Source organism: Eleutherodactylus coqui, chromosome 2 (assembly GCF_035609145.1).
Source record: "Eleutherodactylus coqui strain aEleCoq1 chromosome 2, aEleCoq1.hap1, whole genome shotgun sequence".
Lineage (NCBI taxonomy): Eukaryota > Metazoa > Chordata > Amphibia > Anura > Eleutherodactylidae > Eleutherodactylus > Eleutherodactylus coqui.
The window spans coordinates 236,254,335-236,398,513 of NC_089838.1; the positions used below are offsets into that span (position 1 = coordinate 236,254,335).

Consider the following 144,179-nt stretch of genomic DNA (forward strand, 5'->3'; position numbering starts at 1 on the left):
CATCTGTGGCACATTAGCTAGCTTTTTGTTGGGAAGTGCTTTCAACGTATACACCAAATGTTTCACATCATGGACATAATGCGAACAAAGCCTTGTGTTTTTTTTCACAGTAAACATTTAATTCTAGTAAAACTGTCACGTTTTCATACCTTTCATGTTTCATTAGATTTTCTCTGCAGGTCATTCAGGCTCATCTGGACCTTTTCCCACAGTCAATGGAACTTCCGGGCAAATAGAAAAAAAGGACAAGGCTTTGAGTAAACACTTGGTTTAAATGGTCTCTGGTTTCTGTATATTGTACCGTCATTGGTAAATGTCACAGTGCCCGGCCTGTGCTGGTCCACATTTCCCACATGTTCTCTTTTCCTCTGATAACCGCTGTGACTGCTGTTTGCTAAGTTACTCTAAAAACACTATATGAAATGAAGGTCATAATTAAAAACCTGTGAAAATGAATAGCATAATGAAACCAGGCTAAAATGCATTTCTTTTTCACTTAGTAGGTAAGCTTAGATCTTTGTTATAGCAGTTGCTCTCTTTCCCTCTCACCCACCCCCAAATAACAACTCAAGGCCATGGGTGTCATGTGGCTTTTTCATCAGGATCTTTTAGATGTAACGATTATTGTTCAACTGACCGAGAATCGTTTGGTCTAAACGCAAGCAGGCAACGAACAAGATTCATTCGCTTTTCTTCCGTCATTCATTTTATACAGGCATAAAAATTATTGTCTCATTCACTTACACTGGATCAGAGAGGGAAAACAAAAAGTTTGTCTGCTACTTGGGGTATTTCATGGGTGCTATGGTAAACCGAGTGTGTAGAGTCCAAATATATAGTCGGATTTTGCCTAGGACATCAGGTTCTGAAGTTATACACAGTATTGTTGGCTATTCATAGAGACACGAGAAACTGGTTTTATGTTATACAGCCACTGTACATAACTAAATTGTACTTCATAACTGTGAGAGATTCCAAAAACTTGTTCGCATTAACAAATGTGTAAATAAAAAGTTCACTTAAGTCTTTACATAATGCACATCCACTGTGCAAAAGTGCCTTAGGCATTTGCTTTTACACTTGTAAGTGTCTGTTGTTGATTACTGCAGAAACCAGCAGTAGTTGCCATGATGTTGGGGTTGAAGTGGCCTTGATATCTCATTTCCATGGTGGCAGTATCCTGGTGGAATCTTTCCGCATGTTCATCTCTCACGTCACCCAAAATATCCAGATGAGAATGTAAGAAATTAATTTTGAGCGACATTCGGCAGCCGAGTTAAAGATATGCTGCTAACCTGTTGCTTACAAGCTCAGCGTGGTTGTTAGCCCGATGGTTGCCAAGAAAGTTTTGGACAGCTAGCATAAATACATCCAAAGTGGCAAGTTCAAGAATGCTTAATTTGGATCTGAATGTGTCATCACCCATTAATTCGCGGATCTCAAGACCAACAAAAAATCCTGCTTTTAGTTAGATTTCTATATTGGTCTTTCCAAACTTATCCTTCAGATACTGGAAACCATTTCCATTATGATCCATAGCCACGACAATGTTTTTCACTAGGCCCAGTTTAATGTGAACTTTTTAAAGGTACACTTTCATTGGATGAACCAGTGATGTATGTAGCACATTGTGTCTGCCAACAGTGTGCTCCATTCTGGATGGCCACTGCGTCACTTTGTAATGATCGCTCACAATCAGGAGAAATTATTTTTTTACTTGTTTTTATTTGAAAATCCAGCAACATTGGTCATGCAGAAATAGGCGAGCTAGCATCCTAGATTCTATGATCTTTCGGTTTGCGCCAAATCATAGGCACAGCAAACGATATTGCCTTCCTCTTGCCATTGAGCCACTGTGTGAGGTGCCCATCTTTTGTCTTGATCTCCAACTTTACACCCAAAATAGTAAGTGTAAGCAATGTTCACTCTCTTTGTCAGGATTTTGCACTGAATGCATGTGGTGTATTTACCACAAATGAAGCAAACATGATGGGTAACACAGCTCAGCCTGCTCATCTTTAGGCTAAAACAGACGTACTAGTATATAAGAAAACAGTATTGTCAACCAGAAGCTTGCGCTTGTCCCATCTCGCATTATATAGGCCTAGCAACTGCTGACATCAGGTTACCAACATGCTCAGAAGTGCTCAGATGCTGCAGGAACCTGCTGCTGCGAGGAGGTGTTGGAGGTGCTGGAAGGCATGATGCAGGTAACAGTGCAGTAGTTATAATGTTGCCATGCATCAGTACGTGGGCTAATCTACCAAGCTGTTGCCAAACCGTAGTTGGCCTATAACTTAAGATCTAGACGTCCTAGGCGAATTTTGACTTCCCATTCAGCGCACTCGATTTCATGTAAATAACATGTTTTTATCCCAGTAGCAAAATCTTTGTCTATCAGTGTTATCATTCGGTCCCTATATTCACTTATACAGGGCCTGAACGATTCTCGTTTGAACGAGCCAAGATACATCTGCCTGTGTAAACAGGCATCAGATGTGCGAACGAGTTAGCGGTGACGTCACACGCTCATTCAAACAAGATTCAGCTTGTCTAAAGGGATCATTAGCTCATTCACTAGAACTTTGATTGTTATAGGATTGTTATCGCACCTAGAGGTAACAATGATCTAAAAACCATTTAATTTGAATTTGATTCTCTTCTATTAACCCACAAAATCTTTCTTTGATTGCATTAAACACCAGCAGAAAGGAGGATTTCTATCCGCAGCTGTTTTTATTTATTTTCCAGCGATTTTTAATGTGGATTTTGGGTAGGAGCAATTTAAAACATTTTAAAAAATCTCCTTGCTGGTGTGATGTCACTATCCCTGCCTACTTTGTCCGCTTCTTCATGTGTTTGGGAGTACAACAGGCAACTATTTCAGTTGCACCAGGGGTATAGTGACGAAGAATCTTTACCAAAATGGACAGTGTGCAACCTATGCGTTTGAGGTGCCATTACTAAAGGCAGATGCTTCAGCTGGTTGTCTTGTTGGAACAGGAAATATACAAGGTGAGACATTTGCTTTTGTTTAATTTGGTTGCAAAAATAAAAAAATGCCCCTTTCCCCCCCAATTTTTTAACACCCCAAAAGCCTTTTTTGACTTTTTGTGAACACAACAACTCTTTTGGCTGATCATTTATTAATTCTTCACATTGATTTGTTTTTGTTGCGCACTATGTTTTTTGGGTCTTTGCTAGCTGACATTCTATTGTCTAACTCTCAGTCTGAGCACAGTTCAACGCAACATCGGAAGTACTGGGTGCATCCGCTGTTGCAGGAGAGACAGTAAAGGCCACTTTGCAAGTCTGTACCAGGATTTGAGGAAGTAAGTTCCTTCTACCTTGTTCGCTAGGTATAGCAAAGAAAGAAAAGTCATAAATCTTTAAACTGTATTTTTATTCTTTGGCCATCCTCTAAAATTTACACTTTTCTGACGGCTACCCATGGAGGCCTTTGATTGCCTCCTGGAAATCGTGAGGCCGGGTATCACAATGCAGCATACTATTCTGAGGAGGGCCATATCTGCAGAAGAAAGGCTGCTCATCACCTTGCGGTGAGTATCGAATGAATGAATCGTCTGGTTTTTTAGACCAGTGAGACCTGTGTGTTTGTGGTTCTAGTTAATTAAATCAGTTAATTCACAAATTATTCTCAACACCTTTGCTATTCTTAATTGGACTGCCAAAAAACAGTAACCTTTCTTTTTTCCTTGTTTTTCAGATTTCTTGCAACAGGAGAGAGCTTTGCATCCCTGCAACTCCAATTCTGTGTTGGAAAATCCACCATCACTGGAATTGTGAAAAGTGCATACAGTGTCATCTGGCATTAGTTGCAGCCCATCGTGATGCCTTCACCATCTGAGGTGACATGGCTACGTGTAGCAGCAGGCTTTCACGAAGTAGGTAAATTCCTCAATTGCCTCTGTGCAGTTGATGGCAAACATATACGGGTGCTTCATCCAGCGCATTCAGGATCACGGTTCTACAACTACAAGCAGAATGCCGGCTTGCAGTGAGGTGACCCAGGGGGCTGGAGGAGCCAGGAGGAGAACGTTGAAAAGAAGACTGCCTCAGGAGGAATAGGTGATTTGTTTTTCAATAACCGCACGTCTTTAACTTAATAAGCTTTTCCAAAACGTGTTGTGTTGCTTACAAAGAAGTGGATGTTGTAAAAAAAAAAAAAAATATATATATATATATATATATTTGATAGCATGCAAAGCTATTGTAGCCTGGATTAGCAGTCAACCACCACCACCTCATGCACCAGAACATTACACTACATTACACTACATAAGCGCCAGAACAAGGCCCATCACACTACACATGCACTACATAGGTCTAGCAAAACTTTAAAAAGACATTATGGATTGTTCTCAAAACTGGTGTGCAGATACCCTGGAAGCATTGCAGCATACAAAAAAAGGAAGAAAAAAAATACACTTTACCACCTAGCAAACCACATACAGAATAACAAAGATGTGGCTTATTACCTATGTTCAAAGTTGCGAGCTCTGGTGAAAGCTGACTTCTCCCACACTGCTCCAAGTATTGCTCCAAGTAATGCTCCAAGTATTGCCTCAAGTATTGCCCCAGGTATTGCCCCAGGTATTGCTCCAAGTAATGCTTCAAGTGTTGCTCCAAGTATTGCTCACAGACTGCACTCCACCGCTGATGGTGCCGAACGTGTGCTTTTCCTTGATGTATATCATAAAAATAGCATTACCTTCTCTGACACACAAGGAACAAGGGACACAAGTCTGACCCAAATCAAGTGTGTTATGCAGTTATACAAGGTAGTTCGACAAGGCAGGAGACGTATAACCCACATTTATTGCTTAAACACCTGCCCTGATCCCTGCACCCTGGCTCAGAGACCCATCCAACCAGCCTAAGCCCTGCAGCCACCTCAACCTTAACCTGCTCACTGCAAGGGTCCGTCTGAACACCAGGAGAAGAAACAACACCAGCTCCGCTAATCTGCCAGCCCTTGAATGGCACCACAGCCATCCCACAAACTCCACCATGACGAGCATCTACTGAGGCCGGGCACCAGGGTAAGAGCTGCTGAAGGCTGCCCCATTTGCTCTATCCTACTCCACTTGCCTCATTCCCTGCAATGGCTGCTTCATTACACACGTCATCCATCCAGCTCGCCTATCTTACCTGCAAATAACTGCATCTACATTCCACTACTCTCGCCTATGCTTATACTTGCTCCATTTTGCATGTTTCTCATCATCTGCAAAGACGGCATCTCCACTGCTTCACTCATGATTATGTTTTGCTCCATTCTCTGCATTGACCACTCTCCTCTTCCCTCGCCTCATCACCTGCAATAGCCTGCTCCACATGCACACTGCCTCACCTGTCCAACTGCTCAATTGAGGGAGCAATGCATCTAAACATGGCTACTCAACAGGGCAGGAGACAGGTAGATTCCACCAACACTAACACCCTGCACCTCAACAACTTCTTCTTTGCTATAGCCTCCATCACCATCCTCACTCCCAGCCGTAAGACTTATTACGTCCAATCCCAATACACTCCATTCACATTAGCCCCTCCCTCCTCTTCTCACCCATGCATAGCTCCCATGCACTTCTCACCTTCTTCAAATGCCTCCATCCCCCTCACTCCAACAAGAAATAACATTGCCACCCTCACAAATCCCCCAATCACCTGCTCACCCTCGCTACCCTACTTCTTCTGGCTGTGGGAGACATCTCCCCAAACCTTAGCCCACCCCGTACTGCTCCCTACCACCCTCTAGCCCAGCTATTATCCCGTGCCCCCCCTCCCCCAGCCTCATTCAAATGCTCCCTATGGAACCCCCAGTCCGCATGCAATAAACTCCCTACTATCCACAACCTCTTCACCACCAAATATCTCAACCTGCTCGCCCTCACCGAGACATGGATACAGCAGCCCGATTCTACCTCCCCTGCTGCATTGTCCTATGATGGCCTGCAGTTCTCCCATACCCCCAGATCAGACAACAGGCGAGACGGAGGAGTAGACGTTCTCCTCACAACGAACTGCACCGTCCAGGTCATTCCCCCAGTTCCCTCGCTCACCATCCCATTGTTCGAAATCCATACCCTACGACTCTTCTGCCCACTGTCCCTGCACGTTGCTGTTATTTACCAGCCCCTGGTCCCACCCGCCTATTCCCCAATCATTTTGATGCTTGGCTGCCCCACTTCCTATCCTGTCAAATCCCAACCTTTATCCTTGGTGACTTCAACATCCCCACTAATGACCCTGTCTCCCCATCTGCCTTCCAGCTTTTAACGCTCACCACTTCACTTGGCCTATCACAACTCTTAGACTTCCCCACTCACAGAGATGGCAACACTCTCAACCTAATTTTCTTCCGCCTCTGCTCTGCCTCCCACTTCGCAAACTCCCCCCTCCCACTCTCGGATCATAATCTCCTCCCCTTCTACATTAGACACCCTAGCATCTCCTCAGACCCTCCCACCTACTGCACCTCTAGGAACCTTCACACTGTCTGCACCAAACAGTTTGCAGAGACCTTACAGTCCTCTCTGTCCCCTATCCCTCTCCTCTCATGCCCCAATCTGGCTGCCGAAGATTACCTCACTACCTCAGATGCGCCCTTGATGAAGCGGCACCCCCCCGTGACCTGAGCCGTTCCACCGCAAACCACATCATCCTTGGCTTACACCCCAAATGCGCTTCATCCAGCTGTGTTCTGGGTGTGCCGAACGGCTATTGAGAAACCCAAGGCAGTCTGCAGACTTCCTCCACTTCAAATTTATGCTGAAACCTACAACCTAGTCCTCCACCATGCCAAACAAACTTACTTCACCTCATTTACATCTCCTCACTATCTCACAACCCAAACGACTTTTTAATACATTCCACTACCTCTTCAGTCCCAAAGAACAGGCCCTTATGACAGATCTCAGTGCTGGAGAGCTAGCAGCCCATTTTAATGAAAAAATTGAAAACATCCAAAAATAAATCTCCGAAAACCGCATAGCTAGCCCCGATCTTGGTCTCTTCAGCACTGCATCCATCACTCACTATCTATACTAGAACCAATGACAGAGGAAGAAGTCTCTAGACTGCTCTCCCCACCACCTATGCTAGCGACCCTCTTCCCTCACCCCATCTCCAGTCCCTTTCCCCGGCTGTCATTACCCACTTCACCACCAACTGAAACCTCTTGCTGACCTCTGGCATTTTCCCCTCCTCATTCAAACACTCCATCATTTCCCTTCTGCTAAAAAAATGACCCTTGACCCTGCCGAAGCTGCTTGTTACAGACCCATCTCAAACATCCCCTTCATCTCGAAACTAGTAGAATTCCTGGTTTATTCCTGCCTCACATGCTTTCTCTCTTATAACTCTCTCCTCGACCCTCTCCAGTCTGGCTTATGCCCCACACACTCGACCGAAATTGCCTTCACAAAAATGTCAAACGACCTGATGATGGTAACGTTGAGGGGCGACTACTTCCTACTAATCCTCCTCGACCTCTCTACTGCGTTTGACACTGTTGACCATGGCTTCCTCCTTGCTATGCTCCACTCTATCAGCCTAAAGGACACTGCTCTTTCCTGGTTCTCCTCCTACCTCTCTAAGCGCTCTTTCAGCGTCTCCTTCACCAGCTCTATCTCCTCTTCGCTTCCCCTCACTGTTGGGGTCCCCCAGGGCTTGGTCCTCGATCCCCTCTTCCCCTTTTCTATCTACACAGTCCCAATTGGACAAATCGTCTGCAAATTTCGCCTCCAATACCATCTCTCTGCTGATGAAACCCAGTTATACACTTCTTAAAGCGACATCTCTGAATCATTCCTCCAAAATTTCACTGACTGTAGGTTCACTGTCTCTAATACTATGTCCTCTCTTTTTCTCAAACTTAACCTCTCTAAAACTGACCTTCTCGCCTTAACACCTTTTAACCGACCTCCCCCCAACATCTCCATTCCAGTATCTGACATCATAATAGCCTCCCAAAGAGCATACCCGCTGTCTTGGAGTCACACTGGACTCCGACCTCTCCTTCACCCCCCACATCCAATCCCTGGCCCAAAAATGCCACCTGCACCTCAGAAATATTGCTAAAATCTGCCATTTCTCACTATGGACACCCTAAAGACACTCGTCGCCCTCATCCATCCCCGACTCGATTACTCTAACTTGCTGTTCATTGGCCTTCCCAGCACCAGACTCTCCCCACTCCAATCCATGCTAAATGTGGCAGTTAGACTAATTTTCCTATCCAACCGCTTCTCAGATGCCTCCGCACTATGCTATTCACTGCACTGGCTACCCATCCACTACAGAACTAAATTCAAACTCATAACCCTCACCCACAAAGCTCTCCATGGTGCAGTGCCACAGTACATCGCCTCCCTCCTGTACACCTCCCAGCTGGCACACTCTGATCAGCCAACACATTTAAAATTACCCCCTTCCCTCCCCATGACGTAAGGGTACGTCATGGGAGCCGGGTACTTCCCGCAAAATGACGTACCCTTACATCATAGGAATAGCGCGAGATCATGACTGATCTCGTGCTATCTCGCAGCTGGAACTGGCTGTCAGTGATAGCTGGCCTCCCACTCCAACAGCAGGGGTGCATCGGAGATGTGTCCCCGCTGTTAACCCCTTCCCTGCCGGGATCTATATAGTTCGCGGCATGGGAAGGGTTCACAGAAGGAGCGTGCTTCCTCTGTGAAGTTGCCAGGCTCCCCCCCCCCCCACCCCCATTCTGTTTCCCAATAATTAAATACTGTGTGTAATTTTCATACTGTTGTATTCCCCCTTTCTTCCTCTTCTGCCTTTGTACCTCCTAAACCACCCCCACCCCGTCTCTCTCCAAATGAATGTATACGACATGTAATTGTGTTGTTTGTGTTCCCACGTGCTCTGAACGCGCTGCTGAATAAATTGGCGGCATACAAATAAAGATGGCCGCGCTTCCATTTTCTGTTTGACAATAAACTTCATTGTTTATTTCACGCAAACAATCCGCTGCGTGTCTGCAATGCTTTCCGCATCAAAATGTCAACATGCGGAATCACGTGCGGATTCCAATACTTTTATTGAAGCCTATGGACCAGCAAACGCTGCAGAAACGTCATTAAAATTGACATGCTGCGGATCACAAAACCACACCGCAACAAGATTTTCGCTCTGCGTCCTTGCGGAAATTTTCCACTATGTGAGAACCATATGTAGCCAAAAGCCATTGACTTTGGCTTGCACTGCAAATATGGCGGCTTTTCCATGGGGAAGAAAAGCAGCAAATCCGTGGGAAATTCACCTTGTGTGAACCAAGCCTAAGCCATACATAAAAATTAGGCCAAAACGTAACAATGAAAAAGAAAAAGGGGAGAGCAACAACCACCAATGAAGTGTTAGGTATGAAGGAATCATTCTGGAGCAATCCAATGAACAGATTTAACTTATTAATGGAGAACCACTGCCTGCTTCCAAAATGAGGCAATAGAAATTTATGGAAATGTTTTTTCATTTATTTCCTGTTGCTTATACTGCATAGTGTCGATATATTGTCACTTTAGATATTGTCATAGGTGACATTTCCCAAATGGGCTCACAACTTAGTCTTCCTATCTTAGACACAGTCTTAGTTTTTGGAGTGTGGACAGAACCCCATACACTAGGGCAACATAGAGACTCCATGATTATGAGCTTGTTTGGAAACTCCAGGAATATTATCATTCAATAAGGCTTCTTCAGTAGAAGCGAGTATTTACTTTCTGTATGGTGAAGTCTCTGGAGTTTATCATACTTCTTTATCACAACATGATTTAATTAAAATTTTCCTAATTTAGATTTTTTTTCATGTTTTGTGGAGTTTGATGTCACCATGGACAACTCACTCCTCTTTGCAATGCACTTTTAATTGGATTTAGTTGCACTCACTGCAGAGCCCCCCAGAACAGGAGATGAAAATGTCATAGTTTCTCCTCTGCAATTTGCCAGGGCTCACATAAAATATTTTTCTGAAGGTACCCTTGCATGGAACGACTGTCACTACTGTGCTTTACATAGGAGTGATAGTAAATAGAGGTAAAGCAGGCCGGAGACCACTTCTAGGCACCCCCTTCATTCACTGTAAACAGGCAGTCGTTCATAGACAAATAGGCATTTTCCAGCAGGATAATTCTCAGCCACACACAGGAACTTCTGTGGCCTGCCTGTTCACTAGATTTATCGCCAATAGAACATGTATGGGACCAGCTGGGATGCCAACTTCAACAGCCTGGGAGTTTGTATGATCTAGAGGCTCAGTTACAGCAAATGTGGAGTGCTATGCCACAGGATACCATACGGAACCTGTATGCCTCCATGCTTGCCCGTATCACATCTTGTATCCAAGCTAGAGGCGGTACAACAGGGTACTAGAACCTCCATGCCTGCCTGTATCACGTCTTGTATACAAGCTAGAGGCGGTACAACAGGGTACTAGAACCTCCATGCCTGCCTGTATCACATCTTGTATACAAGCTAGAGGCGGTACAACAGGGTACTAGAGCCTCTATGCCCGCCTGTATCATATCTTGTATGCAAGCTAGAGGCGGTACAACAGGGTACTAGAGCCTCCATGCCCAACCGTACTACATCTTGTATACAAGCTAGACGCAGTACAACAGGGTACTAGAGCCTCCATGCCCATCCGTATCACATCTTGTATCCAAGTTAGAGGCCGTACAACAGGGTACTAGAGCCTCCATGCCTGCCTGTATCACATCTTGTATCCAAGCTAGAGGCAGTACAACAGGGGACTAGAGCCTCCATGCCCATCCGTATCACATCTTGTATCCAAGCTAGAGGTGGTGCAACAGGGTACAAGAGCCTCCATGCCCATCCGTATCACATCTTGTATCCAAGTTAGAGGCCGTACAACAGGGTACTAGAGCCTCCATGCCCGCCTGTATCACATCTTGTATCCAAGCTAGAGGCAGTACAACAGGGGACTAGAGCCTCCATGCCCACCCGTATCACATCTTGTATACAAGCTAGAGGCAATACAACAGGGTACCAGAGCCTTCCTTCAAGTGTTCATATTTTGGCAATAAATTATCCTTTTGCTCTGATATTGTAATCACTTACTTATATCAACGTTACAATCACACAGAGAAAGTCTCATTCGATCCCGACAACTCATTCTACGGAAGGTTTTTTTTACGAGTATATATCAAAATGTTTCCACACCTTGAGAAAGACTAAGATACTTTAAATCATATTTATCTTTGCTGTTATTTGTCTGTGCACAAACAATTGAGATCATGAACTAACAATAGTGATTATATAGAGCGGCTAGTATTTTCATTACCCTTGTTAGTACTAGCCCTAATTCATATTTAACCATGTTCACAACTGCTTTTATGTTATCCTAGAAGAGAGTGGGCAAAAAAAGGTTGCTCAAACATCCAGTGAGCCAATTATGAATGAGGCTGGTTGTGTAGATACAGCTGAAGACATCAAAGATAACAGAGCAAACAGTACTCAAGAGTTTCTTTTATTTTGAATCAACATGATGAAGCGGCATCTGAAATAAATGGAATAAGATAAAGTGTGTACGTAGGCAAAAATACATGTACATGACGTATAACTGCGAGATAACAGGGGTATATAATCTGAGGCTTGGGACAGAGAGGCACATAACTCTTACTGCAGTCAGATTCCGCAACTTTGTATACATCTGCCATGGAATCAGAAGAATACAGGAAAAGAGGTACATTATACAGAATTTCATTTATCTCCGTTTTAATTTATGATGTATTTTTTAATTAAATTACATGTTTTATTATTGTATTGGGCTGCACTGTATTCCTTGGACATGTGACAAATAAAACAGGTACATTACTCATTATTGAAACATTAGAAATACCTACTTGACTTCGGTATATGTTACAATCTCTGATAAGTGTTGGAGTTTGCAATATCACTAATATATATGTCAATATAAAAGATGACATTTAGGAATTATGTTCTCAGTATATCTGTGTCAGACAACTGTAGGATAGTACATTTCTATGAAGAGTCTGTGTCAACACAGATAAGCTAGTTAGCTGGAGCTACTTAGCAGCTTGTGATTTTCATAGCCTTCTTCTTCCAACTGTAACCAGGTAAAGAACTAGTGGATTATATCTGTCAGTATCTCAGCACCGTAAGAGAAAGGCGAGTAAATCCAGATGTACAGCCTGGTTATATGAGAGCCCTATTGCCTGACAGTGCCCCGGTGGAATCGGAGAGTTGGGACAACATATTCAGAGACATTGAGGACATCATCATGCCTGGGGTAAAATGGATTTGACTATTCATATGAAGTCACTTAAATGTTTAATACCTGCACACTATAAATTCTTTATTTTGGTTTTATGAAAACATTTTGATCAGAAAAATGAAATGTTTCAAAAATCTGATCCACAAATCATGTGGTATTACAGATAGTTGCTGCTTCGATAAATATCCCTTGGTTCACCATTTGTGGCCATGTGAAGAGGGGCTTACGCTGATTTACACGTAATGATTATTGCTCAAAATTCATCCAAACGACGACTTTTGAGCGATTGCCATTGCGTGTAAATGTGTGCCCATCGTGCACTTACTGCACTTTTCATCCATTGCTGAGTTCAGCTCAGCTTAAAATCCGTTGTCCCTGATAAGAGGGACCTCACACTGAGTTCTCCACAGGCAGCGCTGATAACATTCTTTCAGCAGCTCCCCTGCTGGAGAACAATAGTGATGTATTTAGAGAACAGACCACCCACTGTTCTCTAAATACACGCAAATGAAGCCAGTTAGCTAATAATGGGCTGATTAGCCCATTAGTACCTATGCAAAATGATCACTCAAAACTGTCAGTTTCTGACGAATTTTGAGCGACCCTCTGTGTGTGTAAATGGGGCTTTTGTGGTAACATGCTAATGGAGCTCTGATTCTATATATCGGATTCAATTAACTAGAACTGGCATAATAATTTAACAATATATGAACAACTGTAAATAATGGGTAGAAGGAGTAAGGCAGATCTGGGTGGGTTATGGACTAAGGGACAGGGAGATGTGAATGAAGTAGGAAAGGGGAACAGTTTATAACCCCCCCCCCCCCCCAAAAAAAAGGGAGGGGTGAAGGGAACCAGAGGGTAGGGAGAAGCGGTCAGTTAAGTCTTGTCACTTACCTCTGCATAAAAGTCTAAGGATCCGTTCACACCTGCCAATTTGTGGTTTGAATGAGCGAACATATACAGGCAGATACATTGTTGGCTCATTCAAAGGAGAAAACGTTCAGTTGTTCACATTCACTGTATAAGTGAATGAGAACGACTGAACAATCGGTATTTAAACTGAACGATTAGTGAATGAGCCAACAATGATTTTTATGCCTGCATAAAATGAACAAAAAGCAAAATGATTTATTGCTCATTGTTCGATTGGTGGCTGAGTTTACAACTTAATGATCATCGTTCATTTTCGCACATTTGAAAGATTTTTTAAATTCGGAAACTCAAGTTTGAAAGAGGTTGAGTGATAATTATAAAAGTCCAGAAAGCTGAGATCAATATTATTGTTTGCACAGACCTCACAACAGCTGGTTGAGCTGTCTCTCTGCATACAATGAATTAGAGGGAAAGTCTTTCCCTGCATAACAAAATAATAACTGTCCAGGGTCAAGTTAAATATGGCTTTATATCCATGTTTCTCGGATATGTTGTCACAGGAAGAAATTATGTTGTTACTACGTTGTACTGCCAGTGTCTTATACATTCGCTTCCTATGAAATTGACCCTTTTTCTGAGATGTTGAAATTGTATTTTGAGCTCCATTGGGGATAGGGAGTGATGGCAATTTCTGTACAGAGCTGCAGAATATGTTAGCACTATATAAGCAACATGAATAAATAATAGAAACATGCACAAGGAACTAAATACTTGAGTTTTCTAAGAACTCAATTAAAGGGGTTTGTCCCCATGGTGCTGGAGCTGCGGGGAGACAGGAGAGGTGAGTATAGAACGTTTTATTATTTTCAGGCAAAGAGAGCAAGAATAAAAAAATGAACTCTGACAACCCCTTTAGTATGATGCAGTATAAATGTTATCTACAATATGTATCCTTAAATGGGAAACTTAAAGAGTAGCTGTACTTTTGTCAAACATTTGACATGTCAAAAACACATGTCAAAAGTTTTGATCAGTGGGGGATCTCGCTATTGAGAACTCCTGTTGATTGCTAGAATGAGGGAGCTGCAGTGCTCAACCAAGCACTGTGTCCCTTCAGTCTTTACTGCTTTTTGGCTCCTCTTGATGGCTGAAGACAAACTCATAAAGGTCTATAGACCTTTATGAGGCTGTTTTTAGCTGCCTGGAGGAGTCGGAAAGTAGCAAAAACAAGCAAAGAGGCACAGTGCTCGGTTGAGTGCTGTAGCCCCCTCTCTCTAGCGATCAGTAGGGGTCTCAGCAGTGGGACCCCACTGATCAAAACTTTTAAAATGTGTCTCTGACATGTCAAAAGTTTGACAAAAGTGTATCCACTCTTTAAAGGGGTTATTTGCATTAAAACAAACATTTTTAATAGAGATGAGCGAGCGTACTCGGTAAGGACAGATACTCGAGCGAGTATCGTCCTTACCGAGTACCTGCCTGCTCACCCGCAAAGATTCGGGTGTCGGCGGGGGGCGGGGAGCGGCAGGGGAGAGTGGGGGAGAATGGGAGGGAGATCTGTCTTGCTTCCCCCCACTCTCTCCTGCTCTCTCCCGCAACACAGCGCTCACCCACGCCGGCACCCGAATCTTTGCAGGCGAGCAGGTAGGTACTTGGTAAGGACGATACTCTCTCGAGTATCTGTCCTTACCGAGTATGCTCGCTCATCTCTGATTTTTAACTATTCTAGTATGGAAAAGGGTGTTTATAGAATGGGGTTCCCTGTTTAGAGCTCTAATATGTCATCCAAAGCAAAAAGCAGCTACAAAGCACATCTAAAGCCCCTTTTACACGGAACAACTGTCGGGCAAACGATGCCCGACACTCGTCCCCGCATGTACTCACTCCTGTGCTGTTACACAGGAGTGAGTATTGTTGGCTCGCAGCAGGAAGGCTGGAGGAAATTTTACACCTCGCTCGCCCCCACCCCTCTCCATTCACTAACACAGCGGCCATTCAGTACTGAACAGCTGCTGTTTACACTCATCATTCAGGATCATCGTTTAAGCTGCATAAAATCCTGAACGCTGATCGTTCAGTGTAAACAGCAGCTGTTAAGTACTGAACGGCCACTGTGTTAAGTGAATGGAGAGGGGCAGGGAAAAGCAGGGGTGAAATCTACTCCAGCCGCGTTGGCGCCCTGCTGGCCGCTCTGTCATAGAGCCAGCGATACTCGCTCAGCACAGGAGCGAGAACACACAGGGACGAGTGTCAGGCATCGTTTGCCCGACATCCGTCCCGTGTAATTGGGGCTTAATACTTTGGAGGTCTAAGCAGGTCCACGCATTACACCTACAGCCCATTGACTTTATTGCTTAAATCGCCCATAGACTTTCAACAAACTTCAGATGAATGATTGTTTAGTCAACAGCTGTTTCAACCAGCTTTCCTATACACATGAATACTCAGCTTGGTCAAATACATGTGTTTAGGGCGTTAAACTGCAGCCAGACAGCTCTGGCAGCTTATCTTCTGGGGAACATTAGAAAAGGGCATTGTCATTTAATGTCTCTGATCTTTCTTTCCCTGAACATCATCTGTTAGGGAAAAGTTGAGCTGCCCCCATACACATTAGAGCGTTATCCGGCCCCACCATTATCAGTGGGTTTGGATGACTAAACTCTAATATGTATGGGGACCTTTAGTTTCCCCTGTAGTAGTACTGAAGGGAAGTTGAATGCCTCCTGCCATGTTCATGCACAGATTAAGGGCTTATTCAGATAAGCATCCTTTTAACATTAAAACGAGTGAACAAATAGCAGCTGCAAGCACATTGCTACTGCTATTAGCGAGCATGCTGCTCCCCCTCCCTCCTCCCCGCTCCCTTCCTTTGCAGGTCGGCTGTATCAAAAAATTGTTCACCTGAAGGAATCCATAGGAGACCATGGGCTCTTTTAGATGCGCTTTTTTGGCACACCTACTCAAAATAACGCTCGTGTAAAAGAGGTCTTAAGCTGATTGTTGGGGATCTATCAGTCGTATGATGAACCAAAATTGTACTGTAGCAACTTAACAAATATTGTAACATTTTTTACAATTATGACATGTGTATTCCTGCAGGTTGTCCACTGGCAGAGTCCTCATATGCATGCATACTTCCCAGCACTGACTTCCTGGCCTTCCTTGCTTGGAGACATGCTTGCAGATGCTATAAACTGCTTAGGATTTACATGGGTATGTTGTACCTTCACATGGGTATCTTCTAGCACATATTCAGATAGTTACAGATTATGGAACAGCTATTGCATTACTAACAGTATGGTATAATAATTGCAATGATATAGTGTTTTTTAACAGTCATGTTACTATATTAGAAAGAGAGATCATAAACAGGAAGTCATCAAAATAAAGTATATAGATTGTATACAATAATGATAAGAATATTAATACTATAACATTTATTACAAGTATAGCGTCATTCTTTGGACAATGAAAAAGGTTTGGTACGGTGTTAGCCAGTAGAGCAAAATGTGATTGTTCCCAGCAAGAGAAACCAAGTAATCTTGTATCATATCTACAAGATTACTTGGTTTCTTTTTGGACAATGTAAAGCATATTGGTTTCTATTTCAGCACATTTCTACAATGGCAAAGATAGTTTCCATCCATGGGTTAAACTCCTATGCTTCTTCAGGTTTTTTAGACTTACCATAAATCAAGACTCAGTCTTGACACTGTTGATGCATGTTATAACGAGTTGTGTGTTTCTACTTTGCACTTTTGGTGCACAAGAGTATTGTACTGGGGTTGTATATTGCATCAACACTAGAGATGAGTGAGCGTACTCGGAAAAGCACTACTCGCTCGAGTAATTTGCTTTATCCGAGTATCGCTGTGCTCGTCCCTGAAGATTCGGGTGCCGCTGCGGCTGACAGGTGAGTCGCAGCGGGGAGCAGGGGAGAGCGGGCGGGAGAGAGGGAGAGAAAGATCTTACCTCCGTTCCTCCCCGCTTTCCGCTGCAGCTCCCCGCTCCGTGCCGGCACCCGAATCTTCAGACCCGAGCACAGCGATACTCGGATAAAGCAAATTACTCGAGCGAGTAGTGCTTTTCCGAGTACGCTCGCTCATCCCTAATCAACACCTTAAAAAGGCTGTCTTATGAAAAGAAAATCAGTGAGGTCCTGACCACTGGGACCTCCATTTATCCTGTATATAGGGGTCTGGAGTAATCTGCAATGTAGATAGCGGTTGTCGCACATGTGCACTACCACTGTATTTGTTTCGTTAAGACTGTCGAAGATAGCTGAGTTCAATTCCTTGGCTATCTGTGGCAGTCCCATTGAAATGAATGGAGTGGTGGTGCACATATGCAGCCACTACTGACTCCATTGTGTGATTCTCCAGACCCCTGTTTTCGGGATCGGTGAAAGTCCCAACTGTTGGACCTCCACTGATCAGCAAGTTGTGTCAATGATTTGACAATTAATTACTTTCAGAAAACAGTTTCTAAAGAGCTTTTTTTTAATAGACAAAACTTGATTAATTAATATGAAATGCTGAAACATAAAAGTAATGGAAATAAACAAGTCTGATCTCCTTGTACTGACTCTAATTTATCTCCCATTTTAATGGTGTTCCGATAAGGCTTCCAGTCCAGCATGTACTGAACTAGAAATGAATGTGATGGATTGGTTGGCTAAAATGCTGGGCCTTCCTGGTCATTTTTGTCATCATTACCCAGAGAGCAAAGGTGGAGGGGTACTGCAAGTAAGTTCACGACTAGTTCATGATTACCATGTGTGTTTTTATATAAAAAGATGTATAATATATATATACACACACACAAATATATATTACTGAATGAATGATTTAATGAGTGATACACTCCTAAGGACAGAGCAGAGAAAGAGGTAATTTTATGGCTATTGATAGTGCTATAGGCATGAAAATCAGTCTGGTTCTGCAAGTTTGGCATTACAGGCATTACTATGACCACTTCTATTATAAGTGTCTTGTGAGTAGAGCCAGGAGTGGTGTAGATGATGTGACCAAAATATACAAGGTTGTAGCTTACGTCTGAAAGCAGTTGGCATTGAATCCTATGTGTACCAGGTGTACAAGCACATTTTTCTCATTTAAATTTGGAATGAAGGGGAGCCCCGTTACACATTCTACCCCAGGCAGAAGAAAGGGTAGAATTAGAATTGTTATTATAGATTTCAGCTTTCCACACACTCTAGATGTTAAATACACAGGGGTTCAAATACTTGATGTGTAGATGTTAAGAACATAATCCAGTGAACATGAGCTCGGGCTCTTTTGACAGGCCATTGTTACGATCCGCCTCTGGTTCTGATCTGGTGTCCATACTTTCTGCATAGGCAAAGAAACCAGGACAAAACCATAGGCTTCGGTAGGTGAGATGAAGACCTGTTTGGTCTCCGTTTCACTGAGTTTCCAAATGTGTCAGCCTTTTTATAATATATAGAAAAGTGCTGATCTTGGCGCTTTTCTATCCATCTAAAAAAATTGACAGGGATGGAAACCTAGGGAAACGGAGACCAAAGAAGTCTGTCTCAGCATATGGTTTCATCCTGGTTTCATCTTGGTATCCGTCTATATGCACCAGAAATGGAACCAACGCTGGATTGTAACATCAGTATATGAAGAGAACCTTTCTGATTGACAGACTGGTACAGCAGTAGAGAGAGGTCTATTTGAGAAAGTTTGCATTCTACAAGGCAGAGGAGAAGGGACAGTAGATGAGGGTAGAAGCTGATTATACCATTGTGCAATGAAGTTAGGGTCATTATCGTGAGCTTTTCTGAAGAGATTGATTTTTATGTTGCTTTGGATGGTGGGAGAGAGCCTGATGTGTTGGGGTAGTGAGTTCCAGAGTACGAGCTAGCAAGAGGTTGTAATAATGGCAGTAAATATAATAGCTAAATTAAATAGCTATTACATAATTTAAGTCATGTGTTTCTGCAACATACGTTTGTATTGAAAACTCTATGAATTCAATACATTAATTATGTGGAACCATTGTCAGCAGATTTGTAACAAAAGCTTATGCCTGTTATAAACCACACATAAAGCTCAGAAGTAAATACGGTAATGCATGTCCATGTCCTGCTGGGCTCCAGCTCTTTACTATTATATTAAAACTCCTTCTGCAGAGTACTGTCAGCGAGTCAACACTGATAGCTTTACTGGCTGCCAGGAAAGCCAAAATCCTGGATATGCAAACATCTGAACCGGATTCCGATGAATCCAGCCTGAATTCTCGTCTCATTGCTTATGCCTCAAATCAGGTAAGTTCCTTGCATATATTAAAAAATTAATCAATTAACATATTTAAGTTATTTATGTTTGCAGGTCCATATGTGCTGGAGGTTTTTGCATACTATATGCTAATTAAAATAACCAAATAGAGGCGTAACTTGAAGCTCCTGGGCCCCAATGCGAAATCTGTAACAGGGCCCCCAACTATAATGCTTTCTTCATAGTTCTCAGCTCCTTATATGGAGAAGAAAGGCCTTATGGGCCCCCTAAGGCTCCTGGGCCCGGGCGCAACCGCATCCCCTGCATCCCCTATAACCTGAGCTATCTCAGACAGGGGCAAGGAGATGGCTTACATGGCCACAACCTTCATCTGCATAACCTTTTGAAAAAATAACTAAAGCAACCTAATTAGCTAACAGCTTACCAAAAGTTGTACATTAACCAATAAATTTCTTTACATGGGTCGATTCTCTGCCCGCTTAACAATTGCTGATTGACACTATAGCATGTGACTGGTCTCGTTCCTGCTGCTCACATGTGGCAGATGATCATTAAAATAGTCATTAATCCCCATAGAGATTAGTTGGTATTGCGTCCTCATTTACACAAACAGATTTTTCGTGTTTGAGGTGTTTGCTCATTTCTTGGCTCGATTTGGGCATATTCATATGAGCCGATTCTTACAAGTGTTCATTTTAGAATATCAGCCCATTTAAATGGCCCTTTTGCTGGAAGCAAAATACATACAGCCTCTCCCCCAAACTCATTTTCTGAGAATTGTATAGCTATTGGCACCTACAGTAATAGTTGCATCCTTTGTGGGCATGTTATAGATGGCCTTGTATAAAATGTCTGTATTTCATGCTCCTATATCTGCACGGTTACATTCTGAAGTAGTTGTAGTCAACAAATGTTAAAGTATATGATGCTAAGTACTAATTTCTTTTAGGGCACTTTTCGACAAGCGTAGTTTTAGTCCGTATTCGCTCTGTGTTTTGTCGACCGTAATATGTATCTATCTACAAGGGCATATTTTTCACAGCCTTATTTTAAAAACGCGGCAGGCACTACCTTTTGTCCTTATTATGTGAAAAAAAAGTACTCATTATAGTCTATGGAAAGTGATTAGAATATGGAGGCATCCATATGTCATCAGTATTGTCATTAGTACTTGATCGGCATGTGCCTCTCTATTCGCATGCATTGGTAATATTTCCTATGAAGCAAATATGGATCTGTGTTTTCCCAGTAGCATAATACAACCAATGGCAGCAAATATGGAGGCGCATACAGATGTACTACTATATGTTTGCAGTATAATCTGTAGCATATCTTTATTACTGATCTCTATTACCGGCATGTTTCAATACACTGAAGTGAAACGGGCTTTAATACAACTCTACGTTTTATGTTTGCAGGCTCATTCTTCTGTAGAAAAAGCTGGTCTAATTTCTCTAGTAAAGGTCCGTTTTCTACCAGTGGATGAAAATTTTTCTCTTAGAGGAGAAACATTAAAAGCTGCGGTGGAAGAAGATCGAAAACGTGGACTTGTTCCTGCCTTTGTGAGTTAGAAACTGAATGATGCTAATTTCTGTAAAACAGTTTAGTTAAATTAATGAGAGAGTCCTGAATTTTTAGAAAGTCATTAAGGTGTCCTAACTTTTGGGGAAATCATTTAGGGAGTTATTAATGCAATTTAAACCCATGCAGACAATGATATCTGGCCAAGTAACCATCCATATCACAGCATGTATAGTCACTGACTTTTAACGTTTCCATGTAGTCAGAGATCTAGTACTCAATGCTACAAGACAGAGTCACTTATATGTTTCATCTTTGTAGGTCTGTGCTACACTTGGAACGACTGGGGTGTGTGCCTTTGATAATTTAGCAGAGTTGGGTCCAATCTGTAAGTTAGTACATTCATAAATATAAATATATATATATATATATATATATATATATATATATATATATATATCTCATATCTATCTATCTATCTCATATCTATCTATCTATCTCATATCTATCTCTCTATCTATGTTTCTATCACTATTTTTTAATGATTAGCACTAACATTTGACTTTACTGTGCAGGTGCCAAGGAAGGATTGTGGCTCCATATTGATGCAGCATATGCTGGCACTGCCTTTCTGTGCCCCGAGTTCAGAACACTATTCACTGGGGTGGAATATGCGGACTCTTTTACATTTAATCCATCAAAGTGGATGATGGTACATTTTGACTGCACTGCTTTCTGGTGAGAATAATCAAGTATCATGTTGCACCAGTATCCATATTTTGCAGTGGGCGATAAAAATGTATACCTCAGGGCTAAAACACGGGCATGTTTTTGTCCCGTTATGCGATTATCACAGGGCAGAACAAAACCATTAATTTCAATAGTTTTGTTTTCACTAGTGGATTTCTCGTCTGTTAATAGTACGGGAAAGAAAAGATAGGACTTGCCCTTACTTTTCCGCTATATATAGTAATACTACAGGCATGACCTATGTTCTTGCTGTTCTTTTTTTTTCAAAACTTGTGCGCTACGCATGGAGTTTGAACTGCCCGTCCGGAATTTCGTTGCGGCAAATCCGCATGCGGCTGCTAATCCCGGGATTAGCCAGCCATGTGGATGAGACTTGTCAAAAATCTTGTCCACACGGGACGACCAGTCCGTTGTGCCAAAGCCGGCAGAAGTCGGCGCTGTGGCGCTGATTCCCCGGCCGCAGCATGTCAAATTTTTTTTTTCAGTTGCGGCCGCACTCTCCTCTATGGGAGTGCTGGCCGTAACGGAAAAGTGTGTGGCCCAGCCGCTCCAAAACCCGTGGCTTAGTGCCACAGGTTTTGAAGCAGTGCTTTCCTGGTGAAAATCTGGCATTTTTTCGCTGCAACAAAACTGCAAGATTTCCGCTGGGAATACGTCCCGTGTGACTCCAGCCTCAAGGTGCATTTACACACACCGATGATTGTTCAAAATTCGTCAGAAATTAACAGTTTTGAGCTATCACTTTGCATAGGTACTAATGGGCTAAATCAGCCAATTAGTAGCTAACTAGCTTCATTTGCATGTATTTAGAGAACAGCGTTCTCTACATACATCACTATTGTTCTCTAGCAGGACAGCAGCTGAAAGAATGTTATCAGCGCTGCCCATGGAGAACTCAACGCGCGGTCCCTCTTATCAAGGACGATGGATTTTAAGCAGAGCTGAACTCAGCAATGGACAAAAAAAGTGCACGGTAAGTGCACGATTGGCACACATTTACATGCAACAATTATCGCTCAAAAGATGGCTTTGTTGCAAATTTTGAGCGACAATCGGTGTGTAAAAGGGCCTATACTGTCTTGGTTTAAAAATAATGCTAATACAATTGTCTAGGTAACAATATCGCTTCCTAGCTTGTTTTTAGGCTGTCCACTTTTAAATTAGTGCATATTCTTTCCATACATCTGAATGGGGTTGTTTTTGTAACATGCACACGGATTTCTACAACTTTCAATTCTGAAGAATGGGACAGTCACTGGACTTTCTGCAGCAGATCTGCTGCATCTTGTGATTACACCCTCATGTATGCTATACATTAATATATTTAATAGAACTCTAGGGTAAGGTAATGCATCACCTACTGGTCTTATAGGTAACAAGGACTGAAGAAGGTCTGACTGTGAGACGGTAATTTTGGGTTAACATTATTATTATTTTTTTGTAGGGTGAAAGACAAATACAAGCTGCAGCAAACATTCAGTGTTGACCCCATCTACCTCCGGCATGCCAACAGCGGAGCTGCCACTGATTTCATGGTAAGCCTTTATACAGCGCAATAATCAGAAAACACCAACTTCCAGTTTTGTGAGATCGTGTTGTACCTGCATGGCAGCCAAATAATCCAATTTACAGTAAACACTAAAGAATGTGATAAAAGTACATACATGAGCCACGACTAGTCAGAATCTCCCTGTGTAATGTGGTTGTTTTATCACAGACAACCCCCTTAATAGGAACGTTTTCTCACAAGACCCCAGGGAAACAGTTTCAGGGGATATTCAAGACAACTTGATGCCTTTTCTTTTTTTTCTGCGAGTGTTATTGAAGTTCTGTAACCAACATTATTGACAGTAGAACTGATTACACGGACTAGCTAGATATTGAGCCGACATATCGCGCTTGCCAAAATGCATTTTTCACACGATGCAAAGCGTTTTTTATTCAGAATCACATTGCTTTTGTGAAATTGCGATTTTCACGTGCATGATAGGATCGCAATTTGTTTCCCATCGACTTTAATAGGAAACATTGCATCGCACTCACATACAGATTGCATGGCATGCGACAGCTTTTATGGTCCCATTGAAATCAATAGGTGAGGCGTTCTGAAGATAGAACATGCTGTGATTTTTTTTTCTCGTAGCGACGTTGTGCATGAATGCAATCAAAAGAACGAATTTCATATCTGTGCAAGTTTTGTGCGCATCGCACAAAACTCGTGCGAGAAAATCGCTTATGTGAATGAGCCCTAAGGAGATACCAGTTATACAAATATCTGAGCCTCGTGGGAAGGAGTGTGCACCTAGGAGCAGGTTAGAGAGGAATTCTTTAGTTTACATAGCATACACAGCCAAATATTTGTTTTAATGTGTCTAAAAATAATACGGGAAATAACTGATTTTGGTCAAGAAGGGTATAATTTCTCCTTAAGGAAAGCACCTAGAAGATTTGTGAGATGACTAAAAAGTAGTGATGAGCAAGCATACTTGCTATAAGGGCTATTGCTCGAGCGAGCAATGCCCTTAGCGAGTACCTGCCCGCTTGAGACAAAAGTTTCGGGTGCTGGCAGCGGGCAGGGAGCTGCGGGGAAGAGCGGGGAGGAACGGATGGGAGATCTCTCTCTCACTCTCTCCCCCCCCCCGCTCCCCCCTGCTGACTGCCGCTACTCAGCGCTCCCCCGCGCCGGCACCCAAACCTTTTGTCTTGAGCCTGCAGGTACTCGCTAAGGGCAATGCTCACTCGAGCAATTGCCCTTACCGAGTATGCTCGCTCATCTCTACTAAAAAGCCATCCATGCTCCTCTAGTAGTTTGTAAATAGGAAGATGGACCAATACATCTGCGGCGCCACCTATTGGAAGGCAGCATTCCTGCAAGTCAATGTTAGGCTTTTTGAACAAGCATTATAAGACTTGTTCAAAAAGTCTTAACAGTGACTTGCAGGAATGCTGCCTTTCAATAGACTGCGCTGCAGAGGTATTGTTCCATTAATTTATTTTGAAAATGGTAGCATGTTATTGGATACTTTATAAGAATATACTTTTTAATGAATCTGCCACTTACAGACAGTTTTGGTACTTTGGTTTATAAAGAATCACATGCAATTAGGACGGTCTCTCTCCTCCCCCCACCCCCCCGCGCTAACACCCGCCGCTTCCCCCCCCCCCCCCCAAGCCTGCTCGGACCAGTAGGCAGTTACTTGAGAAGAGCGATGCTCGCTCAAGTAAGTGCTTTATCCGAGCGTGCTCGCTCATCTCTAGTCTTGACCTATCTTTTGACAAAAAAACACTCTAGGCTCCCATACACTCCTATGGGAGCTGAAAGAAAAGGGAGGGAGAGGGAGTTTATCTGCATCCGGAGCTCGGGAAAAAGAAAGCTGACTCTATTTAAGCATTAGAAGTCATTGCGAAGATTTCTGCCGACCGACAGAATTTCGCGCTGCGGCGTTTTTTTCCCATGATACGCCCGTGTGAATGGACGAGAAAAAGCTAATTGATCGTCGGACTCGATCGCGGCTATTCTTTAGTGATGCGATTCTCGGCTGAGATGTGGCCGGCGTAAAATCGCAACGCTTGTGTCAATGAGGCCTCATTAATAGCATGGCATGCTGTGGTTAAACAAACTATTTAAGATCACAATGGAATAATGAATAATTACTGTCTTAAAGTGGTACAAACCCATTAAAGTAACACACGTCTTTTTCAAATATCCAAACTTGGACAGAAATGCTCTGGTGCATTACATGGATGTTCAGTAGACATATAACAGATCAGTCCTCCAGAACACCCCCCTATTTAGGATACAGTGTTACCAGTTATTTTCACTCTTTTGCTTATTCACTTTTTCAAAGCTGAAGAAAGTCAGGCTGTAGGACTTCTTTTCAATATCACAAATATGTTCTGAAATAAATTTTCAATAAACATTTTAGGAAACTGTCTGGGTGCTGCCAGATATGTTATTGATTGTCATGGTGGATATATAAGCTGAAGGGGAACAGGGACTGGAAACACCATGTCCTGAACAGGAGGCGTACTGCATCCCACTTCTTGGTTCTAGATATCCAAGTAATCCGTTATATGTTCACTGATGTCATATCTAATTTGCGCCTATGTGGGCAAAAAAAAAATCACGTCTATTAGAACCGATGGTTCCCTATGAAATGTTCACATGTCCGTTTTTTACAGGCGCAAAATACTTGCACCTACAAAAGATAGGTCATCCGTGCTCCTCTAAAGTGCATGCTGCGCATAACATCCTGTGATGTTACAGGGAGTCCCCTCATCACTGAACACTGACAACACTGTCACAGTGTTCAGCAATGAGGGGACTGCAGCGGAGACGAAAGAATCACCTGTCACAGCTGTAGCAGAGGACCGCGATGTTCTTCTATTGCTTTCAATGGGCCGGCGCTACTGCCGCCCCATTGAAAGCAATGGGCTGCCGGCAACCCACCGCAGTGATTTTCTGGGAAGGGCTTAGAATATAAGCTCTTCCCTAAAAAATCATCCCTAGTTGCTGGAAAAAATAAAAAAATATATATACATCACCTCTCCGCCGCTGTCCAGCTCTGGCACGTCTTCTCCATGGCTTCCTGACACTCTTCTGAAGCACTTTCTCCTGGCCAGGGATTTAAAAATCCATTCAGTGAATGGCTGAGTGCTGCCTCTGATTGGCTGAGTCCTATAGCTTTGTGATTGCTCATTTGTCTATTCAGATTTTAAATAGTAAGTTCAGTCAAACTAGCTAGCAATCAGCTGTTACTGCTGGGGAAAGCTGTCCCTAAGCACAAGTTTCTGCAGAGGTAATGTAGCATTACACAACGGATATAAATGCCTGTCCATGTAATGCATGCACATGCCAGATCCGGCAGAGCAGTTCCCATTTTTGGAAGATCCACCTTTAATATATCCATATGCAATAAGAGGACTTATGGACAGGAGTTGTTGTCCTGCGGCAATCCCTTTAATTCTGTAATTCCTGATATTACTGCTGTCCATATTGGGTTTGGAAAACAGGAGAAGTGAAGCACTCCCCCAATTTCAGGGAAGCCAAATGTGGGCTAGAAACATCCAACTTTTTTCAATTAGACAGCAAATAAACCATCAGGTTCATGAGTTTCTTTACTTTAGGCAGCTTTCACACAGGCAACAAAACCGTGCGATTTTCTCACGATGCGACAGCGCTACAAATTGCATATATGTGAAAGCCATGCTTTCCAATGCTTTCCTTCACATTAGCAATGTTTTGTAGGCTGCTACATTGCGAGAATACAAAATCCCTATGAAGCCTTCCTTTCTGTTGCGGTTTTCGTGCGGTGCAATGCAACTTTTACAGTAGGAAATCCTACTGTAAATCCCTAAAATAAGCCCTAGTTGCATAAAAAAATAAAAACAAAATACATCACCTAACAGCCGCCGTCAGCCCTGCTGCACATCTTCTCTGCAGGTCCCCGGCACTTGTCTTCAGGCAACACTTCCTGGTCAGGAGTTTGAAAAACCCAGCCTCCAGGAAGCATTGCCTGTGATTGGTTCTCAAGCGCTGCAGCTCAGCCAATCAGAGCCAGGGCTCCATGAACGAATCACAGTCATTCCATGAATTGGCTGAACCACGGCGATATCGCTGTCGCCTCTGTGAAAGAGGCCTTAGGTGTTTCACATTCTCACTATGACTAAAAGTGGGGAGTAAGAAGAGTTAATGCATTTAAATGGCTTGTATTGTGCTTCATTAGAAAATGAGCTCATTTTGTATTTTCATAATTGTAGCACTGGCAAATTCCACTCAGTCGTCGTTTCCGCTCCCTAAAACTTTGGTTTGTAATACGTTCATTTGGAATTAAAAACCTGCAGGCACACATCAGACACGTGAGTATATTACAGCATTTTTACCACTGGTGTTGACTTCTAATCCCTTTCCATTTTCAAGCTCATGGTGGGTGAGGGTGCGGACTTTAAGGACATCTGTCAGTGTCCCTACATCTACTTACCCAGTAGTACGGAAGGGACACTGACATGAGGGACATGCTATACATACCTCCCACCGCTGCTCAGCCTCAGGAGCCCCAGAATCCTGGATCTTGATCGGTTCCTGCTGCACCTTACACTCACGGCCCTCTTACACTGAACGATTATCGTTCACAAAAATCATTGGATCATGTGAATTGAATGATAAACGATCAGTGTAAACATGGCCAACAATCAAATGACAAACAAGAATGTGTTTGCTTCTCGTTCATTTTATACAGGCACAAAAATAATTGTTCATTCAATCGCACGTCTTTGCGTGTGAACAGCGATTGTTTAGTCTATCTCATTCACTGGTACAGTAAGTGTGAATGACTGAGCGATACGCAAACGATTTTCTACCTGTATAAAAAGGCTGCATAAGCGAATAAGTGAACTCTGTCATCCTTCGATTGTGCAAACGATTTATCGCTCCATGTAAAAAAAAGCCTGAAGACCCATTTACACTCAAAGATAATCTTTCAAATGATTGAAACATTGAAAGTTTTAGCAACCTTTTTGCATAAAGTGTTAATGGCTAGTAATGCCCATTAACACTTTATCATCTTCATTTGCATGTAAAAGGGCCTCCAAAAGCTGTTTGCAGAGCCCAGTGTGTACTTAATCACACTTCCTGCTATGCATACAGCTGTCTTGTTCTCGTCAGGACTCCCGGCAGAATACAATGAAATCTCCCGCGGAGAACACAGTATGCGATCTGTTGAGAGATACTTTATGTCTCTGCAGCTGAACGATGGAATTTAAGTTCACCTTAAAATCATCATTCAGTCGAAAAGTGCACTATGGCAGCATTTACATGTAACAATTATCGCTCATTTTCAGTCGTTTGAGCGAATTTTGAACGATAATCATTACGTGTAAATGGGCCTTTAGGGACTGGTTTAAGTCAAAATTTATAAAAAATAGGGTAGCAATGGCTGATCTTCATGGATCCATATAAAATAATTGTTTTAATATATCTTACCATATTAATTACAATATGAGACAGAATAGGCTTCAAATGACAGCAGAATACTATATATATAAAATCCATTCTCTTAATTCTAGCAGATACCACTAGATGATGCTAGAACACTTAGTTTTTGCCAAGCTTGATACCAGAATTCACCTTAGCACTTTACCAACATTTTATTTAATGTGGAAAACAAAGAAAATCTCCATTGAATGTGGTGCGCGTGTTGTATGTATTTATGCTTTCAGGGAACAGAAATGGCCAAGTATTTTGAGTCATTGGTCAAAGCTGACCATCTGTTTGAAGTTCCTGCAAAGAGACACCTTGGACTTGTTGTCTTCCGGCTAAAGGTAATCCAATGTCTGCTGATTATATTTTGCTACGTTTCCAGTAGTTTTGAATAATGTGTCTTTCACTTTGAAATAATTAGTCTCTTTGGTTCATGAATTGGATGTACATAGCCAAATCCTACAAATTCTTAAATGCAAGTATTCCAATAGGGGTACATCTAGAAACGATTCCCATTGATTTTCTCAGCTACTGCCTACAGTGATACCCACCTCATGGCCCAGGGTAACTATTGTGTGCGTTTCTCAGAGCTCAGTGGAAACCAGTTGATTAGTGTGCAGTCCCTTCCCCAAGTTAATGTACCCTAAATTATCTGCCTGATCAAAGAGAAGAGAAGGGCTGTTATCTGAAAACTTCTATTTCTTGTACCAGAGCCACAAGTAGAAAAGTCCCAGTCCTGGTTAAAACTAATGTGTGGCCCTCTGATTGAGTTAAGAGCCACATTTAAGAACCCCATTACATAGACAATCAGGGCCACTCCGATGCTTCTTAACCACCGAATTGGCAAAAAACAGTCAATGTTATAAGGATTTCTGCACTATGTAATCCATTGACCACAGCATTTTGCTGATCTACGTACAGAAGTTCCTTCAGTACATGTAAGCCCACTAGTGTTTTTTTTGCATTGGACACTGTAAAAGACTTAACATTTGCCCTTATATCAACTCTGCCCATGGCCCATATAGTTGGCACATATTTATAATTTATACTATAGTCTTCATGATACATACAAACAAGAGAAGGAGTCCACTTTTGTCACACATGCGTACCTCTGTTTAAGTGTCTTTTCAGCTGTACTCATACAGCTGATTTTCACACAAAAGTCCGAGTTTGAGATGGAAAGAACCCTATAGAAGCATTCAAAATATGGATCACACTTCTATATCATGTGAATGCGATCCGTTTTTAATGCATGTTAATACGGGGACCACATGAAAAAAAGAAGCGGAGAAGTGCAGAGCAGTGAAAAACACATGTAAAATGGATGTAAATCACTGGTGAAAATTGCAGAAATGCATAGCAAACACATGAAAATTCAATAAAATCTAGAGATGAGCGAGCATGGTCGGATAAAGCAGTTACTCAAGCAAGCATTGCTCTTCTCGAGTAACTGCTTACTGGTCTGAGCAGGCTCAGGGGGCAGCAGGGGTGAGCGGGGGGCTGCGGGGGGTAGAAAGAGAGATCTCTCTCACTCTCCCCCCCGCCACCCACCTGAGCCTGCTTTAGCCGAGCATGCTCGCTCATCTCTAATAAAATCACATGGAAAAATGGTCAGTTTTTCACTGACCTAATTGCATTTACCCACATGAATATGGCCTTAGGGTACTGTTACACAAGACAACTATTAGCAGAAAAAAATTGCTCAAATGAGCAATTTTAAGTGATTGTTGTTCCATGAAAATGCAGGAACCGACCGGGCACTGAGCGAGAAATCACTCAATAGTCACTAGCACTTTGGTTCCGCTCACTGAAATAAAGCAACTAGTGAGTAAGTTCTCGTTCAGTGTCATTTTTGAACAACTGCCTGTTCACAGTGAATGGAGGTAGATGGTCGGAACCAGAGGCGGAACTTGAAGCTTCTGGGTCCCAATGCAAAACCTGTAACAGGGCCCCAAATAGGCGTTATTCATAGTACTGGGCTCCCTCTATGAAGAAGAAAGGCTCCTGGGCCCAGATGCAACCGCATCCTCTGCATCCCCTATAGTTACACCCCTGGTCAAGACAGATCTACGGCTCGCTCTACCTCCATTTTCTGAACGACTATCACTCCTGTGATAGTAGTGATAGTCGTTCTATGTAAAAGCACCCTACTCTTCCTTCATTTGTATTAGAAGTAAATATTAAGCTATATACTATACTTGGTATACCCTATGATCTTACAATAATACCATGTTCTTTTTGTGAAAACTAGGGTCCAAACATCCTGACAGAGCAAGTACTGACAGAACTGACCAGATCTGGCAGCATGTTTCTTGTTCCGGCCACCATCCATGACAAGTTTATCATCCGGTTCACTGTCACTTCTCAGTTCACCACGAGGGAAGATATTCAGCGGGATTGGAATCTTATCAGAGAAGCTGCAATAAATGTCACTAATCTGCATCATAGCTCCATATCCAATGACTACAATAAATTACTGAACCATCAAACCACGGAAGGTGAGAAGGAAGGAGACACCTCCCAGAAAATCACCGTACAACCCAAACATGCAGATTTCAGCCCTAAAGATTGGGTTGAGCAGATATCCAAAGATGACTTGGATCCCTTCGATGACTGCTTCCCTGAGAACGTGCCAGTGGCTAGCAAACATAGGCGAGTGTCTTCTGTATATCGATACTGGTCTACCCAAAACAAGAAAAAGAGTGCTCGGTCTCTTAGTTGTAACAGTGTTCCTGCGTACAATAGGGAAGCAATTGTAGAAAAGATGGTGCCACAGTTTGAACTTCAGAAAGATGGCAGCATACTCTCCAAGCTCCCAGGAAAGGTTATGATTTTAGAGAAGAATGCCTTCCGGAAATTAATCAAGTTTTACAGTGTGCCCAGCTTCCCAGAAATCAGCATCCAGTGTGGGCTTAAACTGCCTTGCTGCCCACTTCAAGCGCTAGTGTGAGCTACTCATTAGCCGCACAAGCAGCGGTTTTGTTTGGACTAAGCCAACACTATAATACATTAAGACTTGTTGACATCACTCTGTCTTTTCACCCAGTTCAACCATGTAACAAATGGAAATGTTGGTTTAGTCCATAAAATAGCTGCTTGAGCTTTGAGCAAGTGGCAGGTCCTGTTTAACCCCCCAACAGTCACATTAGAGGGGTTAGAAAAATGTGGCTCCGTTTTTCAAGAGTGCCACCATTGTCTGTGAGTTGCGTCTGGTGCTGCAGCTCAGATCCCATTCACTTCAATGGTGCTGAGCTGCAATACCCTATGGAGAAGGATGGCGCTGTGTTTGGAAGAAAGCAGCCATGTTTTCCTATACCTGGACAGCCAGTTTAAATTAGGAAAAAACCTCTGAAAAATCACTTTTTTATTGTAGATTTTGAATTTATGTGTCATCTAAATATATTTGGTACAGAACCTGCCTTAAGTGCGTTTTTAACCCTTTAGGCTGCCTATCCACGGGCGTTGCGGTATCCTGCGGCGGAGATCCGCTGCGGGATACCGCCGCCCAGGAGCAGGAGCCGGCAGACGGATCTCCGTTGTCAGCCTGTATGACAGATAGGCTGTCCGCGAAGAATCACAGTAATTTGCAGCATGCTGCGAATTGCCGTCCGCAAGCGGAGAATCGCTATGATTCTACGCTCATGGACAGGGGGGAAACGCTTTCCATAGCAATGCTATGGAAAGCTTTCACTGTGTTCCCTGCAGCTGGATTATCGCTGCGGTAACGTAATGAATATACGCCTGTGGACAGGCAGCCTTAGTCACATAACTGATTTCAGGGACCAGCAAGTCATTTCCCATTTTGTGTTATTTTTCTGTTGACAGAAGCGTAGGAGGACGTTTTTTGTAGTTTTTTGGTACCTTTTGTAGCATATACACAACAATTTGATTATTTTTTTATTCTTGTTTTGGAGGAGCAAGATTAATAGAAAACAACTATATGGCATATTCTTTTTTAATGGAATTTACTGTCCTGAGTAAATAAAGTACGATTTTATAGTATGGACCGTAATGGATGTCGTGATACCAACTATGTTCATTTTTTTGCTCTTTTTATTTTTTAAATACTTATCATGAGTATAAAACGTTCTCCAGCAACAAAGCCCCTTATTACATAGAAATATAGATCATACCTCTCTGCGGACCCCTGAAGCGGAGCTGAGTGGCTCACACTGCCCTGGCATCGGGTAGATGGCCAATTGGAAGCATGTGACTGCTGCAGCCGATAAAAGACCTCAGCATCACATCCTCAAACTCTTAGCATCATGGCAGCCAGGATATGAGTGCTGATACCAGGAGCACGAATGGTGATCCTGTGGCCTCTGACTGTCTGCAGCCGTCACCTTTCCTCCAAGATGTTTACCTGGAACCCGGGTAATGGGAGCCGCTCAACTCTATTTCGGGGGTCCGAGGAGGGGTGAACATGATCTATTTTTTTATTTTATAAATGGGCCTAATAATAAATATTATACTCATGGTAAAATCCCTTTAAAGCTAAGTGTAAGGGAAAAAAAACTTTAACCCTGCAAATGCTAACCCTTTTTACAGAAATTGTTTTAAACGGTTTAGAGGAGTTATTAAATTAGCAAGTCTTCAACTTTTCACTCTTTTTCTGGAAAAAAAAGACCTGCATGTGTAACAATGAGAGGGCAGATATGCTCTCTGATTGATAACTGAAGAAATGTCCATGTTACCCCTTCCCTGGCACAGGGAGATATACAGGAGAATCACAAATCTTCTATGCTGCCTGCTTGTTGCCCCTCCCCCCTTCTATCTGCTCTGCACACAGACTGAAAAGTGACAGTTGTAAATTAAATATTCCCAACCCCACTTCAAGCGGCTGTAGCCCGGTTCTGTAAGTGCTACCTACGTGCTTCGGTGTAATTTTAAAGTCAAGAATATTGGCTTTAAAAAGACATAGAAAGCATGTTGATTGCACTGATAGAATCATAGCTAGTCACTTAACCCCTTTAGTGGCAGGTTTAGGTAGTCTTCAGCACATTTCAGTGCAGCAAGCCCCAGAGATTTTCCCGGCGTGCCATTAAAGGGGTTAGGCCGGCTGCACACAGCCGTGACGGGCTCCGCCGCGGAGCCCATCATGGCGCCCCCCAGAGACCCCATACTTACCAGCGGATCCGGCGTCCTCGCTCCTGCATGACGCTTCGGCTTGACGCGCCGCAGCATCATGTGACACGCAGGCCACGTCACAAGACACGCCGACAGCGTCACGACGCGGCCAGCCGTGTCATACGACGCGGCGGTGGTAGGCGGAGAGGCGATTTCACGCTATCTTCCGCTGTGCTACAGTGGAAGATAGCGTGAACGGACGGCTTCCATTGACTGCAATGGAAGCCGTCCGCGCGTACACCCGTGGCAAATAGAGCATGCCGCGGGCGAGGACGGGTGATTTCATGGTGCGGAATTCCACGATGGAATTCTGCACCGTGAGCATTGAGCTATTAGGTTCATTAGAACCTAATAGCTGCGGGCAATGCGGCGGAAATCCGTCCGTGGGAAGGAGGCCTTAAACTAAAACAATATTTGTTCATCCAAAAATGTAATGTCCTTTTCCTGCAGAAGGAAGAGAGCTTCTCCTAAACTGTTGGGGGGTTAATTTACCAGTTAGGTTAGCAGTGTTCCAAGTGTAGGGATACATTTTACCTTTGACTGAAATATATCAATCCAGTGGGAAAATAGCATTGTGAAATTTTATAAATAATTGCACATTTCATAAGCAACAATAACTTCATATGCAATCTAATTTGTATCATGTCTCAAGTGAGACATCATCAAACCTATATATTAAAATTTCTATATTTAATAATAGATGATTATCTCTAATATGTGTAATTAATCTCAACACTATAAGAAATCACAGTGTATCCCAGCTTGCCTTTAGGCGCACCGAGAACCGATGGTAAATAGACACGTTTATATCATTTAGGTTGACATAAATCTATATTTTTGTTCATGTTTAAATAACCAGATTAAACACTTGTTTCCAAATGTCGCTGACAATAAACACTTTCTATGATGCAAAAAGTCTAAACTGGATTGTTTTGTTCTTTTTTCTAAAAAGGTTGCGTATTAAAAAATAGACTACTGCACATCAGACTGATTGTTAAAAGCAAAGATAAAGGGGTTTTCCAGTGAAATACTATTGATGAAATACTATTGATGAGTGACCTATCATCAGGATAGCTCATCAATAGTTGATCAGCTGAGGTCAGCGGGTCTGGACCCCGACCGATCAACTGAACGGGCGCATGCTGTCAGCACCGCAATAACAAAGAGGTTGGAGCGGAATCCTCCGTGCTGACCTCTTTGTAGTATCCAGTGCTTGTAACTGCAGGAACGGCTCTCATTGAAATCAATGTGAGCTGTGCCTACAGTTACAAGCGCCGGCCACTATAAGGAGGCTTCCGCTCTGACCTCTGTGTATTTGGAGCAGAAGTCTCCATGCCAACCTCCCATGTAGTGGCAGGCACTTGTAACTGCAATAATCTTGTAGATATGATACCTTTTAATGGCTAACAAAAATACATGATGTTCGTATGAGTTTCCGAACCAAGGCAGGGTTCTTCTGGCTTAAATGAAATTGATCTGAAGAGGCATGCATATTTATACACGCATACTTATGACAAGGCACAGACATGGATGTGAATAATTTGCACTTAAAAGAATAGTACCACAGAAATACAAACATCTTTGACTAGTAACTGAATTAGTGTTGGGGGGGGGGAGGGTCACCAGGCCAGCAGTGTTATCTGCGCTATAGATTTCTCATACTTTCCAGTCACACATAAATCCTTGTGAATAACTTATCCCTCTATTGAAAGTGTCAAATGTTGTTATAAATTTATATTCCCAAATTCTTCTATGTCTTAGTGACTTAAAGTTGCCTTTTGGTATCATAACTTTCATATCTTTTATGTTGTGTCCATGACTAGAAGAATGCCCCGCCCCAGGAAATTCTGTCTTTTTCTGTTTGATTGTGTGTCAATGAGATCTCATCCTCGCTTTAAGTTTTTGTCCTGTTTATCCAAAATAAAGGCCACCAACAGGACATTTACTGAAATATTTAGAAGCCTGAAGAAGAAGCCTGCGTGGGTTCGGAGGCTCACTATAACATTATGTATTTTGTTAGCCATTAAAAGGTATCATATCTACAAGATTACTTGGTTTCTCTTGGTATCAACATTTTTCATTAGAGCTCATAGATTTACAGTATATCCTCTGTATGGCCAAAGAGTTGCAGTGAACCTAACAAAAAACGTACGAATGGTGGTTGCCATTTGGGTAAAAAAAAAATTAGTACTTTACTCTTGATTTCCCTAAAAATCCAGTGCTGAAACTCCAGCAGTCCACCTAGTCTTTGTGACAACTGCAGTTAATTAGTGGCTTCAGATATCATGTGTCCTACTATGGTCTGTTTCACGAAGAGAATATAGTGGACAGTTATAGAGCTATTGTCAGCGTTCTGTTTGTGAGATGGACTATGGCACCACTACTCAGGAATAGGACACAAGACAGAAGACCGCTGTAGCCACTGATTCCCTGCAGCGGTCACCAGTAGTATGAAACATCACCGCTGCCCACATGTGAGCAGAGACCAGTGAGTGAGACAATAGGCGAATACTGGTTCTTTTTATTGTTTTACACACCAGGCAGCTAGCTGCTTTGGGGTTCTTTTCTTACAAATTCGGAAAGTACCTTTATTCAGCAGAGGATATGGACCTTAGTAACAGAAAAATGGAACTGAAACCCTTAGATTTTTGTTTATTACATGAACCTGCACAGAGTTTTAAACCTCCTAACACTAGGGATAGCAAAAATAGTGAGATATTGTGTTTGCTCGAAAACTGTATGCGATGGTAAATACTCTACTATAAAAAGACAAAAGTATTATAGCGGTAATACCTTTATTAGCTATCCAGCAAAATTGTATGTGCAAGCTTTCAAAGCTCCGAGGCTCCTTCTTCTAGCAGATATCCTCAGGGTAATTTGCTACAGCCTGACGAAGGAGCCTCCTTTCTGGTTTGCTAATAAAGCCATCACTTCTAAAACACTTCAGTCTTTTTTTATACAAGAGTATTTAGCATTTCATAGACTAGAGACGGGTAAATATTCAGTTAATCATTAAAATAAGAAACATATAGAAATACTGTGGTTTATATGCATGCACCACATATAGATTTCATGATAAAGGCTCTGTGAGCCAAAACATTGCACTGAGACTGACGGAGATGTAGAATACATTGTTGTGGATGTTGCAGCTCTTCTTCTTTTTGTCTTTTCTTCTCCTGCTGTCCTAAAAATAACAACTTTCATCCCTACCTTTCCAAGCAGCAATTATCCCTAATGATGCCCTCAGCTTGCTAAATTTAGATCTGCCTTTAATTTGGTGTGTATAATTGTGCATTTTACACATGTACTGTATGTTTGTTTAGGTAAACTGAATCCCTGGGGTACAGCGAAGAGACCTTGAATAAATTAACTCCTGTGAGATCTGGAACATTCACTGGGGGATCAGTAATGCTTTGTTAGAAAAAGTGCACAGTAAGGACAGAGCTCCAGTTCCCAAGTACCAGTCACAGTGATTTCACTTGCAATGTGTATTCTGTACAGTAGAGGGGGCCTTTTTTAATTGACCAGCAATATCAAGATTGCAGAAAATGCCTATATGGCACAGAACAGAAAAGTGTTATTGTTAAAAAATATTGGATTATATATTGGATCCACCGCATTTTAAGGATTTCATTTTTTTTGCTATACGAAAAAACTTTTGGCATTCATAGTTGAATAGATTTTTTTTCACACTATGCAGTTGCATTATTAGTGGGTGTTTTCTGAGATTAACTTTCATTTTAGTTTAGGTAGCAGCTTGAAATCCAAAAAATAATAAGGCTTCTTTCCCTCGAGCGTATATTGGCCGTCATTTTCACAGCTGGCCGATATACGCTATGTTGGGAGAGATAAAACTGGTGAACGGGCGCACAAATCAAACATTTGTGCGCCTGTTCAGATGGCATGAGTCCGGCACATATACGCAGAGACTACCATTCCGTCGCCCCATTCACCTCCCTCCCCTGCACGGGCGGGGGCGGAGCTGAGTGCCGTCCCGTCCCCTCTCATTGATGGCTATAGATAAGGGGGGGGAAGAGGGCGTGAGTTTAGCTCCACCCACGGCCTGCCCCTTGTCCACAGCCAGCAATGGGAGGAGGTGAGATGGCACTTAGCTCCGCCCCCATCCTACCCCCTTCCATTGAGAGCCAGTGGGGAGGAGAGCATAGGTGAGCCTGCACGGAGAGAGGAAAGCAGAGGGAGGGAGTTTAGCAGCCACGCTGCTATACTCCCTCCCACCTTCTGCCATTGTCATGGGCTTCCATAGGAGCCCATGCAGCGGACGATGTATTCCGACCCAAAAGATAGTTCCAGGACTATCTTTTGGGCCCGACATAAAAACGCCCAGCGCTATATTGGCCAGCCAGCCGCTTTTACATCTCAGGAATACGGCCATATGATCTGATGCATTGGAATCCAATGCATCAAATCACAGCATATATCAGGCGGCCATGAAAACAGTGGCTGATATACGCTCGTGGGAAAGAGCCCTTACAATGTGAAAAAAGTATTCCCATATTGTTTTGTTTTTTTTACATTTTATAGGCAGTCAACTGAACACAGAAATATGTTGTTTGTTGCATTTATTGTACAGAATATTCTTGTTATAGGGACCCCAAATTTCTGTATATATGTGTTATGTCCCTAAAGTTTTTGTTCACTTTATGTCAGTTGCAGAGGTTGCACCTGGGCCTTGGTGCCTGAAGGGACTCAAAACCCCTATGTCACATAAGAGTACATCAGTATTATAACTGTTACCTGATATTTTAGAGGGGGCATGTTACAGATTTTGCATTTAAGCCCAAATACGTCAAGTCACTGAGTGAAGATGCGATACAACAGACAAGTACATTCTCTTTAGGCCGCCTGCACACGAGCGGGTTGGATGCCACATGTGGGATTCCCACAGCAGAGTTCGACCCGATTCCCAGCCGGTGACCCCAGCCACGTCGTTTGGCAGACAACGTGTTGTATAAATAAAGAAAACCATAGCAGTAGTTGTTTTGATGTTAACATTTATTATTAATAATATTTATTATCAATATTATAGATAAATATTACAAAAGTTATTCACTACTATAAAGAATTAATTCAATAGGTAACAGTAAACATTTGGTTTAAGAAGAGAAGGATCGGTATAAACCATTCTGAAGCGCACTGTCAATCTCTGTAATATCCTTTGACTTTTTCATTAATAAATAATACAAAAAACAGCAAAAATTTTGTTTTACGAATAGTCATTTTTTTTCCTACTAATAATGAGATCAGTTATAATTAGAGATGAGCGAACCTACTCGACCACGCCCCTTTTTTGCCCAAGCGCCTCGATTTTCGAGTACTTCCGTACTCGGGTGAAAAGATTCAGCGGGGGGTTGCAGTGGGGAGTGGAGGGGAGAGGGAGAGAGAGAGGGCTCCCCGCTGCTACCCCTCGCTCCACCACGCCTCCCCCTGCCCCCCGGCGCCCCCCGAATCTTTTCACCCGAGTACGGAAGTACTCGAAAATCGCGGTGCTCGATCGAGTAATTACTCGAAACGAGTATATTCGCTCATCTCTAGTTATAATAGAACAGTTCTGGGAAGTTAGCAAATGAAGATTTTCTTCACCAACAGTTTCCAAGCGGTTGTCCAGTTGTAAACCATTGATGACCTATTTTTAGGGCAAATCATGAATAATAGTAGATCGGAATGGAGCTATCTGCTTCCTGCCAAAATCAGCTCAGTGCACCGGTCCAGATAATAGCTGATCCGTGGGAGTCCTGGGTGACGGACCTCGTCCAATCTACTAATGATGACCTATTATGAGGAAAGGCTATCAATTGTTCACATCTGGACAACTCCTTTAAGCCTGATCCATCTTTTTAACCTTATCTACCATTTTATCTTTAAATGCTTTTATTACACTTTTGAATTACATGAATGAATTTAGTAGCGATAAATATTCTTTTTATATAAGTATCATGAGACATTTTACAGTTGGTAACATTTGATCATATTATTTTTCTACCCTAAGTGTAAAATATCTAACTCTGTGCAATCTGGCCGATCAGGAAACAGATACATAATGGCGTAAGGAGTAGAATGGCTGTAGACATGAGATAACTCATAGAAGATCCTGGTTCTCTAGATACTTCTTCTCTTTGGTAAAAACAGTACTTTTTACTAGAAGTAAAAACCTTCTTGTCCCCTGAGAATTAATGGACAGTGAGATGTGCCAGTGTCTATAGATATTACATTGCCACAGATAGGTATTTCTAGTTTACCTAGTATCTTGAGTGCATGAACCCTGGGTCCCATAAGAGGGTGGTGTTGGGCACCAACAAGTCAATCTACCTTGATTAGAGTATGTAAATACAGGGATAGTGTACCATACTGAATTTTTGCACTGGATTAAGGAAAGCTTAGTTACACCTTAGTAGTTAAAGGGGTTGTCTCGCGAAATCAAGTGGGGTTATACACTTCTGTATGGCCATATTAATGCACTTTGTAATGTACATCGTGCATTAAATATGAGCCATACAGAAGTTATTTACTTACCCACTCTGTTGCTGGCGTCCCCGTCTCCATGGCTCCGTCTAATTTCAGCATCTAATCGCCCGATTAGACGCGCTTGCGCAGAAGGGTCTTCTCCCTTCTGGTCGGTCCGGGCACGAGCGGCGTTCTGGCTCCGCCCCCTTCTACACATCATCGCGTAGCTCCGCCCCATCACGTATGCCGATCAGCCAATTAGGTGGCTGTAATCGGCAGTGGAACGCAAGACATCCACGGTGCACCATGGGAGAAGATCCGCGGTGCACCATGGGAGAAAACCGCGGTGCATCCCTGGGAAAGGACCGGCGGCCATCTTTGGAAGAAGTTTTATAAGTTGATGAAACGCTAGAATGGTGAGTAGAAACCTTCTTTAAGCCTTCTTTACACGTGTACATTGTAATGTTTGATTTAGAAGGGGGACTGGGCAGAAAAAAAAATGTCACTTTTGCCTCGGGACAACCCCTTTAACAGGTAATGGTATAATGGTAACAAATACTACTTTTGTTCCCTCATTTTTATATATTAGATTGAGCTGATGTTCGCTACGCGAACATAAAATGTTTCAAAAGTGGTGGTTGTGAATTTCTAAATCTGCTTGGTTAGGTGATTATTTAGAATGTCACTAAGGGCTACCCAGCTGCCAGACTGCTGCAACCGGAGTCTGGGACTCTGGACTAACAGATTAAAAGACTTTAGGGAAGTTCTGTTAGATCAGTCATTCAGAAAGTGACACTACAGCAGGGATACTGTATTTTGAAATATAAAAAAGGCCTATAGCTTTCTCTCTATTCGTCTGTCTTTCTCTCTGTCTCTCGCTCTCTCTTTCTGTCCCTATTTCTCTCTCTGGGTCTCTCTATCGCTCTCGTTCTGTCTATCGCTCTCTCTCTGTCATTCTTTCTGTCTATTGAAACAGAAATAGCGATAGACAGACAGAGAGCAATAGAGAGACTGACAAAAAAAGAGCAATAGAGAAACAGCTCTCTATTGCTCTTTTTTTGTCGGTCTCTCTATTGCTCTTTTTTTGTCAGTCTCTCTATTGCTCTTTCTGTTTCTCTATTGCTCTCTCTTTGACTCACTATCTCTCTCCTATCACTCTCTCGCTGTCTCTATCGCTTTCTCTGTGTTTCTATCGCTCTTTCACTCTGTCTCTATCGCTTTCTCTGTTTTTATCGCTCTCTCTCTCTCTCACTGTCTCTCTATCGCTCTTTCTGTCTCTATTGCTCTCTCACTCGGTCTCTCTATTGCTCTCTATCTCCATCGTTGTCTCTCCATCCCTCTTTCTCTCACTGTTTCTTTCTCTTGCTCTCACTCTATTGCTCTCTCTCTGTCTCTCTATTGCTCTTTCTCTCGCTGTCTCTCTCTATCTCTCGCTCTTGATTGGGCAGTGTATGGTGCAGCTTAGCAGTGTATGCTGTGTTGCTCAGCAACGCTTCACTCATTCCAGCGCATGCCTGACGCACAGCAGCTCATGCCCATAGACTTAACATTGTAACTTTCAACCCGCCTGACAGGTCCTTGAATGTATTAAACTCACATTTGATGATTTTATGGCACCGGTAAGCATGTGTGTCATCTAATGACACCAATATCATCCATAAAAGTTAAAGCAAAGGGGTCAAAGTGTGGTGCAAGAAAAAGCATGTAGGCTTATTTATATTAGATAAGCAGAGTTGGACACGTGACCTGAAAATTCACACTTTAAAATGACAAACAATTATGGTATTCAGGAATAATCAATGATCATCTACTTTAGCCAGGTTGGAGTGGCCCACAGGTGAATCCCCCGGTGGGCCCTGAGCCAGAAGGGGAGCCCTCAGACCCCTACATGAGCAGTGCATGGAAAAATACACTAAGTGCACTATAGTACATGCAGATAAGCAGCAAACAGTATCTCAGTCAGCCTATATATGTCCATATAATAAACCTGTTAGTTTATCTATTGAAATACATACAGCCTGCCTAAGAGGATATCTTGGTGCATTGGGAGACTAGCCGCAATTCTCGATCTTGATGTTGCCATTACATGTGGTCTCACCCTGTACAAAATATTTTCGATGCCAACTCTGGAGTCCACACCAGTTGGGTGAATGGGAATTTACTAATACCCACTCAACACATTCTTCATATACTTCACTCGAGACATAGTTGAACGCAAAGCACAGGCACCTTTCCATTAAAGTGCACATAGAATGCAGCAGCCAGGAACCTGCCAATGGGATAATTTAACATTTGTACAGTGGGCCTGCAAAATGAATTTTACTGGTAGGCTCGAGGCACCTCAGTCGGGCTCTGAGTCTAGCTAAGAAGTTATAATGGATATGCATCCAGTATGAGTCCAGACACCTATAACCAGATGATATATAGTCTAGATATATTAAGAACTGCATACAGAAGGTCCTAGCGTTCATCTTTTTACTATATTTCATACACAAATTAATTTAAGCATTTACGGATTGCAAAGGTCAGGAGGCTCATTTAGGCACCATTACAGCTATACGACGAGAGACAAACAGATAGATTTGGCCAGACAGTGACTATTCTGAAGACTGTAGACATTACCTAGTTTTAGGCTCAGCAAGCACAAGGTGGCCGTGAAGCTGGCTAGGAATCCCTACTGCTGTTGCACAGGTGGCACTCCACATGTTTGTCACTCACCGTACTCCTGCATTAGCACTTAAATAAAGATACTTTGGGTTTGCAATCTATAACTGAGCTTTGAATTGGATTTTACAAAGTGACTTTCTATAACGTCGAGTACCACCATATCTGACTGATATGCAGCATGCGTTCCAATACTGACTGAACAGATACGGAGTTCCAAGCTCATGAAATAGTGCCAGTGTATGAGAATTTGACTACTTTCCCAATTCTTTTCTAGGCCAATTATCTAAACAGCAAGATGGGGTCAAGAGGCCGCTATCCTGTAGTTACGGCAAATAACCAGCCTGTATAGTACATACTCATGGACGTCATGTCCTTCCTGAAGAAGTCTACTTGGTAACGTTAGCCCTTCATTTCACACTGTGTCTGTTTCTCTAGTTTTTCTTTTAAAGGGCAAGCAGTATCATAATTTGTAATGTCTTACAAAGATTGCTCTAAATGAGCAGTGCTGAGTATTGCAGCGGTATTACAACACATGCCGCTCATGTTGTTTATTTTTGTAACCAGTTTGGAGGGTCACAGCTTACAAATTGGCCCCAGCGGGGCACTAAATATCATCCTGATGGAATTGATGTTGTTACTAAGTAACCCTCTTAAGAAAGAACAAACACATACTTACATTAATAATCTCTTTTTATATAAAATAATCTAGCCGCAGTGTTAACACCCAGGTATGATGAATTCACAGTAACCAAAGCTTTCCAGTCGTTCCCCATCTCACAGTTTGATTCTCTTATTTTTAATATCTTCATAAATAGTTTGGGTCATGGGGACATATTTCTTTTCTCTCTCGTCCAGAAAATAGAGCGGGTCAGAAATATTAGCTGGATCGAACCCTTGTTTTACAAGCTCCACTTTGCGCTGTTTGAAGGTTCCTGTGATCTCTAGTTCTTTCTAAAAAAGACCAAAAAAACATATGATGAGAAAAGACGCTGCACATACGCAGTGTAATTGTGTACGCACTGTGTTTCAAACGCACCCCTAGTGAATAGAGCTCTTATGCGCGTAATGCGCGGTAGAATAGAACATGCTGCATTATTTTTTTTACGTGTGTATCATCAAAGTACTTTCATTGACGCCATTTACTGCGTATTTTCCGCGCGTACATTGCTCACTAGGGTGTGGACATTAGGGTGGCCCTTAGCTATAGGTAATTTTCCGAAAGTTAAACTTTTGCTGCTCCCATCCCCCAATCCAGTACCAATCAACAAAAAAATGGGCTGTGCAAAACTTCAGCTCAAATCGGACAACTGCTAGGCCTCCCTCAAACGCCTTGAGGTTGGAACGAAAGTATACGCTTTACGCAATTAATACCGTTCAAAAGCGGTATACACTTCTCTATTTTGACCATTTTCCCTTTTCTTTTTAGAGAAATATATGTGGACACATCCAGAAAACTCCAGCAATTGTTTAAAAACATGTTAAAACAAAAAAAAATGTTTTTCTGAAAATAGGTAAATAGAATACAATCATTGGCTTCAATAATGAATTATTTCTCTTTGTTGGCAAAGACTAAGGGTCCATTTACACGGGACGAATGTCGGGCGAACGATGTCAGACACTTGTCCCTGTGTGTCCTTGCTCCTGAGCTGTCATACGGGAACTAGTATTGCTGGCTTGCCCACAAAGCGGCCAGCAGGGAGGGGGGGGGGGGGGGGGTGACACAGTGCAGGAGATTTCTCTCCCCTCGTTCCCTGAACGGACGCTACTTAAACTGAACGATGAGCTCATTGTCCATCAGTTATGCAGCAGCATTGATCAGTGTAAATAGCAGCTGTTCAATAATGAAAGGCCGCTGTATTAAGTGAATGGAGAGGGGCGGGGGAGAGCGTCGGGCATCGTTTGCCGACATTTGTCCCATGTAAAAGGGCCTTAAGCCCGCCTGCACATGGCTGGATGGCCTGGTCGTCGCGCCGGTACACATGTGCAGTACAGATTATGACTTCAATGGAAGCCATCCGCACTGAAATAGAACATGCTGCATTTTTTCCACCATTAGTGGTAAAGCGCAATTAATTTTCACTCACGGACATGGAAAAGCGATTTTCAATAGCATGTTTATGGGCAACATTTGCTACGGAATCCAGAAGCGGACGCCTGCCCGGATTCCCCAATGCAAATACGCCGTGTGCATTGGGCCAAATATCTGTGCTTGTCTGGCATAGATATTTAATGGTGAAGATGTGACACATAGACTCCCTCACCAAGCCTGAAAATGGGGGTGCCCATTCGCTGGACCCCTACCGCACATTCATGAAATATCATATGGATATGCCATATCTGTTTAATAGAAAAAAATGTGTTCACCGTTTTTTTAAATAGTTTCTAAGAGAAGATTTAGTAGCAGTTGGGTATTTTTTAGTCTTCAGCAATGATTTGTAAAACAAAATGTTGGACAGCGCCGCCCCTCCCACTTCATGAATAATTCACTGCACTTAATGAGCTTTACCTCATTAAGTGCAGTGATAAAACCCAATAACATTCCCTATGTATAACACAGACCAAAAGGTGCACAGCGTTATACATAGGGAACCATGTTAAAAGTAACGCCGCCATTCATAGCGACGTTACTTTTAACACAGGAAAAGTCCTGCATGCAAAGTTATTGTGCAATATGCAAATCGCATAACAGAATTCACACATAACATAACTCTATGTTAAGTCAATTGTAGAGCCGGCTTTACTTAGCAATAGCAATTCTAATCAAATTAATAAAACCTCTTATTAATTTTCATTACTAGTGCTTAGTGATTCTAAATAAAATAACTAAAAAAAAAATTAGAGCAGGTCTGAAAAAATGAATTTCTTGGTGAACATTTCAAAACTTCATGGTCGATGAGGGTCACCTCGCAGTTGTCTGATTGAGCTAAAATTTTGCATAGATCGTTTTTTGTTGATTTAAACGAGAAAGGGAGTTGGGAGCGAAACTTTTATAAAGTTGAAAAAGAAGGACCACCTAAGTGCTCGCGTAAGAGCTGGGGAGAGAGAGGTCGGTATGCAGCCTCCAGCAGAGATCTGGCATGAAATCCTGGGCAAAAAAAGGCCTACATGCAGAACTTTTGTGTCCAATTTAATGCAGGACAGGATGATAGTAATGGAACATTTGGCCAGCGGATTCCATCTTCCTGCTCTCATCACAGGGAAGCAAAATGGAATCCCCAACACAGATGTGAACAGAACCTTAACTGGCACTGCTCATGTAGACATATGGAAAGGGACCAAGCGTAAAAACAGTCATCATCCAAGCAAGAGAATAAGGGATTGGATAAGGCATGACCCATACCAGTGGCATAATTGGCATTACAGAATACCAGTTTAGACAGATAAAGGTCTTTACTTAGGAAGCCATTAATACAACCATGTATGATACCACCACAAATGAGTGAAGTAATCTATTGGACACCATACCTGAATGCGGATGAAGCGCGGCCTTGCATAGTTTGGAAGAAAGTCTCGGACATGAGCATATAATTTTCTACCATCAAAAATCTCATACTCTCTCAATTTAAAACTGGCCATTCCTATTCTGCCTTCATGATCTGTTAAGGAAAGCAGATTATTCAGACAATTAAATGTAAACTACTGACGGTGTTAAAATATGATGCCTACACAGTGAGGTTCATTCACCAGTACTACCTATATGAAAACTACATAGAAAATATACTCCAGTGATATGAAGATGCTGCTCTCTTGTAAATGTAAGCTGTGATACATCAGTATAAGTGCAGTTACTCTACAATTGTGGACTATGGGGCAACAATTTCTTTCCCAGAAAGCATCATTGATTATAAGTAGTTTCTACAGCACTACAAGAGGTTCCCCTTACAGCTCAGAGATAATGTGTTCACTTCCTCCATTTACACTTTCGAAATTAAACAAGTTTAGACTTAAAGTCTTATTTATGTAAAATGTTTTCCCTTTAACTATTAGTTGAAAACATCACAGCAATAAGCAGCAGTATGTAAAGTATTCCGAGGGTATAGCTGACCTCTAGTGGATATGTACATTAAGCACAATATATATTTACAGTATATACCGTATATACCGGCGTATAAGGCGACGGGGCGTATAAGACGACCCCCCAACTGTCACCTTATACGCCGGTATACAGTGGAGAAAAAAAAAAAAATTTATTACTCACCTCCCACGGCGTTCTGTCGCGCTCCGGCAGGATGTCGCTCGCTCCGGCAGGCTGTCGCTCGCTCCGGCAGGCTGTCGCTCGCTCCTCGTCCCCGCCGCAGCATAGCTTTCTGAATGCGGGGCTTGAAATCCCCGCTTCCAGAAAGCTAGAACACACCCCGGCAGCCATGACATCATTGAATGGCTGTGATTGGCTAAAGCGCACGTGGCTTCAGCCAATCACACTATTCAATGACATCATTGAATGGGTGTGATTGCTAACACGTGCGCCTTCAGCCAATCACAGCCATTCAATGATGTCATGGCTGCCGGCGTGTGTACTAGCTTTCTGGAAGCGGGGATTTCAAGCCCCGCATTCAGAAAGCTATGCTGCGGCGGGGACGAGGAGCGAGCGACATCCTGCCGGAGCGCGACAGAACGCCGTGGGAGGTGAGTAATAAATTTTTTTTTTTTACACTTTTTTTTTTTTTTGTATTACCGGCGCATAAGACGACCCCCGACTGCAGAGCAGATTTTTCGGGGTTCAAAAGTCGTCTTATACGCCGGTATATACGGTAATATGGACAGACAGACAGACAGACAGACAAACATTCTACATGGCCAAAGTATGCTATGTAGACAACCATCAGATATATACTGTTTGTGCTTGTTGGGAAGCATTCACAAAATATTGTTTAGGCCATAGGCACAACTGCGCTTGGGGGTACAAAGTGTAGTTGCGCCTGAATGAGGGGAACCCTTCGTCGGCAGTTCAAACTCCACACCAGAGCACAAGAGTTTGAAAATTACCACGGAAAGATAAATGAAGTTTAAGTACGTGGGGGGAAGGTAGAGCAGGTCCTATCTTTACTGGCCGTACAAATCACAGATGAAAAAAAAAGTCGTGGTGAAAACGAAGTCACTGAAATCCCACAGAGATCAGTGGTTTGGTTTTGTGCCGTTATACGGCTGTGCTTATCACATGAGTATAAGGGGACAACAGTATGCTTGTCTGAATCCGCCATTACTGCGCTATGTGATTACGGCAGCGGTTTCTGTCACAGATACTGAACGTAGCGCTGTGATGGAACCCCCAAATGGAACCATTCACTGTCATTAGTGAAACGGACACCACTTTGTTTTGATGTAAAAACGCATTGCCATCCACGGGGATATTGCATGTTGGCAAGTGCAATATCTGTCTGTGATTCATAGCCCGATATCGCACCCTCTGTGAAGTTAGCCTAAGTGTTTTGATGCAGTGAACTTTTCTTCTGGCAATAAAAGCTGTGTGCAGATGTTTGCTGAAAATCGCATGCCAAGTGTTTGACAGTCCTATTGGAAAAAATGGATGATGCGTTCTGAGCGACACGAAAAAAATAGGACATGCAGTGATTTTTATTAAGAAAAAAAAAATAAATCTCATGTGCATGACTCCATTCAAAAGAATAGATTACATACTCACACGAGTTCTGTGCATCTTGTAACGCACAAAACTCACGCGAGATTCACACTCGTGTGCATGTAGCCTTAAGGTAGCTTCACACATGTCATAATCACTAAGGGCTTTCTACAGCAGAAAACCCACAGGATAATTGTTAGGTTAACTTGCAAATACAGGTGCGCAGTGCAGACTGGCAATTAGTGCTAAACTGTCTGCACCAGTGGCAGCTACTAGTCCATGTGCAGTAGGCCGGTGACACAACAGCATATTCCAGTGACATGTATGCATCACTCACCCGGATAAGTGTCCCAACCTGACCGCAGGTATCCTGATCCAAACTTTTAGGATTCCAATGCACAAACGTTATAGGAATCTATGATGCTAGGAGTTCGAGTCAGCAGACCTGCGATCAGACGTCTGTATTACTGGTGCATAAATGCAGCCTGAATACATTCATCTGTCACTGGCCTTAGGGGGCTATTACAGGAGCATCTTTTCCCTGCCAAAATTCAGGTGGAGCTACAATGATTGCCGACACCTGGACTTGTCAGTAAAATCACTATGACGAGTTCAGGCGCTGGTTATAAGCAGCGTTTCGCAGGGGAGAGATACTGCCATGTAATAGTAGCCTTAGCAGCCGCTGCCGTTGCTCGCGGTTTACCCTTGAATACCAGGCTGCACCTTGACTTGCAACTGCAGGCAAGCAATAAGCAGTAAATCACAAGTGTTAGCTACTGTTTGAAAGCGCTACGGAATAAGTTGGTGTCCGTATTGGAGAGGGGCCTGTCCTTTGTCCTGGCGAGCCGCTTCAATAGGTTCACTTGGACGAAGGACATGGCCCTCTTCTTGCGGAAATTAAGGTGGAAGTAGTTCTATGCTGTCCAGAACCAGGCCTTGACAAAAGGAATTACGTCTGGATCTTAGTGATTTACCAGGCCTTTGTGATCTTGAGTCACTGGAATCAGAAGGTCAAAGGGCGGAGGGAGAAGTTCCCTTCACTGAACTTCAGAACTCAAGCATTAAAAATTCTCCACTTTCCATGTCCAAATTTATATGGGCATCCAAACCAGCCAGAGTATCCCGCAACACCCTGACGAGAACAAAAAAAGAAGGTGGGATGGGTCTACCGAACCTCCCCAGATACTATCAGGCGGTCCAACTAGCACGTATAATAGACTGGCACAGACACAGAGAAGCCAAACAGTGGGTTGAACTAGAGCAGACGGCAACACCGGTACCCCTGGTAGTACTCCCATGGATTAAAAACCAGGCCACAACAGAGCTAACAAATCACCCAACCATCGGCCCCACACTGACAAGCTTAACAAAGATCACAGAGGAAGCAGGAGTATCCCCTAGACCCTCCCCCATGTACCCGATATTAGGCAACCCGGACTTCCCACCGGGCAATGAGAGTAAAATATACCAAGAAAGGCTCACGAGAGGGAAATTCAGGGCGAGCCATTTCCTCAGAGAGGGACAGTGGTGGACAAGTGGGGACCCGGAGGAAGAGATGGACCAACCCAGGCTCACATTCTGGCAAAATATCCAGCTAAGGCATTTCCTCCGATCCCTCCCTCACCCAAATCTATACTCACGCCCCAAGACACAATTCGAGATAGCATGTAGCGAAGAAGGCACATCCAGGCACACACTATCCAGGATGTACAACATCATTACCACACAAGAGGAGAACTCGCCCCCAAGATATATACAGCAATGGGAGAAAGACCTTAACATAACGTTTACCCCAGAGGAAAGGGAGAGAATATTCACACTAACGCACACAACCTCCATATCAAGTCAGATACAGGAATCAGGATATGAGATCCTATCGCGCTGGTACAGGGTGCCCTCCCGACTACATAAGATGTTCCCATCGGTCTCCCCATTATGCTGGAGATGCGGATCAGAACAGGGGACATTGCTACATATCCTCTGGGACTGTCCAGTGCTGACGAGCTTTTGGTCGGAGGTGTGGAGAATCACATCTAAGTTCACCACATATACCCTAAACAAAACCCCAGCTCTCTTCCTCCTGCATCACTGCGACGTACCTATCTCCTCATATAAGAAGTCAGTGGTCCGCCACCTGATTAATGCGGCGAGATCCTGTGTCCCCAGACTATGGAGACGGTCGGAACCCCCTAGTACAGGGATGTGGTTAAACGCGGTAAACTGGATAATGGAGATGGAGGACCTCACGGCCACACTGAGAGGTACGCAAGACAATTTCAGGAAGACCTGGTATCACTGGATGGAATTCCAGAACACAGATGAGTACGCCCAACTTTGAGACCTTACTCAGACATAAGTGGTACCCCACCTGACCCCCCCCCTTCCCCCCCAACCTTTCCGCCCTATTTTTCCTTTTCTAATAAATGCAAGTTTATTTTTAGAAGTTACATACAGCGCAGCATAGTAGAATGTTATCACAAGTTATTACAGTAATATCTGTTAAAGTTATATAAGTATTTTGTACCCAGAAGGACCCTCCTGACAGATTGTTTTTTCTTATATGGTAACCAAAATGAAAATGAAAATGTTAAATAAAGAATTAAAAAAAAAAAAAAATTCTCCACTTTCAGTCTCGCCCTATATTGATATGTTTGAAAAGATCATGTTCAATGAAATTAGAAACCTGTCGGTGCCCCTGTGAACAAAAAACAAACAATCTTACCCCTAGTGAACTATTGTTATTAAAGGAACTAGAAGAGAATAAGAACCTTGTTATAAAATCCTCCGAAAAGGTGGGAAACACTGTGGTTATGGACAGGGAGAACTAGATCACGATGCGCATGCGCCTCCTTGAGGACAAGGATACATATTGTGTGCTTCTATCAGACCCGATGGAAATTTTTGGTAACAATTTAATATCTCTTTTACTGAAAGCTAAGGAGGTACGATGCATAAACGTCAAAGAGTCTGAGTTCTTGATGCCTCCTCATCCAAAAATAGCTACGTTTTACTGCCTCCCTAAGGTCCATAAGGGCTTGGACGCATTAAACGGTAGACCTATTGTGTCGGGGGTGGACTGTCTCACACAGAACGCGAGGATCTATATTGATACTATCCTGCACCCGTTTGTGTCTGCACTCCCATCATATGTTCGTGACACAACAGACGAGTTACGCCAAATTGATGGGGTGCATGTCGATCCACATGTTCTCCTCGTTAGCCTTGCCATTGAGTCTTGATAAAGATCCATCCCACACGATAGAGCTCTTGAGGCAGTAAGCTTCTTAAGCAAAGAGGACATCTGTATGATACACACAACCAATTTACCACCGATCTGCTGTCCTTCATACTCACACGAAACTATTTTATGTTTGATGGTCGTCTCTTCCACCAGCTCAGAGGCGTAGCAATGGGGAGTCCCTGTGCCCCATCCTATGCTAACCTATTCCTGGGCTGGTGGGAGGGACGATTCGAGTTCACAGAAGCCAACATTAGGTGGACGGAGAACATTTGAATCTGGCTCCGTTACATTGATGACGTCCTTTTGCTGTGGTCAGGCTCATGGGAGAACTTCGACGAATTAATTCTACATCTCAATTGTAATATGATTAATCTGAAAGTTACATCTGAAATACAAGATTCATCCATTTCGTTCTTGGATAGTTGCATTAGCAAAACCGCAGATGGTACACTTTCGACAACCCTGTTCCGAAAACCGACAGCCACCAATAGCCCTCTCTCCTGGGAGAGTTATCACCCTGTTCCCCTCAAAAGGGGGATATCTAAAGGCCAGTTTTTACGGCTGAGGAGAAACTGCTCCAAGAGAGAGGATTTTAGGTCAGAGGGCTCTAAACTATGCGATCGATTCTCCCAGCGAGGATACCCCATAATTGTCATTACCGAGGCATTTGTTAATGCCGACCAGCAAAGGAAATCTGATCTGTTAGTGCCATGCCAAAAAGAGCCGGACAATACTATGAGAATTATTGTCAATTTTGATAGCGGGGTAGCGCAAATTAGATTAGAACACTCCTTATCTTGTCCATATACCTAAAAAGAAGAGGTAAATCTTCATCAACCAATTCTAAGGATATGATCGATTGTCCTAGGAGTCACCATTTCCAGTGCCCCCATCAAAATCACTCCTACCTTAAGTCTATATTATCCTACTGGGCACTATTTCCAGAGATAGGAGCCTCTTGTTGTCGTCTAGAGCCAGCTATTGATACTGTTTAGATATACCGCTCTCTTTTGATAATAGTTGAGAGTTCTAGAGCCTTGTTGTATATTGTACTCCCTTTATTTCTTTATTACCCGCTTTGTTCATTAAGAAAACTGGGAGATACTGGCCAGTATCTTAGCAACATCGACGCTCCCTCGATAATTGGCTGCAACTCAGGTAGCTGGACACCGAGTGTGATGACGTATAGATGCTAGGTTCCAACGCAACGTGACGCGTGTCTCTGCCCTGATTGACTATGCACTGGAGGCTCATCTCGCTGTGGGATGATGTGGCGGGACAACCAGGCATCAGTTTGACGCATCAGAGCAATATCTCAGCCTACAGTACAACAGAAATTGCCAGCTACTACGGAGGTTCCTGAATGATTGGCTATATTTAGAGAAGATCGGATAGATGCCCAGCACTGGACCTAAAGGGAGTAGGTTATTTTACTATATGCAAGTTTCAAAGGCCAGTAACCAAGTAAAAAACATGCACCTATGTATTATATCCACGTTGTGCAACCTTGGTATGGGCGGATCTTTGTGGCAAGTATACCTGGATTGGTCAAATTAGGCTACACACCCCCAATAGGCGGGTGCAATCTAGAGCTATATAAGAACAGATGCTTCAGTGTGCAGTCATTCATCCCCAGTCTACCTTTAAGCCTGGAGATGCTGTTTGTTATTTTTGTGTCCTTTATGGGGGAGATTACAGGCTAGGGATTATTTTCTCCCGTACCTTAGGCTCTGGTGTATCCAGCCATGGTTATTGCACCATCCCCATATGTTATTTGACCATTTGTAGATTTTGAATGGTTTTCTAGGAGGAATTTTATTACGCCTTCAAATGCTTGACTTGTAGAGTCAGTGGTTCCTGATCAGGTTATGAGACCATAGCCGAAACACGTTGAACCTCGAACCGTTATTGTTAGTGAACTGTCATTTTTAGACACATTCACTTTAATTTTTTTACTCGATAGAAAATCATCCTTAAATCTTCAAGTGAGAACATCCATGTTCTCTTGGTTTTTGTGCATCAATCTAATATCCCCTGTGTCATCGTATTTTTGGCTAAGGATGGCTATTTAGCCTAGGATTGATGTATCGCGTATATAAACGCTGACCTATCCGGTGGGCGTTTCTGTATTGTGTGTGTCTGTTTGTTTTGGCCTAGGGCTATTTTAATACATTTATTAAAAGTTATATTTTAGGAAGAAATTAGTTTTGCAGTTACGTGCTATACAAATAAAGATTATTATTCTTAATAATGGTCATGTACTAACATTAGAGATGAGCAAGCGTACTCGCTAAGGCAAACTACTCGAGCGAGTAGTGTCTTATGCAAGTACCTGCCCGCTCGTCTCAAAAGATTCGGGTACCGGCGGGGAAGAGCGGTGAGTTGCAGGAGTGAGCAGGGGGAAGCTGGGGGGAGAGAGTGAGAGATCTCCCCCCCGTTCCTCCCCGCTCTCCCCCGCCGGCACCCGAATCTTTTGAGATGAGCGGGCAGGTACTCGCATAAGGCACTACTCGCTCAAGTAGTTTACCTTAGCGATTACACTCGCTTATCTCTAACTAATATCCTTAGAATGGGTGGTCTCACACTATGTATTTTTAGCGTGTATATTAATTGATAGCTCAGTGGGTGTTTTGACCATGCAGACATGATTTTCAAGGCTAGACATACATAGTAGCGATAGAAGTGTCTCTTAATGAACTTTTTAATGTAACTTTATAATGTATCCATAGCCTTTGTGCGAGGTGCTACAAAATGAACTAAGAATTCTATTGTCACAGGATGGCTTTCTTTATATTTGGAAGAAACACACTGTACATATCCCATTTCTGATATACTGACTAGCTTAAGTCACTGGAATCAAGTATAAAACAGGTGGAACCAGATGTCTAACAAGTAGTTTGCCGGCAGGGCCTTTTACTTGCAGTATACAGTACAAGCTTGATCTATCACCGCAAATCCCCGGCAGACGATTGAGAAAGTCATATCATATTCTAGTTGGTATACTAGTCAACACTACAGACAAAGGTGTGATCTATTTACGCTGTGTTTATACTGTTCGTCGGCATGGGAAATACATCCCCTGCTAATTATATGATTAACTTAAGCACTGTGTAAAGAAAGTGATTACCACAGTTTACTGCTGTCATTTCAGCTTACCGTAATATAAAACTGCTGCTTTTACAATTACAAGCTTAATGCTTAAAACGGGGGAAATATAATGCTATTCATTTGTAATGTGTAATCAAATAGAATTTTAGGGCCCCTTAAGCAGTGCCAAGTTCTAATAGGAAGGGAGACGGACAGAGCAAGCATGTATCAGATCTCATTTAAAGGGAATCTGTCAGCACCTTTGAGCCCTTTAAACTTCACTATGGGGCTCAAGGGTGAGGGAACGGGGAGGGGAGTTGTGTTTTATACTCACCAGGTTCCCTCTTCTAGTGTTCTGCTCCCAAGAAATCATCACACACAGCATGATTTTTCAGAGAGCTGTGTACACATGCGGTTCTCTCATTGATCTCTATGGGAGCGCACACACAGAGCTGTCTGAAAAAGGCACACTGTGTATTTGCTCTGGTTTCTTGGGGACCAGCGCTAGAATGGGGAACCTGGTGAGTATAAAAAGCAGGTCCCCAGACACCCGGTTCCCTTACCTTTGAGCCCCATAATGTAGTTTGTGGGGCTGAAAGGTGCTGACAAGTTCCCTTTTAAAGGGGTTTTCCAGATACAAAATAAATTTCTGAAAATGTTGAAATCTAGAAAGTACAGCTAAGTAGCGGCAACCTGTACAAATTTTTCTGCCGCTCTCGACCCTCTTCTTCATTTCGTGCAGCCGCTGATCTTCTGCTGTGTTTACATGCATCACTTCTGGAGTAAACACAACAGACTGTTCCCTACAACTCCCAGCTGAGCTTCTTTACTGGCCAGCGCTGTAGCTCCGCCCACAGATCACCGACCCTGCAACTTACTAGCACCAACCTCCCTCTCACTGAGAGAGCCAGAGAAAGCTGCTGAAGTCAGCACACAGGAGCTGCACATGAGCAATACAGCCTGTCTGCTCCTGTCCTCCCATCATGCATTGCTCACAGGATGTTGGGGGCTATGGACAGGGGAGGAAGTAGCAAATGCTGACAATGTGTCAGAGGAAGGGGAGATATTTTTCAGGCAAGGGTTACGTGACAGATAGAAAATAAAGAAAGTATCTAGACAGTGAATTACAACATGAATTATTGTACATTAGATTTTAAAATGTTAGTCTGTGTCCGGAATACCCCTTTAAGGGCTTTTAAATAGAGATGCTTCCCTGAACAAATGTTCATAAAATGTTTGTTCCCGATCATTGCCCAGTTTAAACCTGCTAAATGACGAAACGATAAATGATGATACGTGTTTGTCATTGATCCCATCTTTTTTGCAGATATAAATATGATCATTTGGCGGCAGCACTTCCCCTCATGTAAACCGGGGATGTGCCACTGGCAATAATATGAAGGGGTTGATAGGAGAAGGAACAAATGTTCGTAAAAACCCCCAAGTAAACGCTCACCAATTGTCTTACTAGATTGTCAATCAACACTCATTATGGGCAGTTTATCTGCTAGAAGGTTCCAGTCTTTGCATTTGTATGTACATGTAATACCAAGCAGCTAATGTTAATGTGTCTGTTGTATCAGATGCTATGATCTTAGCACAGTGCTTCTTACTTGGGACGGGTACTCCATACACATTCACTTCTTCAATGAACGTCACAAGACCTATTATATCAGCGACCTCTGTGGTAGCGACATTTTCTCCTTTCCACCTGAAAAAGCAGATTTAAAATTTCTGAGCAATATTGTTACTACAGACAGTACTAAACTATGGCTTTCTTAACCTGCTCATTAATGTTGTGAATCTCCCATTTCTGCATATCCTAAAAGGCCTCTTTCACACGAGCATCATTTCGATGCAAAGTTATCCACGCTATAGAATCACGGCCATCGGAGCAGTAAATCACATGAGCGAAGAATAGCTGCAACCAAGTCACGGCTATTATTCACGATTTTTTCGTCCATTCACACGGCTGGCTGCAGTGAAATAACGCCGCAGCCCTGAAATCCCTCGGCCAGCAGAACTACAATTTAATTATTTTAAATGCCTCACTAGAGGCACCGGTCAGTGTTTAGCAGCGCTAGCCTCTGCTAAACTCCCTCCCTTTTTCAGACGGCTCCAATAGGAATCTATGGAGCCTCCTGCATTTGTTTGTCCAAAGATAGGACAAGACCTATCTTTTAGTGCAGCAAGAAATTTCAGGCGTTATTGTACATATATAATATAATAATAATCTTTATTTGTATAGCGCCAACTTATTCCGCAGCGCTTTCAGGCATCGATAAATGCAAAACAATACAACAATTACAACAATTACAATATAAGGTACATTGGGTTAGACACAAATGGGTTGAGGGTGGTACAGGAGGTGCAGGGGTTGGGGAACACAGGCAATAGGAAATATTATGTACAGATCATTTATCAGAAGGCAAACAGGGTGGAGCACCACAGGGAGGGGCGAGGGACTAGGTCAGGAGATTTGGTATGCTTCCCTGAAGAGGTGCGTTTTTAAGGCACGTCTGAAATTTCGTGCATCGGGAATTGTCCGGATGCCTTGGGGTAGAGCATTCCAGAGGATGGGTGCTGCTCTAGTGAAGTCCTGTAGGCGAGCATGAGAGGTTCGTATTACAGGGGTGTTTAGTCTGAGGGTGTTAGCCGATCGGAGTGAGCGGGCTGGGTGGTGTACTGACAGTAGGGAGGCGATGTATGGTGGTGCAGCGCCATGCAGAGCTTTGTGAGTGAGGTAGAGGAGTTTAAATTTAGTTCTGCAGTGGATGGGCAGCCAATGCAGCGACTGGCATAATGCAGAGGCGTCTGAATAACGACTGGATAGAAAAATGAGTCTAGCTGCTGCATTTAGTATGGATTGGAGCGGAGCGAGTCTAGTGCGGGGGAGGCCAATGAGTAGCGAGTTGCAGTAGTCAAGCCGGGAGTGGATGAGCGCAACCACGAGCGTCTTTAGCGTGTCCGTGGTTAGGAACGGACGTATTTTAGCAATATTTCTGAGGTGCATGTGGCATGTTTGGGCCAGAGATTGGATATGGGGGGCAAAGGAGAGGTCAGAGTCCAGTGTGACGCCAAGGCATCGGGCATGCCGTCGGGGGGTTATGATGGTGCCAGACACTGGAATGGAGATGTTGAGGGGAGGTCGGTTAGAAGGTGGAAAGACAAGGAGGTCAGTTTTAGAGAGGTTTAGTTTGAGAAAAAGGGAGGACATAGTGTTAGAGACAGCAGACAGACAGTCGGTGATATTTTGGAGGAATGGTCCAGAGATTTCACGAGAGGAGGTGTATAGTTGGGTGTCGTCAGCATAGAGATGGTATTGGAGGCCGAATCTGTGGATGGTTTGTCCAATTGGGGCAGTATAGATAGAGAAAAGAAGGGGACCAAGGACCGAGCCCTGGGGTACCCCGACAGCGAGAGGAAGTGGAGCAGAGATAGAACCAGCAAAGAAAACACTGAAAGAGCGGTCAGAGAGGTAGGAGGAGAACCAGGAGAGAGCAGTATCCTTTAGACCAATAGAGTGGAGCATAGTGAGAAGGAGATTATGGTCGACCGTGTCAAATGCAGCAGACAGGTCAAGGAGGATTAGTAGAGAGTAATCACCTCTCGACTTTGCAGTCATCAGGTCGTTTGTTACTTTTGTAAGGGCAGTTTCGGTCGAGTGTAGAGAGCGGAAACCAGACTGGAGGGGGTCGAGGAGTGAGTTGTCAGAGAGAAAGCGAGTAAGCCGGGAGTAGACCAGGCGTTCCAGTAATTTGGAGATAAAGGGGAGGTTTGAGACGGGTCGGTAGTTAGCAGCATTAGTCGGGTCCAGGGTTGGTTTTTTAAGCAGAGGGGATATAATGGAGTGTTTGAATGAGGAGGGAAAAGTGCCAGAGGTTAGGGAGAGGTTGCAGATTGTGGTAAGGTGAGTAATGAGAGCTGGGGAAAGGGAGCGGAGGAGGTGAGAGGGGAGAGGGTCGCTGGCGCAGGTAGTAGGGCGGGCAGTGGAAAGGAGCCTGGAGACTTCTTCCTCTGTCGTTGGTTCTAACGTAGATAGTGAGTAGGTGCTGGGTGCAGTGCTGATGAAGCTGGGATCAGGGCTAACCACGCAGCTTTCAGAGATTTCTTTTCGAATGTGGTCAATTTTTTCTTTGAAATAGGCAGCTAGCTCTCCAGCAGTCAGGTCTGTCGCAGGGGCCTGTTCCTTGGGGCTGAGGAGGGAGTGAAAGGTCTCAAAGAGTTGTTTGGGGTTGTGGGATAGTGAGGAGACAAGGGAGGTGAAATAAACTTGTTTGGCATGGTGAAGGGCTAGGTTATACATTTTAAGCATGAATTTGAAGTGGAGGAAGTCTGCTGGCAGCTTTGACTTTCTCCACAGCCGCTCGGCGCACCTAGAGCACCGCCGGATGAAGCGTGTTTGGGACGTGAGCCAGGGTTGCCGTGGTCTGCGTTTGACAGCTCGCGTCACGGGCGGTGCCACTTCATCCAAGGCACGGCTGAGGGTGGTGTGGTAGTATTCGGCTGCCAGGTTAGGGCAGGGGAGGCGAGAGATGGGCGATAGGGAGGACTGAATAGCTTCGGCAAACTGTTTAGTGCGGACAGACTGGAGGTTCCTAGAGGTGCGATAGATAGGAGGGTCAGGAGAGATGCTAGGGTGCCTGATGGAGAAAGAGAGAAGGTTGTGATCCGAGAGTGGAAGTGGGGAGTTAGTAAAGTGAGAAGCAGAGCAGAGACGGAGGAAAACTAAATCGAGAGTGTTACCATCTCTATGAGTGGGGGAGTCAGAGATTAGCGATAGGCCAAGGGAGGAGGTAAGTGTTAAGAGCCGGGAGGCAGATGAGGAGCTAGAGTCGTTAGTAGGAATGTTGAAATCACCAAGGATGAGGGTTGGCATTTCACAGGATAGGAAGTGGGGGAGCCAGGCAGCAAAGTGGTCTAGAAACAGGCGGGTAGGACCTGGGGGGCGGTAAATAACTGCGACACGCAGAGGCAGTGGGCGGAAGAGTCGCAGGGTGTGGACTTCGAAGGAGTGAAAAGTAAGCGAGGGAGCTGAGGGAATGACCTGGAAGGTACAGTTTGGGGAGAGGATGATGCCTACTCCTCCACCGCGTCTGTCATCCGATCTGGGGGTGTGGGAGAACTGCAGGCCATCATAGGACAATGCAGCGGGGGAGGTAGAATCGGACTGCTGTATCCAGGTTTCCGTGAGGGCGAGCAAGTTCAAGTGTTTACTGGTGAAAAGGTCATGGATAGTTGGGAGTTTGTTACACGCAGATTGGGAGTTCCATAGGGCGCATTTGAATGGGGCAGGGGGGGCATTTTGGTAGAGAACAGTACGGGGTGGGCCTGGGTTGGGGGAGATGTCCCCTGCAGCTAGAAGTAGCAGAGTAGCAAGGGTGAGCACATGGCTAGGGGATTTGTGTGGGTGGCTGAGGTGTTTCTTTGCAGTATTGGGGGGTTGAAGGCGTCTTAGGAAGTTGAACAGTGCATGGGAGCCATACATAGGTGAGGAGAGGAGGGAAGGGCTGATGTGGATGGAGTGTGTTGGGGCTGGACGTTGAAGGAAAGTGTGAAGGCTTGAAAAGAGGATAGTGAAGGAGATTAGTGCAAAGAGGAGAGTATTTCCCTCCAGGCTTTGGGCAGTTGTGCATGTTACCTGTCTCCTGCACTGTGTAACTGCATCATTCAACAGCATCAACACTTGTTGCTGGACACTTAGTGCTGGACACATCAGGGGAGGCTGCCTCAGGGGAGGCATGGAGGGTAGAACTGACTTTAAAGTTCTGGCTACAGGACTTCAGCTGGGAGTGGCTTGTTACATTTCACTAGTCAACCAGCTGACCCCACCTTTAGATGGCTAAGGAACAAGATGGGGGGGGGGCGCTTTATTGCCCTCTTACAAAAACAAACTGTGTCCAGCAACACTAAGATGAGACAGGGAGAAAACTATTTGGGGGAGGTGATGACGAAAATACGTATAGTACAAATAGAGTCAATTCAATTTATATGAAGCAATGGGACATACCATTGCGCACAGATTATGACAAATTTAAAGGTATCACAGCAGATTCAGTGGAGGGAAGGCAGAGCAATCAAATTCAGATGGAGCGGAGCAATGGATGAATGAAACATACCATTGCGCACAGATTATGACAAATTTAAAGGTATCACAGCAGATTCAGTGGAGGGAAGGCAGAGCAATCAAATTCAGATGGAGCGGAGCAATGGATGAATGAAACATACCATTGCGCACAGATTATGACAAATTTAAAGGTATCACAGCAGATTCAGTGGAGGGAAGGCAGAGCAATCAAATTCAGATGGAGCGGAGCAATGGATGAATGAAACATACCATTGCGCACAGATTATGACAAATTTAAAGGTATCACAGCAGATTCAGTGGAGGGAAGGCAGAGCAATCAAATTCAGATGGAGCGGAGCAATGGATGAATGAAACATACCATTGCGCACAGATTATGACAAATTTAAAGGTATCACAGCAGATTCAGTGGAGGGAAGGCAGAGCAATCAAATTCAGATGGAGCGGAGCAATGGATGAATGAAACATACCATTGCGCACAGATTATGACAAATTTAAAGGTATCACAGCAGATTCAGTGGAGGGAAGGCAGAGCAATCAAATTCAGATGGAGCGGAGCAATGGATGAATGAAACATACCATTGCGCACAGATTATGACAAATTTAAAGGTATCACAGCAGATTCAGTGGAGGGAAGGCAGAGCAATCAAATTCAGATGGAGCGGAGCAATGGATGAATGAAACATACCATTGCGCACAGATTATGACAAATTTAAAGGTATCACAGCAGATTCAGTGGAGGGAAGGCAGAGCAATCAAATTGCTCTGATAACATGACAGGGACATGTTATCCTAGTTGGGAGATGAGCAATGATGATACTCAGACTTGGGCTGAGACAACACTGCATAAAGAGGTTTCCAGGGTTAAAAAAACATGGTTGCATTTTAACATTTTTTTTCAAAATAGCTACAGTACTACACATAACAAGAAGGTAGCCACATCTTTCTAGTACAGGACACCCCTTTAAAGGGTATCGCCAACTCAAACATTTCTATAAAATGTCTGATAGATGTGGACTCCACCCCTGGAACCTCATCTACATGGAAAAGGGGGTCTCCCACCCCTGTACCGCCTGGTTTGGTAGCCAGGGCATCTAGGAGGAGAATAAAAGTATACTCTCTCATTTATTTAATCACACCCATAGCAGTGAATGTAGAGAGCCGCACATAAACACTGCCTAGATGCTGTGGTGAGGGTGGGGGGCTGGGGTAGACCCCCATTCTCCACATAGGATATTCATATTCTGTGGACATGCCAGAAATCTCATTAAAATGTATTTGTGTAAATCAGCAGTACATGTGCAACAAAAAACTTTGTACTATATATTATTGGTGGAAAGGCATTTTCCTCTCCTTTTAGCTGCCTGCATGCATAATATAAACGCAGCTGTAGTTTCTCAGTGTTTCAACTAGTCTGGTGAAGAATCTTTAGCTCCAAGAGCTTAATGTAACATCGTTTCTAGTTGTTAGTCATTAAAAGGTATCATATCTACAAGAATACTTGGTTTCTCTTCCTGAGAGCAATAACGTTTTGGGCTTCAGTGTCATAGTATTATAACATTATTACAATCTGGTCTTGGTCAAGGAATTACTTTGAGGAGTTTGTAGGGGTACTTACAGTGTCCCTATGTAAGTGTTATTATGAAACACCATGGTATTTCAAAATAAATACACTTTGAAGTTTGCCTGCTTGACTCAAGAACGGAGCTCTGGAATTAAAGAGACAGTTCTGTCCCTGCTTGTGTATAGGGAGAGACCTGTCAGTCAACATGCTGCGGGTGGGGAGAGCCCGGCGTGCCTGTCTCTGACTCGGAGCTCTGTTCCTCCATCAAACTTCATTTTATTCTGAAACATTGCACCATTGCATAACACTTACATAGGGGCACTGGGCATATCTGTCCCGGGTTCATGGTGGCCATGGTTCGGGCAGCGTGAACCCAGTGACAGGTTTCTCTTAATAATAACTCAAAAGACTTGTGCCATACACATACAAGATAAGCACGTAAAATAATTATGCAATTAGCCTTAAAACAGGAGGTATAAAAAAACCCCACAACAGGCAGTAATCTTTTGTTGTAGAGTAGTTATCACCCTGTCCCCTTAAAATGATGTATTGCAAAGAGCCAGTATCTTCCTAAGCCCAGGAACTATCTCATCCCAACTAGAGTTCGAGGCTGAACCTGATCTGCCACAAAACAGATTTAAAATAAGGGAATATTCTAACAGAAAATGTGAGCCATCAATAAATTACAGGACAAAGTTTTGTATATATGAAAGCTGGACTGGAACACAAAGAAGTCACTGAATATTTTTCAAGATGCCCCAGTTTTAGCTATTAGCTACCAGTGTAACAAATATTCATGATCTATAGCAAAATATGGAATGGAGTCTGACTCCAATATGACCATTGACCCCCTTCATCAGGACTTGAGTTCAGAACATGAAAAGCTTGTGATGTTTTTGCTATCCAATATGTGATGTGATTTTTCTTAGTACACAAGCACAATGCACACCACGATGCCACAGCGCAGAGGTAATTCAAATACTGGTCTCCAAGTGTGCGAAAAATCTACTGCATAAAGCTATAGCAACACAGAAAGTCAGTAACAGTAGTGGAATAATGTACCCAGTGATATGCCAGTACAGGGATAGCATTCCCAGTGATTTCATAGAATAGGCACACTGCACATGATGAAACCATATTAAAGGCATAATGTGTACAATGACACCAGAAACTAGAAATAATGCAATAAGTGATACTACCGTACAATGTAGGGATAATACATAGGATGATCTCATAGTACACTAACAATCTTCCAATGAACTAAATTCCACTTCCTCATTCCATTACTCATGTTCATCTGTAATTACACCTCACCCCTAAATGCGGGTGGACTTTAGGGACTTCTCTACTTGCTGAACCCGATTTCAGCTGCCGTGCCTATTACACTGATAGATAACACACATGCTAGTTACTTATTGCACCTACTCCACATCCAAGCCTTCAATATATACAACCATATGGCCACCAAGCCTTCAATATATACAGCCATATGTCTTAGCCTAGCACTGCAGAGGCAATCAGAGTATTTTAGACCAATTCCAACACTCTGGTTGAGTGCTGCAAGTCTTCGTATGAGTTGCCAATGAGTCTTCGAAACACACAGAGACACAAACCAACAGGGATGCCGATTTCTATATTGGGCATCTGACATTGAGATCTACCGCTTCCTGGTCTGAGGTCTACCTGTGGAGAGCAATCTTCTATTTGACAACCAATAATCTGAACATACACAAAATCTACAGATGCAGCAAATTTTAGCCTCATTGTGATAGTACGGCATAGAAAGTGATCTCATCTTAACCCATTAAAATGCTATTGTTCTCTTATCTTGTAACCATTCGCTGGTGGTTGTGCGCCACAGGTTCAGGATGACGTGGCAATGACAGACTGTGGCAGTGGTGGCACTTTTTTAAAAAGAAAAATATAACTTTTTCTAAACAAAGTGATATTAAAGACTTTCGCTCCATAAGAGCACACAAATAATTTAAACGCTGCATAGTTAATTGGAATCCACACTTGTAACATACATCTCGTGGCAGCACTTCTGCAGCATGCGGGTTAGATGCACCATAGCGCAGGGGTACATCTCTTCTCCTTCCTCAGGGTGAAAGAGCACTTTGGTACCATCATTCTAGTATTGGTCTGCCATCATCATTGTACCCTGTATTACCGAAGGTCTGGGCATGCCAACATTGCGGTCTAATGCACCGTAGTAGGTCCCAGAGTACTTCATTAAATCTCAGAGGTCCGCGTCACTGTGGCCTCACACGCACCATTGGTGTAATCAATATCTCGGATACATTGTCAACTACATTACAGCATGACCGTTTCATGACCATTTCCTTCTCATACCGTATTATCTCGCTTTAGTGAATAGCGCTGTTATACCCAAACGGCCCTGTCCCTCGTCACATGACACTTTCCATCATAAATCATTAAACCTCACATCGCTTCTTGAGACATATCTGTCAGTCATAGTTATTCACTGTCTTTAATCTGTGCACACTACTGTCATCAGACTAGTCTTATGTGTCTAGCAGCTTTCATCCTTATCTGGATCCTGGTACCGTCATCTACTTCAACGTGGTCTGTCTTGGCTTTCAGGTTATCAGACTCTTACATGAGCTGCCCCTTCAGCATGGGGACAGTGCTTGGGTCACTCCCCTCACTGGTCACCACCACAGTCTGCTGGGCCCAACACACTCAACTCTGCTACATCTGCACTCCTACTGTGTCTGACTCTCTCTGCTGGTCTGGGGCTGTGACGCCGCTGCCAGACTTTACAGTGCTCCATGTCAGGCCAAACTTTCCTGGGCTCTCAGGGCAGGGGGGAGAGCTTAACCTTCTTCACACTCCCTTCTGGGTGGTGTCACGCTATGCACATCACCACCTGTGTCATCACTGAAGGTGGAACCCCCTCTGAAGCCTACTAGGGGAATCAACAACATGGCACCCGTCCTCAGCACCACCAAATATGTCGCCCTGCACCTCCCCTTTTTCCAATCACAGGCCGTGTCTGTGGCTGGCGGAGGGGAGCCTGTAGCACAGCCCTTCTGTGCTCTTCAGACTGGTGCTGGTCTTCCTGCTACTGGGCCAGAGGAGATCATGGCTACCACCGTGGCCATAGGCCTCTTCTATCTGCGGCTGCTCCAATGTGTAAGGGGGAACACTGTGCCGTTATCCCCTCCCAATCTTAACACAACAAAAATGATTGTAAAGTAATTCAAAGTGTAAATAAACCGCCCTGATAGTACAGCGCACCGTGATATCACATCGCATTAAGTGTCAAGCTAAAATGCACCTGTACAATTACTTTACTCACCTAAAAGTATCTCCCACTCGGTCATGGAAATAGACAAATTTCTGCTGATCCACCATTAAAATATCCCCAGTGTTAAAATACATGTCCCCTTTCTTAAACACATCCTTCAGGATCTTCTTCTCTGTATGAGACTTGTCTCCAGCATAGCCACCAAAAGGAGAAAGCGTTGTGATCTTGCTGATGAGAAGTCCAGGCTGACCTAATAGTATACAGAAAGTGTGGGGAAGAATTAAAAGGGGTTTTCCATTTTTAGAAACAGCAGACAATAAGAGAACCTTTACTCCCCACTCCGGCCTCCGCTGCTCCACCACCATATTTCCCCGTTCCGGCTGCGGCTTCAAGCTGCAGTTGGTGATGTTTCATATACAGATTGCTGCAGTAAACACTGTACACTGCTGATATCTGCATGCGGGATGTCACTGACCATAGCTTGTAAGCAGAGCTGATAGAGAGAACGGGACACAGTCCACGGCAGGGCTCGGAGCAGTGAGTATAGGTTCTTTTATTGTTTGTGACAATTGCATGCAGTTTAAGAAAAAACAACTCCTGAATGTTTTTTAATTATGTCTAAGTTAACTTGCTGCTTACACGATTCCAGTGCTGGACCTGAAACCATTTCCTTGGAATACCTTGCCCATTGTTTTCGATAGGACCTTAAAAGACATTGCATGGCACCTGATGTTGGCAAGCATGATATCATGCTGAGTTTCTTGGCCCCATATCGTGATCGCCAGTGTGAATGCAGTCTTGGACTGAAGTTTTGTAAATTCCTCTGCATTGGATCCTACGTTCCTGGTTGTGAATAACTTTATATGTGGGTGAGCAGTTTCTTGTGCACGTTCTCTCACTGCAGGTAGATCCCATTCACTTGAAGTTTTTCTTTGATAGGAAAAACACTGAGACATTGTTCTGGGTAACATTATCCAGAACGTCTGGGTGACCTATATATTATATCATTAACATCATCACCGGATTTGGGGTCTGAGAATTTCCCAAAGAGAAGAAACTGAACAGCTAAGAATTAGTGGGTACTCACAAGTGACCTCACCCATGAAGTAGACTTCTAGAAAAGTGTTTCCCAAACTCCATGATAACCTATAGAGAGGACACTTGTGACAATGTCTAAGGCACTGAGCATGGGAGGAATTGGGCTAAGTAGCAGCACATGTGAAAAAGACTTGGGTATACTAATAGATCACAAACTGAACATGGGTCAACAGTGTGATGCAGCAGCAAAAAGGCAATTTTAAGAGAAGCATAGAGTTTAGATCACGTGAGGTAATTATCTCCATTAGTCTTTCTTGGTCAGACCTCATCTGGAATACTGTGTCCAGCTCTGGACACCCCAATAAAAAAAAAAAGGACATTGACAAACTGGAGAAAGGTCAGAGAAGAGTTACCAGGATGGCGAGCGGTCTGCAAACCATGTCCTCTGAGGAACGGTTAAAGGATCTGGAAATGTTTGGCTTGCAAAAAGAAGGCTGAGAGGAGACTTAATAGCGGTCTACAAATATTTGAAGGGCTGTCACAGTGCAGAGGGATCAGCCCTATTCTCATCTGCAGTAGGAAAGACTAGAAGCAATGGGATGAAACTGAAAGGGAGGAGACACAAATTAGATATTAGACAGTGAGGGTGATCAATGAGTGGAACAGGTTACCACGGGAGGTGGAGAGTTCTCCTCCAATGGAAGTCTTCAAACAGAGTTGGACAGACATCTGTCTGGGATTATATAGCGATCCTGCACTGAGCAGGGGGTTGGACCAGATGACCATGGAGGTACCTTCTAACTCTATGATTCTACAATTAATAAATCACTTGTGCAACAATATGGCAATCCTGAAAACCTGACCGACCTGTTGGGAGGTTGTGAGGACTGGAGTTTGGAAAATACTGTTTGAAAAGCAGAAACAGGGGACTGGACTGAAAGAATCTCAATTACATTAGGTACATCACAGAGGTTAGTTATCACTAGGGAGTATACCAAGGAAAAAGTCAGTTTATCCACCTCTGCTCTCACCTGTGTTATTATTTGTCAGATTTGCATCGCATTACACATCAGTAAGGTAAAATGATCATATCTGACTCATAACACATCTGATAACGAAAACTGAATCCATGTGAAGAGAGTAGCATTAAATAGAACATACTTTTGGCAATGAAATTACACCATGGGTGACAATATCAGATTGCCTCACTTCCAAGGACCATAATAAACCGTTAAGGGATATTCCCATCTGAGATATTCATAAATGCCTGATAGATCGGGATTCCGTGATCCCATGTTTAGCACTTCGGAGGAAGGGAGATGAAGTGGCCATTCATACACAATCTCCATTGGAATTCGCAGGAGCTTTAGAAACAGCTGAACAGTTCACAACTCCCGTAAACTCCAAAGTAGAGACTCGCATGTATGTATAGCAACCTCTCCATCTTGCTTCATGTTCTTTCATGTGCTGAATCTATCAGACATTTATATCTATTCTGTGGATACATCCCAACTGTGTCTGCATCTTTATGGCTGGTGCTTGCCCAAAATGGCATCAAAGTCATATGCCAGTTGTGCACATCTGATTTACGCATTACATTGTTCTGTACTCAAGGGCAATGTTGTAAATGATTGTTAATAACAAGACACTGCATGGAGTTCATATATAGTGATCCATGTACTGCATACCCGTCTTTGCTTTGATACAACGGTCCTTGGCATCTTTCACAGGCTCATCCTTGTCAATATCATATTTGATAAATTCATATGGTAATATTTTCTGTTAAAAGAAAAACATGCGAGTTACTACTGAGGAATAAAATGAACTCGTAAAACTGTAAGTAAGCGCTGGCATTAGTATATATACACATCTGAATGTACTGAAGAAACTAAAGCGGTATAAACATTTGTTGGAAAAAACAAACACGTATTAATAAGTTTACAACTGTATTATGTGATTGAGGATGAAAAGATTACATTGTGGAAATGCAGAACTCAGCTATTTCCATCAGCCCCATAGACATTGAATGGAGCTGCTGATCCATTCAAGCACATCCTTGCAGCTGGGAGGAATGGGGGGCTGGAGTTTCCTGTTTTGGCCATCGGTGGGGGTCCCAGCTAGCTGCCTCTCACCGATCTAGAATTCTATCCATTGATTAATGCTTCTGCACAGAATACGCCTTAAAATTAAATTACTGAATTGAAAGATTATGGAAAAAGCAAGAAATGTGGGGAAAGAAAGATTACTATAATCAGATAGTTAAAGAGGATAAATTCATGTCTGCGATAAATAAAAGAGGCTTCATTTACTAAATAGTGCATGATTAGATAATACAAGATTAAAGCATACTCTAATGAGCACTAATAAGAAGGGGAACTTCACCGTCTCAGAAATTTAGGTATTGAAAGGATTATATTGAATAAAAGACAAAAAAGGGACTACATATCGTGGATTTACATATTGACACTGAAGGAGTGGTCACAAGGGTTAAAAGGACAGGAAAACCTAGAATGGTTAGAAGAAATAAGATTACTGGACCAAAATGAAACCATAATGCATAGGTAATAAAAAGGGGTGTCACATTTCCGTATTAAAGAGTAACTACACTACACATATTAAAGCCACACGTCCAAAGTTTTGATCAGCGAGAGCCCGAGTGTTAAACCCCCGCTGAACTGACTGGGCTGCAGTGTTCCCGGAGTGCTGTGCGCCTTTAGCTGTCATCGTTGCATAGCTCCTCTTGGCTTCTGAAGATGGACGCACAGATGTCTATAGAATACTATGCATCTGTCTTCAGCTATGGAGGGGAGCGGTCAAGCAACGATGACAGCTGCAGAGAGGCACGTCATTTGGGCAAGCACTGCAGCACCTTCATTTCAGTAATCAGTGGGGTTCTCAGCACCTGGACCCTCACGGATCCAAACTTTTGACATGTCACTCTGACATATCAAAAGTCTTTTAAAAGTGCAGTTACTCTTTAAGTAAATTGTAAAAAAAAAAAAGGAAAAAGTGCATCTGAGAAGATGTTACTCATGATATGGGTGTGTCCAAAAATTTGGGAATTTTCGTCTGAGTTAATAAAAGTAGTGATAATGCTGTATAATTGATAAAGTTCCTAGCATATGAACTTTAGGAGAAATGGAATAATACTGCACTGAGACGCGAAATTGCAATTGGCAAACTATTTTTAGCATGATTAATTATTGTAAAGCACCACAAAGCCAATCTCCCAATAAATAAACTGCGCTGGAAGAATTGTGTATTTCAAATAATGCTTTATGAAAAATGGTATTATAAAATGAAGGGGCAAGAGACAGTTTTTGGCTAGATGGAGATACTGTAAGGATGGAGGGGATAATTTGAAACATGGGACACTCATTTTTTCCCTCTCCTACTTGTCTGTTGGTAGGGGTGGATGAGTATCTTGGGTTTTCAGTCTATTTATGATGTCACTTATTATGTTTTTATTGGAAAATAAAAAATAAAGAAACAAAAGCATTTAGAATTCTATGTAAACACGAGTGTGCAGAAGAAACTAAACATGATGTGAACACTTGTTATCACAGGGAAACCAATTATATAAAGTATGTACAAGAAACTGATGGGTGACTTATGGAAGACCGACATGTAGATCTACAGACTGACTGATTGTAAACTGATAATGTGCGCAGGACAAATGCCTCGGGATTGCACTAGTTGGAAAGCAAGTTCTTCACATGCTCAATATAGCTACATTTCAGATGCTTGATTTAACACAAGGCAACAAATTAATCTCTGCTTGACAAACACGTATGTATTAGGGTACTGTGTGATTGTTCTCTGTAAGAGAAACCAAGTAATCTTATAGATTTGATACCTTTTAATGGCTAACAAAAATACACGATGTCATAGCACCTGAAAACTTGCTGTAACATGCATTTTTTGTTCGCCATTAACAGATATCATATCTACAAGATTACTTGGTTTCTCTTACTGAAAACAATCACACTTTGCTCTACTGGCTAACACCGTACCAACCCCCTTTTTTTTCCCATTTTACCTTATCTGCACCATAATTTTGCTGCAGGGCTCACTTGACGTCAAGGGTTTACATACCACAGAGAAGCATTCGATCCTACTAAATCTTCTCAACAAGAAATCATTCCAGGTAGTGCTTCTGCAGGGGAATCACTGCTTGTCAAATAAACCCCTTAAATGATCTAGTCCCTGGTTTTTGTACCTCTCCCCCTTCCCTGGGATTTCCTGCAGTGATCTAGAGGGGCGTATGTTGCTGGTTAAGGATCGGGTCGTTTCTCAGATAATTCTGGCCAGCCATGGTTCCTATCCAGGTTTCTGATTTTGCTGAGGGTATTGTAATTTCAGGCAGAGATTTCAATGTGGCATTGGAACCAGCCTTGGATAATTCTAAGGGGTTTTCTTGCCTTACATAAACTGCCCTCAACCAAATTAAGTGCAGTCTTCATGCTCATTAATTTGTTGACAAATGGCATCTATTACATTGATGGCCGCCAGGGTGTTTATCCCTTTACTACGGAAACCATCAAATGCTCCCACTCCTTCCCTCTGGCTTGTCAAAATCATTTACATTATGCATATGGAGGACTTGATGTCTTCTTATCATGACACTTATAATAGGTTTTACAAAACTTGCTTTTATTGGATAGAATTCCAGCAATTCCCCAAGTATAGTAATCTTCTGTATGGTGCTGCCTGAGCATCTTTGATCCTTCTTCCTCCCCCCATCCACTTTTCTTTTTATTTCTCCACTCTTCTTTTTTTCCTCCATCTTCTCTACTTTTCTGGCTTCCCTACTATGCTTGACATTGCTTTTACGTTTGTTGACAGTCTCCAAATTGTTTTTGTTGTTGTACATGTTTACTTATTTATGTAACCATTTTTGTTCAGGAGTGGGGTTTGGGGTGTATGCTCCCTTTATGTGATTCTACCCGTTACAAATAAGAAATTTATAATTTTGCTGCAGATTTGCAAACAACAAAATCCACAGCATATCCCGCCAAAAGTTTGCATCAAAATCCACGTCAGACATGCAGATTTTTCTGCATGGATTATTTTGCCATGTGCATCACTTTTCAACTCAATGAGTGTTCATACAGTAATAGCCAAAGGAAACACTGAGACCTGGAACAAGTTCTGCAGTGGTTATCATGGTTATTGTAAACAAGATACATACATACAAACATTTTGCTATTGCAAGAGATTCATTGTATCATACACACCAGAGGCGTAGCTAGGCTTTCCATCACCTGGGGCAAAGAATAAGCTTCAATATTCCTGGCCGTAGCTCCGATTCTATAAGTGTCACAGACATACCAAGGATCCTGGCTTTAAAAAATCATACCAAAAACATGTCTGTAGCACTGGTGTAACTATACCGGATGCAGTAGATGCGGTTGCACCCGGGAGCAGGGGGCCCATAAAGCCTCTCTTCTCCATATAGGGAGCCCAGTACTATGAATAAAGCTTTATAGTTGGGGGCCGTGTTACAAGTTTTACATTAGGGCCCAGAAGCTTCAAGTTATGCCTCAGTATTAAAAGGTTAAGAGAAGTTGGGGGGCCCCCCAAGACAAACTTTTGCACCCGAGCCCATGAGTCTTTAGCTATTCCCTGTTAGGTCGGTAGTATTGATAGAACCAGAGCTTTAGCCATTTGAATTAGAACAAGCTCAGTTCATCCAAACCTGTAATGTACTGCAGAATCAGCTCTGTTCCAGTTAAACTATGGGGGGTTCAATTGCTAAGCTGACACCCAGGTCACATGCCTCGCCTGCTCCCCTTGTCTATGCCCCTAATACACACAAACATATCAGCTGAAATGTACCTTATCTGTCAGCCACAAATTCTTGTATGCATAGGGGATACTGAGCTTCTATAAAACATCTAGTATTTTATCATTTGTTGATTAAATTAAAACTGTGAGAAATGCCATTATCAAAATTAATGGATACAAGCTCAACAACACAGTATATGTTTAGTATAAATATGTGTCATAGTCATATAAGTGACCTTGTCATATAGTTGTCCGAATTCTCTCAATGCCCTATATGCATGGGTGAAATGGATCCTTTAGAAACTTACCTTGTATAAGGAATTGACTCTTCCCACTGAACCAACAGTGTTAGTGTAATTTAAGAAGAGAACATTTCCTTCAGTAGCGCCATAAAACTCGTACATCTGAACGTCACCAAATCTCCGGAGAAACTCACTCCATACATCAGTCCGCAGGCCGTTTCCAATAGCCATCCGGACATTATGTGACCCATCATCATCTGTCTAAGAGAAACCAGAGATCAAATGGCAGGATCTGCACATCAGCAATTGCAAAGGCTCCACTTACCATCATAAAGGATGGTTTTATTATCAAATCTTATTTGATATATTACAGTCAAGTATTGGTGATCATTTAGAGCCTCCATGTATTTGCTCAAGTAGAGTGTGGCTACATGGAGCGTGCTTTATAATGATGACTAATATCTTTCAGTGGGAACTGTGTAATTCTTCCTTTCCCCTGTGGTGGCGCTGCAGGGATACTGAACACATACTGCTTAGGTTCCCTCCCAGATTACAGTGGATTGTCCAAGGTCTCAAGAGAGATTTCCTCTGACCATCCCTTTGTTGGGAAACCTTTCTAACAAAAAAGTAATTTTCCAAAGTGAACAAACTTTTGGTGATTTTGCTGTTTTTTTCTTTTTTTCCGTGTTACTATCCATATGTAAAAAAAAAAACCTTAATATCTTAGTCTTTGTTTTGGCCACTAAGCCTAATAGTAGGCTGACACTTCCTGTTCTGTATAGCAGTCTACTGGGCGAAAGATACAGTAGACTGGAAGGGGCTCATTGACATCTATGGAAGAGTGTTCTAGGCATGTTCTATAACCTGTGCAGAGGCCATTATGCAGGGAGGAGTTGGTGAGCAGTGACCATCACCTATGGTGAATGGTGGATGCTGTGTGATCTATAGAAGGGTGTTAACTTTCATTGTAATCCCGCTTGTGATGATAATGAGATGATTGATGAGTTCTGAAATGTTTTCTCTACAGAACAGCAAGTATAAGAGTATTATTAGGCTTAGCTACTCAGCTACTTAAATACCAATTAGGTGTATAAATGAAGCCTTCACTGAACGCAGCTAATAGCCCGAGGCTATTATCTGTGCTCAGATGCTTTGTTCTCCACGGGGAAACAATGCCATCAGCACTCCCGTGGAGAACTGCTGATAAAAGTGAGGGACGATTTTTATGTTAGACTGAATTTAACGATCAGCCGAAAAGAAGATGATGGGCGCACATTTACACGCACCGATTATCGCTAAAACGATCGCCTATTAGACGAATCGGCTGGTGTAAATGGGCCTTTACTTGTATACTGGGGGTCTCCTGCTACATAATGAATGAAGAAAAAAATCACCGGTGGCCCTTTAAAATTTACAATTTCACTATGAACTTTCTGAGTAAAATACTGATTAAAGGCCCATTTACACTGGACGATTATCGCTAAAAATTCGCAAATCAGCAATCGTTTTAGCGATAATCGGCGTGTGTAAATGGGCGCGGGGCACCCGCATTTAGGGCACTTTTAGGTGATCGTTAAAATCAACCTCACCTAAAAATTATCTTAGTTCTCCACAGGGGAGTGCTGATAGCGTTGTTTCCCCTTGGAGAACAAAGGATCTGAGATAATAGCCTTGGGCTATTAGCTGCTTTCAGAGAAGGCTTCATTTACATACATAATTGGTATTTAAGTAGCTGAGTAGCTACTTAAATACCAATTATTTTTTATGCAAAATAAAATCGATCAAAGCTGTCTTTTGAGCAATCTTTGAGCGATTATCTGCTCGTGTAAATGCGCCTTTAGAAGAACATCATACAACTGATCTAATTGAAGGCATCAGAGGACAAAAGGTACCTTAGGGACATTACAGAGGTATCGTAGCACTTCTCCTATGTATTGCACAACAGTCACATTGTATTTTCTGCAATCGTCCCAAAACTGGCTGGCTGAAAACTTCTTGCGCAAAACTATAGTAGCACCTAGGCGCAATGAGAAAAAACATGAATAATGATAAAATAACATCCAATACATCAACATGCTCTGATGTTGGGTTTGTAATAACCTGACTGCCCTCTTATGAGGATTAAATAGCCAACATGATCTGAATTGGTGACCTGTATTATGATGTGAAGTCACTCAGTTATAGATGGTATGAAGCTACGTTAAAGGGAATCTGTTACCTACTTTTAGCCCTAAAAGCTAAGCTAATGGGCTGAAAATAAGTGACCTGTTGAGTCAAGGGATGTAAGTTTTAAAAACTTACAATCCTGATGTGAGCACTGTCAAGTAGTTCACCAATTCTGAATTGAATGCCAGCTTCCAGGGCTGACATCTGGGCAAGGACAAGAAATATAAGCAGACAATTAACTTCCCAAGACTCCATGGGTCACCTATTTTCAACCCATAAGCTTAGTTTATAGGACTAAAAGTAGGTGACAGATGCTCTTCAACCCCTTCTCACTGCAGGGCGTAAGTTTACGTCCTGGCAGCAGGGTACTTTCCGCAACAGGGCATAAACTTACATCCTGGAGATAGCGCGAGATCAAAAGAGATCTCGCGCTATCCGGCAGTGGGAGCTGGGTTTCACTGATAGCTGGGCTCCTGCTGCAACAGCAAGGGTTCATCAGAGCAGCGACCCCCACTGTTAACCCCTTGCCTGACGCGATCTATGTAGATCGCAACATGGGAAGGGTTCACAGAGGGATCGCCTGTACTACCATTAGGCGTCCTGTATTACCATTGCCTATGATCGCTGTAATAAGCGATAAGGCATTGCAGGAGAGAAGTCCTACAATGCTTTATCATAGTGATCATCAGTGCTATGCTGTAGGTCCCCCACAGGGACACAAATGGTATAAAAAAAGATAACATGTACAAAAAAAAAAAAAGTTAAAAAACCCCCCTTTTTTGTGCCGTTTCTGATATTAGCATAAATTTAAAAAAAATTAAAATAGCACAGATTTGGTATCGTCATGTCCGTAATGATGTGTACAATAAGTTGCACACCCTTTTTAACCTGCATGACAAAATACGTTAAAAAATAGATTGCATTCGGTATGGCATCCATCACACCAATAGGTTGGCTTTCAACTTTTAAATTACATTAAATTGTCAGAAATAAGGAAGGTCTTTATCCATGGACTCACATCCATGGAAACTACAATAAGTGGCAATCATCAAAATTGTCTCAGTAGAATGTAAACGTATTGACCATATCAACTATCACTTTCACAAAATGAACAACAATGCAAACGTTCCTCAGAGACAATTGAATACAAAATCCATCAAAATAAGTGGTTACCTTTAAGAATAGAGCCATGGACACCAATCAGCATAGCCGAGCTGTGGTACAGTGGGAGGGTAACATACACAATGTCTCTGGGCCGGACGTGGCAAAGTTCAAACAAGCCACTAGCCATAATGATGCGGTGGTGAGTTATAATAGCTGCCTTTGGAAGTCCTGTTGGGAAAGAACGTGGAATTATACCGAAAAATCTAAAACTTGCACATGCTGTCATCATCTCTCACATATACTACTCCAATATCCTCTTGTTTGTCCTTTCCTGCAACATTCTTGTACCTGTAATCCTTCCTCAGCTCTGCTGCCTGGCTAATCCACCTCTCTAGTTGTTCCTCTACCTTGTTTCATCTTTACCCATCCATTCACTGGGTACCAATTGCCCATAGAATTCATTAAAAAAAATTAACAATGACATACAAGACTGTCCACAACCTGTCCCCTCCATACATTTCTGCTCTTGTCTTCAAATACCTCCTCACATGTAATCTCTGGTTCTCACAAGACTTCCTTTTGTGCTCTGCTGTTGTCTGGTCCCCTGATCATTTTCTCCAAGATTATTCCCATTAACCCCCATACTCTGGAGCTTGCCTCTCCCACACATCAGACTCTCACCATCTAGACTTTCAAAAGCAACCTGAAAACCCACTAAAAACTTCTCACCTGCCATAACCCTGTCTCTATTACATAATTGTATAAGCAGCTTCCCTCACCTACTGTCTCTTTCTCTCGTATATTGTAAGCACTCACTAGCAGAGCCTTCTGTCCTTAAAAGGAAGCGGTCACCTCCAACAGCACCATAAACTAAGTCATAGTGCTGTTCGATGAGGTGATGGAGAGCCATGGGATGTATTTTTTATACTCACGTACTCCCCTTTTCCCACGGTGTCTGCTGGTGAAGTCTGTGCGTTGTCTGAAAATCTGGCTCTTTTCAGACCGCCATGCTCAGACCCTCTCATAGACTTCTATTGGAAAGTGCTTATTCAACGGTCTATAAAAAGAGTCAGATTTTTGGACTGTGCATGAAATTCACCAGAGGACACGGCAGGAACTTAGGTTATGCTGCTGTTTGGAAGTGACAAGTTCCCTTTAACTACCAGTCTCATACTCACTAAGCTTTGGTTATTCATGTTATGTATATAAAACTCTTTGTATTTCACATGTACAGGAACCTGGAAGTTAATGGCGCTTTAAAGAGTACCTGAGTTTCTGACAGTTTTTTTTTAAAAATATAACAATTTCTCCCTACTGACTCATTTACTCATGTTTGCACCCCGTTTCATAAGTGTCTTTATGAATTCTGATTTGCAGGTGGTCTTCCCCATTGTTCTGTTGCCCTACTGTTTCAATCCAATTTCAAGCAGGGGGCATGTTTGAAGCCTACAATTCTACCAGTAATTCACTGTCCTGAATGAACTTCCTTTTCCACACTTCCCACACTGCATTGCTCTGGTCCAATCAGCAGTGAGGCAATATCTGAATGCCCACCCCTCTGCTGTCCGAGGATGATTTAGGGCTCCTGTCCACGGGCGATTGTGCATTGTGTTACTCGTGGCGATAATGCAGCCACAGGTAACGCAGTTCACGGTTTCCATAACATTGCTATGGAAAGTGCAGCCCCCATGTCCACAAGCGGAGAATCATAGCGATGCTCAGAGAATCAGAGCGGGACTCAAATTGCGGCAGATAGGCTCACCACTGAGACCTCTTAGCGCTCCCCACTCATCCCCCGTGGCGGAAACATTCTGGTCAAATGGTTAGTAAACCCAAAGGAATGTATACATATACACATGCTGTAACAGCAGGAGAGACACACATTGAAGAGATTGCAAACACTATGTCAGCCGGTGAGTGCAGAGGGGCTGCCTATAAGGATTGCAGCTCCTCCACATCCTACTGTCCCAGTGACTACTGAAGCTCAATGCCTAACAACAGGCAATGTACTGCAGATGGTCTGGAAAGGAGACCCCAAGTGGAAGCAACTGCAAACCTAATTTACAGTGCTAAAACAACATTTTTAATGAAAGTATAAGATTTATGAGGCACACACAGGATATTAGATGAGAAAAGGTTATCTGAACAGTTAGTGCCCTTTTAAAAATAATATCTTAATAATCCTGTTACATTCAAGAGAAGTGTATCCCAGTATAGCCAACAGAAAGACAGAATGTTCCAATCCTTATAAATGTCGGTTGCACAGATATTTCCGTTTATATCTGCCAATGGGCTTAACAATTTGCTAAAACCATGTTCAAGCATGGTGTCTTACAAAATCCCATACACATGCTGCACAAAAGAAAGACAGCACAAATTTTAAGTCATGCCTTGGATATGGCAGCATGTCCTATACATAAAGTATCATGGATGTCTTCTGGATTTTTGTCCCAGATTCCTCTCTGCAGTGTAAAATGCACAAAATCCTGCACTAAAATTCACAGCAAAGTAGGCATGGTACGCTGCAGATGTATAGCCACATCCAGAGTGGAAAGTTTGTACCAATGTGCCTCCCCAGTATATGATGATCTGTCAGGACTTCAGGTCTAAGATACCAGGAGAAGCATTACCTGTGGTTCCAGATGTGTAAATGTACATTGCCAGTGTTTTGCCCCCAACAAATGACCTCAAGGATTTGGGAACAGCGTCGCATGAAGCTGCTTTGACTTTGTCGAGGAATGTTTCTGTTCCTTCACCGACGGGCGTTTCGGATATGTAGAAGACTCTTGCATTTTCTTTCCTGAGCTCTGGCATGATTTCATCGATGGCATCCTTCAGCTCTTTAAGGCAATAAAAGAGAAAGAGCCGTGAGCAAATTGCATGTAGCGAAAGCGATAAAACAAGTAGATAGTTTGGTTGCTTCCAAAAGTAAATTAATTTGAGTCCTGCTGTAAGTAGCTGAAGTCCAAACTTGGAACAAAGACCGAAGCATCATTTGCATAATAAAGGCACAATCCAACCTGCAAAGCATCAAATTGCTGATGACGGATCTATTTTTTTTTTTTAATTATGGAACTTTGAGGGAACAAAGATATCCGGCAGAGAATTGGGTCATTACAAGGATGTTCCAACTGTATCATCTCCACTGATGGCACATGACTATAACGGCCAATCACTGCCTGGATGTTTTGTCACTATAGACGAAATATCCGTAGAGAGCTCTTCTATGTAGCTCTGCTGCAGCTCTTCTTTCCCCTCCCATCTGAGTAAAAAAAAAACCCCAACAAGTATATTGGATTCTCGCACTACTGAGGTCTGCGATTGGCTAAAGAAGCTTGTAACATAGCCTGATTCTGCAGGCTGTAATCATACCTGCGCAGTTAACAGAGAGGGGGCACTGGAGCTCCGGGGACCCAGCATAGGGGAGTATAGTCTGTCTTTGTTTTTATGTTTAAAGGGATTTTCTGGCAAAAATAACAAAGTAATGACAAAGATTTTATACTTTTTTTGCCATCCATTTTTAATTCTTACAGTTTTTTGATGACTGTTGCTATTATACTTTATCTAGACTTAAATAACATCTTCTTATATTTGCCTCATGTCACTAAGGGCTCGTTCAGATGAGCGCTGTATTAGTGCCGATAGCAGCAAGAAAATTTTGCTGCTGTACTACTCTAAAAGTTCGCGTGAACGGGCTACCTCAAGCTCCATGAAGTAGCCCATTCCCATGCCTCAAGTTGCGGGCTGCGTGCTTTCCAGCTCTCATAGGAGCCTATGGAAAGCACGCAGCAAAGATAGGACAGGTCCTATCTTTGCACGGACCTCGGAGCTGACATGCGAGTTTGCGCTCACATGTCCTATCTTTGTTAGATGCGCTGATTCAACTCACTTAACAATCGTCCATGTGAACGCTTCTATAGGAACCTACTGAGCCCTAAGTTGCAGTTCATATTATTCCAATAAAGAAATAAGTATTGTGACAAGTAATGCTGGCAGAGGATTAGAAGTCAAAGGCTGGTGTCAAACGGACGTAAGCATATTTACGTGCGCATTTGCGCAAAGGGCATTGTGTATGAGCATACGCATGTGCATGTTTTACTGTACTTTTTGCGCATGCAAAAAAAAAGTGCAACCACGCGCCCATTCATTGAAATGGGCAATTAAGTCAATTAGTTCAATATGTGCTATTTTTGTATACAAATACATAGCAAAAAAAAAAAAAAAAAGCATGCTGCGTATTCTTTTGCGCAAACACAATGTGCATCCAAAATACACTTATGTGAATGAACCCATTGAAATCAATAGGTGCTACTCACTGTACATTGGGCGCGCAAATTTTGCGCATGCGAAACACTGCACAAATACGTTTGTGTGACACAGGCCAAAGACAGAATGAGGGCAGACATCCACTGTAAGTGCGAGAAAAAAAAACGTGAACACGCCGGGATATCGCAAGTCTTTTCAATGGGGCCAGCAGCAGCAGCGCTAGCCCCATTGAAAAGATATGGAGAATACCGCGGACTTCTGTCACAGCTGTGGCAGAAGTGCAGCATGCTATCCCATTGCTTTCAATGGGATTGGCGCTGCTGCCGCTCCCATTGAAAGCAGTGATTTGTAGCAAACCCTGCAGTATGATTTTCGGGGAAGGGTTGGAAATATAAGTCCTTTCCTTAAAAGCATCAATAAGTGGTAAAAAAAAATAAAAGAAATTACTCACCTCTCCGCCGCTCAGCTGTGTCCTCTGGCTGGCTCCCCGACACTGCTGTCCAGCACTATCTTAGCTATTCATGAATGAATAGCTAAGCACTATCTGTAATTGGCTTAGCGCTCAGCTAATAGCTAAGCACTAGCTGCTATTGGCTGACTGCTCAGCCAATCAGCACAGCACTTCCAGAAGGCGGGGAAAATCCCCGCCTGCTGAAAGTGCTGGATAGCAGTCCCGGGGAGCCAGCCGCAGGATGCGTCTGAGTGGCGGAGAGGCGAGTATTTTTTTTTTTACCACTTATTGATGCTTTTCAGGGAGGGGCTTATATTTCAAGCCCTTTCCCGAAAATCATACTGCAGGGTTTGCTACAAACCACTGCTTTCAATCGGACCGGCAGCAGCGCCAATCCCATTGAAAGCAATGGGATAGCATGCTGCACTTCTGCCACAGCTGTGGCAGAAGTCCGTGGCATTCTCCATATGTTTTCAATGGGGCTAGCACTGCTGCCGCTGACCCCATTGAAAAGACTGGCGATATCCCGGTCTTATTTCAGCGTCTTTCTTGCGCTGCAAGGCGAGAATTTTCACGTGCTCTCGCAGAGCAAGAAAAAAAATATCGCCAGTGGGTGTCAGCCCTAAGGGTGGTTTCATGCACAGGTTTTTGTGGCAGCTTTCTGAGCCATGTGTATACAGCAGAAATAGAAGTACAGTGGATATAAAAAGTCTACACACCCCTGTTAAAATGCCATGTTTGTCATGTTAAATCCAACACAGTTTTATTTCCACCTTCCATGTGACCCATTATCTGTACAATCCCATTGGAAAACAAACTCAAATCATTTAGGGTGAAAAATAAAAAACAAAACTAAAACAAGTGGTTCCATAAGTGTGAGCACCCTCTTATATTTGGGGATGTGGTTGTGTTCCGAATTAGCCAATCCCATTTAAACTCATGATAAATAGTAGTCAGTACTCCGCTGCCGTTATTTACAGGGATTCTGATTTGCGCCATATAACATTCAGGTTTCTAGTAGGATTTTCCTGACATTTTCTTAGTTGCATTTTTCAGCAAAAGTCATAAAGATCTTACAACACATCAAAGGGATCTGATTGTTGAAAGGTATCAGTCAGGAGAAAGGGACCAAAAAGTTTCCAAGGCATTACATATACCATGGAACACAGTGAAGACGGTCATCAAGTAGGCGGTTTTCACACTGCCAATAAAATCGTGCGGGATTTGTGCGTTGCGAGATGCACAAATCTCGCATGAATATGAACCCTGTTCTTTTGAATGGGGTCATACATATGATCAATTTTTGAATGGGCAATGCAATGCGGGAAAAAAGTTGTGGCATGTTCTATCTTTGGGTGCACACGATGCGGGCTTTCCACATTAAAAACAATGGGAGAAACGCTGTCATCCTCTATTCTGTGTGGCCCTGCCACAAAGCAGCAGTCGAGCAGGAATATCCTTGCATATCTCTTCCAGCATCTCCATATACCTCCTTAGCACGTGAAACGCGCTCCATTTTACCTCTTCCCACTTAACCTTGCGTTGCCTGGAAGAGCTTGTCCCCATGCTGTGTCACCATCATTACAATATAATTTCCTCTTTTCGGGCTAATGCCCACAGATGGATTATTACTGCGGAATTTGCGGTCAGACACCCGTTGTGAATTTCCCAGCAATGTCCATCCGTAGACATGCTGTGGTAAACGATTCTCCCATGCCTTCGAGCGGAAATCAACTGCAATTTTCCGCTCGTGGGGGAGAATCGCAGCATGTTCTATTCTATGCGGAAAATCGCACAGATGGCTTCCATTGCAGTCAATGAAAGCCATCCGTCCTGCGATACTTCCGCTGTGAGCACAGCAGAAGTACCATGAGAATCCACATCACCGCCAAGCACTGGCGTGTCATGCGCTGGCATGCGCAGTGGCTCGCCATGCGAGACCCTCGTGGCATATCCAGAGAGTCGAGTATGGGGTTTCTGGGGGTTGCCAGGTCTCATTCTGCTGTGATATGTCACAGGCGGAATCCGATTCAGCTGTGGGTATGAGCCCCTAGGCCTCCTGCACATAGGCGTATTTGCATTGTGGAGTCCATGGCGGGAGTCCATACAGCCCATAGTATTCAATGGCAAAATGCCATTTCATCTCCACGACTGGAAATTGATTGTGATTTTCCGTTCACGGAGATTTTGCGCAGGTTACGCACCGTCGGCTACTGCGCACGCCAGCTGACACATCCACAGCGTGTGCAGAAGCCACCAGACAGGTAAGCTGGGACCACCAGCCGGGCACCGGGTCAAACTCCGCTGCGGGAATCCCACATGCGGGGTCCGACCCGCCCGTGGGTAGGAGGCCTTAATTTGTAGAAACCAAAAATGATGCATGAAATACACAAAAACCACAAAATGAAGTGGGATTTCCCTGCTACAATTAAATAAATGCACAAGAATTGATCAAGACTACTACAAACCGATGCACTTTAGTAGTTTGAGTGACGTAAAAATGTATTTATTAGCAGATCTATCATATTCAGTTTATTGGATGCACTAGTTTAAAAGTAATATTTGCAACTAAAAGGCTAGGATTCCATTGAGCATAATCCAGCTGTTGAATTAAGTTATCAGTTCTACTAAAGCTGCAGTGATCAGAGCCATAAATATTAGCTGAAAAGTGACAGACAGATGGATGTCCAATTAGTCGTCCATGCATACTATTTCCTTCTCCAACGACACATATATCTCATTAATGTGGCTAAGTGCATGGGCCCTAATACTATGGGGTTTCTAACACGCTCATAAAGCTAATTTGTATTTCTTCCTCACAATTTAAAATTGCAGGATTGGATGAACCTCTTGGTCTTTGTCTGTAATCACAATTCAATATTTCTTAAACAAGCTGTCAGACAGCGGTTTCTCCTGGCTCCCCTATACATATGAATGCTCGGTTTGGGCGAGTATTCATTTGCTTTCAATAGGGAGAGTGGAGAAAATCATGGCCAGAACAGTCTGGTGGCAACTTATCTCCAGGGGGACAAAAGCATGGGGCTCTGAAATGAAATGCACCCAATCCTTCTTTTCCCTGACATTATTTGTTGTCGAAAAGTCAGGAGGCCCCAATACATATCTAACAGGCTGGTGGTAAGTGCCGAGGTTCAGGATAGCGTGGCAATGACAGATGGAGCCAGAGGCGGCATAGTTTACAAAATTAATAGAGATGAGCGAGCACCAAAATGCTTGGGTGCTCGTTACTCGGGACGAAAATTTCGCGATGCTCGAGGGTTCGTTTCGAGTAACGAACCCCATTGAAGTCAATGGGCGACTCGAGCATTTTTGTATATCGCCGATGCTCGCTAAGGTTTCCATTTGTGAAAATCTGGGCAATTCAAGAAAGTGATGGGAACGACACAGCAACGGATAGGGCAGGCGAGGGGCTACATGTTGGGCTGCATCTCAAGTTCCCAGGTTCCACTATTAAGCCACAATAGCGGCAAGAGTGGCCCCCCCCTCCCAACAATTTTTACTTCTGAAAAGCCCTCATTAGCAATGCATACCTTAGCTAAGCACCACACTACCTCCAACAAAGCACAATCACTGCCTGCATGACACTCCACTGCCACTTCTCCTGGGTTACATGCTGCCCAACCCCCCCCCCCCCCCCGCACGACCCAGTGTCCACAGCGCACACCAAATTGTCCCTGCGCAGCCTTCAGCTGCCCTCATGCCACACCACCCTCATGTCTATTCATAAGTGCGTCTGCCATGAGGAGGAACCGCAGGCACACACTGCAGACGGTTGGCACGGCTAGGCAGCGACCCTCTTTAAAAGGGGTGGGGCGATAGCCCACAATGCTGTACAGAAGCAATGAGAAATATAATCCTGTGCCACCTCCATCAGGAGCTGCACACGTGGGCATAGCAATGGGGAACCTATGTGCCACACACTATTCATTCTGTCAAGGTGTCTGCATGCCCCAGTCAGACCGCGTTTTTTTATAAATAGTCACAGGCAGGTACAACTCTGCAATGGGAATTCCGTGTGCACCCACAGCATGGGTGGCTCCCTGGAACCCACCGGCTGTACATAAATGTATCCCATTGCAGTGCCCTGGACAGCAGAGCTAACGTCAGATTAAATGCAGGTGGGCTTCGGCCCACACTGCATGCCCCAACCTGACCAGGGTTTTTAATTCATAGACACAGGCAGGTACAACTCCCTATTGTGAAGTCTGTGTGGACCCACAGCATGGGTGGCTCCCTGGAACCCACCGGCGGTACATAAATATATCCCATTGCAGTGCCCTGCACAGCTGAGGTAATGTCATGTTTAATGCAGGTGGGCTTCGGCCCACACTACATGCCCCAGTCAGACTGGGGTTCTTTAGAAGTGGACACATGCAGTTACAACTCCGTGTGGACCGACAGCATGGGTGGGTGCCAGGAAGCCACCGGCGGTACATAAATATATCCCATTGCAGTGCCCTGGACAGCAACGCTAACGTCAGGTTTAATGCAGGTGGGCAAAAAATTAATTGGATTACACTGTAGGCGAGGGCCTCAAAAAATTGGTGTACCAACAGTACTAATGTACCTCAGAAAAATTGCCCATGCCCAACCAAGAGGGCAGGTGAAACCCATTAATCGCTTTGGTTAATGTGGCTTAATTTGTAACTAGGCCTGGAGGCAGCCCAGTTAAAATAAAAATTGGTTCAGGTGCAAGTTTCAACGCTTTAATGAGCATTGAAACGTATAAAAATTGTTTACAAAAATTATATGACTGAGCCTTGTGGGCCTACGAAAAATTGCCCGTTCAGCGTGATTACGTGAGGTTTCAGGAGGAGGAGCAGGAGGAGGAGGATGAATATAATACACAGATTGATGAAGCTAAAAGGTCCTTGTTTTTTATGGTGATAGAGAACGATTCTTCCATCCACGGGTGCAGCCTACGTATTGTTTAGGTACCGCTGCTGTCCGCTGGTGGAGAAGAGAAGTCTGGGGAAATCCAGGCTTTGTTCATCTTTATGAGTGTAAGCCTGTCGGCACTGTCGGTTGACAGGCGGGTACACTTATCCGTGATGATTCCCCCAGCCAAATTAAACACCCTCTCTGACAAGACGCTAGCCGCAGGACAAGCAAGCACTTCCAGGGCATATAGCGCGAGTTCAGGCCACGTGTCCAGCTTCGACACCCAGTAGTTGTAGGGGGCAGAGGCGTCACGGAGGACGGTCGTGCGATCGGCTACGTACTCCCTCACCATCCTTTTACAGTGCTCCCGCTGACTCAGCCTTGACTGGGGAGCGGTGACACAGTCTTGCTGGGGAGCCAGAAAGCTGTCAAAGGCCTTAGAGAATGTTCCCCTGCCTGTGCTGTACATGCTACCTGATCTCCGCGCCTCACCTGCTACCTGGCCCTCGGAACTGCGCCCTCTGCCACTAGCGCTGTCGGATGGGAATTTTACCATCAACTTGTCCGCCAGGGTCCTGTCGTATAGCATCACTCTCGAACCCCTTTCCTCTTCAGGTATGAGAGTGGAAAGGTTCTCCTTATACCGTGGGTCGAGCAGTGTGTACACCCAGTAATCCATAGTGGCCAGAATGCGTGTAACGCGAGGGTCACGAGAAAGGCATCCTAACATGAAGTCAGCCATGTGTGCCAGGGTACCTGTACGCAACACATAGCTGTCCTCACTAGGAAGATCACTTTCAGGATCCTCCTCCTCCTCAGGCCATACACGCTGAAAGGATGACAGGCAAGCAGCATGGGTACCCTCAGCAGTCGGCCAAGCTGTCTCTTCCCCCTCCTCCTGATGCTCCTCCCCCTCCTCAACGCGCTGAGTTATAGACATGAGGGTGCTCTGACTATCCAGCGACATACTGTCTTCCCCCGCCTCCGTTTCAGAGCGCAAAGCGTCTGCCTTTATGCTTTGCAGGGAACTTCTCAAGAGGCATAGCAGAGGAATGGTGACGCTAATGATTGCAGCATCGCCGCTCACCATCTGGGTAGACTCCTCAAAGTTTCCAAGGACCTGGCAGATGTCTGCCAACCAGGCCCACTCTTCTGTAAAGAATTGAGGAGGCTGACTCCCACTGCGCCGCCCATGTTGGAGTTGGTATTCCACTATAGCTCTACGCTGCTCATAGAGCCTGGCCAACATGTGGAGCGTAGAGTTCCACCGTGTGGGCACGTCGCACAGCAGTCGGTGCACTGACAGATTAAACCGATGTTGCAGGGTCCGCAGGGTGGCAGTGTCCGTGTGGGACTTGCGGAAATGTGCGCAGAGCCGGCGCACCTTTCCGAGCAGGTCTGACAAGCATGGGTAGCTTTTCAGAAAGCACTGAACCACCAAATTAAAGACGTGGGCCAGGCATGGCACGTGCGTGAGGCTGCCGAGCTGCAGAGCCGCCACCAGGCTACGGCCGTTGTCACACACGACCATGCCCGATTGAAGGCTCAGCGGCGCAAGCCAGCGGTCGGTCTGCTCTGTCAGACACTGCAGCAGTTCGTGGGCCGTGTGCCTCTTCTCTCCTAAGCTGAGTAGTTTCAGCACGGCCTGCTGGCACTTGCCCACCACTGTGCTGCCACGCTGCGCGACACCGACTGCTGGCGACGTGCTGCTGCTGACACATCTTGATTGCGAGACAGAGGTTGCGTAGGAGGAGGAGGGTGGTTTAGTGGAGGAAGCATACACCGCCGCAGATACCACCACCGAGCTGTGGCCCGCAATTCTGGGGGTGGGTAGGACGTGAGCGGTCCCAGGCTCTGACTCGGTCCCAGCCTCCACTAAATTCACCCAATGTGCCGTCAGGGAGATATAGTGGCCCTGCCCGCCTGTGCTTGTCCACGTGTCCGTTGTTAAGTGGACCTTGGCAGTAACCGCGTTGGTGAGGGCGCGTACAATGTTGCGGGAGACGTGGTCGTGCAGGGCTGGGACGGCACATCGGGAAAAGTAGTGGCGACTGGGAACAGAGTAGCGCGGGGCTGCCGCCGCCATCATGCTTTTGAAAGCCTCCGTTTCCACAAGCCTATACGGCAGCATCTCCAGGCTGATCAATTTGCATATGTGCACGTTTAACGCTTGAGCGTGCGGGTGCGTGGCGGCGTACTTACGCTAGCGACGGCTGGACGGTGTGCTGAGAGACATTGGTGGATGGGGCTGAGGACAGCGGAGGTGAGGGTGTGGGTGCAGGCCGGGAGACGGTCGTGCTTGTGTCTTGAGAGGGGTGTTGGATCTCAGTGGCAGGTTGGGGCACAGGGGGAGAGGCAGTGGTGCAAACCGGAGGCGCTGAACGGCCTTCGTCCCACCTTGTGGGGTGCTTGGCCATCATATGTCTGCGCATGCTGGTGTTGGTGAGGCTGGTGGTGGTGGCTCCCCGGCTGATCTTGGCGCGACAAAGGTTGCACACCACTGTTCGTCGGTCGTCTGCACTCTCAGTGAAAAACTGCCAGACCTTTGAGCACCTTGGCCTCTGCAGGGTGGCATGGTGCGAGGGGGCGCTTTGGGAAACAGTTGGTGGATTATTCGGTCTGGCCCTGTCTCTACCCCTGGCCACCGCACTGGCTCTTCCAACCTGCCCTTCTGCTGCACTTGCCTCCCCCTCTGAAGACCTGTCCTCAGTAGGCTTAGCAAACCAGGTGGGGTCAGTCACCTCATCGTCCTGCTGCTCTTCCTCCGAATCCTCTGTGCGCTCCTCCCTCAGACTTACTCCAATTACTACTACCTGAGTGATAGACAACTGTGTCTCATCGTCGTCGTCCTCCTCACCCACTGAAAGCTCTTGAGACAGTTGCCGGAAGTCCCCAGCCTCATCTCCCGAACCCCGGGGACTTTCCAAAGGTTGGGCATCGGTCACGACAAACTCCTCCGGTGGGAGAGGAACCATTGCTGCCCATTCTGGGCAGGGGCCCGAGAACATTTCCTGGGAGTCTGCCTGCTCCTCAGAATGTGTCATTGTAATGGAGTGAGGAGGCTGGGAGGAAGGAGTAGCAGTAGCCAGAGGATTCAGAGTTGCAGCAGTGGACGGCGCAGAACTCTGGCTGGTCGATAGATTGCTGGATGCACTTTCTGCCATCCACGACAGGACCTGCTCACACTGCTCATTTTCTAATAAAGGTCTACCGTGTGGACCCATTAATTGTGAGATTAATCTTGGGACGCCAGAAACGTGCCTCTCTCCTAATCCCGCAGCAGTCGGCTGCGATACACCTGGATCAAGAGCTCGGCCTGTGCCCACACCCTGACTTGGGCCTCCGCGTCCTCGCCCGCGTCCACATCCTCTAGGCCTACCCCTACCCCTCAGCATGGTGTATTACCAGTAGTGCAGAAACAGAACGCTGTAATTAAATGTGCCGCTTATTGGCCTGTGGTTGGAGGCTGACTTCGCTTACAGAACGCACAGCAGAGCCAGGAAACGATTTTGCGCAAGCCTGTAGTGAGACGTAGGTGCGTATGACTGAGCTAGTGGAATTCACAGCGCAGAAGCAGTCGAGTGTCCAAAGGCCACTAGTAGGCCTTAAGTGTTTTGCTTCTATTTTTTTAAAGGCTGAGCTGAGACAGCAGACAGATACTGTAGGCAGCGTATATATGTATACTGTTTCCCTCTGGACAGGATAATAGCGGTGATGTAACGGGCAACGCAGAGCCAGGAAAGAATTTTGCGCAAGCCTGCTGTAACACTTAGCTGCGTATTAATTAGGACTACTACCCCCAGCAGAGGCAGTACACTGAGGACTGTCACTGGCAGCCCAAATATATTTTTTTTCCCCAATTTTTGAAAAAGCCCACTGCCTATATAGACAGTATATCTCTTTCACCTTTCCCACTGTCCCTGCCTCACCACTACTGGCCCTATACTATGTAAAATTACTGCAGACTGAGGACGCAATGCTCTGCATGGCCGATATACAAAAAAAAAATGTGCAACACTGCTAAAAGCAGCCTCAACAGTACTGCACATGGTCAGATGTGGCCCTAAGAAGGACCGTTGGGGTTCTTGAAGCCTAAAATCACTCCTAACGCTCTCCCTATAGCAGCTCCAGCATCACTTTCCCTGATCTATGTCAGAATGCCACGGGAGGGGCCGATTTAAATACTCGGGTGACACCTGATCTCCCCAGCCACTCACTGCAGGGGGGTGGTATAGGGCTTGAACGTCGCAGGGGGAAGTTGTAATGCCTTCCCTGTCTTTCTATTGGCCAGAAAAGCGCGCTAACGTCTCAGAGATGAAAGTGAAAGTAACCCGAACATCGCGTGGTGCTCGCCTCTAGTAACGAGCATCTCGAACACGCTAATACTCGAACGAGTATCAAGCTCGGACGAGTACGTTCGCTCATCTCTAAAAATTATCTTTGACTCCCACTTAACTCTCAGCGTCTCTTACCTGCAGCTTAAATGCTAGATACATCTATGTGGCTGCAGGCCCAAGCCTCAAATGCCCCATAGGAGTAGCATCCTTTCTCACAGAACGTGCCACACTATCAATTTCTCTCCCACTTTACACATTACTCTACATTTTACCTGTTGCGCCACTTTAATCGTGTACCTTGTTGTGCCATTACATACCGAGCATCATCATCTACATCATGTGTCTGCATTAACACTTCACACCTTTCCTACTGCTAGGCCACGTGCCTCACTGCGCCGTGCCATGTCCTTAGGGCTCATGTCCACGGGCCAAATATGATTTAAGATCCGCAGCGGATCTCCCGCATGCGGATCCGCATCCCATAGGGATGCATTGACCACCCGCGGGTAGATAAATACCCGCGGATCGTCAATAAAAGGGATTTAAAAAAAAATGGAGCATGGAAAAATCTGGACCATGCTCCATTTTCATGCGGGTCTCCCGCGGGGACGGCTCCCGCGGGCTTCTATTGAAGCCTATGGAAGCCGTCCGGATCCGCGGGAGACCTAAAATAGGAATTTAAAGTATTTACCATCCGTAGCGGACCGGGAAGGTCTCCTCTTCCTCACGGCCGCATCTTCCTTGCTTCGGCTCGGCGGATGTGCCCGGCGCATGCGCGCGGCACGTCGACGACGTGCCGGCGACGTGCCGCCGGCGTCAGGAATTCATCCGCCGGCCGAAAATGAAGATCCGGCCGTGAGGAACAGCTGACCTTCCCCGCCCGCGCCGGATAGGTAAATGCTTTTAAATTCTTATTTTCGGCGCTCATGTCCGTGGGGCAGGAGGGACCCGCTGCAGATTCTCCATGGAGAATCTGCAGCGGATCTGATTTTCCCCGTGGACATGAGGCCTTAGTCATATACATCACTTACATTACATATAAGTACAACACTTCATATATACATATAACAATCCTATTACATAACTACATCGCTCATGAAGCCACTAATCCTTGCAAGGCCTTGCTTGAACCCACACTATGCGCCATAAACACTTTATGCTACCAATGTTACAGTCCTGCGAGTCCATTTACCCCCGCCCTAGCAAGGGATTTCATGTAACTTCATGATGGGGGTGGCAGGGAGGTCGTAGACTACTTATGTTGGTTCAGATCACATTTTCCAGCTCCCTCTCGCATCTTTGGTAGGCAGCGTCTGGTGCAGGTCTTCGGCACTACTGCCGCAGGGTCCAGCAATGTGGGGAGGGAGACTCCCTCTGCTTCCATATGCTGCGGGTCGCTTCACCCCAAGAGTGGGCTGGCACTCCATCTGTTGTCGCTCTCTGGCCCCCAGGGACTATAGGGTGATTTGGCATTTCTCTGCTTCTTCGAGACAGCTCTCCAACATGGGGAAACTGCCCACAACAGGCCGCCGCCACAATCTCTTGCTCTTTTTCGGCTGTCTTACACTCACTGAAGCTGTGACGCAGCTCCTTCTTATTTATGCTCCCGCTAGCCCCAAAATCTCCATCCTATAGCGCTGGGGAGGAAAGAGGCATATCCCACACTATTCCATACATGGAAGTCTTCATAGCGATGACGTGCTTGCTGTGTCACTGCTACTTCTATGATGCTATAACAAAATGGCGATGCCCAGCACCCTCTAACATAGTGCCTGTAAGCTTTAAGGCCCCAGAATGGGTGCTGAACTCGTAGTTGGGTCATCACAAGTTGTGCTAGCCCTATTATTTGAGTGCCAAGACACCCACCTGCCAGACAGCAGTGTACCCAGGAGCAGGGCTGACTCATACCCAAGACATTCTGCAACCCAGATAAGATGATGACCTTAAGGTGTCAGGATCACTACCTTGGTGAAATCACTGCTGATGTGTGTCATCACCGGATGGTGAGGGGCACTTTAGGTTCACAATATCTGGGAATTGTATTATGGTATGAACTATATATAAACCTGTGGTTTTGTGAATGTGGCTAATAAATTTAGAAGACTGTGAAATACTTGCTAGGGTAAAATAGGTCAAACTCGTCACTAGAAACCTACATCTTAGAATTGTACCCTTCAATCTGGCCCTGATATGGGGAAAATTATGCGATGAACCATCATCCTTGATTGGCCACTAGAAATGAGCGAGCGTACTCGCTAAGGCAAACTACTCGAGCGAGTAGTGCTTTATGCGAGTACCTTCCCGCTCGTCTCTAAAGATTCGGGTGCCCACGGGGGAGAGCGGGGAGGAACAGAGGGGAGATCTCTCTCTCACTCTCTCCCCCCTGCTCACTCCCGCAACTCACCGCTCTTCCCCGCCGGCACCCGAATCTTTAGAGACGAGCGGGCAGGTACTCACATAAGGCACTACTCGCTCGAGTAATTTGCCTTAGCGAGTACGCTCGCTCATCTCTATTGGCCACAATGGCTTTGGAATATGTCTAATGTATTATTGGAACCATTTTATATCACATGCAAATGGTGTCCAACCATATCTTATGGTTGTGAATTTCTGCGTGGTTAGACAGAGGTGCATATATAAAGTAGCTTATCTAATTTGCTGAACTTTGTACTAATGTGTTTAGCAACTGAATAAAAGTCTACTCCTAGTGAAGGTCTCCAGTTACACAATAATAAAACTAGGTGAAAGGGACAAGAGGATTACAGTGACAGCAAGAAGAGTCAAATAGAGTGTTTTAGAAATTACTGCAATATATGAAGAATTGATGAATATCATATACTTAATAATAATATATTTGTATAGCGCCAACTTATTCCGCAGCGCTTAATATATAGTTTTATATCTGGTATATGTATTAAATAAAAAGGTAGGAGTTCCAACATTTCTAGGAAGCTATGATTTAGAGCTATGTTCACCAACCAGTGGGTCAGAGACCACAAATGCATATAGCATAGCTCTGGTTATGCACTAGGTATATCACAGCATTAGGCCTCTAGCACATTAGTGTATTTGGGGCCATGTACTGTCCATTTTTATCCATGAGGGCACATGGCTCCATTAAAAGCCTACGAAGCTATGCACACAAATGTTATTCACATGGACCGATGGCCCATGGACAAGTGTCCATGTTATGTCCAATGCAAGTTGTGTCCGAGTCCCTCAGGTGCAACTCGCATTATGGCTAATGAGCCCCTACTCTTACTAAAACCTAACACTTGGGTCAAAACCATAGCACTTGAAGATATGTGTGGAAGGATTTTTAAGGACATCTAAATGTGAATTTCCTGGGCATCCTAATGCAGCAGCACACCTACACACTGGACAGGTGACACAAAGAGTTAATTCCAATTTTGAACAAACCCTATAAGAAGGGCCTTAGCTCCTCACCCTTGTGTATTGGTATTGTCCTACCTAGTGTAGATGGACAGGTGGCTGCTCTTCTCTGCAGGGGATATTTTATTACCTTCTAGTGTTACATTTGGGTAAGATATTTTTGCCCATGTATTTATGCAGATGATTTTCTCAAACTCTTGTGCAGCAGTTGTACACACTGCACAGACACCTCAGCTGTGTGGTGTTCAGCTCTAAGTGCTTGGAAGTTTTCCTCCCTTACAGACTGTATTGTGCTATATGGCTGGATGCTACAGGTAACGATTGGCATGTATGCATATGCCATTATTGGTTCAGTTCCTGTAGTTTGTGGCAACCAACAATAAGGTTGGTGGTGGTCCAGATAGATGGGGGCGATTATATGAAAAGCCTGGATCTCGATTATGACTACTTGGATGTCTCAGTAGCTAGGTCAACAGAAAATTCTGGAGGCTAGCTATCAAATGGGATTCACAGATCCAACACATTAATTTTCAGTTAAACAATTGGCTGATTAACCCTTTCCAATCCAATTTTGGATTCAGGGTTTTCTAAAATGCCTTCTCTTTTTGCTGTTATACAATGGTGCCATCTGCTGGCTAAAGCCAGTGTGTGTGCGCCAGAGAGGATCCGACAGTGAAGTGGCTGGCAATAGACGGTAAGAATACCCTGTCGGACGTCTTCTGACATTGGAGCTATACAAACTTCAATCAGAATGTAGGAAGATGTCAGACAGTGGATTGGAAAGGGTTAAGGCAGTCTGAAGATTGCCTGAGAAGACTCATGAACCAGAGTGATGGCTTCTGTAGTAGTGCATTACACAGAATGACCTGCAGAGTGTGCTAGTCAGGCATTCTAATACCTGCAAGAGGGAAAGAGAGGGTTAATACCCTAGTTGTAGCAAGAGTTAGCTACAAAAGAGGCAGCTGTGCAGGAAGCAGCAGAGGACCAGTGCAGCAGAGCTGAGGCGCTGCAGGCTGGTGGCCTAGCAGAGGCCAGAGTCCGACAACCATGGACTCGCATCCGAGTGGGGGTACATATGAACAGTGTATATTGACGTTGGATGGTATTGCTGTGTTTTGTGATTGCGGTGATGACAAATAAAGGCTGGCAGGAGCCAGAAAAAGAAATCCACATCTCCTGAGCAGCTTCTACACGTGGGGTGTGCCATTTTCATGTGCAAGAGGTCGGCGATCCGCAGGCAAGTGCACCCTGCTTGCTTACACTTCATTAATCTCTCATGTTCAGAGCCTGTAGAACAAAGTCCTGTTTTTATGTGCCAGGTCATGTGAGTACTCGACCTCATGTTTACAGACAGAGGCACAGTTCCAGGGGTCAACAGGCATCTCGGACCTCCTTAGTCAGAATGGCTGGAGAGATACAACCAGCAGAGAAACTCGTTGGATCCAATATTTAGGTTGAGTCAGCAAGCTAGGAGCCCACATCTCTGTTGGACAGGCATGAAACAAGACAAGAGCAAGACTCCCCCCGCAGGGGTAGTCATCACTACTGGTGCATCCATCAGAGGATGGGGTGCCTATCTCTCTGGACTCTCAAGCAGAAGGAGTCCTCCTCCAATGCCCAGGGGACTTAGTGATTTCTATGGCTTGTCTCCATTTTTCATCAGCTACTGTCGACCAGAGCCACTGTATGAGTCAAGTCAGACAATGCCACCACAGTGGCTTATATAAACCAGTAGGGAGGAACAAGGTCCCCCACCCTTCTAAGAGGAGTGGTGAGGGTTGTCGCCTAGGTAAAGGCATACAAAGAAGACATTTAATATGTAGGCAGATACTTGTAGATACTAGCACATTTGTAAATGGACAGCATTCTATAGGGCAGATTTACTTGGGGCATTGTACGCGTATTTGAGCGCTGTGTTTTTGCAGAATGAACGTTGCTTTTTTTGCACACTCAGCCTATTTTACTGCACTTTTTGCCCTCACGAGGCATGCTCATTTGTGCGCGGCAAACAAACACGCCAATTGAAATGGCTAATCACATCACCTAGAGCTGAGCCAGCTGCACAGCAGATAGGAAAGCAGTGGATGCCAACGACAGCAACAAATGGCAGAGGAAGGTGCCGCTGGTCAAGGCCAGTAGCCACCAGAATGTACAGTATGTGTCTGATATAGGGAAAATCCTCATATGTAGTATAGAGTGATTTCTGTCACTAGGAAACAAACATTCCTCAATTTATGCATGGCTTATTATGGATTTTCATATGTATTTACCTTGTATAGAAAGCAAACGCCGAGACTTGCTTGGATTGTAGCACAAAAACAGCATTTTATTTAAATTTGATGGATAAAATCATCTTCACAAAAGGGTTCGCATATTTTTTTACAGAATGTCTTTAAATACAAAAAAAACCAATGCGGCAACAAGAGTACTTATGGGTTATCTGTTACCACTTTTTTAAAATATAGATTATAAAGATTTATGTTTTGGAGAAATAAAAAAACAAACGTTTAACACGTATTAGTGAAACATTTGTGTAATTAAAGTGGTGACATAACCCACAAGTAGCCAGAAGTGACAGCCAATAACAGAATGAGATTCATTACGCTCCATCATGTGCAGCAAGGCACTAAAAATCCAATAAATGAATGACATTGATGATATCACATCTATAAGCAGCAAGGCACTGGAAATGCAATAGATCCATCGGATGACAAGACTTCATAAAGGAGCGTGTTTATAGCAATGGGCTTATAGTAAGTGGAAGAAACCACTACACCGAATCCACATCCCCCTTCCCCACAAAAACGTTATCTCCCGTTTTTGCACCTCTGTGGAAAAACTGAGATTTAAAAGGATTTCAGTTCAGGTGTTCAATTAAATCTAATATCAATTCATATCAGGACAGGATCCTTGATGTATTGACTAAGAATGGAGTGAGATGTGTAACTAAAGGTGCTCCTACACTGGCACAAACGTGGACTCCAAGGGCTCGTTCACATGGGCGTAAATGCCTTTTAGTTAGGCAAATACACTGTGTGTTTGTGCGACTGTAAATCTTACACCTGCTTTTTTTCAGCTGCTTTGGCATGTTTTCATGTGCGCACACAAAAATATGCACAAAGGCACATTCATTGTGTGTTGTGAATACTCAAGTGTACTATATATGTTGTGCGCATTTGCGCATGCCCATTTATTTCAATGGACTCATGCAGTGCGCAAATGTGCACCAAGATAGGTCCTGCCACATTTTTTTTTCACATTGTCCCACATCGTGAAAAAAAGAAATATTCGCTCATGTGAACGAACACATTGAAATCAATGGGTTCTAGTCATTGTGTATCAGGCACGCAAAACTTGTGCACTTAATACGCTCGAGTGAACGAGCTACCAAGTTTGTAATGTGGGAACAAAGGAGCGGTTATCAGTGAAAGGATGCTGTGAGTGGACAGAATATCTGTAAAGCGTGCAAGCATGTGGGAAAAACTCTTCATCTCGTAGTGATGGTAAAGCTGCATTGGGGCTCGGGTCAGGGTTTCTGTCTCTCTGCACTGTTTTTGGAGGAGAGAATCTGAAATAAGACTGGAAAAAAACTGATTTGTTTTTTTTCCCATTGATTTCAATATGGTTTTAGAGGGGGAAAAAAAAAAGATCAAACTGAAAGGTTTCCGATTGCTTTCATTCTGTCAGGTTTCCGTGGTTTTTTTTTTTTTTTTGGACTGAAAAATAATGCAGATCTAATCAAGGTAATTAATTTATTGGATAATCAATGCCTTGCTGTACACAGATGTAGAGTAATAAATGCCATTCTGTTATTGGCTGCAGCCTTTGTGACTTGTAAAGACTCTTCACATGGCATGCAAAAGGCTGCACGGTGCACCGCGAGCCGCCATAAATACCACACCCAATATGCAGGCTACCTGCGGAATTGAAAATGGCTTAAAACCTGCCCTCAATTCCGCATCTATATCCGCAGTTAGACTTGTAGATGTTGGTGTGGAATTCCACAGCTATGGACTTGTGTCAAACGGCGTAATTCCGTCCAATATGAAAGCTCCCAAACAGCTTCCATAAATCTGCCCCTAATCTTCGGCCAGGTCACTCGTCATAGGAAGACATACAAATCTTAAGTTACTGAGGAAAGTTTTGGTTTCCAGTGAGAATATCACCCTGTATAAGCCACAAATTTCACAGTAAGGTGTGCAAACCGATCAGCCGGGAAATACCAGTGTCATAAGGGGTGTGAGTACTTGGTCTGCAACATGCAAACCACCAGCCGAATATTGTGTAGGTTACCCTGGCGCCCGATCAGCTGATCGGTCAGGGTCCTGAGCGACGGATAGGTCAATCAGTAGTATTCTCCCTGGAAAACCCCTTTAAGTATGAGTTTCCTCAGTGCACACTGTGCACGCTTCTTCATGTATTCAGCGCGTTCTCGGCAGGTCCATGCACCTTCAGAGAAATAACAGGCGTATAATTCTGTTATAATTTACCCCAGTTTCTGGCATAAATTAAACATAAATCTTTTGGTCTAGGGTGGCCCCTCCTGACAAGCCTTGCCCACTTTTCAAAAACACAATGAAGCCTGCACAAACTGAAGAAAAGTCACAAATTTTTTTTGTACAAATTTTAGTTTATGCAAAAGTCGACTTTTATTCCAGAAACTGGGGTAAAACAATAAACGTATCCCTAAGTCACTGAGACTGCTTTGATGCCCTGCTTGTCCAGCATTGATGCTCCCATCCTCACCACCAGTCTGGGTTTCCATTGGCTGCCAATCACTGGCCTCAGTGCTCTTGACCTGTATACTGTTGAAGCCAGTGATTGCCTGCAGTGGTCACATGTACATAGAGAACACTACTACTGCAGCCAATGGAAACCCAGAACAGTAGTAAGGATGGGACGGGAGTGGTAGGGTTACACTGGCAGGAAACAGAGCAGTGAGTATGGCTTAGGGCTTAATCACACGGGCAAGAATATCATGCAAGTTTTTTGTGATATGAGTCACACAAAATTTGAAATCCATTTCTATCGCTGTACATTCTATCTTTGGGCGTTCACATGGAACTGTGTTGAAGATAGTCTGTTAACCAAAATGTCCACATATTAACATTTGTGTGTTTCGTACAACCTGTACTAGTGCGCAGCTATCGCCTAGGACTATCTGTCATTAAACTATTCCATTATTTGCATCAAGGACATCTTGTGTGCGGTGGATTTATCTTCTACATGCTTATTGGTTGCAGAAGCCTATGAAATAACACCTGGGGATGGATATCTGCAGTCCTACTAGTAGATAATTCAAGATGGCTAAAATAGAATGTTGCCCCTGACTTCCATTATCACCATGTCATTATTCAACATTCCAATTTCTGCCACTATCTCTAATTGTCCGCACAGAATAACTTTCCAATAGCTATAATCTCAGTGTCTGATATATTCTTCTGCTCCATGTGCTTCAACATCATAGATTATTTTATTTTGTGCTCCTGATGAGACAGACAAAAATTTGCCTGTACAATACGCAGAGGATAGAACCCATTGCGTTCACATATGTGTATTTTTTTTTTTTTCTGCACATTTTGGTAACCTTAAACGCAGCATGCTATATTTTCCTGCATAATTGTGCAGGAAAAAGAACACAACAGGAATTTATTAGACTAATTAGCCATTTCAAAAGGTGGGTATTTGCACATGCCGTGCATGCGGAAAAGCACAGTAAAATACGCTGATGCGCATGGAGAAAAACATTGCTCATTGTACAAAAACTCTGTGCTCATGTGCGTGCAAATACACATACGCCTGTGTGACACCATCCTTAGCTCCATTTTAGCTCATGTTGAATTTTTCTAGTTAGGACTGCAGATACCCATCCTCAGTGTTATTTCTTAGGGCTTCAGTAATCTATAAGCAGTCAATAAGAATTTTCCGGATAAATATGAGCTAGCAAGGGGCAGAGAGGAGCAGGGAAGGGGGTGGGAGTTCTCATAGGAGTCTATGCAGCTGCCGGTGGCGTAAAAATGCCAGACCGAAATGCACCACCTTGGCCGGCCAGGCACTTTTATGCAGCGGAAATACGCTCATGTAAACCAATGCATCAGAGGGGCAGTGTACATCGGCCCGGGCGTGAAAACCCAGCCGATATATGCCCAAGTGAATCCAGCCTTAGGGCTCTTTCACAGGAGCGTAGATCTGCCGCCGTTTTCACAGCTGACCGATATACACTACGATCTGAGGACTAAGAAAATGTGAATAGGCACACAAACGTTTGTGCGCCCGTTCAGACGGCATGGGCCCTGGCGTATATACGCCAAGGCAGCCATGCCATTGCCCCTTCCCTCCCCCTCGTCAGCTTACCTCCTCTCTGGCTGCTTGCAATGAGTGGGGGCGGAGCTAAGCTCCAGCCTCCCCTCCATCCCTTGTCCGCAGCCAGCAATGGGAGGAGGTGGGTCAAGGTGGCGCTTAGCTCTGCCTCCTTCCACCCACTCCCATTGCAATCAGCCAGAGGGGAGGAGAGAAGGGGGAGGGAGTTTAGCAGTCACGCTGCTAAACTCCCTCCCACCTACCTTCTCCAGCCGCTGTCATTGGCTCCCATAGGAGCCCATGCAGTGGCTGATGTTTTTTTTTTTTTTTTGGCCCAATGTAAAGGCGCCCGTCGCAATATTGGCCTGGCCGGGCGCTTTTATGTCTCAGGCATACGGCCATGTGATATGATGCATTGGAATCAAATGTATCAGATCGTAGCGTATATCGGCCGACGGTGAAAACAGCGGACCAATATAAACTTGTGTGAAAGAGCCCTTATACTGAGGAAATCCTGAAAACGTGATCTGTTGGGGTGCCTTGAGGACTGAAGTTTGGGAAACTGCTGTAGATCCAAACTGGCAGTCATATTAAGAGCAAATGCTTAAACTAACCATATATGTATTTATTCCCTACTGCAATCTTGTTGTATAAAGCAATCTGCCTTAGTAAATGGCCTACTAACCTACCTGGCCTTTCGCGGGTGATTGAGGTGAAGTCATTAGTTCGTTTCTTTCTATCATACCTAGTGCCAGAGATATATTAGTCCAGTACAAATTCCTTCACAGAGTAGATTACACTGTGGGTAGGTTAAAGGTAATGGTATCTCTAACAATGACAAATGCTTGCAATATGCTTTGGAACTCTGTTTCTGTACATGGGAGCATAAGATGCAGAGGAAAGAATTTTACTATGTGGTGCGCGATTACCAACTGCAGTAAAAAACATGCCTGTGGCACAATATGGGGCACTGATTGGCACTAGTATTCGCTTTCCATTGCATTTGGTGGTTAAGTACAATTGCGAAGCGACTTTAATAGAGATGAGTGAGTATACTCGCTAAAGGCAATTGCTCCAGCGAGCATTGCCTTTAGCGAGTACCTGCCCGCTTGAGACTGAAGGTTCGGGTGCCGGCGCGGGGGAGTGGTGAGTAGCGGCTGTCAGCAGGAGGAAGAGGGGGGGGAAGGGGGGGGGGGGAGAGATCTCCCGGCTCTCCCCCGCAGCTCCCTGCCGGCCGCCAGCACCCGAACCTTCAGTCTTGAGCGGGCAGGTACTCGCTAAAGGCAATGCTCGCTCATCTCTAGACTTTAACATTAGAAAGTCCTATTGACTTTTGCGATGCAAAAGTTGCACAGTTTTATCACGGATAGCGCCGATGCAAGATTATTCTAAAAAAAAAAAAGAGAAAAAAAAGGAATTGCTGAAGCTCTAAAATCGCGGGAACAAGGGCGCGTTTCTGCCACGATTTTTTTTTTCCAGCAAAAATCGCAATCGTGTGGAACTAAGGCCGACTTGACATGGATGTATTTGCGTTAGCAAAATTTGCACATGCAATAAGCAGTGAATAGAACCCACTGATTTCAATGGGTCCAGGCACATGTACATATTTTGCATGCGCATTTTAGCAGCCCAAAAAAAAGATAGAAAATGCTTTATCTTTTTGTGTATTTGCGCACCAAAGGACCCCATAGGAGTCAACGGGAGGTTCACAAATGCCTGCGCAATATGCAAGGAGGTGCGTGAAACACTGCAAAGTGCTGGAAAAAAAACACATCTGGAACTCCGTTAGCCATGTCAAGCGGTGCGTTTTTTTCCTTGGTGCAAATTAACATGCCCCGTGGACAGGTAAAGTACGGTGAAATATGCCGATATGCACGCAAAAAAGCCTCATTCATAGCGGCCTAATAGGGATATAACACTTCTCATCCATGTTCCAATCCTTACCAAAAACAAATGTTTGCTCTACAAAGCTTAGCCAGACTGCCAACAGCTCTCTGATGGCAGCGAAGGGGATAAACGGTTAAAGTGTCCCAGGTTCCCAGATCCCACAGGACGTTATTTAGTCTGGGGGCACCTATTTTAATTAGCTGCCGCTACAGCAGTCCTGTTGCCATTATTATCCTGTTGTTGAATTGTGGATATTAACCCTTTCTTAGCTCATCCAATGTGCTGCGTTCTCTTACTTTCTGCCTTCTATTTCTAACAACAAGGTTTAATACTACGTGCGTTCGGGTCATTATTGGTATACGGATCCCATTTCTAAGGAATGCGACAGCCATTCCTTTGGAATTCTGCGATGACCAAATCCGCAACTAAATGGTGCGGATTTGGCCACTTTTTTAATTACGGATCAGCGGCAGAATTTAACCCTTGTATTTCAATGATTAAATCCCTGCCAGTTATATCCGCAGCATAAACAGACATGCTGTGAATTTAGCATCTGCAAGGGTTTTCCGAAAACACTGCAGATTTATTGCGGAAAAACTTCTGTAGCATATGAAGATTTCTGAAATGTCTTGCACATGACTTGTACTGTAAATGCTGCAGAAGTTCTAAGGAAATTCCACAGCGTTTATTGGTTGATTGATTGGGATCCAACTGCTGGGACCCCACTGATCGCCAGAACGGAGTTCCATCTCCCACGAGAAACTGGCAAAATGAATACAGCCCCAGCGCGTATGCTTAGCCAATGCTTCATTCATTTCAATGCGGGTGCTGAAAATAGCCAACTTGAAAGTTTTAGCAATCTCCAGCACACTCATTGAAATGAATGCTTCATTCATTTTGCTAGTCTCTTGTAGGACACAGCGATTGCCCTGGCGATCAGTGGGGGTCGCAGCGGTTGGACCCGATCTGATCAGTTACCCCCTATCTGGATGGAGGATTAAATTAATGTCGCCACTATACCCCTTTAAACTTGAACAGTAGTTTACTCCGAGTGAAGCAACAGGCATACAATTACAGTCTCAGAGGACACAAATTTCATGGTTAAAAAAATCATAGGGCACAAAGCTTGTTGGTTGTCACTAGCAACAGTCTCTATATAGTCAGCTTGTGAAGTAACTCCACTCGTAGGTTGCCATTGGTAACAGGACTGGGCCTACTCACAGTACTATCTTTAGGCCGAAAACGGTATGGAACCACTTGCACTTTTCTGGGCGGTCTGTACTCCCGAGACAAATGATCACTTTAGTGCCTCTAGTGGACAGCAGTGTGGTCTGTGGTGTATGCAGTGGCCTCAAACTGCCCTGTCGGATTGTAGGATCTCTACTACGATGTAGCAGGGCTCCGTCCAACCACAAATCATCCTCACTGCTAGATAATTTGCAACATGTGCGCTTTGGCTCGGAGAAGTCTACCCATACACTTTGTAACTGACTGACCACGAGGAGCGCTGGGCGCCTTCCATTTATGAACTGGCCAGCATCTAGGATGCAACCCAGCTAGTACCACTTTAGTGTCTGCACACGTGATCTTCGATCTCAGCTCTCCTGGTTACCCACCAAGCTGCAGCAATAGTGCCTTAATGCCGAATTCGCATGCAAAATTTTAGCATACGCAAAAAGACAGAACCCATTAATTTCAATGGATTTGTTCACAAGTATTCTGCGTGTGCAGTTGCATAGTACAAAAAGAAAAGCAGCATGCTCTATTTTCCTGTGCATTTGCGCAAGAAAAGAACACTTCTGACACTCATTAAAGAATTTGGCCATTTCAATGGGTAGGAGCATCGGTGTGTATTTTTTTTCTGCGCACAAAGGGTACAATAGAGAGAACAGCCAAGGCGCAACTTTAAATTCGCAAATATGCATACGCTCCTGTGACTCTGGCCTAAAGGCAGTGTACACAGTTATTCAGCAATTTGCATTTACATCACAATGCCTGCAATGAAGCATGTTCGTCATCACATACTGTCCTCTATACTGTGCACGCTCACATAACATACCATGACATAATAAAGTACAGCATAGTTCAAAAACTCTCAAAAAATGTGTGTGGATATAATATAAAAATGTAATGAACTAAAAAAAAAAAAGCAATGAAAAACATTTGGAAACCATGGAGTTTTGCACAAGTAAAAAAAAATGCTGGAAAACTTTGTCTGTGAACAAACCTTAAATAAAAAGTTGCGTAAAACGTGGGATTATGGTACAAGTTTCCAACCTGAAGTTACTCTGCATCTTCCTTTATCAGGAAAACCAGAAGTTGCCTTCTAGAAAACTTCTAGCTGCATGAAGACAATGCTACGGAGCAGGGAAGGCAGGGGCACTTACCTGGCTCTGCCAGTATGATCTTGGCCCCGCTACACCTGAAGCAGTGTAGAAACGACTGGGACCTGATGTTACTGTTGAGGCAGGACAGGGCACAGCCCAGCTTGGCCACCCCCAGCCAGATCCAGATGTAAGCGGGGGCATTGCTCATGTAGATGGCCACACAGTCCCCGGACTTGACCCCGACATGCTTGCGCAGAGCCCGGGCCGCCTGGTTGCTGAGCCGGTCTATCTCGGAGTAGGTGTAGACCTCCTCCTGGTAGATGATGAACGGCTTGTCCGGAGACTTCTCCACCTGCTCCAAGAACATGTCCACCACCGTGTGTGCCGGGGTCTTGGCCACCTGCTTTCTGCACTTGAGGCCATAGCGCAGCACGGTGATGAAGTGGGCAATGTCCTGGAAGATGTAGGGGAAGATGAAGCTGATGAGCAGGGGCAGAAGGAGCAGCCCGGGGAGGGCAGTGAAGAACACCGTGATCATTCTTGCTGGCTCAGTGGGTAAGTGATGCGCTCAGGAGAACATTAACCATCCTAGTGTGATTACAGAGGTTGCAGCTCTGGAGGGCGTGTGGACTTCTGCACCCTCCCACTACAGGTGACAGCTCTGGAGGGGTGAGCACCTGTGCTCAGGTGTAGAAGGGAATAGCGTGCATGTTACAAAGGTAACTGCATATTAAGCCCATCATATTTGATTCTCATTGTGCTTTACACATCAAGTAGAAATAATTGGCTGCTTTCCCTCTTTTCTGAGAGTCTGTGAATGAATGTTTAAAGAAAACAGTGATGTTTATATTTCCACGATTCAAAGTTGCTAATTAGTAAAAGTAATGGCCCCCTTCTTTCTAGATCTTGGCAAAGAGATGCTCAGTGCAGGCTTGAGGTTTCCCGGGCTTCTAGCGCTCTCCAGATGTATTTACACATGTCATGGGCAGCCGGATGGCACAGCAGCGGCATGCTCAGGGTACAGAGGCCACTTTTCACTTTGGAGTTAAGGTCCTTTCCCACGGGCCAGTTATTCAGAAAATCGTACGGTTTAATCACAGTCAACGACGAAGGAGAATCGTGAGGTTTTAGCCGGCATAAAAATGAGCGCCGCCTCGGGCACTTATCGTGCAGTTTAACGCTAATCATAGGAATGTGAAACACTGAATAAATAGGGAATGAGAAAACGCTGCTTGAGCGAGCTGAAGATGACATCACCAGTTTGTTCGCTCAGGCAAACAAGAATCATGTAGTTCTTGTCCCTTGTAAAATGATCATTAGGCCGCGTGCACACGGCAGAGCCGAACTCTGCATGCGGGTTCTCACAGCGGATGCCGGGTCTCTGACGGCGACCCTGCGTACCTGTCTTCTTTCTTCTTTTCTGTACTGCGGATAGTTCAGTGAGCCACCGTCAGACATGTGCAGTACAGAGTTTTTTTCAAGACACTGCTGCATTTCTCGCAGGATCCGCGGCCCATCTGCAATGTCAATTGTAGAAGGGACGCGGGTCGGATGACTTCATTCCATTGACTTCAACGGAAGCCATCTGTGTGGACACCACAGGAAAATGGAGCATGCTGCAATTTTTCATCCACGAGCGAAACCACAATTGATTTCCACTTATGTGCATGAAGAATCGATTTCCCGTAGTATGCTATGGACGGCTTTGGCTGCGGATCTGCAGTGCGGACGCCCGCCACAGGTTCCGCAGCAAAAATCCACCCGTGTACAGGCAGCTTTAGTCATCTGAAGGTGTGTGCTTCTTGACTTATTTCTCTGTTAGGGTCGGTTTTAGACCTGCCGAATTGTCATTTGAACAAGCGAACGATGTCAGAGTTCGCCCATTTACTTGGCAGCCTATTTATAGAGGCAGATACGTTGTTGGCTTGTGGAAACAAGAAATCATTCAGTTGTTCATATTCAGACTTTATTCACACGAGCGTACATTGGCCGCATTCTCACGCCAGACTGATATTTGCGTCCATCTAAGACATTGGTTCCAAGGCATTCGTTTACATGGGCAAATATATATAAAAACACTGCACCATAAAAAAAATTGAACATACGCTACCAAAATACGACCCAGAGAATATACAGTGGGTGAAAAGAGAGTTCTAGTTCTATCTTTTGCTTGATATACGGGAGATGAAAAAAAGGGAGGGGGAGGCAGTTTAGCAGCAGGTGCCTCTATGTAGCCATTGGAAGGCATCCCAAGATATTTTTTTTTGCCAAAAACATCGCACCCCATTGTGTGAATGGACAAGAAAAAGCTAATTAAGATTGGGACTTGATCGCGGAAAATCGTCCATTCATGCAAATTTTCGGCCCGAACGAGAAAACACAAAAACATATACGCTTATGTGAAAGAGCCCTCACTGTGTAAATAAAGTAGACCGACTAAATGATTAGCATTTAAACGGAGTGATTAGTGAACCAGCTAGTGATGATTTTTATGCCTGCATAAGGCCCTTTCACATGGCCAAAATCGCATGAACGGGAAAAAGGTGCGATCACGTTGCAGCTAAAACAGCGTTTTCTTGTCTATTCACACGACCGAGTGAGGCATACATACACCACAGTATGTAATTTTCCTCGGTCGGCATAAATCGTCAGAATTACTTCTAATGCCTAAAAAAAAGTCACCTGTCATGCCTTAGCAGTGCTGACTGGTGCTAAACTCCCTCCCCCTCCTTTTTGTTTGGCTCATATAAGAGACTTTGGCAGCCCCCAGCGTATATCGGCCGAAAGATAGAGCAAGACCTATCTTTTCTGGCTGCGTATAAATTCAGTCACAGATGTTATATCTTTTGTGGTGCAACATTTTTTTTACACACCTATGAATCAGCTATCTGAATGAATGCGTTGGAATCCAATGCTTCAGATGGTCGCGATTATTTTAATCGCAGTTAAACTAGCCGCGTACAAACGCTTGTGTTAATAAGGCCTAAGGCCTAATGCCCATGGACGGATTACCGCTGCAGATATCGTGGCCAGACAACCGCTGCGAATTTCGCAGCAATAACTGTCCATAGACATGCTGTTGCAATCGATTCTCCCCTGCCCACAAAAGGAAATCAGCTGCATTTTTTTCTTCTGCTCACCTGGGAGAATTGCAGCATGTTCTAATTTGTGCGGAAAAATGCACAGGCGGCTTCCATTGTAGTCAATGGAAGCCGTCCGTCCTGTGATAATTCCGCTGTGAGCTCAGCGGAAGTATCGTGGGAAATCGCATAACCGCCCAGCGCCAGAGCGTCACGTGCTGCACTGCGCATGCATGCCGGTTCGCCAGGAGAGACTCTCGCCACAGATCCGGAGAGGTGAGTATGGGGTCTCTGTGCGGCGCCCGGTCTGATTCCGCTGCAGTATTCCCCAGTCGAAATCCAATCGGGCCGTGGGCATTAGACCAAGGCTGGCTTCACACGGGCGATAGGCTTTCTTGCAATGCAAGAGTGAGTTAAAATGCATGATAATGAAACCAATGGTTTAATTCTTATTTGCAATGTCTTCACTCAATCCTCACAGCGCTAAGAAAAATCTGCGCTATCGCCCATTGTTGGCAATGAGGCCAGCGGCAGCAGCACCAGCCCCAGTGGTGCCGGGCGTTTTTATGTCCAGCCCAAAAGATAGTCCTGGAGATCTATATTCCCACCTGTTTACTTTATTCTTGAAGCACATTTGAAAAACTTTAGTTTTTTTTTTCAGCAATTTAGTAGACGTACAAATTTTAGATATAGATAATTAGATAGACTGATAGATAGTTGAGATAAATATTTATGCTGACAGGCATAATACACTGCAATACAAAAATATTAGTATATTGATCGGATGTCCTACTTCCCCTAGTGGGACCTGTGTAATCCATCTGAAATACAAACATACATTAAGACCTCATGCACATGGGTGGATTTTTGCTGCGGAATCCAGAACGGGCGTCCGCCTCCTGATTCCGCAGCAATAACTCCTTATAGCACACTATGGCAAAAAGATTCTTCATGCACACGAGCGGAAACCAATTGCTCGCAGATGTAAAATCGCAGCATGCTCCATTTTACTGTGGTTCCCACGTGGACGGCTTCCATTGAGATCAATGGAAACCGTCTCACCCACGGCCTATCTGCAATTGACACACGTGAATTTAGCACTGTGAATTGGCAATGCCCACTTGCAGAATTTCAGATGCAATTATATGTGGATCCGCATTAAGAAGTGACATGTCACTTCTTGACACAGAATCATTTTGGAAATTCCGCACGTGAATTTTACCTATTCACATGGCTTGATCCATGTGTGGATCTGTGGCGAAATGCGTGTCAGAAATCTGTTTTAGAGGCAGAAGATCTTGAGGAAGATGTAGGTTTTACATTTTCTGAAATTTATGTTTTCTGAAAATGTTGGAAAGGAGAAGATGACCTGCTGCAAGTTGAACACTTTGCTACTTATTTACTAAGTGAAAAGTGACACTGAGCCACAGCAGATAGAATCTGACATTGCTCCGTACTAGCACTGTGCCTTTCCATTAGGGGGTAACCACACTGTTTTTGGCTCTATCCATTTCACTGACAGAGTTTGTCCAGGCCTGACCGCATTCAGAGAATCATACATGCGTATAAAGCGCTGGGTCCAGAGACCTATGGTCAGGCTGGGACTCATTTAGGAACTGTGTGTGTGAAACGGGCAAAATGAATGCAGTGTGGTTAGCCCCTTAGTACAAGACGCTAGTCAGTACTAGTAAAAATGCCCCATTGTGTCATAGAAACTAAAGGGGTATCCCAGCCAAAAACATGTGTCTCCTATCTATTGGTAAGGGTTAGATCGATAGGTGTCCGATCACTGGGTTGTCTGCTCCCAGCCACACAACAATGGCTAGGATGTGTTTAAATGTGGCAGCAGCTACCATGACACTGACTGAAACTGCAGAATGTTGCAGTGGGGCTAGCAACAATTGGAGAAATCTAGATATCAGTGAGGATTTCAGCCGTCAGATTCCTGATAATTAAAGATGAGCGAGCGTACTTGGCCACGCCCCTTTTTCGCCCGAGCGCCGCGATTTTTGAGTACTTCCGCACTCGGACGAAAAGATTCGGGGGGCGCCGTGGGTGAGTGGGGGGTTGGAGTGGGGGGGGGGAGAGGGAGAGGGAGAGGGCTCCCCCCTGTTCCCCACTGCAACCCCCCACTCCGCCACGTCTCTCCCCGGCGCCCTCCGAATCTTTTCACCCAAATACGGAAGTACTCGAAAATCGCGGTGCTCGATCAAGTAATTACTCGAAACGAGTAGGTTTGCTCATCTCTACTGATAATCTAAAATGATCACCTATTCAGTGGATAGGTGATCGATGTTTTTGGTTGGAATACCCCTTTAATTTCAATCTTGTGTAAGGGGGGGGGGGGGGTCTGACAAGTTAACCCTTTGAACTTGGGAAACTTGTCATGTTTGATAAGGTCTACTAGGATAGGCTGTATAGAGTGTTGGCTGCTGATAGGAACGTATTATATTTACACTTTGTGTTAAACCAAATGCTAGTGGCAGTGCTGGTTACTAAGGCTAGCGGTAGTTGCTAAAATATTTATATGGACAAATATGATATCTGTAGTAAGGATTCACCTCAACGATAGCAAAGCCCCTTCTAAATGGAATGACTGTCAAGCGGCTCAATGCCTGACAGCCGTCCCAGCGATGATCGCTCTTGTTCTTTTGCGCAGGAGGATCATTGCTCATTGAACTGAGGCAGATGAACGACGGGCTGTTTAAACTGAACGATGCAGCTGCAGACCAACGATAATTTCACGGTCTGCGTGTAAGATCCAATCAGCGATTTATCACTATGTGCTCACGACACAATTATTGTGCATACCGCTCAATCTCATGAACGATTTGCGCAATAACTGTGCCATGTTAACACGTAGATTACAATCACCAGACATGAACTGGAGTGCATATTATTAAGGTAACATAAAATTACACCATATAACAGTCCTATGAAATGACATGGCTCAGTATGCACAAAAGTTGGTAATTTTTGGTAAAGTTTGGATGCATTATTGGTTACAATGTAGCTATATCTGGGGAATATGAAGTATTTGTGCTTAGTTTGAAGGTTTGCAGTAATAAGACCTTGAAAAAGGCCAAGTATGGGCCAAAACGCATTGTATACACTCTGTGACCACTTGCATGTGGTATTTTAAACTACAACTTTTGGCGTGTGAATAAAGAAGGGGATTTATCCCACCTGTGTGGAGACGTGGATTCATTTGAGGAGCGTTTCTATAGTATTTGAGAAGCTATACTGGGATGCCAGGGGTGGAGGTTTACCCCCCTGATTCAATCTAGAGGAACTTCCCCCTAACTGAGTGAGCAGCCTATATTCACTATTCTGATCCTCCTACTTGAGCGCATAGGCATACCTTCTAACAGTAAGAAGACATTGTGATTGTGCTATATATGCAAACATATAGCTAATGGAGAACTGGCAATTTGCTGTATAATTGTACCTCAGGAATTTACCTAATGCAGCTAAATTTCAACATATAGTATGTCAAAAGCTGTTTGTGTTTGCTATCGGAGGTCAAGGACTGCTCAATATCTGTCCTGTACACCACGGGGAAAGTTCAGAAAATTCTATAGAGACAAATCTACACAAGGTCATTAGCCTAGGGTCCCTCGTTTCTTGCCTATGCTGTCTTTCTTTGACATTACCCTTGAATTTTAGGACAGATATTGGGTATTATGCTGTTATACCTCAGAGGGTGTACGTGGGCATTTGGCTGATTTATGTAAATTGTATGCAATATAGTGCTTTAGGCTCCGTGCACACACCGTATTCCATGCAATCTGCACCTACACCCCAAAACAGTCAATGATCTCTCAGGTGGCTCCCACAGACTTTTGCCATAAGCCTATCACCTCGCTCGTTTGGGAACATACTGAGAAAAACAGGGCAAGCAAACGCTGCATATGCGCAAGTGGCAGCTCGCCCACACTTCGCACACGAATAGAGTTCACATTAATTCAGAGTTAGCACTTTGCATCACAAACCACACACAAGTTTGGAAATTTACAGATATACTTTACAGGGATCAGAAGCAGCTCAGCACTGGAGATGAAGAACCTGTGATGACATCACCGTCATGCTCAGCCCCTGATCCAGGTACGGTGACGCTCATCCCGAATGATTGACTTATATGCTCCACCCCTGAGCACATGATGGTGACCTCAGCAAAGGTCATGCATCCTTGTTCAGATTACGGCAGACTACAAACCCCCTGCATCCTCAGTTGCTATGGAATAGTAACGAACACCTAGCAGTCGTGTGCCTACAGGACCGTCATTTGATCAGGAGTGGAGCATGTAACTCTCTCACTGGGGATGAAGGACCTTTGATGATTTCACTGTCATGTGATCAGGGTGGAGCATGTAAGTCACTATCAAACATACTCACACACGGACAGTCAGCTCATTGTTAGTAGTTTGAAAAAATTCTAAGGCCACTCTCACACATGTGTTCAGAAAACGCAGCTCAAAATTGTGGCATTTTTACCGAGATTTTGAGCTGTGTTTTTGAACGCATGTCACAGCATTTGACAGTGCTTTTTAACACATCCCATCAATGCGATGGGTGATAAGGTGTGCTAAAACATGCGAAAATAGAACAGACAGTGCTCAAAAATCTGTGAGGCCCTATTGAAATCAATGGCGGCGTTGTACCGTGGTTAGCGTGGCACTCGGGATGCCACACTAAGCGCGGTGAAAAGCAGCACATGTGACAGTGGCCTAAAGATTTTTGGGCAAAAAGTGCTTATCATAAGTACATGGTTAAAGATCTACAAAGACAGCGATCTATCACAGGTGAATGTGAGGGTTGGTGTATATGAGTAGCAGTTCATGAAGCCGAGAAGATAGTAAACAATTAATGTATCACAAAGGTGGATGATGAACATAAAGAATGTATATAATCAAAATACACTTCTGGAATTGTTGTACTGTCTTCCCGACATAATTACGTGTCAGATATACAATATTCCTGGACTTACAGTTAATACATTCTCTGTTGTATTTTTTACCTGTGGACTCACTAACAAAATATTTCCTTTTCTGAATGTACTGGTAAGCTTTACATTAAAGGGGTTGTCCTGCGACAGCAAGTGGGGTTATGCACTTCTGTATGGCCATATTAATGCACTTTGTAATATACATCGTGCATTAAATATGGGCCATACAGAAGTTATACACTTACCCCCTCCGGCGTTGGCGTCCCCCTCTCCATGGCGACGATGAAGCCTCTTCTCTGGTCGCACGAACAGTCGCGCTTGCGCACTGAAGGATTCCTCTCCTGTCTCCCTCCGGGCTCAGGAGCTGCGTCCTGGCTCCTCCCTCTTCTCCGCGTCATCGTAGCCCCGCCTCTGTCACGTGGTGCCAATCAGCCAATGAAGTGGCTGTAATCGGCAGTGGAACCCAAGACTGGAGAAGAAAATCCATGGTGCACCATGGGAGAAGACCCGCGGTGCACCGTGGGAGAAGACCAGCGGCGCCATCTTTGAAAGAAGAAAAGAAGAATCTTCAAAGCTGCAGAACGGGGATCCAGGTAAGCAAAATTTGTTTTTTTTAAATAACAAATGGATTCTTTTTAACTCTGCACAATGTGGGGGGCTGTTGAAAAAAAAAATTTTTGATTTCGGCGCGGGACAACCCCTTTAAGAACACTGAAAAGTTCCCTTTAAAATGTTCCGATTAAGGCTGCTCTCTCACAGCTCGCTTTTTACAGCGTTCAGTGCTGCGTTTCAAACACTGCGCTATTCACTGTAAACCCCTCCCATTGATTTAAATGGGGCTTCGCAGACTAGCATGCGAACGTGGTGTTTCTAGCACCTCGATTTTCGAGCTCTTTCCGTTCTATTTTCACGAGTTTTAGCGCTTTTTTAAAAACACATCACCCATCACAATCATGGTGTCCGTTAGTAAATGCTATAGAAAGGTGTGCGTAAGAATACATAGCTCGACATCACTGTAAAACGCCGCAATTTTGAACACAGCACTTTGCTAACTTCTGTGTGAAGCAGCCTAAGCCAGCATTCCATGTCATCACTAGGGGCAAAATGGCTTTGCATTAGTCTATCCTTTAAATTTCTCCCCCTTCTATATGTGATAAGACCTCAACTAGATCTGAAACTCCAGAATATCCCAATAACATCCAAATATCACTAAAACTTCCATCATGTATCCAAATGATCCTGATCACTCCATCTTTATCAGGGTGGGTTTGAGGTACTAGAGGAATCCCTATTTTATCCTGGATGAAGTTCTCTTTGTTTACTTGAAAACTCAGATGGCATAATTTTTTCATACAAACTGATAGGAACCAATGTATATAGATCTGGGGATTGATATAACTAATCTATCTGACTTTGATGTTAGAAGAACTGTGGGAGGAGGGTCAGAGGATGGTTGGAGAAGGTCCATTTACAAATTTGAAACTCAAAGTACTGAATTCCCTCCTGGTTGTCAATGTCCTCACGTTGAGATTTTCAAGCGAATGGTTCTTAGTGGAATAAATTATTAGAAAACAACTTGCCATATAGCAATCTTTTCTCCAGTGAGCTTCACTCTTTACGAACCCTTGTACAAGAGCGGAGTCTAGTGATAAAACCACCGAGTAAGGTTGCAACATTGTGCTCTTTAACCGTGATCCTTATGTGAAGATGTGTGGATCCTCAATGATCACGCGGGTTATGGATGTCTTGATAGGGATCCTAAAGATCTGCTCTCTGGACAACTCAGGGACATTCTGTGTAGGGCTAGAAACAATCTTCTTATCAGTGAAAGTGATTTATTTATGATCCCCATTAAACTGCAGAGTGCAACATGCTACTGCCTCCCCAAGGTACATAAGTGACTATTTCCCCTGAAAAGATGCCCAACTGTCTCTTGACTCAAAAGTCTGAATGCTAACATTTATGTTTATAAGGTCTTGTATTCATATGTTGAAGCTCTTCCCTCTTATGTCAGGGAAACCATGGATGTCCTCAGACATCTTGAGGACATAGTGGTCAGTGAAGACACTTTGCTTACCAGTCTAGATGGTGATGCACTATATAGTCCCCTTTCCCAGACGGGTGGATGTTAGGCAGTGACTCACTTTCTACAACAGAGGGGTATCTAATACAAGTACCACAATGCGTTTGTCATTGAACTACTGTGTTTCCACAAAAATAAGCCCTACCCTGTGAGAGGGGGCTTGGAATGTTAGCACAACCCAAAAATAAGCGCTAGCTGTACTACCTGAAAAAAGGGGTACAGCCATAGGGAGTCCGTGTGCCACCACTTATGCTAACCTGTACCTGGGCTGTTGAGAAGAGAGATTTGTTTTTTCATGCTGTGGCTATGCTATATAGATGTACTCCTCTTGACGATGGACTCTGTGACTTCCTTTTTGGAATTTGACAATCAATTTAACCACAATTCTCTTGGGTTATGATTCACTTCGGACATACAAGAAACCACTCTTGCCTTTCTTGATCTTTTCATTAGTAAAAATACGGACGGTAAATTGGTAACTACTTTGTATCTTAAACCAATGGCTACAACTAGCCTCTTGAGGTATAATAGTTTCCATCCAGTTCCCCTCAAAAGGGGCATCCATACGGGGCAATTTTTACGCCTGACGAGGAACTGTATGGACAACTCTGACTTTGAAGTAAAAGCATTATCCATGAAAAAACTATTCGAATGAGAGGTTACCCCGTAAGAGAGATAGTTCTCTTGTACCCCGAACCCACACTGCTGAAGATGGAGTGATCAGGATAATTGCGACATATGACACAACTCCTAGTGAATTTTTTGAGATTTTTGAATGGTATTGGGATATTCTGCACAGGGATTCAGATCTAGTTGAAGTCTTGACACATTGTTCCTCTATCTCATATAGAAGGGAGAGAAATTTAAGGGATAGGTTAGTGCATAGCCATCTTTGCGCTGGTAGAGACATGGAATTCTGGCTTAATCGGAACATTTTGAAGAGAACTTTTCAGTGTTCAGAATGTAAGGCTTATTAGTACATTCAGAAAAGGAAATATTTTGTTAGTGCATCCACAGATGAAAAATATGATGACAGAGAATGTACTAACTGTAAATCCAGGAATATTGTATATCTGGCAACTTGTCCCTGCCCACGTAATTATGTCGGGAAGACAGTACAACAATTCCGGAGGTGTATTTTGTCCCATATTGGGAAAGAGTTATGGGAAGAACAAACTCCTTTGGCTTTACATATGACGACTCATCATAATAATGATGTTAGTGTTTTACGATTTCAGGGAATTTAGCAGATATGCCCTAATAGTAGGCGAGGAGATATTAATCATAAACTCCTACAGAAAGAGGCCTCCGGGATCTCAATTTGTGGTCATTCTTTACATGTTCATCATCCACCTTTGCCAGGAAGGCTAAGAAGAGCAGCTAGAAACTGTGTGGAGACATCCAAGCTCCTCTGAGAAATATGCAAATGGAAAGATGCAACAATACCTCTGCAGTGCCACCTATTGGAAGGCAGCATTCCTGCAAGTCAATGTCATACCTTTTAGACAAGCCTCATAACAATGACTGGGAATTGTAAACCAAGCCAGAATACCATACACAGACAGCTGTTTCGGGTTTTTGCCCTTCATCAGTGTGCAGTAGGTTTCTGGCTTGGCTAGTGAGAGGCCTATAGATGTGGGTAAGGAAGGGTATAGTTTCTCTATAAACAGAGAGCTTAGGATGTGTGCAAGGAGACTTATTATTGAGCGCATTGCTGGCAGGGGATGGGCTTCGCCTGCTAGAGTCTGTGCATGTGTGCAGGGGGTGGGAGCATGATTACCCAGTATGTATGGTCGTTAGCTAAAAGTCTTACCTCTTTGTACAGGTATACAACAGTACATGGCTCTGTGCTTGCATGCTGCCATCCTGCAGCGTAGAGTATTTACAAGGAACCGTGTCAAATGTACAATACACAAGTAAAGAGGGGAGGCGGAGGAAGCACCCAAGGGCTGCCATTGCTAGAGGCAGAAATAAACCCTTGTGCAAGACCACGACGTGGACCCCATGCCCGCGCACAGTGATGCTTCTCTAGCAAATCCTTCACTGAAGGGACAATCTCTCAGCTTTGTTACAATCTACCAGTATTTATGAGTCACATAACATAATACGGATCTTTACATGCAATACGGTGAATAGTAGAAGGATTTGGAACTGCTATAAGGTGGTGGGGCCCCTTACCTACAGGCTGCACATTTATGTATTCTCTTGGCCATTTTCCACTACAATTTTTGACCAACAGGTGTCAGCGTAATCCTTGCAAATGCATCTTCTACTCACTGCAAGAAGTACATTATAGATAAGGAGTACAGGAGAAAGAAATGTGTATTTGTGAGGCTCTAATACCAGCTGTCCATATGGTCAGTTACTTCCATCTTTACACTGCAGAGCCGGATTCCCCATGCGGACTCCCCCAGCGGAATCCGGCTCTGACAGCGGCGGCGTCTGCGCTAACCTGCTTTTCTTGATCTTCATCTGTACTGCGGATGGTACGCATGGCTTGCCATTGGACATGCGCAATACAGATTGTTTTAAACTCCTACTTTTCCTGCAAAATCCGCAGCCCGTCCGCAATGTCAATTGTGGACGAGCTGCAAGTCGGGCAGCTTCCATTGACTTCACTGGAAGCTGTCCGTGCGGACACCGCAGGAAAATGGGGCATGCCGTAATTGGTTTCCGTGCATGAAGAATCACTTTTGTATAGCATGCTATGGGCGGTATTTGCTGCGGAATCTGGAGGCAGACGGCTGGTCCGCATTCTGCAATTCAAATCCGTCCGTGTGCATTCGGCCTAAATTATAATAAAGGGGATATCAGTACACATATAATAACATGAGTTGTTAGTTACTTGTACAAATTGTACCCCATTTAGTTATTTCCAATGTTTGTAGGTAATGTTGAAATTTTTTTGAAACCTTTTTATTAAAGCAGGTAGCCTCGTGAAAGTCGTTCTTTCCATGTGCCCTATAAGGTAAGTTACTACAACACTCAATATGATGTAACACAGGTAAGAGGCGATCACGACTGAAGAGCAATGAAGCTAAAACAATACTTTGGAATTGGAGAGGTACATGGTTGCAGCTGTGGCAGACCCCCACTGATCAAGTATTGATGTCCTATGAAGAGGATAGGCCATAAATAGTAAATGTCCATCATAAAAAAAAACAACAATCCCTCCCCTAGAAGGAGTTAGAACGTTTCATTTGATCTTGATATGTGTGATTGTAACGTTGACACAAGTAAGTCATTACAATATGAGGACAAAATACTATTTTATTATAGAAAACTGAACCCTTGAAGGGATCCTCTAGTTCCCTGTTGTACCGCCTCTAGCTTGGATATAAGATGTGATACGGGTGGGCATGGAGGTTCCATATGGTATCCTGCAGCATTTGCTGTAAATGAGCCTCTAGATTGTGCAAACTTGTAGGCTGTCAAAGTTGGCGTCCCAGTTGGTCCTATACATGTTATATTTGCGATAAATCTGGTGACCGGGCCAGCCATGGAAGTGTGACCATGTTGTGGAGACATTCCTGTGACTCCCTTGTGTGTGCAGCCGAGCGTTATCCTGCTGGAAGATGCCTCTTGGAAGCCGCCATGAGAGGAACACATGTGGCTGCAGGATGTCCTGAACATATCGCTGAGTTGTCATTGTTCCTTGTACCACTACTAGAGGTGACCGACTGTCATATGTGATGGACCCCCAGACCATCATGCCAGCAGTGGGGACAGTGTGCCACTCCACAGCAAAGACGGGATTGAGGGATTGAGACTCTCACCCCTAGGTGTCTGCCATCATCAGTGCCCAAACTAAACCTCGATTCATCACTGAAGACAACCCAGCTCTACTTCGTAATAGTCCAGTTTCATCATTCACAACATTGCTGCAGATGGAGTAGATGGCGGGTGGGTGTAATGGGCAATATATGTAATGGACACTGAGACCAAGTGTCCTTCAGCCAAGCACCTGGAAATGGTTCCAACAGACACAGGGGTGTAACAATGGTGTCACCTGTCTCTGGATGGCGGACAACGACACATTTGGAGTTTTTGTGCTTGTCAGAGGATCAAAAATCCTCTGTACTGTTGGTCTGTTGAGGGTGTTCGAGGCCTGGTTGTCTTGTGTGCGTACCCTCATGCATCCACTGGTCCAAACACCTCCTAATAGTCTGGTCAGAACGGTTCAGATGGTGGGCAATTCATCAATACAACCATTTAGCTTCACGCATTGCAATAATGCGCCCCTCTCAAACTTTAATTGTGTAAAATCTCTTTGATTGCATTCTAGAAGCATCTAGTGGTTAATAAGCTCTACACAAAAGCGGTCACTATACACAAGTATTCTTTAACAGCCTTTTATAGGCCAACGGTGGAACTACTTTTAGGGCCTCAGGTGGCAAAACCGCTTATTTAATCACGGTACAACTCTAATCATTACATATCTGTCTGACAAGTTTTGCAGCAAAAGGACAACTCCTTTTTAGTGGCTTGATTATTATTTTTTTTTACAAAGATTATCTATCTTATCTATCTTTTGGGGTGACATTTTCTTGCCAGTTTTAAATGACTTTTTTCAGAAGGCAATAGTGCCACCTAAAGTTCAAAAAGCTAACTGCACTTTCATTCAGAGAAATGTGATAGCTCTGCTGTAGCAGTATCCACTTGCACTGTGTGTTTTCTTGGGGAGGTACAACAGTGACGTCACTTGGATACAGCAGATGGCTCTGCTGGAGGCTGCAAACATATCTGCATTGATTTACATAGCTGTGTATTAGATCGCGGGTCTCAGATTTCTACTACGCTGACGCTAAGAATAGACGGTGGCCTTGAACGAGCAGCCTGCTTCTCTGCTTCTTCAGTGTGAACATAATACACACTCAAAATATTTATAACCCTGCAGAAATGTGACGTACATTTGGAAGTTCTTTGTAAGGAGAACCGCCCCACTGATGTCCTTTGTAGGAGCAGTTCTTCCTTTGGACAAAATATTGCTAATTCCCAATTTAACCCATCTTTACCAGGCAGTCAGAGTATTGTAAATTGTCATTTTACATGATTGTACATCCAATCTGCTTGTCTTCTGCATGTCTATTATCTCATGAAGACTCTAATTTTTAACTACTTAAGGATCAGACACTTTTTAGGGATTTTACCCATGTGGTGGTTTTACTGCACTATTTTTTTTCTTCAGCTTCCAAATGTATTTTGGCTGCATTTTTTTCCCCATGACATATAGGGCTATTTGTTATATCTTTTTTTTTTTTCACTCTTTTTTTCCATTTTTTTTTTTTTTGTTTTTTTTGGGGGGGGGGGGGGGCTGAAAAGCTAACAAATGTATAGTTTTATTTTTAAAATGAGTATATTTACACTAAAATTAATTTATGGGAATGGGTTCCTAATTTTGTTTTGGACGTTTTGATATGTCATTTGTATAGTTTTGGAATACTTATGGTGATGATTTTGGTTGGCGTTGGGTGATTTTCTTTTTTATGTATACTAGGTGATATACCCATGCGTTGCGTGGTGATTTTCTGAATAGCAGTCCTGGAATATACAAAGTGGGCCACAAAAAGGAGCCCAGCACCGCACTCTCCTAAAAGCTGTCCAAAAGAAAATCTTTGTTGCCCATAGCAACCAATCACAATGCAGCTTTCATTTTACCTCAGCAGTATAAGAAATGGCAACCAATAACAGCGCAGCTTTCATTTTACCTCAGCAGTATAACAAAATGAAAGCAGAGCTCTAGCAACCAATCACAGTTACAGGGAAAAACATTCCCTATAGTGACATTAGCCACTAACCGAGTTGATCAGGGTCTGCTAGAACCCTGCAGCTCTGCTGTAACAGGGGGCTCCTGGCGGTCACGTTATCACCGGGTCACATAGTGGAAGTAATAATTCCACTTTCACTTTTTAATACATATCACTCATTGAGCTCTATGTAGCTTGGAAAGGAGGAGGTAGAAGCAGATGAAAACCACTTTTACCTTCTCCTCCGGGTTCTCAGCTGTGTTTGACAGCTGAGGACCCGACCTGCTTTTGCTTAATTGGAGGAGCAGCGGCTTTACTCCCGCGCCATACTTCTGCTATTAGACGGGAGTATAGCCCAGGACCAAGCACCGAGTATTTACCGCGCTTGGTCCTTAAGGGGTTAAGGTCAATTTCAGACATTTTTAATGTGATGGCATTTTAGGATTCAAGTGTTTCACTATCTTATAGCCTGATGAATGCATCTGGGTATGTCCGGTAGCTGACGAACACTAGGTAGCAGAATATATATTGCCTACTATAAGGTTTGGTAGAGGATGGATAATGGTAATGGGGCTGTCTTCAGGATTTGGGATAGGCCCTTTATTTACAGTGAATGGTAATGTTAATGCCACAGCATAGTATAATGACATTTTAGACAATTTTATGCTTCTGAATATGATGTAGCAGCTTCCTGGTCCAGCATGGCTGTGCATTTGCACACCCCCCATTGACTTCTATGCAAACCTTAAATGCACAAATACACCGAAAAGTAGAGCGTGCTGAGTTGTTTTTTAGGCAACCAAAACGTGTACGCAAAATACATGCGTGTGAAAGAACACATTGAAATCAATGGGTTTTATTCTCTGCATATATGCATTCTCTGGAAATACGTCCGTATGAATGAGCCCTTAATAAGGCAAGGAGCAAACTGTGACACCTGGCTGCTCTTTGGTAGCAGACAACAGATTACGTGCAGTCTGATCTTGCTGTCAAACCCCACTCTATAAGGGCTAGTTCACACAAGGGGCATTTTGATACAAGGTAAACACTTCAAAAAAATCTATTGGAATCTATCTATTAGAATCAATGGTTTCCTATGGGTTACTTCAGAGAAACGATTTTTTAAAGTCATTTAAGTAGCTCTGCTGGCCGAGGGATTTCAGAGCTGCGGCGTCAGTTCACTGCAAGACGCTGTAGCCAGACATGAAAAAACGCGAAGAATAGCTGTGACTTGGTCGTGGCTATTCTTTGTTCATGCGATTTTATACTTCGATAGTCGCAGTTTTTTTATCAGAGTGTCAAAATGGCCCTTTTGCTTGCAATGATTATCGCTCAAAATTCGCTTAAAAGCCTTCTTTTGAGCAATAATCGTTGTGTGTAAATGTGTGCCCATCGTGCACTTACGCGCACTTTTTGTTCATCGCTGACTTAAGGTCTGCATGAAATCCTCGTCCCTCAGGACAATAAGATAAGACGGACCACGCGCTATGTTCTCCGCGGGCAGCTCTGATAACCTTCTTTAACAGCTGTCAACAGCCGCTGTCCCGCTGGAGAACAATAGCAATGTATTTAGAGAACAGACCTCCGGCTGCTCTCTAAATACATGCACGTGAAGTACTAAAGGGCTGATTCGTCTATTAGTAGCTAATGCAAAATGATCGCTCAAAGCAGTCAGTTTCTGACGAATTTTGATCAGTCACCTGTGTGACTACCCACTACAATTGTTTTTCACTGCGAAATTCGCAGCGTTTTTTTTCCCCTCCAGGGGTCTATGGGACTTGTTAATGTTAAAATCGCATCGCACAAAATCGCGATTCTGCGGTAATTTGCGATTTTGCCACGATGCATTTTTAATAGAGATGAGCGAGCATACTCGCTAAGGACAATTGCTCAATCGAGCATTGTCCTTAGCGAGTATCTCCCCGCTCCAGAGAAAAGATTCGGCTGCCGGCACGGGTGACAGGTGAGTTGCGGCAGTCAGCAGGGGTGAGCGGGGGGGGGGGGGGGAACGGAGAGAGAGATCTCCCCTCCGTTCCTCCTCGCTCTTCCCCGCAGCTCCCTACCCGCCGCCGGCAGCCGAATCTTTGCTCCCGAGCGGGCAGGTACTTGCTAAGGGCAATGCTCGATCAAGTAATTGCCCTTAACGAGTATGCTCGCTCATCTTTAGTTTTTAACATTAGAAAGCCCCATAGACACCTGGAAAAAAAAACAAAGCAAATTCGCAAACGCTAGTGGGTAGTCACCCTAAGTCCTACGTCTTCAGCCAATCACAATCAGAGCTACCAGCTGATAGCTGAAAACTATAGAGCTGGGGACAGCGTCAGAAGTGGCCGCTGAGCCCCGGCAGCCGTCAATGGCTTTTCAGGGAAGAGCTTCATAAGCCTTCCCTGAAAAGCCTTTCAAAATTATGTGAAAAACCAAAAAAAAAAAAAAACTCACCTACCGGGTCTCAGCTGTGGCTTCTGCAGCTGTCCTCGGCTCCGCAGTACTGTGCTATCAGCAGCCGGGAATTTAAAAAATCCCCGCCTGCTGGTAGCTCTAATTGTGATTGGCTGAGCAGTTCAGCCAATCACAATCAGAGCTACCAGCAGGCGGGGATTTTCAATCCCGGGCTGCTGATAGCACAGTACTGCGGAGCCGAGGACAGCTGCAGAAGCCACAGCTGAGACCCGGTAGGTGAGTTTTTTTTCTTTTTTTTTTTTTTTCACATAATTTTGAAAGGCTGCTGATAGTTCAAGTGGCTTCTGTGTTGTGCCCCGTGTTCGTTCAAGTAATTTTTAAATATAATTAATAAAGAATTATCATTTTAGATTTGTCTAAACTGTGAAAGGGGTAGTTCAAATCTACAGATCCGGGAACAGCTGCAGAAGCTGCGGCTGAGCCCCGGCAGGTGAGTATTTTTATTTTTTTTAAATCCCCGGCTGCTGGCAGAGCTCTGATTGTGATTGGCTGAAGCGCTCAGCCAATCACAAGCAGAGCTACCAGCAGGAGGGGATTTTTTTCCCCCCGGCTGCTGATAGCTGAGAGCTACAGAGCCAGGGACAGCGGCTGAAGGTGTGGCTGAGCCCCGGCAGATGAGTATTATTATTATTATTTTTTTTTTGTACACCATTTTAAAAGGCATATCAGGGAACAACTTGTAAAGCTCTTCCCTGAAAAGCCATTGACAGCTGCTGGGGCTCAGCGACGACTTCTGGTGCTTTCCCCGGCTCTATAGTTGGCTTCAGCCAATCACAATCAGAGCTACCAGCAGGCGGGGATTTTAAATCCCCAGCTGCTGATAGCTCAGAACTACAGAGCCGAGGACAGCGCCAGAAGTCGCGGCTGAGCCCTATCAGGTTAATGGGAGGTGAGGATTTTTTTTTATTTTATACACTTTTTGAAATGGCTTCATAAGCCCTTCCCTGAAAAGCCATTGACGGGGATGCCGGCAGCAGAATTCTCTACTGCAGCTGTCATGTGTGACAGCTGCGGTTGAGAATTATCTGCCGTAGATGTAGCAGCAGGGAATTCTTTTAACTAGCGGGGGTGAAGGAAACATCTGCCGTATGCGGCAGATATGTTCTTCATGCCCGCGGGGGTCACGGCAACGGCGGAGAGGTACGTTTTTTGGGTTTTTTTTGCACTAAAATGTTTCTTTTTCAGGGAAGGGCTTATATGTAAAGCCCTTCCCTGAAAAAGAATGCAGGGAGCCGGCCGCGGCTCCATTGAAAACAATGCGTGCATTTCCTGTGGTGCACGCATGTCCTATCTTTTTTTTGCAGGCACGCAGCTGCAAAGTATGGACATGTGAACAGACCATAGGGAATGCATGGTTGTAAATACAAGCGTGTTTTTGTGCGTGCGTGAAGCAATACATTTGTCCAAACATTTTTTTTTTTCACTGCTCAAAGCATTTTTATCTCCTTGGTGACCGAGTCTATTTGCGCCTTAATGACCAGGCCAAATTTTGTAAATCTGACATGTCACTTCAACCCCTTTTTTCCCCCATTTTCGTCCCCCCCCCCCCCCCCGTAAAAAAAATCATAACTCCTTTATTTATCCATCGACGTCCCTGTATGAGGGCTTGTTTTTTGGGGGACGAGTTGTATTTTTCCATAGTGCTACTTAATGTACCATATAATTTACTGAAAAACTTTTAAAAATTCTAAGTGGAGTAAAATGAAAAAAACCCGACATTCCGCCATCTTTCAGTGCGTTTTGTTTCTATGGCGCACAAACTGCAACATAAATGACCTGATAACTTTATTCTATGGGTCAGTACGATTGCTACGATACCAAATTTGTATATATATATATATTATTTTTTTTTTACTATACTACTCTTTTTTTTTCAAAGATATTTAATTTTTTTCAATTATTTTCTGCGGTCATCTTGTGCGCGCAATAACTTTTTTATTTTTCTGTTGACGTAGTTCAGTGATGGCTCACTTTTTGCGGAATGTCCTGAAGTTTCCGTTAGTACTAATTCAGAATACGTACGACTTTTTGATCGCTTTTTATTGCGTTTTTTTTTTTGGGAGACAGGGTGACTGAAAGTGCATTTCTGGTGTTCTTTATTTTGATTTTTGGACGAAGTTCACCGTGCAGAGTGAATAATGTGCTACTTTGATAGATCAGACTTTTATGGACGCGGCGATACCACATATGTATTTTTATTTTATTATTTAGACTTTTTAATTATAGATATGGCAAAACTTTTATAACTTTTTTTTTTTTTTACAATTAAAAAAACTTTATTGCTCTTTTTTTCACTTTACTTTTAAGTCCCCCTGGGGGACTACAATATGCGATACTTTGATCACTCCTGTAGTATGACGTAATGCTATAGCATTACATCATACTGCATTCTGACAGGCAGCCTATCAAGCCCCTCTATGGGGATGGCTTGATAGGCAGCCTCTCAAGGCAGCCCTGGAGTCTTTCAGAAGGCCCCCGGAAGCCATGACACCTGCACGGCTCCCCCAATCTCACCGCGGGGAGGGCCGTACGGGACCCCCGATCAGCGTTCGGGGGCTTTAAATGCCGCTGTCAGAACTGACAGCGACATATAAAGGGTTAATAGCCACGATCCGCCGAACGGTCAATCGCGGCTATTGCCCACGGATGTCAGCTGTAGTAAACAGCTGACGCCCGCGCTGTATGCAGAGAGGTCGTCCCGCAACCTTTCTGCATACAAACCCACGCTCCAGGATGTAAATGTACGTCCTGGAGCAGGAAGGGGTTAATCTAGAATAACTCCATAAATGTTTTGCATATCCAAGTGATTCTGATATTGTACTTTATTTAGGTGGTACAAATAGACTGCTAGTTTGTGCATATTTATTAAAAGTGACAAAACTGAAAAAATGTTGCAATTTTTTTTCATTTTTTCACATTTTCAATTGCAATATTTCAAATATGTGTAAACATACTGTACAAATTTTTGATGGGGTATATATTTCATCTGTTTACTTTTTTTCTGGACACCTATTGGAAAAACGTTTAACCATTTGGGAGACATTAACATCAACATTTTGATGAACACTTTGTTTTCCTGCACCTAGCTTAGATTGCAAAGTCTCAGGTGTCAGAATCCTAGATACCCCCAGGAATGACCTCATTTAAAATACTACCCCACTTAATATATTCACTGAGGGGTGTCATGAGTATTTTCACTCCACAGCTTTTTTTCACGAGTTAGTGCACTTTAGAGGAAAAAAAAATGTTCATATTTTTGCAAATACATCATTTTAAACAGTTTATTTTTTCTATAGAGTATATGAAAATGAGGATTTGTACCCCAAAATTGATACTCCTGTTTGTCCCATGTTCAGAAACATACCCATTGTGGCCCTAATATTATGTCTGTATGTACAACGAGGCCCAAAATAAAAGGAGCAGCCAGTGGCTTTCAGAAAAGGCGTTTTGCTTGAAGGCACTTTATGCCCCATTTCCCACTTGTAGAGCCCTTGTACTGCCAAATCGATAGAGAACCTCCACAAATGTCCCCCCCCCCCCATTTTGAAAATTAGGCCTCGTAATGAATTAATCTACGGGTGTACTGTGTATTTTGACCCCACAGTTTTTGAACGAATCTAAGCAAAGCAGAAGGAAAAAATTATGATTTTGTTTTTAAAATGACAGAATTGCCAAAAAAAAAAGAGGTTTTTTTTGTACAGCACAAATATAAATGAAGATTTTCACCCCCAAAATGGATATCCCTGTTTGTTCTGTGTTCAGAAACATACCCATTGTGGCCCTAATATTCTGTATGTATGAACAACGGGGCCCAAACCGAAAGGAGCATTACATTTCAACTGTTTTTAACTGTTACATGATCGCTATCATCTGTTGGATAATGGCGATCATGTGACCGGGGACAGCTCACCGCAGCCCTCGGTCACTGCTCCAGGCTCTCAGTTACCCTTAGTAGCCAGGCGCAAGGAGATTTTAAATTTCCCAGGTCCTCCCCATTTTGGCTACGGGCGCATGCACCGAAATTGGGGAAAGGTCCGCGGATAAAGATCCCCTCGACAAACATTGCTAGAGGCCTTAGGTAAGTAATTTTTACCTCCCCTCACAGTTCGGATCTGTGACAGGAGGTGAAACTTTAACTTTTTCAACTTTTACGTGATCGCTATTATTCATTGGATAACGGTGATCACGTGACCAAGGACCGCGCACCGCGGCCCCCCGTGAAATCTCCAGGCTCTCAGCTATGTTTGGTAGCCAGGAGCAGGAAGATTTTTAATTATCCCGGTAATCCATGGCTTTTGTGCATGCGTCCGCCATTTTGGCGACGGACGCAAGCGCAGAAGCCAGGGTAAGGTCTGCGGATAAATCCGGGGGCCTTAGGTATGAAATTTCATCTCCCCTCATGGATATGATCTGTAAGGGAGATGAAACAAGATTTTTCTTTTTTTACACTTTTTTTTACTTTACATGATCGCCGTTATCCATTGGATAACAGCAATCATGTGACCGGGAACCGCATAAAAGTAAATCAGTGACATCACCCTGCTCTCGATTACTCATACTAGCCGGGAGCAGGGAGTTTTTAAATTTCCCGGGAGGTCCAGAATGCCGCGAGACATCACGGAGGACAGCGGTGAGTACTCTCGGCTCCCCTCATGGATCCAATCCATGAGGGGAGCTAAAACTTTAACTTTTTTTTAAACTTTGTATTTACTTTAATGCGCTTACTGCTATCCATTGAATAGTGGTGATCGCGTAACTTCCTGTGGCCCCCCCCCCATAACAGCTCCAGGTTGTCATCTACCTCTGGTAACTGACAGCATGGAGCTGTCATGTTCACAGCCCGTGGGGATTTAATCCTCAGAGGAAGCGTGTTTTTACGGCCCCGGGGATTAAAGCCTAGCAAACCAAAATGTAAAAACACTGTGGAGTGGTCACCAGGGGGTTAAGATTGTTGCTGTTGATGTCTTTTAGTACTTGTGCCATTTTTTAGTTTTACCTCTTCAACATCAGCTAAACATTTTCCAATTGAGGTCTTTTTTAACACGAGGAAGTAAAAAAAGTCAGACGGAGTGAGATCGGGTGAAGACGGAGGGTGAGACAAAGGGTGTCATGCTGTTTTTCATCAAAATTGCTTATCTCTCAGTGCTGTGTAGGCAGGTGCATTGTCATGATAAAGAACCAGTCACCAGTTAGCCAGAAATCGGGACATTTTCTCCGTACATCATGACATTTTACCTTGTTTGAAATGGGAGAAGCATTCGTATACTTGTGTTTTACTCATGGCAGCTACCTTATAGGCTCTTGGTAGAATAACAACTATATCTGTTGCTTTTTTTTTCCTCAAAAGAAAACAAAATTTCATAGCTGCACGTTGTCCGTATCAATCAACTATTACAAAATAGGAGAAAAAAATGAACAATTTGTTGAAAAATAAGTCACTGCAGCTGAATGCAATCTTCCCCAACAACGTCTTCTGGCACATTGCCTTAGAAGGGTTCCACATACATTCACCTAGGAACAGAAGCCAGAACTAGCAACCTTCCACCCACCTTCTGCACGTCTGAGTTTCCTACAGAAATCCTCCCGCAGGAAACCTTAGGTCCATCCTACAGAGGCAGTCTGAAATAGGTCAATGTTGGGCTTCCAAGAAAAGAACACTTAGAAAAGTGTGAAATGCAACAGTAACATATAAAGTTATCAAATAAATGTTTGCAGAAAGGCAGCAAAATTAATCACCCAGGGTAGAGCCATAACTTGAAGCTCCCGGGCCCCAGTGCAAAACCTGTAACAGGGCCCCCCAACTATAATGCTTTATTCATAGTACTGGGCTCCCTATATGGAGAAGATAGACCTTATGGGCCTCTAAGGCTCCTGGGCCCGGGTCCAACCACATCCCCTGCATCCTCTATAGTTATGCCCCTGACCCAGGGCTTCTTAGACAATGCAGACTTTGGCTGGCCCACAGGTTTTTTTTGGAGTGCAAAATGTCATACAGGTTTTATAATTGTGGAAAATGTTCACAACAAATCAAACCCAAGCTAAAAAAAGGAATGTGGTGGACGGGTATAAACCACTCCAGATTGACTAACACAGTCTATGACAGTGTGCAAGAGTAACTCCTAAAACTGTGCCATAAAGGGTACCTGTTAGGTCCCATGAGCCCCATAAGTTTATGGGTTCATAGGACAGGGGCTGCTGACTCCTGGATCGTGAGGGTAGTTTTACAGCTGCCCTGGGGGTTCTGCTTTGCTGCTCCATTCGGGGAGCAGGAAAGAGGAATCTCCATGGCTGAATGGCTCCGTCTTAGGATGGAACTGAACAGCACCAAACAGACCCCATTGATTACAATGGGGTATATTCACTTTCTGCTCAGCTGCCCGGCTTTTGGCCGGAACAAAAAGCACTTTTTCTTCTTGTATTTTGTGCCAGATCTGTGACACAACTCCAACTGGAAGTTCCAGCTCAGACGTGAAACCACCCTAATAGTCATCAGCCTCCTCATTCCTGTGCTGTCGGCCTACAAAACCAGCGCTTTGTTGTAAAGACTCCTTGTCTTTACTGTGTGTGCACACTGTCCATACTGAGGGTGGTTTATGGGCATGCATGCAATGAAGATGAGTTTATAAGCGGATGGTGAGGAAACGCGGACATTTTTAGTGCTCTGATTCTTATTGGGTGTCCAGTACAAGAGCAGGTCTTAAGTGTACAAAAGGATGCAAACAACGGGACTGAAGCTGCTGAGTACGTGTGACCACCAGCACTGGACACGTGAGGGAGTCAAAGCAACAATGGGGGTGGCGTAATAAGTATATAATGGCAATATTTAGACTTCAATTGAAAGCTGATATTTTCCATGATCTAAAAGAGAAATATTTGGTTATTTTTCAGGCAACCCGTTCCTGTGAACCAAAGCAAAGAGCAGCTTCAACTCAGGAGAACTCATTGCAATATAGAACATACTCGTCTGTTCATCCAGGTGAAAACCATGTGATACTACATTTCAAAAATGAGTGTCGTGCTCCACAATCTCCATACTACTGCCAGGTCTGAATAGGTCCTAAAGCAACAGTAATCATGTTAGGAAAAGAAAAAACACATCCGTCCCGCTGCACATGTAACAAGAGATGGGCATCATCTAAAATCACTTCTTTTCTCATTTTTGTTTTAGAAACATTGAAGAATTAAACTCAAAAAATAACACTTGGGAACAAATTTGAACAAACTTTTGCTGACTTCAATTTTTCAAGTGATTTAGACTAAAATAGGCACGCTGATATCAAAAATGCAGTCAGTTTTCTTCTATTAGTTTTTTTTCTCTACAGCTTATCTTAATATAGTTACTCAAGCCTGGGTCGAGTGGAGCACCAGTGTTCTCCTATATGAAACCCCCTTGAGTGGGGATGGGTAAAGCGGGACCTTGGCGACCAGCGGCCGGTTGTTATTTGTCTGGGCTATTCAGTTACACGTGCGACAGTGTGGTGAGGAGCTGTGTGCTGCTCCATATAGTGAATTAGCAAAATTTATTTTTTATTTACACACTTATTTCCTTTCCTTAAGATCCGTCTGCATCTGTTATTTCTCATTGTAAGTGCCTACACAGCCCTGGTTAGTTTTACTATATTTGTGCCAGTTTCACCATTCCCAGTCAAAGGGTGAACATCAGCACATTTGTCAAGCAAACCTCTATAGTATACAGTATTGCAAAGTTAAGGCCCATTTAGACACAACGATTATCATTCATAAGCCCTCTTTTGAGCGATAACCGTTGTATCTAAATGTGCTGCCATCATGCACTGTTCGTTCATCGCTGATTTTTAATAAGCTAAAAGTCAGCAGTGACTCTTATCAGCGCTGCAAGCTGAGTTCTCAGAGAAATATTAGCTGATAGTATTCTTTCAGCTGGTATCCAGCTTGGACTTCTCAGCGGGATACCAGCTGATATCTCTGAGAACAAAGCAGCTGTTTGCATGTACAAAGCAGCTGCTGTTCTTGGAGCTGACAGCAGTGTTCCGCTCTGCCTTCACTTAACTCTTAAGTGGCTAATTAGCTACTTAAGAGTTTATGCAAAGAGGATCGCTTAAAACTGTCACTCAAACTGTCGTTTGAGCGATTTTTGTGCGATCATCTTTCAGTGTAAATGGGGCTTTACCCTTGGTGATCATAATAAGTCTTGGTCCCTCACAAGGTGTTCACGCAGTGTGTCGAGAGTTTACGGATGTGGACGAAGGGAATACGTGATAGGTTGCTATTTGGTATACCTATGGTTTGGCGAGAGCCAAGAGATCATTCCAGGGACTATTACTTTTGGATAGTGAAAACTGCAGGATTAAACAAGAAAAATAAATGTAAAATAGACTCTCTTAGTCTACCATCCTCTATACTTTCCGGTCTGCCATCAGCTATACGTTCCGGTCTGCCATCAGCTATACGTTCCGGTCTGCCATCAGCTATACGTTCCGGTCTGCCATCAGCTATACGTTCCGGTCTGCCATCAGCTATACGTTCCGGCCTGCCATCAGCTATACGTCCCGGCCTGCCATCAGCTATACGTCCCGGCCTGCCATCAGCTATTCGTCCCGGCCTGCCATCAGCTATACGTCCCGGCCTGCCATCAGCTATACGTCCCGGCCTGCCATCAGCTATACGTCCCGGCCTGCCATCAGCTATACGTCCAGTGTCTCATTCAGCTGAAATCCCAGTGCCAGTTTTCATTGAACTACCCTCTCTTGAAGAACAGGATTATGGTGAAGAACTAAGTGACAGCAATGATGAAGATTTTGAAATTGAAGATGATTTAGTTCGTAAGGGATTTGATGAGCGTGAGATGAATGATTTGGCACAAAATTTGGGACTATCAAAAAAGGCTTTAGAACTCCTAGTATCAAGACTGCATGAGAAAAATGTGCTTGAAAAAGGAGTGAAGTTATCCTACTTGTTCTTGTTGGCAACAATTTTTGTGACAGATTTTTTCACATTTCTAGCTGACTACCACAAATCCAACATTACATAACAAATGGTTATTATAGCGGCATATTAGAGACTGCTAATATTGTTTGGGCTGTAGAGAAATATAGGCTGTCATGTTACATTTCATTACTTTAGGATCCTCTGAAGTTGAGTGTAATAATCGTCTTTTTGTTAGCGGCTGTCAAGTTGTCACAAATCGACACAGCATCCAGGATGGGATTAACTCATGTGTAATAGTTTCTCTTTAAATAGCGATCACAAGACATGATATGAAATTACAGCCAGTAGAGAGATCTGTTGCTGGTGTATGAAGGGAAGAAGAAGCAAATGGTTGGGGTCTCAGCTATTCCCAAATGACTGTGATTTCATTTTCTTCAAGGAAAAAAATCCCATAAACCTACTTTTCATTTTTTAATGTAATATCCACATATTAACTGTAACAAAGGCTTCACTTATTCTGCGCTTTCAGAGATATAATGTATCATTTGACACATATTACTAGTAACAGGAGTGTCTCTTTTCATGTATAAAACCACAAATCCATTCGCACGCATTATATATCACATTGCCTGCAGATCAGATGCCACATCATCTCTCTGACAAGAACTACAATGCTCTCCCTTTATAATTCTGCAAGAAAACCTTCTCATATAAACAGAAACTGTCACCAAGATTAAGCTTCCCGAAGGCCAGCTTCACACGGGCGTATTTGCACACACAATACACAGAGAGTAGAACCCGTTGATTTTAATGGCTTTGTTCACATTTCCGTATTTTGCATTTTGGCTGTGCAAAAAATAGAATATTCTCTATTTTGCTGCGTATTTGCGCACCAAAGCTCCCCATAGAAGTCAATGGGTGTGTGCACAATATGCAAGGAGATGCGTGAAACACTGCATAATTAGGCTGGAAAAAGAACTAATCTGTTACTCATTAGCTATTTCAATCAGTGCGTCTTTGTTTTCTGTTCACAAATTAATATGCCTTGTAGGGGCAAAAAGTACAGTGAAATATGTCAATGCGCACACAAAAAGCATAGTTCATTCTGCAAAAACACTGCACTTAGGTGCGCGCAAATACACCTGTGCTCGTGTGAAGCCAATTTAGTTTTGTTGAGCGTGTCCTAAGTGGCTTTACAGACTTCAATAAGGCATATGGTGCAATTTTCCATTAATCTCAATTATAAATTGTAGTCATGACATAGTAACATAGTTCGTAAGGCCGAATGAAGACAATGTCCATCTGGTTCAGCCTGTTTATCCTCCTGTGTTGATCCAGAGGAAGGCAAAAAACCCTAAGAGGCAGGAGCCAATTAGCCCTTTTGGGGGGAAATTCCTTCCCGACTCCATAATGGCGATCAGACTGTTCCCTGGATCAACACCTACTCTAAAGACTTGCGGACGACTACTTTAGATAGTCTGAAGATGACTTCATCACTATATGTCAGTAAGAGGAGCCAGAGCACCTTTCTGGAGTGTAACAGGAGAAACAATAAGCATACAAGTCATCGTTCGTCGTTCAGTTGCTGAAAGCATTTACACTGAACGATTATCGTTAAGATTCCAGCAAACCGGCGAGAATCTAAAGGATGATGGGCCAGTGTAAAAGGGCCCATAGGTTTGATTCACACGAGCGTATTTGCACGTGCAAAAATAGTTTTGAATGCACTGATTTCAATGTGTTTGTTCACATGTGCATATTTTTCCTGCTCATTTCAATAGCACCAAAAAAATGCAGCATGCACTATTATCCTGCGCATTAAAAGTCCCCATAGATATCAATGGGGATGCGGAAATGTGTGCAACAACGCTAAGACATGCGTGAAACACTGCATAATTGCACTGGAAAAAGAACACATCTTGAAGTCATTAGGCTAATTATGGCGGGTAGCATCAGGGTGTACTTGTTGGCAACCAGAAAGTACAGTAAAATACACCAATGCGCGTGCAAACAAACAACATTCGTTCCACAAAAACACTGCGCTCATGCGTGTGCAAATGTTCTATGTCCATGTGAATCCAGCCTTAATCTTTGCCAGTTTCAGAGCACTACAGAAAAAAAAAGCTGCCCCAAAATCGCCTGTTTTTGGATACCCCTTCTCTCCCAAAACATTTAATAAAAAGTAATCAAAAAGTTATATTTACCACAAAATGGTGCCAACAAAAACTACAGCTCACTTGGCAAAAGCAAACCCTCACACAGTCCATCCATGCAAAAATTAAAACGTTTTGGGACTGAGAATATGACAGAATGTATTTTATTTTTTAAAGGAAGTAAAACAGTAAAAAAAAAAAACTTTGTTTGATATCACCATAATTGTACTGATCCAGAGAATAAAGTGAGTGTCACTTTTACTGCACCATGAACGTTCTAAAAACAAGAGTCAAAAAACAACGGTGATATTCTGTTTTTTTTTTTCCATTTGACATCACTTAAACAGTTTTCAATGCATTACATAGTAGATTAAATGGGACCATTAAAGTCAAATTATCTCTAAAGAAAAACAAAGCTATTGATGGAAAAATAACAAAAATTATGGCTCTTGGAAGGCGGGGATGAAAAGCCTAAAATAAAAAAACTCAAACTATATCTGGTCTTGAAATGGTTAATCTTAACTTTAGACAGTTTAAAACTAGAGCAGGCAGACAATAGATGTGACAGTAGTGCACCCAGAGCCACAGGTTTGATGCAACTATCTAGACATGTTAGACACTTTGCACCACCTACTGGCTGGCTTACCTGGGACCAATATTTTGCATGAAATTTTTGGCTCACTTTGGCGCATTGTAAGCCAAGCCCTCTTTCTAAACACTCAAAACTGTCTAGTGAGGCGCAAAAAAGTATATAAAACACATAAATCTGGTACAAGGCTCATTCACATTTCTGTATTTTGTGCACGCGCATTATGGTCAGGCATAAAAAAAAAAGCAACATGCTCTATTTTTCTGCGCATTTGTGCAACAAAGCTCCCCATAGAAGCCGCGTTGCATGAAGGTGTGCACAATATGCAAGGAGATGCGTAATACATGGTGTAATTCAGATAGAAAAAGAACAAATCTGGAATTCCTTAGACTAGACATTTCAAGCGGTGCATCTTTGTTTGATGCATGCCAATGAACTTGCTCTGCAGGCGGAAAAAGTACAGTAAAATTCGCTGATACGCGTGCAAAAAATCACAGTTAAAAGTTGCAACGCTCAGGTTTGCGCAAATGCGCTTACATTTGTGGGAAGGAGCCCTTACAACCAGAAAGTGCAATGTGTGCCTGCAAGATTTTCTGGCTATAATCTTAATAAGTTTGTCAGACTATCGCTGGCCATGACTCCCCTCACTAAACCAGGCACTTTTCTCACCGCTTTTAAAAAGTTGCGAATGCAGAGAAAAGTCACGAATTTTAGAACAAATATAATGCCAGGTAAAATTAGTGTTTTTTATTTTTTTATTTTTATTTTTTCACATCGCAAAATGTTTCAAATCAAATAGTAAATCCCTTGCAAGAGTTTTCTTTTAAAACAGCGATGATTGTTGTAAAAGTGTAAATATGTATGGTCATACAAAGAGAAGCAATTCACCGTGCAGTTGTTAATTAAGATGTGAGCCACACATGCCTAGATTATAGCCCCCTGTGGGGTGGGAATGTACACCTGTTCTGCAAGCTAAAATTCTGTCTGTCAGCAATGCTGACTTACAGATTGTACAATGCCGGGTCATAGGACACTCACAGTATGACATGGCATGTGTAATAGAATAGCCCTCACACCCATTCACATCCTATGTTTGGTTTTGCCCAATTATCTGGTCTTCTCATATGATTATATCTAATCCCCCTCATATTCTGGGTTTTACTGCCAATGATGACTTTGCCACTTGTTTGCAGTCTTTTATGTGACCCTTCTTTTTGCTGTGATAAGATCCTTGATCCTAAGATAATGAGCTTGCAGAGTCCTACATATATTGCAAGCAGTGCCTTTTCCAGCTTCGTAAACAAGTGTACAAAAAACTGAGAGAGAAACGGGACGTAAATGTAAGGCTTATTCAGACGACCATATGTGCAAAAAGGCAGTGCAGTGCAACATATTTGTGGAGCAACCGGGTTTGATGAGGTATATTTGCGTGGCTCCTATTAGCCTAATGGGGTACACATGTGTTCTTTTTTCCACAGTTGTGCGCAGTGTTTCACACATTTACTTGCGTTCTTGCAGACCTCACATAGACTTCTATGGGAGTCTTTGCTACTCAAAATGCAGGAAAATAGAGCAGGTCCTATTGTTTTCCGCACATGCAAAACACGCTCATGGTAGGGAACCCATTGAATTCAATAGGTTCTATTCTCTGTGTTTTGTGCAAAGACGCAATATACGGTCTTCTGAAGAAGGCCTTAAGTGTAGTATGATGATGCAAAGCAAGCAAAAAGAGAATTAAATACATCCACTGTATGGTATTGTGCTAGCCTGGGCACATCTCCAATAAACACAAGGATATTTCATCGAAGCCGAAGTCCAAACTGTGGCAAGCTGCAGCCTTGACAGAAGCCAAGAGGTCTTGTCCAGAACCTCAAACTGGCTAAATGGATCACAGGACAGGCTGGTGAAAAACTTTAAAGAGCCGGTAGACCCACATGCTGACAGCATTACTTTATTGGAAACCGTGTTCAACATGTTTCTACCCCACAATGAGCTGCACCAGATGAAGACTCCGATGCAGGATGTAATCCTATGTACATGGGCCTCCCAGATCTTTGAAGTCTCTTGCTGGCCCTACAACAAGCAGCATAAACAAATTCTTTATAGAAGAACTGAGGTAGAGAACAGAGGGACGGGCCTCCACAGGACAAGCAAACCACCTAAAAATATGGAACAAGCCACCATGAGTACAAATATAAATCCAATGCTACACGCAGACAGGCCCAAACAGATGGGTAAAATAAGTGAGGCAGAGTCCACCCCGGACTCCAAGTCCACCCCAGGATTCTCATAACAAAATGGGAATGAAGGCTAAACGGCCCTAAATATAAGGAAAGAGAAGAGAGAAGGAAAAGACTAAGAAAGAACCAAAGGGAGAAGAAAGAGGGGGAAAAGGGGTGACAGGAGAAATGGGGGAGAGAGGAAAGCACTGTGGCAGGCTTAGGAGGTCAATCATGTTACATGGTCATCAGACTGAATCCAGTAATAAACCAGTATATTCTGCAGAGTGCTGGAATTCAAGCCAGTAAAACCACATTTTATAAAACTGATCATAAGGGCCATGTAACACATGCAGACTTCATTGCAGATTTTAAGACCAGTGCAACAGTGTAATAATGTTATTTCTATGGGGCGTGTAAACCCGACCTAATACATGTACAGGCAGCATATTCAATGGTAAAGAAAGACATTGCCAGCAGGAAGGCAAATCCGTTAACAGATATTGAGGACAAGTTTAATAAAGCCACGGCCCTTTTACACACAACGATTAGCATTCAAAACAATGTTGGATAGTGCAAACCTGAATTTATTTATTTATTACCCCCCCCCCAGCAAGCTGGGTAATCATTTTAACGACCTCAGAAGGATGGAAAGCTGAGTCAACCTTGAGCCGCTTGCCTGAACCATGCAGGGATTGAACTCGCAATCGAGCCGGCGCTCGATGAGCCAATCAAAGCCACTCAGTGAATGACATCACTGAATAGCTGTGATTGGCTCATTGAGCGCCGGCTGTGATTGGCTGCTGGCACTCGTTTAGCCAATCACAGAGCTTGCTTTGCTGGAGGCGGGGTATTCAAAGCACCATCACCAGAAGAAGCTGAGATGGAAGACAGGGAGGACTCTGCAGTTTGCCGCAGTGCCGCCGGAGACCATTGAGACGCTGTGGACCAGTTGAGTATTGATTGTTTTGTGGGGTGGGGGGGCAGGTTAGCTAGGTCTTATTTTCAGAAGAGGTCATATATTTCAAGCCTCCCCGAAAACCGGGGTAGGTCCTACTTTCGGGGAAACACGGTATTAAGCCACTTAGGGTACTTTTGCACAGAACGGTGTAAGGGCTTGTTAGCCATCTCAATAATTATCACTCCTATTCTTTGACATAGGAGCAATAATCGCTCACTCAATGGAGGCAGAGTGCTCTGGAGATCTCTTCCGGTCACCTACCTCCATTCAGAGTAAACAGGCAGTCCAACATAGATGAATGACTACCTGTTTACATGGGCCAACAGGTGCTTGGTTTTTAGAAGAGTTAATAACCAGGTGACTCAGACAAGTGACTGATTCTTGCTCAATTGCCATGTTGGATCCTGTGTTTATATGGGTTAATAGTTACCCCTAATCGCTCTTTTGATCGATCAGAGGGGCAACTCTTGGCCCACGTAAAAGTACCCATATTGAAAAACAAAAATTCTAGGCAGAGCGAGCCAAGTAAGGGTTCCAAGGTAGAGTCATAACTAATACTCAACACCTGTGCTATTGAAGAGAAAGCCTCAACAGCTTCTTCTTGTCTCCCTTTCTCGCTGGCATTTGGCGTGTGGCTCAGTCTGAATGGAATCCCCCTTTCTGGTCTACACTGAATCTTATCCACAGAGGACCTGCTCACTTGACTTTATGCTGCACACTGGAGTCATGTGTCTAATTTCCTTACATTAAATATCCAAGAGTCAATGAAAGCACAGCAGCATTCCTAAATAAACACCACTGCTTAGTGGGGGTGCGAAAAGTAAGTCGCAGTGCACGCTTCAGCTGAGTCCAGACTTCAATGGGCTCAAACAATACAGTCCATAAATGAGTGCGAAGCAGCACAGGAAAAATGAATAAAGGAAAAAAGTTGTTCACAGCATTCTTCTTAAAGTGTAAAACATACTTCGCTTTATTGAAACACCCAGGTAAAAAGATGGCAGAACAGCAATGTTTTGGCTGATGTAACAGCCTTTTAAAAGCTTAATGCCAAGACGACAAACTCCATACTTATAAGACATACAAACCATCTTTGATTTATGGACTACATTAAATATCCAATCATGAAAGGGCATATGGCTCTAACAAAGTGGACATTTGTATACCATGTTATCACTACAAACAGGCTATTTTGTATGGTAAATATATGTTGAAATGTGGAAACTCAACACACATTAAACACTCCTAAAGTCTTCCTAATCTGAGATCTACTCTTTCTTATTCCTGCTTGCAGCTCAGAGTTGTATAATGATGACATCTATATGAATCTGTAGAACTATATGCAGTAATCTAAATCAAATCCTAAGTGCGCCATGCTATGAAGGAAGCAGTCAAGGAGAGCCTCTAGCCAAACACAAACATAGCATAGATGTAGACAATGTGGCTACTGTGGATCCCATTCAGAGAGGGCATTCATTCCTATTGTTATTCCCATGTTAATGGATGATGAGAACCTGTACAGATATGAGGTCTCCACAGGTGATGCAATGTTAGCAAACAAGGAAGTGGGAAATGGTATAAAGGGATTGGGAGGGATTGGGGATATCAAGGCCTGCAGATACTTATAAGTTTGGATATGTCAAGCAACATTTGAAAGTGTGCTATGGGTTCGTTTATCCTCTACCTACGCCCGTGCCTCCGGGAACTCTACATAACAGGACCTCAGGTAAGAAAGATTCCATATCGTAACCCTTTAGTTGACGGCCTACTTTGCACCTTAACCCTTTAAGGACCAGGCTATTTTGTACCTGAAGGACCAGACACTTTTTAGGGATTTTACCCATGTGGTGGTTTCACTACCCTATTTTTTCCCTTTAGCTACCAAAATTATTTTTGCTGTGTTTTGTTTTTTTTTTTCTGTAACATATAGGGCTATTTTTAAAATATCTTTTTAAGTGACTTTTTCATGTTTTTTAGTTTTATTAGGGGCAAAAAGCTAAAAAAAAAAAAAAGATTTTTTTTAAAAATTTATAGTTATTTTAGCATAAAGATACTAATTTACTAATTTTAAAAAAAGCAAGGCAGGGAGAGAGTTTCTCATTTTGTTTCAGATGTTTTGATATATTATGTGTATGGTTTCGGATTACAGGGTGCGTACGGCAATGGTTTTGCTTGGCGTCGGCTTTGGGTTATTTTCTTTTTTTTATGTAAATATTTTTAGTTTATTCTGTAATTTTTATTTTACTTATTTATATAAATATTTTTTTACCATCTATGACCCCCATGACATCATATAAGACCTTTGGGGGTCATTCGCACAGTCTTTTTTTTTTTTATTTTTTTATTTCACACTTTTTACAGGATAAAACATCCCACTGTAGTGACAATAGTCGCTGGCAGAGCTGATCAGGTTGGGACCCTACAGCTCTGCTGTAACCTTGAGGATCAGTCGGTCACATGATCCCCGGGTCGCATAGCGGAAGAAACACTTCCACTCTCACTTCTTAGTACATAGCGCTCATTGAGCGCTATGTACCCGGGAAAGAAGAAGGCAGAAGCGGTTCAAAAACACTTCTCCCTTCTCCTCCGAGTTCTCAGCTTTGAGAACCCGACCTGATCCTGCTTGATTGCAGCAGCAGAGGCTTTAATCCCTGCTGTATTTTCACTATTGGCCAGGATTAAAGCCTAGAAACAAGCGCTTGATCCTTAAGGGGTTAATGACCAGGCAATTTTTTTTGTTTTTAGTTCATTAAGTTCCAAGAGCATTAACATTGTTATTTTCTCATGTACACAGCCATATGAGGCCTTGCTTTTTGCAGGATAAGTTGTATTTTGTAATAGTACCACTTTGGAAAAGGTGACCAGACGTCCCGCTTTCCGCCGGGACCCCAGTGGGATAGTCATTTGTCCTGCTTTTGTACCGCTTTTGGGACGTCTGGACTCCAAAAAGGTGATTACCAGCCAGGGTGCTGCAGCTTCTCAGCTGGTAATCACTTACGGTGCCACGGCCAGATGCACACACTGATGGCAGTGTGTGCATCTGGGATCTTCCTTCCCTCCTCCCCTGACCTCTTCTTCTTCGTTCCACAGAAGAATAGGTCAGGGGAGGAAATGCTGCTGCGGGTGCACACACCTCCGGCATGGCAGGGGTGACAAGAGGAGCAACGGCGCTCTGAAGACCAAGAAGAGGGAAATTATGGGTTTCCAGGGAGGGTTGTATTACTACTGAAGCTACTGTGGGGGTCACTGTTACTACTGGGGTCAATATAGGGGACACTATTAGTAATAGTAACAGTAAGGCAGAGGCGGCAGCATCAAAGGGGTGGAATAAAGTTTAAAATCCTTTTATTGCTTCCATATAGTAAAAGGCAACGTTTTGACTACATGTCTTTTTCAAGCCTGCCAGGCTTGAAAAAGAGATGTAGTCGAAATGTTGCCTTTTACTATATGGAAGCAATAAAAGGATTTTAAACTTTATTCTACCCCTTTGATGCTGCGGCCTCTGCCTTACTGTTATGGATTGACCCGGGATTGGAGGTCCATGATCCCATTGACTGGTGGCTGTGCATATACCTACCTTGCCCATCTGGGAAAGCTCTGTTTGAGTGCTGCTGGACCTCTATGTATTGGACTATTAGTAATAGTGTCTCCTATATTAGCCCCAGTAGTAATAGTATTACGGCTGATGCAACTGTGGGGGTCACTATTACTACTGAGACTGCTGTGGGGGGTCACTATTACTACTGAGACTGCTGTGGGGGTCACTATTACTACTGAGACTGCTGTGGGGGTCACTATTACTACTGAGACTGCTGTGGGGGTCACTATTACTACTGTGGCCGCTGTGGGGGTCACTATGAGTACTGGGACTGCTGTGGGGATCACAATTACTACTAAGGCAGCTGTGGGGGTCACTAATACTACTGCGGCCGCTGTGGGGGACACTAATACTACTGCGGCCGCTGTGGGGGACACTATTACTACTGAGGCTACTGTGGGGGTCACTATTATAATGTCTACAGCAGAAATTTCCACAGCAAATTTTGCAGCATTTCTGCATCCCCAAAACAGTCAAAATCTGTACCACTTGTGCGGAGTTTGACTGGAAATTAGCCACGTACCCGCAGCTGATTTCATACTATGTGGCGCTCCCCCTCACCTCCTCCTAAGGCTTCCCGCTGTTGGTGCTCCTCGGCTTTCTGTCCCCAATGGCCTGGTCAGAGGAGGCCATTACAGGCCGCTGGGAACTGGAAGCTGGGGATCGCTGACTGTGGAAAGCATTCGGAGCAGGTAAGGGCAGCATTGCATAGTATAAAATCAGTGGTACAGATTTTGACTGTTTTTTGGATGCAGAAATGCTGCGGAATTAGCTCCGTCTTTTTTTAAAATGGCTCTGTACATTTTATAATAATGAAGGTAGAATCATACATCATGATAAGCCCCGCCCCCTGACCACACCCTGCTGTCCCGCTTTGACCCTGGGAAAATCTGGTCACCTTAACTTTGGAGTACATCTAAATATATTGTTTTACTGTTAGTAATTTTTGAGGGGGGGGGGGGGAATGGAAAAGGAAAAACTGAAATACTGCCTTTGTTTTCTTTGAGATTTTATTTTACAGTAGAAATTAAATGTTATGCTTATTCTGCAGGTAATACGATTATGGCAAAATCAAATATACCTTTTTTTGTCACTACTTTTGCACAATAAAAACACTTAAATTAATTGTATTTGCATCATAACTCTCCACCATCCATAACATTTTTATTATTTTGGTCAAATGAGCTGGAAGAAGCCTTACTTATTGCAAGATCAGCTGTTGTTCCTATCCATACCATTTTGGGGTACATGTGGCTTTTTGATCTTATTTCTTTTTTTTTTTTTTTTTTGAAGGCAGACAAATAAAAGATAGCAATTCTGGCATTTTTTTTCACCATTTACCATGTGGGGTTTCAGGCATAATATTTTTATAGGATGGGTCATTACATATTGACCCATCATTACATATTGCGTGGCAATACCTAAAATGTTTATTTTTTTCATACTAAAGGGGGTTTGTAGGGAAAAAAGTAATATATATATACACTTGAGTATAAGCCAACTTTTTCAGCACATTTTTTATGCTGAAAAAGTCCCCCTTGGCTTATATTTGATAGAGGGACTAGGTAAAAAAAAAGAAAAAGAAATACTCACCTCCCAGCCGGCGTCTGTGTCCCTGGCGCGATGGTCCCCCTCGGTGGTGCGGCAAGCTGCTATGTAATTCTCCCCGCTGTCATCTCTCTGCTCGGCTTTGAATTCCCTCGCCATCAGTAAATAAGCGCTGTGCTTGGATCAAGCGCCATCCAATCACAGGCTGTGTTCGATCATTCACAGCCATTCAGTGAATGACATCACTGAATGACTGTGATTGGTTCGTCGAGCGTCGGCTGTGTTCGAGTGGTGCTCGATCCAATCACAGCGCTTACTTGCTGACGGCGGAGGAATTCAAAGCCGAGCAGAGAGATGACAGCGGGGATAAATACATAGCAGCTTGCCGCATTTAAGTATTAACTTATCTTTTGTGTCTCAAGTAGTGCAGTGCAGTATACCTTCGACGACTCCATAATCAGCCCATGCTGTGATCGCAGTTGATCTATGCGGTTAAACTTTCAGGAATGGAGGACTCTCCAATCCTGGCCATTAGAGCAGGAGCCTGGCTGTTGTCAGACAACCAAATCCTAGTTCTTGCGGACATGGGACCCTTGTGCTGGCCTTAGACTAGGCTGTCACGTTTTTACAGCGGCCTAGACTAAGGCCCTTTAGTGACTGTTGTAAAAACTTATTTCTGGTCACTAAGGGGTTAATGTATGCTGGCAATACACAAAATAAATAAGAAAAAGCTGTGTTAGGAATATTTCATGCACTGCACAAAGATTTTGAAGATTCCTTGTCAAGTGTAAATAGAACTTTTACAAACTCACAATACCAGAGTCTTCGTTGTGTAAAGTGGCCTTTGGACACCATCAATAGTAGAATATGTCATCAGCAAATATTATCCCGAATTTCTGCATACATGGCAGAACTGATCTACAAATAAGGCAGTTTGAAGGTAAAAATCTTGTAAGACTGCAGACAAGTAAGCAGAACAAATTATTTAGAATTTATTGTGTGTAATCAGTTAGCTTTGATCATTCCAGTGGAAGATAAGCGAAGCAAAGGTTATCCTTGATGGCAGAAACTGACCACACCAATGCTGACTTGCGGGTCTTACTACAATTTCAATACATATAGGCTGTAGAATTGAAACGGATCCAAAAATAAAGCTTTCAGAGTGCTTTCAGCTTGTCTAGAGTGCACATGTTCCCAATGGGGAAAGCAGAGTATGCAACTGCCAGCCACTCTAGTGGTGACTTTTCTACTCTGAAAGCAAAAGGATTGGGTATGTTGAAAGTAGACATGTCCAACCCTCTTTCCCCTGAAACCTGCCGCTAGGAAGAGTTTGGAAGCTTACCCCATATACAGCCCCGAAAGGGCTAATTGGCTTCTGCCTCTTGGGGTTTTTGCCTTCCTCTGGATCAACAAGGAGGCTGAACTAGATGGACATTGTCTTCATTCAGCCTAACATAATATGTTACTATGCTATATTAGGACGAATGCACAGGACGGAGTCGGATTCCGCATGCGGGATTCCGCATGCGGGATACTGCAGCGGAATACGACCCAATGCCCGGCCAATGACCCCTGTGTACCTGTCTGCTACCTTCTTATCTGTGCTGCGAATGTGCCGGCTGACGCAAATGCACAGTACAGATAATACCGCACCGTCACTAGGCGATGACGCGGATTTTGCCGCCCGCCCGAAGTGACAGCTGTGGACGGGCCGTGGATCGGATGGCTTCCATTGACTTCAATGGAAGCAATCCGCATGGAAATTGCGCTGAAATAGAATATGCTGCGATTTCCCCTCTGCGAGTGGAAAATTGCAATTGATTTCCACTCATGGACATGGAAAAGCGATTTTCCAGAGCATGTTATGGGCAGTATTTACTGCGGAATTCGGAGGCGGACGCCCGCTCTGGATTCCGCAATGCAAATGCG

At 43.7% G+C, this 144,179-nt stretch overlaps 2 protein-coding genes across 2 annotated transcripts; one reads left to right on the forward strand and one right to left on the reverse strand.

The window, feature by feature from the left end:
• Positions 1-11,693: 11,693 nt before the first annotated feature.
• Positions 11,694-34,715, forward strand: HDC (histidine decarboxylase). Its single transcript, XM_066592658.1, has 12 exons — positions 11,694-11,746; positions 12,141-12,313; positions 16,274-16,387; positions 17,797-17,919; positions 19,329-19,463; positions 20,853-20,996; positions 21,277-21,343; positions 21,531-21,693; positions 23,150-23,240; positions 27,466-27,564; positions 28,924-29,025; positions 30,936-34,715. Exons 1-12 carry the CDS (start codon positions 11,719-11,721, stop codon positions 31,632-31,634), a joined length of 1,938 nt encoding a protein of 645 aa, XP_066448755.1. The 5' UTR covers positions 11,694-11,718; the 3' UTR covers positions 31,635-34,715.
• Positions 34,716-41,364: 6,649 nt separating this feature from the next.
• On the reverse strand, positions 41,365-104,547 carry SLC27A2 (solute carrier family 27 member 2). Its single transcript, XM_066592659.1, has 10 exons — positions 104,024-104,547; positions 78,734-78,943; positions 76,173-76,331; positions 74,726-74,850; positions 72,900-73,094; positions 68,493-68,583; positions 65,818-66,016; positions 56,460-56,557; positions 46,406-46,536; positions 41,365-43,891 (listed from the first exon to the last, which is right to left on the reverse strand). The coding sequence occupies exons 1-10, from the start codon at positions 104,499-104,501 to the stop codon at positions 43,715-43,717; spliced, it is 1,863 nt and encodes a 620-aa protein (XP_066448756.1). The 5' UTR covers positions 104,502-104,547; the 3' UTR covers positions 41,365-43,714.
• Positions 104,548-144,179: the final 39,632 nt, after the last annotated feature.

Excerpts from the sequence above, each read along its gene's own strand:
- SLC27A2 (XM_066592659.1), bottom strand. The coding sequence starts at position 104,501 with ATGATCACGGTGTTCTTCACTGCCCTCCCCGGGCTGCTCCTTCTGCCC. Across the intron at positions 76,332-78,733 it reads TTACACATCTGGAACCACAG|GACTTCCAAAGGCAGCTATT; the intron begins GTAATGCTTCTC and ends CTTTCCCAACAG. Across the intron at positions 73,095-74,725 it reads ACCTCTGTAATGTCCCTAAG|ACAGATGATGATGGGTCACA; the intron begins GTACCTTTTGTC and ends GGTTTCTCTTAG.
- HDC (XM_066592658.1), top strand. The coding sequence starts at position 11,719 with ATGGAATCAGAAGAATACAGGAAAAGAG. Across the intron at positions 12,314-16,273 it reads AGGACATCATCATGCCTGGG|GTTGTCCACTGGCAGAGTCC; the intron begins GTAAAATGGATT and ends GTATTCCTGCAG. Across the intron at positions 27,565-28,923 it reads TGCAGGCACACATCAGACAC|GGAACAGAAATGGCCAAGTA; the intron begins GTGAGTATATTA and ends TTATGCTTTCAG.